The sequence below is a fragment of the Coloeus monedula genome (assembly GCF_965178545.1).
Source record: "Coloeus monedula genome assembly, chromosome: 7".
NCBI lineage: Eukaryota > Metazoa > Chordata > Aves > Passeriformes > Corvidae > Coloeus > Coloeus monedula.
Genome location: NC_138787.1, coordinates 12,029,267 through 12,173,445, shown reverse-complemented (window position 1 = coordinate 12,173,445; position 144,179 = coordinate 12,029,267). Strand labels below are relative to the sequence as shown.

Sequence of the window (144,179 nt, the reverse complement as noted above, 5' to 3'; positions counted from 1 at the left end):
ATCATTTTGGGGTAAAAGAGTGTCAATGTGTTGATATATAATACTAGAGCATTTTAACATATAAGTCAATTAGTAAAATAAAAGTGTGACTAATCCCTTTCCAATTTTTTTACAAGCTATCTGGCATAAATATTTCTGAATTGCCAGTGGTAAAGGTGAAGACACTTCCTACATTAGTTTTAGCTCCTACTTTTCCTCAGTCTCACTGCTTCAATTTTTAGCTTACGTACCGAAGTAAAAAAATATTTTGAGGTTGTATGAGAATAGTGCTCTATTTTTTTTTTTTGGTTTGTGCATTTATCTCTTTCTCCTGCCACAGTATTGCCAGAAAAAAAAAGACTCTTTTTATACCTTTGTCATAAAGTAAGTTGTTATAATCCTTTCACTCTCAACACTATTACATGGTAGCCTTGCTACTGTCTTTACCTCATGAATACACATTCTACTAACACACACTCAACACAGTGTAACTGTTCCTTAAATTAATATTATACTTTAAAAGAAATCCAAACCAAACAAAAAAACTCAACCAGCTTTCTGGCAAAAACTCACAGAATATTTTCAGAAGTAATGAAAGGTCCATTTGTATTTAGATCTATTCATGTAACTGCAAATATATTAATTTTCTTAATGGAAATTTGGCTTTAAAACCCTCTTTTAAATTTTAAGTTATTACACAATTTATGTCTTGTCTTTTAATAACCTATAAAATCCTGCACCACTAAATTTGCTAAGAATACTGAGGCAAGTTAATAATAAAATATCTAATATAACTAATTATCAAATTAATATATCTTAAATGATTTCTTATATTACATACTGCTAGTTAAAGCAAAAGTACTGAATTATATAATATTAGTACATAAATTTCCTTTCCATTTGACAAGATTACGAGGACATTATTATGGTATAATTTACCTTTAAGTATAACATTTATAATTATTCATTTCTAAAGGGGTTTATATCATTAAGATTCACTATTATTCTCTATGAGTACAAACTATATTTTAGAATCTGAATACTAGTTTTCTTACTTTGGCACTTGGAAATCCTGCCACACTAACTGTAAAAGCTTTGTATCAACACTAAAGTATCTTTGCAAAAGAGATTTGTGACAGTTCAACTGTTTATTTGGGGGTTTAATAAACAATCTTTACTGAGGTTAGTTACAAAAGCAAAAGACAAGAACAAAAGCCCCAGTTTTCATGTACCTACCTGTGTAGATTGGGTTCCTTGTAGCAAACAGTGGGTCTGCCTCGTCTCAATGGTGCTGCTGAGTCTTCTAAAGTTTGGTGGGATTTAGGTACAGAAGTGTGAAATTGTATACTAGTATTTGTCAGATCTTGGAAAGCTTTTCTCCCTGTAAATGCAGTAGTTTATATGCCTCATTTTCAATATTTCCTGAATCATTAAGTAAACTTCAATAATTATTTTTAATATGAATTTCTTAATTCAGGTACTTTGGTTACTGCTCCAACACTAAAGATACTCAACACAAAATGGGATAGATGATCAAAGAAAATGCCTCTAGAGCAGCTTTCATCCTATACAAACTTGGAGCTGTTTGAGCTCTGCCTTGGCTCATGGGACATTTCAGAAAGCCCCGTGAGCATTGCAGTTTGCAGCTGACTGCTCAAGACTCCCTTACTGCATTTATAAAAGTAACACTGCACACAGCTCACAGCCTTGAACACAGCAGGGGAACACACATGTATGATCTGAAGAGTCAGGCTGTACAAGAGTTCTTTAGTTCTGCATTTTCCAGCTTTATGCCTTCTTTTTGGGCCTATGAGTAAAAAATGAGCATAGCAATCTTTCAATTCAAGATCTGGATTTGGATCTAGGATGAAAACTGCTTTTGGAACCATGCTTAAATGGATGAACATCAAATAATTACCTTGCTTTTTGTCAGCAGTGTTTGATACTGCTGATCACAAGGCCTTACTAATTGACCATTAAAGCTACTAAAATTATGGGATCCTTTTTCCACTTTCCAAAGAAGGAAATGAAGATGACAAGATGCAACTGAAAATTACAAAGACTGATACCTAACACAGTGGTCTCATTCTGCCAGGGTTCCTATTCAGTGCTCATGTAAAATAGGAGATTTTTTTTGGCCATTGTGTCCTAGTAATCAAGGCAGTATTAGCTTAATAGTCTGGGATTCAAACTATTAATTTGAGCTAGGATACTGTTTAGGTGTTGGGGCTTTCTCAGAGACTATGAAATAAACAGGAACTTGTTGAAAACAAGTATGTTTACAAAATAGACCCCCAATGCTATGAAATTTCAAAGCTATGTTCTAAAAGTATATTTAAACTCTTGTATAGCTGTGTTAGCTATATATTCCATTAACTCCATTACATTTCATTATAATAATTGCATTTATTATAGAAGACTCTAAAGCTATCTTCTGGACTACATAAAGTTGAATTATTTTGTTAATGTATCTTACTTAAAAAAAGAGATTGTCACATCAAAGTTTGCACATGGGCAGCTTATAGAAAAACCTACTCAACATACTTTTTTTAGAAATCAGAATTCCTGTTAATTGCAGTGTTTCTAAAGAAACAAAAATGAAATCTTTAGGTCCAGCAATATTTTCCATTTAAGAAGGGAACAGTGTAGTCCTCTTGTTTTCCTTGTATAAAAGCTCACGCTATTTTATCTTTCAACCCCCAACTTTCTGAATTCCGTTACATTCTTCAAAAAAGGAATACATGTTTTAACTAAAATTGCTTCTCAAGAATGTAGACTACTTAAATCTGCCCGACTAAGTATCATCTTGAGATATATTGAAAAGTAACATGGATATTAGTTACTACAGTTTAAAAAGATATTGTGACTGATACATGATATAGATTTTGGTGATTTGCATTCTTACCTTTTTCCACTCCGGTTTTATCTGCTCTAAACAAGCAATGAGAGGACAGAATTAAGAGAAGACACGTTACCACTATTTCAGGCACCACCTAATTCAAAATGCCTTGCTTTTTCTAGCCCATACACTTACCAGGACAAGGTGTCAGAGTATTTTTGTTACTCCGTTTATAAATATGATCCATATTTTGTTCTGCTTTTTCAGCATCCAGGGCTTCATTACAATCACTTTGCCCATGGATTTCAGAGCTTTTCAGTACAGAGAAGTTGATGGAAGCATTGTGGTTATCAAGAGCTGGGAGCTCCACACTGGATAGATCTTCCTGAGAAACATTATCAACCTTTAATGGCATATTCTTACAATATTCAACATCAATCACAGGCTTCAACTTACTCACAAAGGAAGTAATTTCATGAGGCACCTCCTGGTCATCCAAAATATTCTGACCCCCCCTTTCTTGTCTGGTCTCAGTAATATCAGAATTAAACCTCTGCTTCTGCTTTACCTGCTGATCAGGAGAACTACTAATGTGGAGGTCTTTACTTGCCACCACTGAGGAATCTACCCTCTTTAACCTGTTAGCATCATCATCTTGTTCTTTAGCTTGTGGTGTATTCAGAGCTGCACCATTCTGAGTAACTAAAGCTACTTGCATTTGCTGAATTTCAGTTTCTTTCTTTCCAGCCTCTACAGGCAATGAATCCTTATGTTTTAATTCTTCATTTTTACAAACTGAGAACCGGGTAAGATTTTCCTTTGGTATTATGCATGCTTTCCGGCTGGCCTTTGCCAATGTACGTTTTAATCTGCCTGGTGAAAAATGGCTGCTCTTTTGGTCTACTTTCTGACTAACTTTATGAGGGCTGTCATTTTCAGTTTCTCTACCTTGTCTGTAACTACTTTTTTTGTTGTTTTTTCTCTTTATAATATTCTTCTGGTCTTGTTTTATCTTGATGCTGTCACATTGGTTTATCACTGTTTGAGATTTTTTTGAAATATATTCTCCATACTGGCCATTTTCCTCTCTACAGGATTTTGCTGTGTTTGCTTTGGAAGGGTTTTGAGAAGTTTTCCTGTTTATTGTTGATTTACTATCTTTCTCATTTGTATTTAGAAAGTCCTCCTGGAAAGGCAATACATCAGAAATGTTATCTTGGAATGCTAAATTTTCAGCACAATAAGCTTCTGGTGGGATCTTGTTAACAGATGAGCTTGAGTCTGTTTTTTGTATTCTGCTTTCCACTTCTCCAAACATTTCTGAGGAAGTTCCTTTATTTGTCTCTTGTTTTCTTGGACTCATTACATTAACCTGGTATGTCCTCCTAGCATCTTTAGCTTTACTTGTTTTACTCTGTTTCTCTACAGAATTTCCTGTAGGTAGCTGTTCTGTCTGACTTTGGAAGAGCTGAACTTGTGAATCAGTAGTTTCTGAAGTTTCACTATTGTCAGCCCTAGTGTACCTTTCTTTTTCATGTAAATTTGAATGGACTTCAGTCTTGCTTTTAATTTTTTCTTTATTCTTCTTAGAATATTTTACTTTTCTGAAATTTGCTAATATTTGGTCAGAATTGGCATTACTAATTTTATTTTTGTGAAAATTATAATTGCCTTTTGCTGTAACTGTGAGTAGTTCACTGGCATCACTGGCAGTCAATTCCATCTCAGCATCATATACAGTTTCTTCAGGCTTCATCTTGTCAGTAAAAAGCAGCTTGTTAAAATCTGTCTGACTTTCATTGCTAAATTTAAGAGGTGAAGGAATAATGCGAGACAAGTCACTTGAACCCTCCTGCAAATTTGTATCATTGGCGTTGCTGCTACTGTTGATATCACGATGAGGCAGATTCAATGACCTATGTTTTTTATCAAAATCCTTTATATTAGGTTGAGGTTCTGACTTACAAAGTACTGCATTTTTCTTTCTTTCAGTCCCATGTTCACAGGATGGCAACGAACTACCACGATATTGTTCTGTGGCCTCCTCAGCCTGTTCTAAGGATTGTGTATTTTTTCCATGAATCACGAAGGCACTATTGCAACTTAATTCTGCATGCAGTTGAGTTTCTGCAAAGAGAAAAATTTCAGCAGCTTGGGGGAAAAAAGAACAGAATGTAGTTATCTGCATAACACTACTGAAAGTTGAACAAGAAGTGTGGAAAATTATACACTTTTTTTTTTTTTTTAGCTGAATACACACATTCTATGGTTGGTCCTTAAAAATTTAGTAAACTGAAGCTAATTTCATAATTTACTGAAGTTGGGCTTTTGAAGTTGGACATAAAACTATTTTTCTATAACTACTTCAGCTATTATTTGGTTATCTTAGCTATGTAATTTCAGTGAACAACATTCCATAAATGATTGTCAGGACACCTATACTTATGGGTGAACATTTATTTCTCATTAGTTTATTACAGTTTAGGAATCTTACTATACCTTCTCTATTACACAGAGCTGGGAAAATAAATCACTTATATAGAAACACACCATACCTTTCAAAAATCTATTCTTGTCAACCATTGTTTCTGTTTCAATTAAATTTTGATTATTTGTACCAGAAGGCAAGGATGATGCAAACTTGACTTGATCTGAATGCATTTCCTCTGTCAAATTAGTGGTACACTTATAAGAACTTGATGTTTCACCCTGAGAAGGGCTGCCTTGCTGTTTTGCATTAGCTGTTGCAATGAAAGGAAGCTTTGCTGGCAATTCTACAGATCTGAAAAGAGGAAATTTTACTGTGAAGATATTTATTATATTTTCTATCATGACATTCAATTGTTTAAAATGTTCCCTTAATAATGTATAATAGCAGAAAACAAGAACTAGAGTATGATATCAGGTTCTGTCTTGGGGGAAATGTGTTTTTGATGATACAGAACCCTGCTTTGGGCTGATGAGATCACATGAAACAATCAGCAAGTTATTCAAATGCAAGTTTTGTCTACCACTCTCTCTATAAATTCCAAGTTGCAAACAAGTAATTTCTGAATTGGACAGGAAATTGTTCTCAAAAATACCTAGGACAATATACAAAGATTAGCTGTAAGAGAAGGCCACAGACACCAACCACCTTTGGCATTTGTTACAACCACCTACCGAGCTGACTGACATGCACTCCTGAACTCGTCACCAGTAGGGCTACTTGGGCCAGCTGACAGAGGAAAGGAACTCTGAAGAGGCTTTCAAAAAAAAACCAGCAGGGAAGTACAAATAATTAAATATTCTCTTATGTTTTAAGTATTGGAAATATCCACAGGGAAAAAAAAAACCACAAAAACCAATTGGAAAAAAATACATGCACTGATGGAAGGCACATGATATCCAAACACATACAGTAATTTTAAAGCAAAATATTTTGTAACTAAGTTCATCAAAATCCATAAGCTACTTGAATCCCAAAGGAATATACAAGCTTTCTATATGTAGCTATAACTCATGCAAACTGCATTATACATACAGAAGCACAGAGCAACACTAACCAACAGTTTAGAACAGACAACACAGTATTTGCCTTTTTTTAAAATTAATTGTATTTTTTCCATGACACAAGGACTAACATGGACTATGTTTTCTGGTTAAGTTTCCAGATGTAACATATTTAGTGCAGCACAAAGCAAGGGAGGCAGGTAGCTTGCTCACTACATACTGAAGTACTAAGCTTTTCTTTTTAACCACATGATTCTTCTTTCGGACTAACTGATATTTAACTTTTAGATACTTTGGAAACCAGATTAAATCCTAAATTTTCGGTACAGTAAAATTCAATCTATTTTACTATACTGGTTTAACCTGAAGTTTTAAGGAATTGGGATAAATGTTTTACAACTCAAATATTATTTTAACATTGCACTCAATTTGATGCTTTGAAAATCTTACCTTGGAAGATGAGTTCAATACGGTAAAGTTCAAAAAACATCTTACCTCAGAAGGACTGCTTATTTCTATTGCAGTTAAGAGGTTTTCATACAAAAATGCATCGATTCCAATAAGAGTTTTATTCTGCATATAATAGAAAAAATGTATTTTAAGTGGCTTCTGCTGTAAGAAGAGACAAGATATAAAAGGTGAATCTATACTGCAATTTTTTTTTAGATTTAATTGAGCACAAACGCATCTAAATAGCTATAAATATAAAGGTGAACCTGGGACTAAAATAGCTATAGATACACACGCTGATAGACAAAATAGTTCAAAAAAAGCTATGAAAGAAAAATAAAATGTAAATATTATGCTGTCAGGTGTTACAACTTCACAAATGAGACGTGTTTTAAACCACCACTTTAAGAAGTAATATTAAGTTTCAAAAAAAGTTAAAAGCTTAGTTTAGCTGGTCTAAGTTTAAATGATATTATTTACAGCATACCAAACAGGTTAGTTTTTGACGAAGTGAGATATTATGAAGCTGGAGTTTTTCTACTTCCTTCTGAAGAAAAATCTTCTCATTCTTTAGCTTGCGAGAATTTTCTTTTTCAACACTCAAAGCCACAGCTAATGCTTTGTTATTTTGTTGTAAAGATACTTTAAACATAGATGAGTTATCTAAAGGAGACAAAATAATGTTATTTTCAACAGCTTCAATTCCCTGTGTGAACTATCACTGTATGACAACGTTTCTGTAGGTTCTGGTGCAACAGCAGCAAAGCCTAACACTTTCCAATATAAAACTGTTTATATGGCTGTCATTCTGATGACTACTCTGTCTGTTTCAAGCTTATTTCATGCATAGATTCTGCTCTAGTCTGGATTTTTAAAAATAAGATTATTTTAAGAAGAAAACATTTAAAAATGGATAGTTTCACAAGCAGAAAAATGTTTACAAATTTAAGAAAAAAATATAAATTCTACAAATTAAAACATTCAAAGATTCTGATAATAAATGTGAGTTTTGCCAACATAAAGAAAAAAGCTTTATATATATGAACATATATCTTCCACTGTCCTAATGAAAACCTACCTACACTTACGTTACAGAACGTTTTTAACAGGCAGAATTTCAGCAAATCATGCTAAATACAATTACTATTCCTTTTGAAGCTGTACATTCTAAGTACAGTACATGGCCTCAATTTTAACAGGACTTACTTATTAATTTAGTTTTGATTTTAGAAGCTAAAGAAGCATTCCATTTTGCAGCTTGTAATGTTCCATCCCTCTTCTTTACATGTCCTCTAGCAGCATTTGAGGTGAACATGGTAGATGATGATTTCACAGTTGTGCCTTTATCCATCCTCAAAATGAACCTGTACACTGTCAAGGGGAACGTCCAAATAAATAAATGATCTTCTTGACACTTGTTAAAATTGAATTTATTATGTCTTATGAGGATTTCTGTGTCTGAAGTTGAAGACATTGCTTTGGTCTTTACCTTTGCTCAGTCAATTAAAACAGATTAATGAATTAACACATTGAGACATTAACACAGAGAGGCAAAATACTCAACTAGTAAACCATGAAACCTGAAAGGATCACAGATTTTTTTAACCTGTCTATTCCAGCTAACTATCCAAGTTTAGACACAAAAGGGGAAAACCCCAAAGTTCTATCACTTCACAATACCACCAGACCAGCTTGCTCTTTGTCAGGACAGATTTAAAGCCGACACATTTAAATAAACCGCATTACAAACGCTGTAACGTTAACCCGAAAGAGAGAGAGGGAGAGACCGGCCGGCCAGCACAGGGGCGGGAGGGAGGGCGGGCTCCCGGCGAGGCCCCGGCGAGGCCCCGCCCGCCCTCGGAGCCCTCAGAGCCAACGGCCGCGCGCGCGCCGGCGGCCTCGGCGCCGCGAGCCCAGCCCGGGGCCCGAGGGCGCGTGCGGGAGCCCGGGAGCGGAGCGCGCCTCACGCTGCCCGGGAGCTGCGCCTTCCGCAGGGAACGCGCACAGCCCCGCCGGGACGGCTCCGTGCAATCCCGGCCCCTGTGGACAGCCGCAGCCGCGGGAAAGGCGCTGTACAGGCCACATACATGCAGAATCTCCCATGTTAAAACAGTTCACCTGGGCTCTTGCATTCGGTCACGGACGTTTCAGAAGTGGGATATGCGTAAGTCATTAACGGCTGATCCACGGTTCCGGCTCTTTGGTGACATCTCTGCGTGTTTTAAAAAGGAGTGGGCTGTCTATAACTTCTCAGCTATGTATCTTTGAAAACCATTTTAAATACCAACCATTAATGACATACAAGTAAGTTTAAGAAAGATAGATATTAAGAGTATGAACGCTTAGCATCGGTCTCAGTGCCCTGTGAGGAAGGGAGTAGAAAACTCCAGATACTCCACTTAGCTGTCAGAGATTTATAGGAAGAGTTTAAGGTGTTTGGCTTTCAGTTCAAAGATTTCCTTTAGGTTTAAGGGAGAAAAACCTGTAATTCCTTCTCAATGGCAAGTTACATTTCTTTCTGGCTGATTTTGAGCTATTACTAATACATGGAATAACAAACAAAATAGACAGGCATCAGGGCAGTTAGGAAGACAACAGTGATAAATTTACAGCCTAGTAGATTATATGCTGCCTGCATATCTATAGACTTGCAAGGGCAGGAATTCTCTGACAATAGAATTTGAGCAAGCCCACTTTTAATGTGGTTCGGGTATTATTAGGAGTTTGAATTGCATGGAAGTGTTTTAGTCTAATTAAATGCTTTTCCCCAAGATCTCTTCTAAGTCCAAAATCTCTTTAACACTCTCTTCACATACATTCTCTTTCACTGGCAATGTGTGCCCAGTTATACCATTAGGTCACGTGGACATTAACTGCAAAATTTGATCCAGGAATTGGTAATTTTGGAGTAAGCAGAGTTAATGTTTTATTTGAAGATTTACAGAGATGCAGAAGGTTGAAATAAAAAACAGCATCAGTTTCTGTAACGTAGTAATTGTCACAAAAACCTTGCCTTGCTGTGTGCTAACATTACAATATGCTATAAAGTAAGTCAAAGGAATCACACATGAAATATCAGTAGCATTATGTGAAAATGGATCTTCATGAATGTACTAATTTCACAATCTGCTCTAAAGAGCATCTGGAGAGTCCCTCTCTTCTCCCTTTTATAGTGAATGATGTATGACAGAGTTCTCAGTGTGGCCCTGAAGCTGCAAAACCCTATGCTTCTATGCAAAACCCTTAAAACACAGCGTTGATCCAGCACATGTCATATATTTTTGGTACATTTTCCCTTACAAGGAAACTTGGAAGTGATTGTAGCCACTATAAACTCTGGCCAAATAAAAGAGCAAATAATCTTGCATAACTTTAAAAATAGAAAAGCAATCAAATAAAACTTACCTCCTTCTCCTTTCCACAAAGCAGTGTTTTCCTCCAGATACAATGTGCTTTCATTTCCTCCAATTCCACAATGGTCTCAAGTCTTGAAGAGGCAATCACTGATTTGCTTCCATTTAGTGTTTATGTCACTACTGCAGGCAATAAATTTAAAACAAAATGAGAAGTATTGCATTTCCACCCATGGTCATACTTTCCTTCACACTTCACTCAGGAACTCCCACACTGTAACACTTCACATGTAAAAATCTGCAGTTAATTGCCAGCTACTCAAAGTGGGGAAGAACTTAAAGCACTGCCAACTTTCACAGCCTATATATCTTAAATGTATATTAAGAGCAGAATTATGGGTTTCAGTCACTTGGGATCATATGACTGGTCTTTAAACTGAATAGAAATGAAAGGTAGTGAGAGAAAAACACACAGACTGTTGTGAAAGCTCTAATCATGTGGGAACTGAATTTGTACCTTACTAGATACCTACATATTCTGTCTGAGAAGAATCTTGGTTGAGGAATTAATCCTGTAGGGCCTAATAAAGTGTGAGCTATGACTAAAGCACTTCTGGTGCGTAGATTATGTAGAACAGCTTCTCCCTCTGTGGATTTTCTGATGTCCAACAGGACCCAAGCTCATGCTATAGCTTTTCCTGAAATTATAGCATTAAGAACCAATCTTCCTCTAATCACAGCCCTTCTTGCAAAAGCTTAATGAAAAATCCATTTCTTAATGCCTCTTGCCTGTCTGTCAAATTTTACTGAAATTAGTAAGCTTAAAGGTGAAAAGAAGCATGGAAAGCTGCAGCTTCATTAAGTGAATGTTTTAGAGTGAGAAAGGCTGGAGTTTGCACTTACACTGTAACATTTGACAACAATGGCCGCATTTAAGTTGCAATTGCTATGCATGAACAATTCCCAGTGAGTAAGGGAAAACATACCCTTACAAAAGATACAGTTAAACTAGATACCGTTATTCCCCGAAAACAATCTGTTATACTTATTTTCACTTGTTTTACAGTAAATCCAACATCCATGAATTATCAGCCTGTATTGCATTCAGTCACATGTAACTTGTGTTAATTCATTAGACATTAAACATCAGAGACCTGGCCTCTGGGTACACTCTTGGCCAAGAACTGTCCAGGAAGCACAGGAGAGCTATGGTGCTTGGCATGCCATTCCCTCTCTTTGCTGCAACTGGAGCATGATTAGAGGCCAAGAAAAATGAAACGTGTTTACTTTATGGCTTTACTAAATGGCTTGAACTGCCATTCTAATGCAAATCTGCATTAAGATAAAAAGAAGTGAGTTTTAAGTAGTAAGTGATCACTCAAAGTTACACAATTTCAAAGAGAATTTATTATCGCCCTACTAGGACCAGATGATGATTTATGTGATTTATATGGCTCTTGCCTTTAATGTTTTTCACTTGACTGAAGGGAAATCTGAATTAAAAGTTTATTGTCCTAAATATTAACTGAAAACACTGTAGCCTATTAATATATTCTCAAAAATAAAAGTGTAGTAACAGACCAGAATAAAGCAAGCACAAGCTGCTCTGTGTTAGACATTGTTTGATTTGACCCTTTAGAAAGTTAAGTGGTTGAACTTCACTGGCTGAAGTTTTAAATACCTTAAATTGGTGACAAAACACCTCCAAAAGGAAATTATGACTAAAAAGTTAGGATGATACAAGATGAAAATCAATAGGAATTGCAGATATAACTGAGTAAACTATTTAAATACAATATAGGCACATTTGTTATATGTGCAGCGTACAGTTAAGTAAGTGGATTTTTACTGGACTTGAGGTAGCAATTAAAATAGTGTTGACATTTTAGATATAGTTATCTCATTATATAGTAAATATGATGGATCAAATATTACATATTTTATATAATATATTGCATATTATATATTCTAAACATATAACCAGCTCGTACCTTCCAGAAAGCCTGCAGAAATCCAGAGTTTGGCGCTGTTAGCTTTTGCACACAACTCCTAGTTATTGGGCAGTTGTATCCACAAGGATAGTTTCTTACTGTATGTTATGGCAAAAAACCAAACATTGTAAGCAAATAAAGGAGAATTAAGTGGGAACTAGAGATAATGTTGTAATTTTTTTTTTTTTTAGAAAATGCAGCTGCATTTTAGAAATATTTTTCATGCACGTAAACTCTGCGTAACGAGGCTGAGACAACAGCATAACGAGAACCTATTTTCTTTACCTTTCTGTTGTTTACACTTGCATTTTGATGACTACACAACTCTATGTCAGACATCAGGAATTTAACAGGACACTTTCTGTATGTCTTTTTGACATGACTAAGGGTGAGGCATCTTGCCTGCATTACAGAACCACAGAATGACAGAATCATCAAGGTTGGAAGAGAACTTCAAGATCATCTACCAGCACCACCACGTCAGGAGTCAGCTCAAGCTGCTCTCAGATCCAGAGCAGTCCTGCTGAGGACCTGGGGGGAACTGGTGGAGGAGAGGCTGGACATGACCCAGCAATGTGCAGTTGCAGCCCAGAAAGCCAGATGTGTCCTGGGCTGCATCCAAAGCCCTGTGGGCAGCAGAGTGAGCAGAGGATTCTGCCCGTCTGCTCTGCAATCCCACCTGGCACACTGCATCCAGCTCTGGGGGCCCCAGCACAGGAAGGACAGGGACCTGGTGGAGTGCATCCAGAGGAGGCCACCAAGTTGAGGGATGGAACTCCTCTTCTTTGAGGGAAGGCTGAGAGAACTGGGATTGTTCAGTCTGGAAAAGAGAAGGTTCCAGGGTGACCTAATTGCAGCCTTCCACTACCTTACAGGAACTTATAGGAAAGATGGGCCTAGAGTATTTACAAGAGCATGTAGTGCCAGGACAAGAGGAAATGAGTTCAAATTGAAAGAGAACAGGTTTAGATTAGTTATGAGGGGGAAAAAAAAAAAATCTCTACTGTGGAGGTGGTGAGGCACTGGAACAAGTTGCCCAAAGAAGCTGGGGATGCCCCCTCAGTATTCAAGGCAGGGGGTCGGAAGTAGATGATCTTCAAGGTTCCTTTCCAACCCAAATCATTCTATGATTCTGACTACTGAGACTATAGAAACAGCAATAGAATCAAACCCACTCTGAATAAACCCATACTTGTAATTAAACAAACAAAAATATCAGCACGGTTTGTGCCTTACAGAGCAGCCGACTGCAGGCGGGTCAGCCACACTTCGGAAGGCGCAGGCACCACAGCCGTGCCTGAGGCAGCCCTTGCGGGCAGCGCCGGGGAGCAGCGGCAGCCGAGCCCCGGGGCCCCTGCGCTCGCCTGGCCCGGGGCAGGGACCTCGGGGTGGGGATGGCGCGGCCGGGGCACACCGGCTGCCCCTCTGCTGTCCCCGCTCGGCCCGGCCCTCCCCGCCGCCATTTTGCGGAGCGCGGCCCGCGGGGCGGCCCGGCCGCTGAGGCAGCGGCGCGCAGGTAACGCGGGGCGGCCGCGGGGCACCCCCCGGGCGGGCCCTGAGCGCTGCCCCGGCTGCTCCGGAGGGAGGGAGGGCGCGCTGCGCTGAGCGCTCTTTGCGGAGCAGCGCCCCAAGGGAGCGAGCGAGCGAGCGAGCGGCCGGCCCAGGAAGTTAAAGCAGCCTTAATTAAAAATAGATTTTTAAAGAAGCCACGTTGTCATTCGTACAAAAATAGCTGCATTTTTAGTACTGTGAACTGTACTCAGGATTACCCAGGGTTTACTTCCAGAGCTCTGGTCGCACACCCTGACCATGTAACTCTGCTTGCCCATTTGTCTTGAAAGGGTAAGCTTTGTGTTTCCTAGCAAAGGAAAATGCCATAGTTTTTTACAGTAAAGGTGCAGAATATTTGGCTATTTGCACTATTAGTCTCCAGAACTGTTTTCAAAGCAGTTTCCTGTTACAGGCATGCTGGAGCTGAACTATTGCTTAGGTCTTGTATGTGATATGTTAAGCCTGTAGCTGGCAGTAGTTTGACTTCTGTTTGTTTCTGGTTTAGGTTCCAGTAGCTCGTAATGAACATCATCAGTGGCAAATGCAATGGAAGAGGGCAAGGTTGAAGATGTCCAGGATATCCTACGACTGAATGTACGAGGCTGCTTATACACCAGGCGCGAGTCTCTGTGCCGCTTTAAGGATTCCATGCTGGCTTCCATGTTTTGTGGACGCTTTCCTCTAAAAGTGGTTGAGTCGGGTAAATATGTTGAAGCTGTAAATATCACATTCTGATCACGGAACTCTCTGGCAAATACATGCTTTTATATATATTCATGCATTTTATAGTATATCTCTTTTCCCAGTCTGCTGAGCATCAGTTGGCTTCTAATTCCAGGATGTAAAACAATTCTGCATGCATGACTTTATACATACAGGTAGTTCATCTGAATTCCACAAGGCTGCTCATGCTTGCAAACACACACATTTATACAGTGCTTACCCTGCCTTGTTCCAATCCAAACTGGGGTTTTAGAATGTACTTCTTCAGTGAGAATATGAAAATAGATAAAATGAAGTTGGCAGAGTATGTGGCATTTATCTTGAATCCTGTTTGTGAACCTTTATATTATCCAGAGGCATCTCATTCCCTCTGTTCATTACATAAGGAGAATTGGGTCAGAATACTTTGTTTCAGAATACTTCATTACCCAGTAAAGATTGCATTTTTCACCACCATGGCTTGATACAAAAGTTCAAATAAAACTATTCATGGGTCAAATTTCACACTTTTTGTGCCTTAGAAATCCTGCCAAAGTAGGTCCAGTTAAAAGACACAATGGATGAAGAATAGTAATGCCTTGTTGCACACATTAGACTGTTTAAAATACCTAAAATGTTTAACATATGGACTTTGCATAACAGAGCAGGACTTTGCTACCATCTTTCACAGTTGCAGTGAACAGCCTGTTGTACAGACCGTATGGTTTGGTTGGTTGAGCCCTTCAAGCAAAGGAGAGAAAAAGAAACAAATACAGTAGAAATTGAGCAATATTCAGGGAAGGTTTGACTAGATGTGTACTGGAACTGATGATAATTTTAACACTTTTAAATGGTCTAGAAGCAAAATTGAAAAGATCCCTGCAATAGTGAGTAAAGCTGCACCTGCAGTTAGAATTAGAAATGCGTCTAGAATAAGATTTTAGCATTTTAAGCAATTACAGCACAGCTGAGGTTGTATGTTGCTATGGTCCTATGTAGATTAGTGATTTCACTGAAATGCAAATAAATGTTTACTGCACTAAGAATTGTATCTTCAAATAACAAATATCCCAGGGAAACAAAATACAATATTGAAAGAGTAAAGACAGTATATTCCTACTAAGTAAAACCAGTACAGAAGTTTTATACAAAAGGCTCTGTTTGATGATTTGGTAGAATGTGATATGTTTGTTTTCACTTGCTGGAAACAATATTTTATGTTTTCAGGAGCATGTCAAATTGATCGAGATGGAAACCTCTTTAAATATCTTTTGGATTATCTTCATGGAGAAGTTCGGATTCCTGGAGATGAACGAGTTTGAACTGCACTGCAGGAGGAAGCAGATTATTTTGGAATCCCTTATCCATACAGTCTGTCTGATCATTTGGCCAATGAAATGGAGACATATTCTTCAAGGTCCAGTATAGAGCTTAAAAAGGTCTTGACATTTCTTAACATTTTTAATGCTGAACTTTCTAACCCATGCCGTTCATTAGCACCAAACACTAAAGCTATAGAATGTCCAAGTTAGCAGTTTATAGTGACCACACTAAATCATGAGTAAATCCAGAGTTTTACGTTAACAAATCCTAGAGTTGGTAATGCAGTCAGTATAGTTAAGGTCACCAGATTTTACCATCATTGCAATACAGCAACAGTTTTGAGTGTTATACATGCAAATCTGCTGTAGAACTTGTGTAGTAGGAAGGACATTTACTTTCCTATTTGGCTTCAAATTATATTTGAAATTAGATTTGATCCCTTCAAGGTGTTTGGGTTGGGGTTTCTTTTTCAGTTTTACAAATTCATCCTAAAACTTGTAATGACAAAATGTACTTGACTGGTCTTTTAGAATGAGAAAGGAGAAAAGAAAATTAGTGTATTATTTAAAATCCTAAGGTTTTAGAGTATTGTAGCTTAAAATCTAATTCTAATTAACTAGTAGGAAATTAACTTGTCTTACCAGGTCTGGCTGTGTTATTCCTGACAGTCATCTGTGTTCTCTTAGCAAGGTACTTTTCTCTGTATTTCACACTCTCTCTTCCTCTTTTCCTTTTGAAAGGTGTAAAACAATTCCAGGCCTTTCAGTTTCTCTGCATGTTAAGGAATTGCCTTGCCTTTAACTATTTCTGTTGCCTTTCTGTGAACCTCTTAGTTTCACAACATTCTCTGGTAACATCAGATAAAAAATAACTGCAGACGTTATTCTAGAAAAACTGCCTCCTTGATTTACGTAAAAGAGCTCACTGGTACAGTTAAGAAAACTTAATTATGAAAGCTCATTCAACTGAAAATACTGCATTCTTATTAGTATTCTATATGTTTTATGTTTTTTCCAGGCTTTGTTGGATTTCTGTGATTCTTACAATTTAGTTTGTACCAAGCCTACAGTTTGGGTCCTGCACTATCTCAACACTTCCGGAGCAAGCTGTGAAAGTAAAATTATTGGTGTGTATGCCACAAGAGCTGATGGGACTGATGCAATTAATAAGGTGCTAGGAATGAAAATTCATAGTAAAAGCATGTACAAAAGGTAAGGTGACTGTCACACATGAAAGCACTGTGAAGTGAGAATAAATACATATTATAATTATGCCTGATTATTATGTTATGTAGCATAATGCAGCATTATAGTACTATAAATCTGTGGAAGGAATCTTTCCAGCTGGATAATAGAATGGTCACATTAAACAAATAAGAGAAAAACTAAGCCTGGAGGTTCAGAATTTGAGAGTATACACAAGGTGGTTAGCATGCTGTTATTGTAAGTTCTTACTCTGTTTGACTTATTATTTTTAAAATGTCTCAACAATTAAAATTTACTAATATTTACACTAAATACAGTGAATAAATCCCCTTACAGAAAACCCCCCAGAAATATTTGCAAAGTTGGTTGTGATTCATGCAGTTCAGATAGCTGAACACTGAGAACCAAAGATGAAAGGAAATGGTTTTAATTCTTTAAAGAACCTGTACAGCTGTACTACACTATTAATGTATTTACATGGCAGTAATTGGAAGTTATTGGTAGACCCGTACTTACAGCTGAAAGCAGTTGGTCTTTGTCACTCTCACAGTGCAGTGTCAGAAGTGAACTTCACTGTGCATTTTTTGATTAAGATAAAGCTCTTGATACTTCACCATCTTTATAATTAGGATGGACATCTTCCTAAATTTAGGCTGGGAACATTAATATTTATTCCAAGAGTATTTAGAAACATAATATATCAGGTATCGGTTCTCCTACTGTGTATTCTAGAAAAATAGGTTTTACATAATTAATTCTGTAATTATTCTTCTATGAACATCTATTCTTTCATGACTATCCATTTCTGGCAATAGGCATTCACAGGAGGGTTACCACCTCTTATTTGAATAAAACCAAAATCAGAGTAACATTTTCCTTTCTGCATTATAAAACATTTACTGCTAAGTCCTTATAGTTAGGATTTGGTAAAAAGAATGATATATTTCACCAGTGGTACATTTTTAAGGACTTAGCCAACTAATCACATAACTGTTACATTTAAAACAATGTTTCTAGAGAAGCTGGAAATAACATCCAATACATCTGGAGCTATTACTCAGTAGCTGAGCTGAAAAAGATGATGGATGCTTTCAATGCCTGGGAAGGGAGAGGTAATAATTGTTTAATTTCAGTATTACTACTTTTTAACATAAAAATAAGAAAAATATTTGCCAATTAAGTATAATAAAAACTCTGGATAAACTTTCATACATAACATTGTAAAATAGTAGTGTCTGTTTAGGGGGGAAAATGTTTTACAGGATGTTCAGAGAGGGGACACGAGTTAACACGAATGAAGCAGCATGCTGGCTGTAAGCAGTGCTCATGTCAGCAGGTTCAGAGCTGAAATTCTGCATAATAAAATACATGTATTCATGTATTTAGTCAGGTGTAAACATGCATGGCTGTGTTGTCTCAGCTTATCTGTACAATATTGCTTTGAAATGCAGGTGTCAGCTACTGGAGAGTGCCTCAGGAGCTGACTGAATGTTGGACTCTGGAAGAACACCCTCTGAGAGGCAGTTTGCATCATATGCCTCCAGTTTATAAAAGGTATGCTGATTTGCATAAATGGCTTAAATTTAAGCACAGATACAGTGCAGTCTGGTTTTTTACCCCTCTATAATTTCAGGTTCTTTAAGTATCTATGCACGTTGAACTTTCTGTTTTTTTAATTTACATTTTAATAAAATGTCTGAGCTTAATTGCACAACTGAACTTGCTAGAAACAAATTACATTTTTTTTTAGGCCGCTGAGAAATCTCAGCAGCCTGCCAAGGAGTAACTTCAAAAACTAGCATGCAGTATTAGTTGAATGGACTGCTAAACCAGAAATTTAGGTGAAAACTTTAAAAGGTTAACTGATTTTCACTGCTGTAAGGTGTCTTCTTTTTAGAAGGAATTTCTAGAACTTCCTCTCTGCAGTTTTATGGCGATAGTTTTGATTACACCTCCATTCTCAATACATTGCCTAAAAGCAGCCTTTTGCAGGTGCCATTGCACAGGTACCTGAGCCAGCCGACAGCCACTTCGCTGCTACGGTTTTTAATGTGTCATCTTAGAGAGGGAGAAGAGATTGATAGTTCCATTCACAAAAGGCAACCCTGATTGTAGTCATGAACTGTTGGGAACCATAATTTATGCTTGTTACAGTATCATTTAAATCTAATTGTATATGGCTGTTGCAGATGGTCTGTTTTGTAATAATGTTATAAAAATAATAATTTATGTATACAGTTCATTTTTAAAATTGAAGTTCTTTGTTTTACAGACGATTAATTGACTATACTGAAGAGGAAGGCTGTTTACCATGTAAAGTGGGTCCCAAGCCAATTAGATTCTCAGGTCCCTCAACAAGTACCCACATAAAAGTCAAGAATTCATCTTCATTAAAGGTAGCTGCTTGCAATGCTTCATATTCTGCAGCAATTCCTAAACAACCCCATAGTCAAAGTTTGATGCTGCACAAAGAAGCTTCTGAAACCACATCCACAACATGCACATCAGTGCCCAGCAATTCCCAGGCTGTCTGTGGAAGGCAGAGTGCTGGAAATGGGACACTGAGCCAAATGACATTCCAAGCTGCACAGAGTAAGAAGCCTGTGAACAACCGTGTAGTGAAGCTGAAAAGGACTCTGCTTTTTCTTGTGACACCATCTCAGCCACCTTCTTCTGCATCCAGTAAAACAAGCCAACAGGACAGTGCTGCTATTGAAATTCCTACTACCTCTACAGTACTAAACAAGAAAGATCCAGCTGTATTAGCAGAAAGTATTACGCTTAAGAATGATAAAGTGGATGGCTAATGTTTGTCTCAGCCTGATAGACTGGACAGCTCTGCACTATATGGTCAGAGGTCATCATCTCATGTGATCCTTTATTCAAAGATTAGGTAGAAAATTGTGACGAAAAAGATAGTGAAAAGCACAGAAAGAAATTGTTTTAAGTGAGCACTGAAGTGTGTTTTCTGCTTTATTTCTAGATATTTTTTAGATGTTGGGAAGGGAGGAAGAAAAATGGATTAAAAAAATCACTCAAGCACAGAGCACATGCAGTTTAACATTCCAGTAACTCCCATTTGTATTTCTGTTGGGCTGTACCTTAACGTGAGTACTTGCACAGCATAAAAGAAGACCTCTTCACCAACTTCAACTACAGTTAACATTAACTACAGTGAACCTCAATTTGTACTTTTAAAGTGGGGGAAAAATAGATAAAAATAAGCTTTTATTAGATACAAGTTCGCCACAAGTGTGCAACATACTGAGTGCTGCAGAGACACCAGAAGTTGAATGCACTGTCATTCTGGTGAGGGTAAATCACCATTTTTGTTATTAGCAGCAATGAAAGGAATCACCTGTGCTTGTACACAGAGAGAAAATGCAGAAATACAGGAAGGCGAGAAGTGTGCTGTGTGAGTAACAAGGCTGCTTTTCCAGGGGCACACATGTACAGACACACAGTACCGTGGTGTGATCTGCCACTGGTACAGCCTCGGTGCAGCCTCGGCATTTTTGTGTCACACCGCTGGGGGGTGGCTTTTCTGGGGCTGCAGCGTCTGAGTTACACCTGGCTTTTTGTGTCCTTCTGCAGGTCCCTTCACATCAGGAGGGGACAACCTCAACTTGCAGGCAGCAAAGCACAGAAGTTGAGGTTGGAGTGCAGCAGTTTGAAGTAAAAGTCTCCCTTCTTCCCCTCGTGCAGGCTGGAGGAGACATTCTTGTACCAGGGCAGATGTCGAGTAACGATAGTGAAACAAAGAGCTGCTTTATGTTTCTATCAGCAGAGGAAAGGCAAGTTTGGATCACTGATTTTCAAGAGCCCTTTTAGTTGTTTAAATCAGTGAACAAAACCTGGCTTTGTTTTGTACCCTTGCTTACAGTTGCGTGCTGGGGTCTTTTGCTGGTTTTATGACTGCTTTTGCTTCTCCAGCACAGTAAATACAGCTGCCTCTGAACACTGAGAACATTGCCAGAATGCAAGTTCTAAAAATTCCTGAGACTGTTAGAATTTCAGAAGGGTTCTTTAAATGTTTTATTTGCTAGGTCACTTAAAGCCATCACATTTTCAGGCTTTTATCCCAGCCATAAGGACTTGAAACATAATTTGCACAAGTGAAAAAACCCCAATTTTTCATGTACTAACGTACTCTTAAGGAGACATTTTGCCATGAGCAGTAGGCACTATAAAGGTGTAGAGGTCTATAACTTCTGCTATTGGTGTGTATATGGAAGACCAGCTGACCTTTAGAGTATTTAAGCTAGTGTTTCTTCTCTAAAAATAAACCTGAAGATCAACAATCCCAAGGCTCTTCCTGTCTCAACAAAAAAACCTTCACTGAACAAAGGACAAAGCAGAAATTATGGAAAGATACTAACATAACATAATCTACTATTCACTGAACATGCAATTCATCATTGAGACTAAGTTTGTGAAATTTGTTTTTCATAATAATCTGACTGAAACAGTTTTTAATACTTATCTTCTGTGTGATTTCTACTTCACTATTTATTCAACAGCTGAGCACTTCACCGTGCACCTTAAAATCTTTTTACAATGCTTTCTGAGGCTGATTTCTTTCAACTTTTGATTTTAGAAAGCTTCTATAAACATAGAATCAGAGAATATAATTTAGATGAGAAAAAGACATAAAAGAAAAAGCTTTGAGAATAATCCTACAGGACTTTATGAGTTTGGACTACCTCAGTGTTCACTTAATTATTTTGTAGCACAGTATTTTTCAAGTAGCATTTGTGTAGTTTGCATTACAGCAGCATTAATGAGTCTTCTCTTTGTCCTGGACATACCAGCTTGTGGTTAAAAGAATAAAAAACAACCCCCTTGAATTTCAGCAGATGAAATGAGAAAGTGGTGAAAAGGTAAAGAAAGAAGGCTTGATTTTACTTACTTATTTTTAACTTGATGGGGTGTAAACCTGGTCTTTTATCTAAGTAGGCACTTCCAGCATGTTTTTTATATAATAGAATCTTGTTCCATTTCTATTAACTGCTAAGAGTGATATTGAACAGTTTTATGATAGATGGACAGCATTAACCTTCATGGTGAACGGAACTAGATGCATTGTCAAGTGGTGTGACAATGGTTTACTTTGAATCTTTGTAAAATTATAAATCATTATAGAAGAGATCATGTTCAGAAAAGACCATGGTCAACAAGTTACTCCAATTCCAGAATAATTAATTTTTCTTTCAAGGTGACATTTTCAAGCTCATTAAGTACTTTTTTTTCCCCCAAACATAGTTAACTAATGTAAGTTTTCCGAAAAGCTTGACTTGTATAAAGTTACTTTGCTTTTTAGTTTTCCAACTGCGTGTTTGGATCTTTATTTTGCTGGGTTCTGCCCTTACTCTTAATTTAATCTTACACAAAAGATAAACAGATTCAATCTGCTTTAAAATACTGCCCCTTTAAGGTGTTTTTCCACTTCTGGAAGAGCATGAAGTGCAGTGGGAATTCCATGTTTGTGTTTGAGTGAGGCCAAACAGCTGCATTTGCTTTGCTAATTGAGGGGACTTTGGCCTCAAAAGGAAACCTTTCCCTGCCATAAACTCCCTCACTGCCTCTCTACAAGTCCCTCACATTAAAAGGAGAATTGCATGTAGTTGTCTCTGTAATGAGAAGATAAAACAGAGTTCTGCTGAAGACGGGTGCAAGAGCATTTGGCTATTTGTAACTACCATGAACAGTAAAACACTCCTAGAAATTGGCAGATATAATTCCAAGCATACAGACACATGAAATGAAAGATGAAGATTCTGACACAGTTTCAGAGCACAGCCACATATTGTGGTTAAAATGTGTATTGGAATAACCTTCCCAAACCAGTACAGATACTAGACAAAACTTGGTGTGCTAAAACTGCAGCATTCCCACAAGCAGCTCACTCCTCAGCCTAACCAAACCCACGCACAGCTCTTTAACAAGGAAGATGTTTTTGCATCACAAGAGAAGAGAGAAACGCCATCTCTCACCTGTTAGTCCTGCATCTGTCACATACTGAGCCTCCAGTACATCAAAGCTTGGCTGGTACTGAAGAGCACAGGGTGGTCCTGTTGTGCTGAGTTACAACTTATGTTACAGATTTTATTTATTTATCTGCAGAAGGCAGCTTGTGAGAAACTGACTTAAGGAATAAAGCAGCTTTCAATAATGCAATAATCAATAGTCAACTGTAGAAGCTATAAGGAAGGAATAAATGTTATTATAGGTAAGTTAGGTTTTCTTTTTTTAGAAAGGATTACGGGAAGAGACATTTCACAACTTATATATGGATAATATAAGAAATTCCTGTGAAATATCTGCATGAAATTTGTAATTACATCTCAGAGTGAGGTTACAGTCAAACTGTAAGGCAGCAGATAAATTTTGAGAAGCTACCTATCTGATGGGTATGCACAACAGAGATGCTGCACTTTCATTTTCATTTACTCCAAAATATTCAGCTTAAAAGTGATAGGTAATTAACTAGGATAATAGCAGTGCTTGCAATGCTAAGAAAGCCAGTGTCTACCTACACATTTATTTTTCTTTCACCACTCTTCCAGATGAAGATGAGTTACTTGCCTTTTAAAATCAGGTTTTACCAATATTCACACGTGGGACACTGTATATCAAGAGAAAAACAAAATTAAGGAATGCACCTCGCTCTTCCCTTGGAGATTATTTTTCAAGGGCCCCAGAGGAATACCAATCCTGTCAGTACTAAGGAAGTGTGCAGTCAATGAACAGGAATTAGGCAGAGGAAACCGGTAAAAAGCAACAGCGAACAATCACCTAGGCGTAAAAACTTCTAAAGCTGCTCAAGTGTCCTCCTGCTTTTACTGACCTGGATGAGGGGTCAGTCTTACTGACCTTTTACACCTTTCTGATTCTGACATTTGGGCCAATAGGTTACCTGATGGCAGCTCTGGATTCTGACACCTTACTATGTTAAACAGTAACTTACTTTAAAATGCGTTCATTGCTCTCATGGCAAGGTTGTTTTGTGCGCTGTGGCATTAGAATCAAGCTAGAAGCAAAAGCCTAGTCCCGTCCAAACTCAGCTGAAAGCCTCCCACTGATACCAGTTCAACTAAGCAAATACAATTTGGGTAAGAGCACAAGATTAGGCACTGCAAAGCAGCAAACACCAGAGTATTTTAGAAAGAAGATTTTAATTATTTGGAAGAAACAGGTTTTCTGAAATACAGACTCAGAACATAAAGACTAAGTAATTTATTACTCATAGCTCTTGTTATGGACAGATGGTTCCTACAGCAAAAATATAGAAAAATAATTTGAATTCAAGTCTAGAAGACCTGCAACTTTTCATATGCAAAAAATAAATCCAACTAGTCATAGAAAAGTGGCTGATAAGGATGGAGAACAGGGCTGTGCATCTGAATAGCCATTATATATACATTCCAAACTTAAATGAGCGTATTTCCTCAGCCTCATAAAAATAGTTTGTCCATGAAAAATACCAATATGTAATACATTTAATACAATTTATACTTGAATTTAAAGATCTCAGATTATGGAACAGTAAGCTAAAATCAAATGAACTGCTTTGTCAACTCTTCTTGTAGAGAACAATATTCTCTGCGTATACAGTGTGCATGCATGTACGTGTATACACGCACAAAAAAGAAGAGGTGTATAGAGATTTGCTGAAAAATTCTATAAGATTATTTGATTTCATTGCAGACCACAGCATACAAACTTCCTGGAATCCTTCTAATACAGGCTGTTCTATGAAATAATAATGTTGGCTGGTATAACCACGTATCTACAACAGGTTTTTGCTATTATGAATTTAATTATCAATTTATCTTTCCAATCTAGATTTCTTTTTTCTAAGAAATAAATGCTGCTTTGGTAAGATTCCGTATAGTCATGACAAAATAAACGTGAACATACTGGGGAAAGCCTTGGAAGTATGATTTAATTTTGATAATTAGCAAGTAATAAAGATACCAACAAGTTTTAAGCAGCAAAAGATTTAAAAGACTATGTTCTGACTTATTTTCTTCACCAACAAGCTTTTCGAGCAAGGAACTAAAATGAAGAGATTAAATTTCTCTGCCTGCCATCACTGTGACATTTTAAGCCACCAAAGTCACAGCTGGCACTGAAAGAACAGTGGCATCAGCAGAGACCTCCATTCTTGCAGGACATAAATTGCATTGTGACACCCTGCCTTGGAAAGGCCTGTGCTCTGCGGCGTCGGGCGTGTGATGCTTCCGTCGGGACTTCTCCGAATGCGTTGGATTCTCTGTGGTCCTTGCAGTTGTAGACTGCTCTTGATTTTTCATAGCTCCTTTGTTTTTAGATCGAAAGCTGTTATGCTGCTGTCTTCTGTGCTCAGACCTGGAACCACTCTTTGTATTTTGATCTGCCTCATTACTGGCACCTTGTGACTTATGAGATCCATTGAGCCGCATGTTTTGGTGCTGTGGGTTGAATCTTCGTCTCTGGCTAGAAGGCCCATTCTACCCAGAAAGAAATTGGATAACTGTTAGGTTGTCTGAATCCTTCCAACAGGCCAAGAAACACAGCAGTCAAAATTAACACTGTTACTAGGAGAGGGAAAACATGAAAAAGTTTTGATTGTTACCAGAGTCTCTTTATAATAACTAAAACCAGAACTGCAAATACCATACTACATCTGAGTAGCCTAGAGATGCAGATGGCAGGTTCATCACTGATGCCAAATTAAAATATGCCATGACTCAAGAGAGTACAGAAAAGGGCATGAAATTCTAGATATCTCAACAGCAGCTGTTGAGGAAAGGAATCTGCAGGTTCTGGTCAATAGAAGATAAATATGACTCAGCAGTGTCCTGGCAGCCAGGAGAGCCACCCATGTCCTGGGGGGGCATCAGGCACAGCATCGCCAGCCGGGCAAAGGAGGGGATTGTCCTGCTCTGCTCTGCACTCAGGCAGCCTCACCTTGAGTGCTGGGGGCAGTTTTGGGTGCCATGATATAGGAAAGACATTAAACTATTAGAGAGTGTCCAAAGGAGGGCTACAAGGACAGTGCAGGGCCTGGAAGGGAAGCTGTATGAGGAGCAGCTGAGGTTGCTTGGTCAGTTCAGCCTGGAGAAGAGGACACTGAGGGGAGACCTCACTGCAGTTACAACTTTCTTGTGAGGGGAAGAGGAGGGGCAGGCACTGTAATGACCAGTGACAGGACCCGAGGAGATGACCTGAAGCTGTGTTGGGAGATTCAGGCTGGGTATCAGGAAGTTCTTTACCCAGAGGGTGGCTGGGCACTGGAACAGGCTCCCCAGGGATGTGGTCACAGCATCAACCCTGACAGAGGTCAAGAAGTGTTTGGACAATGCTCTTAGGCACATGGTGTGACTCCTGGGGATGGTGCTGTGCAGGGCCAGGAGCAGGACTCAACGCTCTTTCTGTATCCCTTTTGACTCAGGATACCTCTCTGTGATTCTCTGAGCAGTTAAGAAGTCCTGAAGAACTTGATACTGACTGATTTTTTTCCCAAATCATGTATATTGCTTTCCTAGTAAAGCGTTGTGCAAGTCCTACAGTATGACTGCAGGAAGAACAGATGTTCATATGTAAATGAAAGTCAAGTGAAGAATCCTCATTGTGGAAGACATGTCCATTGTGATATTTTGCTCAGAGGATGCTTTGATTCTCAGTGGGAAGTGACTGAATTACTTTTACTTGCATGCCTGACAGGATAGCTGATTCCATACATGCACTGGTATTATACACTGCTCTTATATTTCCCTTCAGGCATCTACTTGAGCCTAAGGTCCCCACTGGTACAAAATTCAGACCAACTTTAGTGGCAACTTTACCTAAGAACAATTGTACAGGGACATTCTACGGTGCTATTACAACAAAATATCATTCATATATGTATCATACATATATAATATAATGCTACTAATATAGCACATAGCATATAACCTGTATTAGAGAGCTTCTGAAATAATGTGCTTTTAAACCTGGCAGGATTCTACTTTCAAAGTGTATCTAATAATTGTGCTTCAACAGCACATCAACTGACCATTTGACAAGGACGAAATGTTTTTCCACCATAGCAATTAGATATAATGGAGGGTATTTCTTTTTCACTCTATTACTGCCACTAGTCACTTTTAAACTGACAGCTGTCTTTACTCATATGCTGTTTCTACTTTGTATGTTCAGCTGACTTGAAAATGAAGCTGGAAAGTATATGCTTACATATCCTCAAAAAGAATTAATTAAATAGAGACCGCAAACCAGTATTTGATTTCATATTAACAACTTTCAATGCTACATATTATTCTGAAAGTTTTGAAGTAATTTAGTTTAGTTCACAACTGATTGACATCTTACCTGCTTATTTGTTGGGACTCCTTGAGAAGAAGATTCTGTAGAATTGGAAGAAGGATGACTTTGTACTTTACTGCTGGCTGTTTTATTATCAGAGTTCTTGGCATTACTAGAGGACTTTCGGGTGTGCGCATTTTGCTTGCCAGTTGTTGCATGCGAGGTCATTGAAGACAGCACTAAACTACATGGTGTTCTTGAGGAGTAGTTGTTCTTTGGGTGAGAAACTATAAAAAAAGGATTATGTTATCAGTTAAATGATCAACATCTGAACAACAGGGCTGTATTCTTACCCTGCTTACAGTTAATTTTGGAAGCATTGTTTCAGTCTCACTTTAAATAATGAAGTCAGCTAACTTAAGCTAACTGTTGAAGTTAGCGTGGTGGGAGTCAGCCCATAGTGTTCCACACCTGTGAATCTGCCTCACTGTGAAGCACTTCTGGAGATAAAAGAGCCAATGTGGTGGTGCTACATTAAAACTGGAAGGAGTCTGGCAAAAGGCCAGGATTTTGGCATCCAAGAGAACTTCACTTATTCCTCTCGAAAGGAAATGGGTAAAAAAGATTCTTCCATATCATGGATATCTATAAAAACTGGAACTGAATGCATTGCACTAATCCACTTCATGCAGACCACAGCAGTGAGATTGCTCCTCACAATCAGGAACCACTACTGCCCATCTCAGCATATTCCTGCTCTCTACTTCTCAGTATTTTGAGATCATCTAATTTACTAAGCACTGTCATATCTGGGTATGAAATGCACCCAAAAAAATCCTTGATTCCTCTCTGCATTTCTTCAAGCTGCCTTTGTGAAATGGCCCCCAAGCAGTCTTGAAGAAGATTCTGAGGCTAATGAAGTTCTTGATCTTAATTTGCTGTCCTGATTATGGAATTTTTCTGTTTCCTTCTGGTACAGATGACAAATCTGAGGTTCACTCCAGAGAGACACCTGTTGTTTTTATCTATTTTTTCACTTCTAGTACAGAGAAAGAAGATGAGGAATCATTTTAGTAACTAAGCATCATCTGTTAGCTTTTCTGAGGATCTTATTCACTTATGCCAACATCAGCTACTTCTCCCACTAGGTGTCCTCTTCAGAAAAACAATGCAATGACCTGCACAATGAACTGAATTTTCCCTTCTGAGTTCAGTGAGGACAACCATCCCTGAATTCTATTAATTCTCTCTTGCCTAAAACACACTGCTGCACATGGAAGACCATTTAAAAACCCAGATGCTTGTCATAAAAATGTATTTTTAATAGAAAAAGGTGTACAAGAAAAGGATACAACCCTCTGCTGGGCATTCATATGTCAATCCAATTATTTTTGTTTCTTCCTGTCCTTAATTTTGAGTACATGCTGTCTATGCTCTTCTCATGCTAGAACATTTCTTCCTTTGCACAAGCTCTGTGGGTTTGGTTATTGCATTTGTTAAAGCCCTTAACAGTGGCTGTTTGTAGCTATAGGCCTTGTATAATCTCTGCTTGAGGGGTATTTGCAGCTCCCAGCAGGGTAGGGGTCTCATTGAGATGATGCTAAGAGGAACATCTTTTGCACTGAAAAGCTCTTGTCAAAGACACCCATCATCATGAGTTGCTCATCGAAGGTCACTGAGGGCAGGTATGAGCAAAGTTCTGCAGACAGTCAGTGCACGATCAGTCATTTCTAGGATGACACTGCTCCCCTGCTAATAGCTGCTCTTCTGACTTCATTGACCTGATTTGAACAGGCCTGCATCAAACTATGCTTATGTAATGCTTTACTGAAATGAGGTATAAATAATTAACTTGCAGAATTAACTGCAGCTGGAAGTTATTTAGGAAAGTAGTTCATTGAGTTTAAAAAAAATAGTCTATGGTTGTATCAATAGCAGCTGTGGTACTATTAGTCAGGATAATAATCTTTATGGCATTTTCAATCTCTTATGCCTCAGGGTATTAGATAGGGTCTATGAGGTGACTGTAAACAATTAGGTGCATTACTGGGAAGTTTACGTCTTCCTCTGAAACATCCTGGGTTGGTTTCATTGAGAGACAGGATATGGGGTTAGATGGATCTTCAAAGTGTTCTGCAAAAGCAGTTCTTATGGTCTAATGAGTTAAACTGGTTATGCCTCCAAGCAGTCAGTTCTTTAGCTATGCAGTCAGAACCTTGTATTGGCAGACTGTGTAGCATTTTCTCTGTTTTGTATTTTAAGGAACTACTTGAAAACATTTATTATTTTCCTTCCACCAAGATGCACTAGTTAAGTATTGTTTTACCAGTTTTCTCCTGACTGGAATACCATAGGACAGAGTAACATTCTGGGCAAAGCCTTATATTATTTACTTTTTTTAGGGGAAAAAAGCATGACAAAGAGGAAAAATAGGCTCTTATTTTGCAACTGGGACATGACACTTTTAGCAAAAAAATGCAAAACTGAATTTCCAAGCAGAAGGGCAGATGATTTGGAAACAGGAGCCTGGAGAAAAAGAGGCTGAGGGGAGACCTTATTGCTCTCTACAAGTACCTAATAGGAGGTTGTAGCAAGGTGGGACCAGTCCCTTCTCTCAGGTTACAAGGAACAGGATGAGAGGAAATAAGTCTCTTGTATCACCAAGGGAGGTGTAGGTTGGATATTAGGAAAAATTTTGTTACAGCAAGGGTTGTCAAGGATTGGAACAGGCTGCCCAGGGAAGTGTTCAAAAAACACGTGGATATAGCACTTGAGGGCATGGTTTAACTGTGAACATGGTGGTTGACAGTTGGACTTAGTGAACACAGAAGTCTTTTCCTACCTTAATGATTCTATGATTTAGGACTCCATATGGCTCCTGAAAAACCCAGTGAATACTGTTATAAAGCTGGGGAGTTACTTCTTAGCAGGAGAGATCTGAATTGGTCTCATTACATTATGCTCACACAGAGAAGCTTCCAATTTACTATTTATTTATAAATTACTGAATTTGTGTATTCCCTAGAGTTGGAGATCCTGTTTAGATTGAAAACTCCAACTGATCTGAGTAATACATGGAAATTGCTGACAAAGACGGTACTGTGCACCTGCATATGGACTGTGCAGCCCAGGCACAGTGAGTCTAACATGTTGCATACTGTAAAGTTGACTTGTGTGTGTTCAGCAGTCCTGCTGCAGCCAGAGACACCACTCATACTGGGCTTGCTACACACACACACTCTGGCAGCACACGTGCTGTCAGCTCTGCTGAACAGGTATGTTCTGAGAAACTCTGAGAGGAATCATCAGCACTTACTTTCTCCACAGAGCTGAATCTGGGTCTTCAGCTGCTCTGTATCACAGGAAAATCGGGCAGACCTGCCCAGCTCTTCATCATATTTCCGTTCACTCACAAAGTGCTGCAAAAATAGACATGATAACAGTAATTTACATTCTGAACAAAAGACTGTATGGATGGTAAAAGAACCAATCAATACTTAAGCTCACTTTAAGGCTCAACAAATTCTTGACCCTGCCCTGTAAACAAGATCTCTGTGCAGAACCAAGTATTATCTCATCTGTACAAAATTACGTCTCACAGCCCAGTGATGGGTGGATCACTCCCACACTTGGGAAGTGGGTCATTTCAGCAGAGAATATGTGTTTGATCACTGAACCTGAAGCTATCAGGTTTACTTGCCAAGTCTAAATGATACACAGACAGCAAAACTCCCCACTGCTACACTGAAGAGGGGATAGCTTACACTTCTCCTATAGCATCTGTACACCGCTCAGAGGTGCTACAGTACTTTAAGAAGCTACACTTTCCCTATGGAAAGCTATTTACCCCTCGGCCCACGGCAGGAATGAACAGCCTGGGCATGTTAATGTGACAACTCTTCCCAGACATTTCTGCAAACAGCTAAAATACCCAAGCAGAAGTGAATGCCTGACCTTAATTTCAGCCCTAAGTTCAGACAGTTGTGCTTCAGCCATCTGACTGGCTAGGTCTGCCAGTCTCTTCAGCTCCTCAGCTTTCTTCTGCCGAGCAGTCAGGATTTCCACTGCCAAATACCAATAGTCAGCCATTAATGCTAGGAAGGTAAATTGCTTTGTAATTTATTAGTCTTTGGGCATTAACATGGTACATCACATGCGAGACAAACATGGACCACTGACTTCAACTGGACTTCCAATATGCTACTTGCACAGATTAAGTTGATCAGCTTATTTCACTGAACTGCCTGATTTTGAAAAAGATCTGAAAATGGGATAGCTGTCAGAAAATCAAAGTTAAACCAATCCTCCAACATTCAGACAAACAGGGGCAAAGACATGTTGCTTTGAGTTTTCTGGTGCTTTATTCTGAATCGCAAATACAAGGGAGCCTTCCACTGAGACATGGAAAGAAGCATTACATTGAGTCACCAGCCTGTTTCTGAAGACATGCTGTATTTGATTTACCTAGGGGAATTTCAATTCCTCTGAAAAAACCCCTGTTCATATACATCACCATTTTGCTTTCACATACGGAATATACACATTTGCCATTTCAACAGCAAAGCAGCTTTGAAGGCCAATAGTCTTTATTAAAAATAATACTAAATATTCATTACTGCCTGTCTTGTATATTCTATGTAAGGAAGGGGTGAGTAGTTATAGTCTTATAGGGAAAGATTAATCATAAACCACGAGGCAATGATCTACTTATACACAAGATAATACGACATTGTAATTTTGGTGGAAAACAAAATATACACCAACTATTACCTACATGGTGACTCAGTGTAAAAGCAACAACTGATTAACTATCTGATGGGATCAGTACTTAATGGCAGAGAGGAAACAACATCTAAACGCAAAATAGTAACAGTCATAGTCTTTTGTCTTGAACTTACACATACAGTCAGGGGGAGTGGTACCTAATGTAAACTACCCTAAGGACACACTCCATTACAGCTGTGGAGACCTTGGCTTCTTTGCCTGCTTTTTGCCACAAATTTCCACGGCACAGTTGAGAAGTCACGTAACCAGCTTATACTTTTTAACGCTATTTTTAAAGGTGAGAACTAATGATATTTCACAGACAGTTTGCTTCTTAACCCATTATCATTTATTTAATCAGGTAACACCTTCTTTTGAAAGTATCATAGAATCATAAATAGTTTGGGCTGGAAGGGAACTTTAAAGGTCTCGAGTCCAACCCCCCTGCAATGAGCAGGGACATCTTCAATAGATGGGGTTGCTCAGAGCCTGACCTTGAATGCTGCGAGGGATCTCCCCTCCTCTGGGAAACCTGTTGCCATGTTTCACTGAGTGCAGCATGGTCCAGCAGGCACAGGGAGACACAGCTGCACCTGTACAGCTGTGTGGGAGCAAACAAACTGTGTGACTGTAGAGGAGCGCATGTCACACAGGGCAGGGAAGGCAGAGGTGGCTACAGTTCCTTTAGGGTAAATCTGTGCCTACATCATTACTTATGTTAAGAACAGCTGCTATCTCTCCAGCTGATCTTTTAATTTCATTTTTTGTAGAATATGATCTACGAGAGTGAGAAAATTTTATCAGATTAATTGAACAGTTTACCAGATGCTTACCTTGTCCAATAGTTCTGCTTTACTGCTTATTCTAGGTAATGCTAATACTGTTCCTCCCCAAGATGAACATCCTCTTTGCTGAAGTGACTGCCTAGACCATATGATCTCATACTGGCATTTATTTCCACGAGATGCCAGCCAAAACCCATGTTTTAAAAAAACCCTGAAATTATCATATTTGGAATTTTTCCTAGTGTTGACAGTAAGAATAAGATTACCCACTGTAAAACAGTCCTCGAGTGCAGCAAAAAGATATGAAAATAAATAATATTCTAAATCTCAGTTAGCATGTTAGATTCCTGTAACAACTTGCTGCCTGTTTCTGAAGGCACTGTACAGCCTACAGCAACCTTGAGAGACAGCAGAAACCACGCTGTTGGAGACAGGTACTGGGGCCATCCACTGTCATGCGTGGGGCTGGCAGGAAAACAGGGAAACAGAGCATGCCATGTGCAAATGGAGCACTTTGCACGCCAGTAGGTAGGAATTTGGTTTACTTTCTACAAAAATTCCTGTAACTGGCCAAGATTAATGAAGGGACCCTATAATACCATCAGCCCTGGGCAGTGGATTTCCAAAATGTGGTTTTGTTTATGCAGTTAGGGCTTAAACCTGTGTCTGCTGATCAGTGGGAATTCTACCACTGGTTTTCCTGGGAATGAGTGCATGCTCTGTAGCTGATTATGGCTACCTGGTGTCTGCAGGTAACCAAAAAACTGCTGATACATATCCCTCCACAGCTCCTTCCCAGAATAACACAGAGCTTCCAATCCACATCTATTTCATGTTATTCCTAGAAATTTAACAAATAAAATTCAAAACACAAACTAATGCAAATCTTTGCTGTCATAACTCATACCTTCTAGTTTCCAAACATACAACTGCAAGAGACTTGGGCAGCAACAGAGAATTTAGACCATTTTTTAAAAAAAAAATTCCATTAGTATACCTTTGTAAACTAAGTGAGTTCTAAATGCAAATGAAGCATTCAAGAATGTTACATATATTTGTGACCCTGCTTGGAAGGACCTTAAATTCAGGAATCAATAAAAGGATTATATACATTCCTAGAAATGATATTTTCATCTGCCAGGAAAAGTATCATTCTAACAATGCTTTGGTTAGTGTTCAATTTCTTGCTTAGCATTCTCTACTGAAACACGTTCCCCTGTATTTACTGGGGGCAAATACAAATACTGTATCTTGGATGAAGTGTAAGACAGGTATTGTGGTATCCTAATACATGGCTCATCTTGCTTCCCCCCCCCCATCAGAATATACATACATGAAAATGCAAAAACCAGAGACAACATGAAAGCCTAGAATCAGATCAGCTCCCATAGATTATTAAGAAAACAGACTGCAGTAAACATCTGTTTTTAGATTTTTTTTTAATTGTTCTAATTCATAAGCTTGATCATTCTCCCTTAAAGCTATGCAAGGCAACACAATAACCTACTCCCCTACTCCGTAATTCCAGTATTCTAACTTAGGTAGGTAATATAAGCAAGCAAACAGTGATTGATAAATGGAAACAAAGTAATTGAATAACCACAGAAATGGGGGGGGGGGGAAAAAAAAAGAGTGGTCAAAAATCTCTGATAGGTAAGCAGAAGGAGTAAGTAATTTAAATCTAACTCCATATCACCTTTTGGTTTACCTTAATTTCATAATAGTGAAATTTTGATGTAAAATCCTCACAGAAACTACCCTGGAACATCAAAGCCTTATCTGACTGTATACATATAGAGTGAAAGATGATGGAATGCTGCTAATCAAATTTATGGATTGTGTAATTTTCTGCCAAACAAAACAACTGTTTCCACAGTATTCCAGAATTTCCCTGCATATTTTTTTTTACTTACTGGCTTCTTCTTTAACTTTATCAATTTCTGCCATTAATGACACTTCTTTGTCTACGATGCTAAAAAAGGAAAAAAAGAAAGAAAAAAATAATAATTTAATTCATGCTAGAACTACAACAAAATCGAAAGCTGTAACTACACGCAGACTTCAGACATTAATTATGGGCTGTTTTGAAATGAGTAAGACTTAAAAAATTGAAGCTGAAGAAACACCTAGGCAAGCCAGTTACAAAAAATTAGTGATAATGAATGTGTGCTGCTTTACACAAACACCTCACTGGCCTTCCCATGTATCTGCACAGATGTGGAAGTCAGTCTGATTCAGCACAGCAATCCTCAAATGACTCAACAGCCTGTTTCCTAATTAAGCCAGATAAACCATTGCTGCTACCCAGATTAATACAGTTTAGGTCTCAGCACAAAACTAAGAATGCAACAAAATTAAAGATGTGTGAAATGTGGTCCTTCTCTTCCTTAGAGATATTTTTGCAAAACATGTCAGGGTAAACAAGAAAATGGTTTGTGATGTAAATAAACATTAAAGTATCTCTATAAAAGAAGTCAGTTTCCTTGCCCCCTATTCCCTCCAAGACTGGGAAGTCAAGTTGTTCCACTTTTACTTGGCCTTCCTAAAGGAGTCATGTGCCTCTCCTTCACAAACGTTTGGTGTCTGATCCCTGATAATGCTTATAAGCTGTCAAAGTGCAACTGTCTGAGAGCAGACACCTCATGTGGTAAATTGGTCACATTATGAACACAGTAACATTGTCCAGTGGAGTAGCATCTCTGCAGAAGGCTCTCCAGGGGACAGTGCTCTGGTGTGTCACTCTGTTTTCGCCTCAGTAGATTATTCTTAAAGTTAAATTCACATTTAATAAACACCACTAATATTAATGTTTGTGTTTGCATAAGCGAGTAAATTCAAGCAGCTGGGGGAGAAATTGCAGAAAGTATGTCAAACACCAGGAGTACATCTAGGCACACACTCAGGGGAAGAGTGGAGCTCTCAACCCTTTTAGTAAAATCAACCTTAAACATTAGCTTTTGTACCCAGTGAAGACCCTGAGTTACATGTGAACAGGCTTCTACTGAAGGAAGACATTATAGAAAACTTAAACCCAAAACATTTGTCTAGAACATCCTTAGCAAGAAAAGAAGATCATGCAGAGTTCAGTGGGCAGTAAAGAGAGATGGAAGACTTTAAGAGAGAAGAACTGACAGGTCCTTAACTACAACAGGGAAAGATTGGTGAGCAGGCAGTGTGGGGAACACACAGCAAACACACAGCTGACAACCAAGCATTTACCAGCTAGAGCATGTTCAAGTGCCATTTATTGAAATCTTCCAACCAACCTCATACAGGAGGGTTGCAACAGAAGCTTTGCAGTCTTCTGCCCTTGGGTTTTCCCAGCCTCCCATGCCCCCTGTAGAGGAGGAGACCCTTACACTGCCTCCCAGTAGTCAACAAGAGGGACAGAAGCTGGTTGGCTGATGGCAAAGGTTGCAGTAAGACAACACAACTGCAGTGTAACACATTTTTTTGTTTCATACATAGAAACAAGACTAAAATTACTGTTTTGGCCTGCCAGATCAATTTAGCGTGACGTATACACCAGAGGAAATAAAACAGCAGGGTGTTTTCACGGTAGAGCAAATCAGTTAAGAGGGAGGCTCTGACAATGGAAGGACATGCTTGTTCCAGTTGGCACTCAGTATTCTCCAGCATAAGCATTAAGCTTAAACTCCAAATAAGCAGGTGATGATTTCAGCTTGCTAATCTAAATAGTCATAGCTTCTCAGGATTAATCTACTTTCAAATAGCTTTTGTAACTACATGGTTTAAATAAACTTCCTTGATTTTCACAACAGGTGGCTGAAACGAGTCTTGTAAGTTCTTACCTATTTCTACCCTCTACAAAGAGAATCAAATCATCTCTACTATTTTCTCTTAAATTAAAAAAACTGCAGATTTTTGTCTTTTCTGCCTCTGTTATCAAAGTGTCTCCCTAGTGCACTACACAGGTTATAGAAACATGAACTTTTGTCTGGAAAACATATTCAAGCAACAAGGTCACAACAGCAGAGCTCATGAGAAGAGTGTTTTAGTGCAGTTCATTCCAGGACCATCCTCTCTCCAGTCTAACAACAGATCCTTACTAAACCAGTTGGCCCCTAACATTTTATTTTGATGCCAAATAGAACCACTTTTAATACCAGAATGAAAGCAAGGCCATAGCAGTCCCATATTTATCATATTTTATAGTCAAATCTTAAGTGTTACTAGACAGTTTTCCATTCCTAATGTTTCATTTTGGTCTCTGACAAATATTTCAGGAAAGTGTTTGGATGTTGTGATGTTGTAGCAGTAGAGGACAGGACCGATAAATTTAAAGAACAACCACCTGAGTACCTCCCTTCTAGCTAGCTACAAACTAACATTGGAAAAATTAAAGAATAACACAAGAGAAAAACAGTTTGGTGCCTTTGCCCATGTCAGACTAGTTAATATGATAAACTAAGTTTCTTTAAGGTACAGACCTTCATGAGGATTCCCCTCCCTGAAGACAATACAGCTGTACTAATTTATATCAGCAGAGGACAAGCACTCTTGGCTAAAAAGAGGGAACATACTAATTTTCATCTGGAAGCGTACAACTGCATTTCTCAGCTTGGAAACCATAAATGGCCATGTGTCATATATGGGAAAAGTTAATGTTTCTTTAGAAATGTCCTAGGCCAACCAGCACCAGCAAATGCAAAATAAGAGCAACACTTCCTCCAACAAGAATTTATCAGCATTATAAACAGATGAAAACAACAGACAGAAAACTGGGAAAAAAAATCTGGCCTGAGGGGATAAAAAAAAGACAGCTACAAAGAGAAATCGCAATGCTAACATATAGAAGGAGAAAGGAAAAGAACAGTGTGGAAAACCAGTGGATCAAATCTTGTCTCTCATTCCTGCTAGGATCCCACTGTTTTCACATAAAGGTCCCACAGTCACTTACACTGAACAGCTCCTTAACTTAGGAGTTCAACCATTTTTAATATGTATTTTCTGGAAAAATGCCCTACTCAGCCTTAATACAGTGATCGTGATTAGACCACAGCAAAAATGTTATTGAGAACTGCTCAGAGCTCAGCTCAGCAATACCTCCTGGGAAAGCATTTTCTTTTAATGCTTCTTAGTGTCCATTTGACACTAAAATGTTTTATCAAGCTGGTACACTCCAGTGCACAGCCTGTAGCCATTGGTGTGCTGTGGAGAACTGGATACTGAGTGCTACAGGAACTTTCTGCACACTCAGGTATAACCAGATTTGAGCTCTAGCAGAGGAAGGAACAGAATGCATTTCAGATCTAAAGACACCCGAGGGAAAACATTCTGCTAATTCCTTCCTCTCTAGTTACGTTCTCTTGGGTTTTCTATAGATGTTTGGAACTGGGTTTAAAATCATGGACATACTACTTTAGCTGATGTTCTGGAGAGTTCATAATCTTGTCAATTTTTTCTGATTACTCTGAGCACTAAAAATCTCCTTACCTTGCGTATCAGTATCAACACCTGAATATATTCCCACATACCATTTGAGACTCTGGCGACAAACACACAACTCAGAACCACTTCTTTCTTTGAATGTACCTGAATCCATGCCCTAATCATCAGTCCACAGGTTCCCCTGCTGTAGTAGACCAAGCACTGGGACTCAATTCCCTCCTCCACTGACCAGACTCAAGATAGCTCTGAATCAACTGAGTCTTATCTCCATGACTGATGATACAGAAAAAAACAGAGTAACATTATTATCCCTTTCTTTTCTGTCTCCCTTCACCACACCAGGCTCCTGAAAGGACTGATTCTTCCTTTCCTTACCCCTCACGTTTTCAGGATCATGACCTAGGTACCAAACTTAAGCTATCAGCATCATATCACTGTTCACCACAGGTATCTGCAGTTTGGAGCACAGGATTTAGCACTCTTTGAGCTTAATATCCAGGTGAAATTTTGAAGCAAGGCTCAGGAAGGAGACAATTTTGTTGAGGGGACATGGCAAAGCAGAGGCTTAACATGGAGGGCATGCAAATGAGACACAGCCAATGCTTGTGCTGTAGAGATATGAAACGCAGCAGGAGAGACAGCAGCTCTCTAGGAATCATTTTGCTGAAGTGATTTTGAGGGCAAAAACTTAAGTGCCCTGTTCCTGGTCAAATGAACAGTACTCATGCCTGGCCTTACACAGGCTGGCAGGATTCACACTAGTGTACAATGGCAAAAGAGCTGCAAATGCCAAACTACAATGAGCTGCTGGCACAGCAATGATAGGGGCAAATTATGCTGACAGCTGCCTCATTTCACAGTTTCATGCTCAGAACAAATTCAGAATTTGTTCTGACATTAGTGGAAACAAATTAATCTTCCTCTAGTTTACTGCATGAAATTTAGTATTTGCACAGTGAAAAAGAAAAGATATTTTCAGTCAGCTGCAATACCTCCAAATCCCACTAAAATGATTAAAGTTATTAGTGCCTCTTGAGAAAAGCTGCTTCAGGTTGCCAGGCTGGCTGATTTATAGCTTTACTGATGAGAATCACAAGGGTTCCAGATGACCAGAATCTTCTCTTTCCTTCTGCCTCTTCTAGGCATTATGACAAACCAACCTATTGTGCCTGAAGAGATGGGGAAATAAAAAGACCAAGCTGACATGGAGGCAAACATGCTGACACAGCTCACAAAGGTAAGCCCCAGCTGCATGGCACAGAGGTTACTGTTAAGTGTAATTCGAATGAGTCCTTTCATAACCCTGTTAAACCCCTCAAAATGCCAATTTTCTCCTTGGAGCATTTAATAATCTTTACTCTCCCCTGAACCAGCTTTGTGCACAGTTTGAGAATGACTGTTGTTCTGGAGACTGAGGAAGACAGCGTCAGCTGTGGCATCATGAATAACTGCAGCAGGGCTCTTCATCCAGAAGAAGAAGAGCTATTTTTTCATGGGCATCCTCTGGGGGCTGGTTCAGCTGGAGAGCTGCTGAACACTGAGGTACAATTTGAGCCCTTTTTTCATGAGGAAGGGAGTTTGAGTAGTTAGACACTATTGGAGTCTGACAGCTTAGGCATCAACAAAAACACAAGATACTCCAGTGATATTGCTCTGTCAACACTTTGGAACAGACCCCAGTAGCTCCCTGAAGTTGTGCTGATTGACAAGCTGCTGACAAGCTCAAGCAAGTTTGAGGGATGTTAGTACTGTTACTGTCTCTGCTACATTTGAGCTGATGTTACACGCAAATTCATGAGATGGTCCTGATAAGCTCTGCATTGGTCTTTAACTATTATGTTCTTTTTCTTGCACATACTTCCCTTCTAGCATAAACATATTAGACCCATAAGCAGTGTGAAAAGACAACTGATAAGAACCTCTAATCTAACTGTGTATTTCACAAAAGAATCCTGCACCTCAATCCAAAAACTAGAACTGTCCCTGTCAAACTTTTGGCATAAGGAGATAGAATGATGTGATGAGAATGTAAATACAAAGCCCAATCACCTGTACTAGGTGATTACAAGTGTTAAAGGATTACTGCCTAGCCAAGCTATTTTGTAATTGGAGAAATGATACTTCAAGTTTCCTTTATATTAATAGGAAATATATATATTGTAGAAAATATCTTGTAGGAAAAGCTGTTACACTACATATTTTGCAATGTTTCAGTAGATGATATTCTTCCAGTATTAGCTCAGCATTATTTAAATGTTCACAATGCTTGAAAGTTATTTGATCCCCATATTAGCATATGCACGATGTTTACACAGCAAACCAGATTACATGAATTTTCATTCTGATCACTAGTACAGTCTGACAATAAGAAGATAAACAAAAGACAGCATAAATCAATTTCACTGAAATCCTTTCCTCTGCAGAGTACAATCTAGTAGAACTGAAAATACCCAAAGGCTTTTTGTTATTCAAGTTTATTTTGTGTAATTTTTTATCTACCTTCACTAACATTGCTCTCTTCAGCAGCCATAATTAAAGGTCTATTTGCAATTTTCTTTTAAGATCTCTTTACAAGCAATCAGAAATTTGTTGCCTCATCACAAAAACCTGTTTAAGCTAAAAACTGACATGGAAAACCTTTTCCTGAAAGAACATTTCTAAATTTTAGTTATTTAGAAATGAAGGCATCATCTCACAATTTGGCAGTTTTAACAATGGTGAGTATGAGTTGCACCACAGCTTGTTAGCATCCCGCACATTTTTACATGAACTTGTGAAGTATTTCTTTCCTATTTGAGTTTCAGTTCTGATCTGACTCCTGAGGTATCTGAATACCTTACTGGTTTTATATATTTTAGCCTAAACACACTCCAGCAAGGAGGAGACAGTTGTTGAGCTCCTGCTACAGAAAAGAGGCAACTTTCCCAAAAGCACATCGGAAAGTGGCCTCGAAGAAAGAAGAGTCTGGCTTTTTGGTGCAACATCAGTTGAAACTTTTTGTGTTTAGTAAGCTAGATTTCTTATTAGTCTGACAACACTGAGATCAGAAAGGAGATACTCATTTTTCATCCACAATGACATGCACAAAAGCAATAGTCTACCTGCACAACCTCAAAACCAGTGTGTTCTGTTTTTTACTGAGGATGACAAACACATCTATGAATGACTGGGAGGGAAGAGGGGAGACACAAGGACATAAAATATGGACAACAGCTAAAAACCAATGTAATCCACCTCAGAATTTCACCACTTTAATCTATCTTCACAAACTTGTTAAAAAACACCAGGATGAAGCAAGTAATTGTAAAAGACAAAGGGGTCAGAAGGGGGACTTAAGTATCTCATTGAAACCTAACTCCCCCCAGTTTCGTGAGCTCTGTCTGTTCTCTCCACTAATGCACAGCAAGGGTGATCCTAGACTGCTGGAGGAGGTGAGGAGAATGCCAGCACAAGCCCCTCTCCCAGTGCTGCAGCTCCCCAGGCAGGTACCCAGCCTGAGGCCAGAGCTGTGGGATCATGTTCCCCCAGACTCCCCAGGCAGTAGGGGCAGGGCCCAGGGGCCTTGGTCAAAGCACTGATCTTTGAAGGTACCTGAACACCCAGTGGGGCCAAGGAAACCTGAATGCAAGCAGACTGTTTTTATCTTCTCTGTGCTGACAAGGTTAAGGACTGGATCGTGTGACTGATGGGCAAACAAATATCACAACAAACTGCAAGAGGATTTGAAAACCTGGACTTTAGAGGCATAAGGACTACCAAAGGTCGGCTGTCAGACAGACAGAAACCTCATAAGAACTGCCAGTAAATGGAGAGAAGAACAGTACAGGAACTCTGTTCAGTGTAAAGCAATACTAGTTCTGGCCTTTCCAGCCACCTGCCCATCTCCAAACTACCACATCACAAACAGGCAGCTCTCATCTGGTGCCACTGATTCTGGGCTATGGGTGATAGAAAACCATCATCTTTACAGTTTGCCAAGTAAGGGTCCCAGAAAGGGGCAACTGTGTTCTCACTGTTCTACAACTGTGAACGCTGGCAGCACTGCTCAGCACCCCACACTGAGTCAGTACAGACACAACTATGTAAGTACAGACATAATTATGTTCTTTTAGATTATTTCTTCCCCCATTCAACCCCTCCTGTGCCTTAACTTAGAAATCAATATCAAAACTGCTTGATTTTCCGCAAACATAGAGCACATGCTTTCTAATTGTTACCCTGAATCTCTTTTAATATATTTTTAAATTGTCAGTTTTGCCAAACTCCATTTCCCCAGCATTATGTCAGAATCAATTTTTTATCTAGCCTATGGTAAAGCTTTCAACTGCTTTTTCTTCACTCCAAAAATTCAGTTGTGTTGATTTTCATGCTCTCAACAAAGCACTGAACATACCAACATGTTAGAAAAGAGTAAAGACGCTTGTATTTATGTGGTTCAGTTCTGCATGCAGTGTAGTTAAACCTGGATCTTACTACTTTCTACAGACTATTTGTGGCTAGCAGCAGACCATATGGGCAAGTAGCAGACGTTTCCTTTGAGTTTTCCATATGATTGTATGAATGCCCAATACGTGAAAATTATTTTCTGGCAAGAGGTGTTACAGGGAATGGTGGCTCCTTTTGCGCTTTACACATTTCACTCAGATTTCCTGGGGCTCTCCTTTTATCTCCAGGATGGTTATTCAGTCTCTTGGTGGAAAAGCAGTGAGAACACAGTTAACACATGTAGGTTTTAAGCTTGGCAACAAATGTCTCAATTGCACTCTAGTGAGAGGAGAGTTCACTTAGCTTTTCTTACCCTCCCCTGCAACTTAAGGACTTTGGTAGCTGCCTTTTCTGTGCTCTACACTACTGTGAGACAGGGCTATGCTCTAATATATTTCATATCCTAGTCGTAAGGGGAGGACCTTATATTCTCACACACACAAAGGAATTCCTGAAAACCATACACCAAAGCTGGATGCAATGAGGAGAAATTCTGGATCAAGGAGTACTATCAGGAAGATTTTGCTCCTAATTTGCAGGCTCATGTGAGCCTGAGGAACACTGCCCCTTCAGCTTGCTTTGCTAAGTGCTCTCATAACCTTGGGAAAGCCATGTCACAGCCGAGCAAGAGCAGGGGTGACCAGAGTGCTGGATCACAGCAGGAGCACAATCCACATGAGACTGTAAAAGACTTCCTGTGGTGCAAAGTGCCCTGCCTGGTCCAGCCCATGGCTTGTAAAATGCTCTAGTGTCTTCTGGCATGAAGAGAGCTGAATAAATGCAAGCTGTTATCACTTCTTCTGAGCACACAGAGAATTACTCCAGTTAGCAGAAACTTAGGCTCTTTAAGAAAGAGGATGTGAGCCCAATGCAGTGTTTTTACATAAACATCCTTCTGGGACCGTTATTAGCCCCATTTTACTAGAAAGTCAAAACTGAAGTAAGCATTGCATTTTTCTGCCAAGCTTTTACAGCCGTTCACAGCACATCTGCTCCCTAGCACTGTTTTTCAGATTGTGGGAGGGTGTGCACTATTTTGCCAGGTGACTTTTTACACAGCAGCATAGCATACCTACTGAACATGTTCAGAAGTAACTTCCCTTCATTGGTTAGGTCAAGCTGTGAAATACTGAGCTGGAGAGAAACATGGAGTTTCACTGGCAGCTATCACTCAATAGTTTCTGCTGCTAAAAGGAAAAGTTCCTGTGAATCTTTCTGCCGAAGCTTCAGGACGTCTTAGGCCACATGTGCTATTCATTTACCTCCATGATAATGGTTTCATTTACTGTCTGGAGGTAGGAGGAAGATACATGCTATTATCTTTGCATGCTTCATTCTTTCTGTGATTGGTAAAATCATGAAAAGATTTAGAAAACCAAAACAGATCATCAGAAAGTCAAAAATATTACTGACTCTTGCAATGCACTTTTGATTCTGACCTTGACAGTAAATGCAAAAAAGGACACAAAAGTGGTCTTCTATCCTATTACCAAAGGAAGAAAAATAAACCCAAAAGAGACAAACTAAATATGTGTTTCAGCATTCAGCTGCAATGCAAGATAAAAGCTTCTGACTTCATTTAGCTTCACTAAAACCCTTTAGGTGGTGACAGCTGTGTGTAACAGGAAGGGGTTACAGTATTGAGCCCATTCCAGTATTCCTGGCAGTTCCAAACACAGACAGCACTTGGTGGCTGTTGTATCTGTCCATCTCAACCAGTCCACACTCCAGCAGCAACTGGGAGAGGAACTTGGAAAAAGCTTTGGAACCACTATCACAATGGGGACCTGACAGCATGCCCTTGCTTTGGTTACTCCATAGCATTCTGTGAGTGACAGTTAGCTGAATTCCTTAATTTTTCCATGACAGACAAGTTGACTGTGTCACAGTGAAACTCCATGCCCGAGGAGGGTAATAAATATGTTCACTCAATACCTTATTCTCCTGCTAGCACTAGGGGTATTTTGTTCAGTTCTGGAGCAAGGAAACTCCCATGTAAATAACACCCACTAAACTGTGCAGCTCAGGAATATGATGTGATCCCTGTATGAGGTCTGAAGCTGTATGTATCACTGGCTCGGGTGATTTCTACCCAAATTCAGTAAATCTACAGCAGTTGTCAGGGAGTTTTTGGAAACAAGGCATTAAAACAGCTGTGCCCATCTTTCTCAAAGTTTAGGCCACACGATCATATGAAATATCACAAAACTCTCTTTAATTTTAGCAAAGAAGGTGTTAAGTCATGCAGTTTACTGTTTAACCAAAAAATCCCCTTCATTCATTTGAAGAAAAACCTAAATGTTAGACTTATGAGCTGCCAAAAGCAACAAAGCCAGCACTGAGATTTCCATAATCATCTCCTGACATTGTGCTGTCCTCGTTGCAATGTTATGCTGAGGCACAAATATTCAGACCACAGATCTGTTACATTCTAGAGCTTCCAGCAGACTCCACTTCAATAATTTAGGCACTGAAGCTGGTAGGAGGCAAAATGAAATGAAGCCTATTAAAATGTTGTCCAGGCTATTTTCATCATTTTAAGTACTTGCATTTACAGACTCTTTTGGGGTATTTTTGTATTAGGCAATACACTTCACTGTTTTTCAAGCTAAAATATAAGTACATGAAAAATGAAGCAATTCAGTTCTGAACTTACTACCTCCCTGCACTTTTAGATCATGACAGAATTCTAAGTCTGTTCCATGACCAGAGTGACAACTGCTTAAAGACTGAATTGCCTGTGACTGCCTGCAACCAAGGTGAGACGTGATGTAAGGTATTTTTAACACTGCTACCAAAAATAAAAAAAGTGAGCGTGAACTACACAGCAAATGAAATCCAACTATCGTTTTCTCAGAGGAAAGGTCCCCTCAGAGAACTACCAAAAAATGGTGCAAGAAGTTGATGAACTTTGCTCAATTTTTCCATCTTAACAATCTTATTACTACATTTAAGTTCATAAGCAAAAATCACTGTGATGGCTCCAGAACAATCCTGACAATGTTACGCAGTTTAGTACAACTGGTGATCACAGCTCATATTCACTGGAGAGACAGAAATGTAGCTCTCCCTGCCATACAGTAAAGTACACTGGGGGCTTAGTGAAACAGAAACCTCCCCAAAATCAGCTCAGTAGCACTTGGATTTTTTGCCCATACAGACAGGAGCCCAAGTGGCCCTAAAGTTACTTTAGATGCCTCTTTGAAGCCATTGAATACACCACTGAAGTCTAAAGTTAACAAACTCCTGCCAATACTACTGCTCTTTTATAAAATACGGTCATAAAAATACTGACAAATACTGTGGATGAATTAAAGGGGAAAGGTTTTTCACTCTTCTGTGATTTGTAACCAAGTATTGTACATTTTAAGAGATTTAGTCTATTTCTTTAATAGATTTCTTCTATTTACTTTAACACTGTCTAATGCATAGGTTTTGTATGACATCTATGCTTAACCAAGGCCGAAACTCAAAGCAGAAAATACTTTTCTATGACAAGAATATAACAAACATGCAACTTGCTACTACAGCAATTATTTCTGCCATAACTTTTCAAAGGGCATAGGTATACATGCTGAAGATCAGGAGTATTCAAAATTATAATGGAAAAAACAGATTAAAGACATAAAAGAGTGAGGGAAAAGAATGAACTAGAGATGTGAATTGGAAATAAAATGATGTATGGGAAGCTTAGAAGAAACTATGAGGGAAAGTTAAGAGAACAATGGTAGGATAAGAAGCAAAGATGATGGGACATGAAGAGACAGTAAAGGACTGTCTACCAGAGAAGGTAAGATCAAAGATGCAGTACAGAAAGAGGAGATTTAAAGAAGGTAAAAGAGACTTCAGAAAATCCCAGACAGGATACTTAGAATAGCTTTCATTTGCTCATATATGTTGCCACTGAATCTGATACAGAAGAATTAGGTCAAGATGGATAATTTAGGAGTAAAAAAACCTAAGTTTGTTTTCAAAGCACTTTATGTATGTATACAATAAATGCATGTATTACTTCCTGGTTGGTAATGAGTGTCATTACCTAATGGCACCATGTTGGTTTTTTTTATGAAACCAAATGCTGCAAACAAAGAGGGTGTAAGTGACTCCTCCCCACTCATGCCAGTGGCTTAATTAGTCCCATTTCTAGGTGGAGCTATGGATCTCTGAAGCTGATTTACCTACCAGCTGTGTAATTCTGCAAAAGCAGCTTTGATCTTCTTCACTGAATTATCCACTTCCTCTTTGATCATCACACGATATCTGGTTAGAGAAACAGTGCAACGCTGCAAGTCTTTTACTGATTTTTCAATGTTTGGCCCTAAAATAGAAAACAAAAATTGCATGGAAATCATAAAGTTGGTTTTAGTTTTTCTGAATGAGGCACCAGGAATAGTTCAACATGTTATTTTCCCAGATTAGGATGAAGTGGTTTTTCTACTGAAGTCCATAAATCCGACCTCCCCATAGTCCCTCCCTAGTGCTCTTGAGTTTCTAAACGTGTTTGCTGAAATGCATCCCCCAAATCAAATAAATATTAGAAATGCATTATTAGTTCAAATTATTTAAATTTTGTTTAATATGATGTTAAATAGACCATAAATAGTTTTACTCATTTCGTTATAATTCTACTCTTATTTTCCAACACATCTCTAACTTACATGAATTCACAATTTTTTTCCTAGAGGCCTCAGCTGTTTTATGACCTCAGAACACAGCAACCAGAGATCCAATTTACCTCTTTTTTTGACTGAGTCATCTGTCTTTGTTTCAAGTTGGGTTGACACATTGGGTGATTTAACTGAGGAAGATTTTGACTTTGGCCTGCCTAGGTTACACTGGAGTTGAACTGATGACTGAAGTGGCTCTGGCTGTTCTACTCCATTCATAGTCTTTGGGTTTAATTCCACAGATGCTCTCTGGCGTTCTCGTTCTCTGTCTGCAAGAAAGCATTAAGGAAGAAAACAGGGAGTTATAAGATGAAGAAAGGTATGAAGCCTTACTGTTAAGCCAGAATGACTTTATGACTATATACTCATAGTGTATAGGGTGTTCTCGCTGGCACACATTCTCCAGAACCTCAGAGAGCTATGAAAACAAATGAAACTGTTTTGGTAATTAAACACTAATTGGAACACTTCTATATTTCAACAGTGTATAAAAGAAAAACTAATTAAAAAAGCCCAACTCTTTCATGCCAGTATGAAAAACTGTAACATAAAAAGCATACTATCAATTATAGTATTTGCCCAAATATTTCAGATCAGAACTAGAGAGGAAGTCCTCTATGGAAAGCATGAGACTTTAATGTTGATATATATACACACACATATATAACACACAAAAAATATTCCTAATTTTATTAACGTTTTAAAAGCACTGATTAAACATTCCTACCTGAAATACTTACCTTGCCTGACTACAGATTTCTATCAAAAGCTGCTGCTAAGAGGAACCAAGCAGAAAATGAAACTATGTCAAAGATTAGGCTCCTGGGTTCCACAGCTTCAGAGGGGTAAGATAACAATGCCTGAGCCTGTTTGGCTGCCACAAGACAACCTGGTTTCCTCTTTCCAAGACTCCAAAGGGATTTAAGATATCAGCATCACAGCAGAGGAACAAGCAGCCGAAGAATGACTGTGAAAAGTGACAGGCAAGGCTAGCTGTTACTGCCACTGTGAATTTTAGTTAAGGAAGCAAGCACAGGAAATGGTTTGTTGTGTTAACTCATTTTTCTAATCTTTGTACTCACTTCGATGAATGAATGATTGTTCGTTCTGAGGATGCTTTTTAATCACCACTTTGTTCAACTGATGATGTGTGGTGTCTGGAGAAAAGAGACTTGTCAGATTAACAGCTGGATTACAGCCCATGGAATGGGATAAACACTGCTGGGATTGAGGGATATCACATGGACAGGTGCAGCGTATCAACTAGCGACTTCTTTGTGCCCTGGCTGGGCATTAGGACAGGTGTAAAGTGCATCTTGATATGTTTTCATGGCAATCACGTAACACCAGAGGAACAAGGATGAACATCAGTGCTCACATTTTAAACCAGCTTTTAAGGGCTTTAAAAAGTGAGTCTGAAAACAGAAAAGGTATCTTGCATAAAACAGTATGTAAGAAAGCATTGAAAGAAGTCAAAGAAACCTGTGAATCTGTGAAAGCAAGAAACACCAGTAATGCAGCACTCTGAACACATCAAAGGTTCGATGTTGATGCCAGTCTTGCACACAGTGAGGAATTCTCAGAGGCAGAAAATTCTTTATAAATCAAGGCTTTCTGTTCTCAGTTGAGGCTGCCCTTTCTAAATAACTAAGAAGTAATTAGAAACCAGCATTCTATCAGCTAACCTATAAAGAAAGGCTTTTGGGTTCTGTCCGTAAGGTTGGATCTTTTGAAATTCGTTGTTAAAGTGCATAATTGTTTTTACTGTGTTTAATTAGCAGCTTTGGTACACTTGTCAAGAAAAATTATAAACTTGACAGCTTTTTGCCTAAAGAAAGTCACCTAGAAGAACAATTATACTCTAAATTAAACTTCTTGATCATCTTTTGTCTGCAATGTACTTTGACTCTGTTTCTCCCAAAACTACACGACCTACTTTGAAACCCAGCAGAAAGATGACCAACATAGGCTAGCGAACAGTAGTTTTGTATGCTGCAGCTGAACTTTCAAATTTGACTGAAGACAATCAACACAATTAAAAATAGATGGAGAAAGTCTGCAGCAAGTCTCTGAAGACTTGTACCAACTAAGACACGTGCATAACAAAATCTAGGGACAAAGTCTCTGTCAAATACCTACAAGAGAAGTCAAAAGTCTGGATAATAGTAGCTGCAAGTAAACTGTTACACGGTTCAGTATGTGGTGGCTTGGAGCTTCAGCCCCAGTCTATCGTCTGATATCCACTGTATTAACAGTCAAGTATGACCACACCTGCCAGTAATGGCAACAGCCCAGATTAACTTGCTTTGAAATGTGCTGCCATCTTCAAAAAGAGTGGTTTATCTTTTTGCAGCAGCTTACCATTCAACACCTTTCAAATCAAGTGAACCTCATAGATTCTTTGGCTGAAAGAAGAAAAAAGCCATTAGTCCCGTGAGATATCAACAGAAGTTTGAAAGATTCATTAAAAATTTTCCTACATGGAAAATAAGTAGGGAAGAGATCAGGATCTGATTTCACCCAGGTCCCTGCAAAAGCAATAGCATGGCAAGGCAGCACTAAATATCCTTTCAGTTCATTCACACTGCTTCTTTACAAGGCCATGCACAGAAAGGGTAACAGCAACTAAAGATGTCTAAGAAAAAGAAAGATGGAATAATGGCAAGAAATAAGCAGACCTGAACTAAAGGCAATAGCCGTATGTTTCCCCCCCCTAATTTTCTATGGAGAAATGCTGCATCCTCCCTTCTGGTTCCTGAAGTCCCTTCCAGGCTGCCAGGATTTTATGGCTCTGGGAGTCCTAATCTCACAGACTTGGAGCTGGAATAAGCAAAGCTTCAACCTCATGTTCCTCCTGGGGAAGAAAGTATTAGGGACTCTAAACAGACACCTATGATCCTTCTAAGCTGTGACGCCTCTGAAGGAGATGGTGAAATGACTACAGTAACATTCATTTGATAGGGAAGGAACCAAAACAAACAAGCCAGACAAGGATAATACAAAGGAGATTACAACACAAGAGAGAGCAGTATGAAACAGGTGCACTTTGGACTCACTTCAGCATTTCATACTGCTTTAGAAGAGTCTGCATGACTTGCTCAGAAACCACAAGGGCACAGCTGCTGGCCCCTGAAGGATCCTGATCACTTCCGCACAAATGTAACAATATGAATATAGGTGGCTTTTGACCCTAAGAAAGTAGTTATTGTATTGACTGCAAAGAAAAGGATACTAGTGCAACTGAGAGTTAAGAAGAAATTCTTTCCTTCTCTCTACTAAAAATTTTGCCAGGAAATTATTTTACTATGTAAGCGAAACTTGAATATTAAAGTTACAAGTTTTCCTTTCTCTCTGTTTCCTTTTTTTTCTGTCCTTTTTTTGGAAAACTCTCTCTTCCCCTTGTTATTGAAACAAGGCAGATGTGTATAAGTTGAAAAAAAATTGTAAAAGCTATGGTAATTTCTCATTTGCCACTTGCAAAAGCAAAGAAAAATTTCGAGATACTTTTTGTCCTTTATATGTACAACTACGTCTTAACTGTTTCAAGGAGAAAAAAGCAGGACTCAATCCCAATGACCCAGAAAAAAATCACTAACAGCATGGGTACTCTTCTTGCATTCTCTACCCCCTAGAAAACACACCCCATGCATACACAATTAAGTCTATATATCTTTATTCACGCATATATCATTTCAAAAAAATGCCACTCTAAGAAGTCTGATTTATACCACAAATGTTTGTGTCTTGCAAAATAAGTGGCAAAAATGCTTTTAGTATTATAGAAATGCAGAATTTTCTGGCTTATAGAGTATTTTATCCAAAGTAAAGTGGGAGTCTAGCAAGGGCAGGGAGTGCATCTCTGGTCCTTTGCGAGGCATCAAATTATTAGGACAAAATTTCTTGGTAAGTAGTTTGTTTGGCTGCTACAGGTTGCATAGTCTTCATTTAATTGATCAGAGGCTGGCACCACCAAAGTCATCTGAAAGCAGCAGATAATTCATTTCAGGACAATTATCACTTTGGCACATTCCTTTAAAATGGGGTTTGAGAGCTGTATTTGCAACCATGGAAAAAGGGATTTCAAGGAAAGTTCTTAAGACACAGGAAGAAAATACTAACAGCAGCAATAATCCAGGCCTGGTAGATGTCTGAAATGTGAAAAGCTGGAAGAACACTACTAGTACTGACAACAATTAAATATGAGCTTTATGAACTTGAAGGCAAAAGCTTTCACAAAACTTCTGCCCCACAGGAGCAAGTCTGTTCCCACTGATGTTGCTATAATCCTAACTCTGTATTTACCACAGTGAGGAAGAACTTCCTCTATTACTGCCCCTCCCAGTTTCAGAAATGGTAACTAGACCCCATGAGAAACTAAGAGCATGTACTAAAGGGCTATCAGAGTGCCCTTCCACACCACAAAGGCCCTCCCTTCCCAGCTAGGGAGAGGCAGTGGAGATCTACTGTAACTAGCCTATGTAGGGAAGGTGAGAAAAACGAAAAATGGACTAGTTTGAACTAAGCAATAAAGAAATCCAGTAATACACCACAAGCTCATAGTGTTCAGATATCTTTGCCCCACACAAGGGACTTATCCTTTTGTTAACAATTTGATACTCAAGCCATTTTCTAACCCTGCATTCTTCTGTAGGTCAACCTGTAATATTCTGTATCAGCTGGGCTGTCTCTGGGAGAAGAAAGACATTTTGCAAGGAAACATATTGCAAGATGAATAGTGTGCAGATACAAATCTACCGGCATGACTTTTAAGAGTTCTGTGCATTATTTTTTCACAAAAACATCTCTACAACATCTTCATGGCAATAAAAATACCGTGATCTTTATGCCAAAGAAGGCTTGGCTTCTGCCAGTTGAGAAGGTGCTCTCTGTCAGATGAACTGACCTCTGATTTCTGAACAGTCCAGTGCTGACCCTGCAAATCCCGAGCCTTTGTTGTCAAGAGAAGTGGTTTCCAGTTTCTGATTGGCAGAACCACGGCCAGAGTTGTCCTTAGGGCATCCATTCACATGACAGTCATTTATTCGCTGAGGCTCTTGACATGCCTTCTCAGGTGCACCATTCTTGTTTTTAGGATCTTTATTGCCTTGCTGCTGTTTAGATTTGCTTCTTTTTCTCCTATTGTTCTAAATGGGGAAATATTGCAAGAACAGAGACATCACTCAATGCAAATCCTATAAACTCAAAATACAATCAGTAAATTGAGCCATTGCAAGTGGCTGTGACTATCCAGGATTTCTTATTAAAAGTGTTTCTGCACATGAGCTGTTTTGGGATTTGTCCTGTGCTTGTCCAGGGTCTAGCTCCCCCACACAGGTACATGCACATGGTGTCCCAGAACTTTGCTCAGAACACTGGGCTTAGTGAGACAGTGACAGAGGAACAGGATCAAAAACAGTACACACATTTGCTTTCAAGTACTGTCTGCAGGTGTGAATGAAGTCACCTATGCTGGAAAAGGCCAAGTACTGACCAAGAGTACTACAGTTCAAGCACAGACAGCTTGATCTAAATGCCCTTGATTTTCAAGAGCAAGTTCTTACCTTCTTTTTCCCTGTCATATTCCATTCCTTTAGAACCTGAGTTGCGCTGCCTAGATAAAGGAAAAATAAAACATTTCAACAAAAGCTCAGCTATGGGAAAGAACTAGTGTGTTCATCATCAGTTCCCTAGTCTCCTGGCTGAGGAGCATTTCAATTTGTTGTGAATTCTCTTATGTGGGGAGAACAAAATGGACACTCTTGCCTTTCTTCTTCTCAGTTACCTGTTTTGATTACACTACTTCCAGTGGATGGTCTACTTGGCACTACTGGCTTTTTATGGACTTCATTGCACAAAGCGATTGTGTGCCTAACTTAAAGCACTAGCATAAGACACAGAAAAATCAACACTCAAATCTCTTGCCTGAAAAGGAAAGTATCTCAGCACTCCAGAGTGAACACTAAGCACACAAAATAATCCACCCTGACACTAGAGCATCTGAAAGTTTTAAAAATTTTTGGCATCTTTATCATGTATTTTCTATGTGTTACCTGTCATCCTCAGAAGACGTAAGAGCATAAAAAGTAAATACTTAAGTAGCATCCAAAAGAGTAATTCTGTTGACTCTTGCATAAAATCTGCATCACACAAATGCAGTAAACTTAGGCCGGGCAGAAAAGAATGGTAAAAGTTATATTGAAAAGTAATTACAGTTATACTTGAAATTCTGTCTGTCAGCCATAATGAGTTGCTTAGATAAATTTATGGAACAAAGCAGACATAGCCTTGGTCAGACCAGTGCCTGCTGCCATGTTAGAAGAAAACTCTTCTCTTTCTAGTTAACATCATCATTTTGCTCTCCTGGAGTCTAAAGCTGAAAATGGATGCTCATGCAGTCTGAATTGTCATCCAAACTACTATGGCAGTATCTGCCACAATAGCATTTTTAATCACCATCAGGTTAAAGGTCTTCTGCTTGAACTGAATAATCACTTTACCATCCCTTCACAAATGTAGTAAATACTCATTTATTAGCCTTTCTAAGTGGATTTCATACTCAGTCATTCTTCTCACTTCTTTCAGTGAAATCCTGATACTAGTATTAAGAAGAATTTTTGTTTTCAGATCACCATGAGTTGACAACTTGTATTCAGCCTAAGACATGTGAGGTTTTCAGATGTACCAAAATTACTTTTCTATCTCAATAAACCAGATCCAAGATGATCTGGTAAGCCTATCACACACAATAGGAAAGATTATGGATCTTATTAGCAGTGCTAAGCCGAATTTGTTAAATTGTGAAAAAATGTGCATGGAATCCATCAAAGCCATGTTTTATTTGCTAGATGACATGACAATGCAGATAGAAGGCTAAGGCAACTTCAATTTAGTGTATAACTATATACATATTTATATTTAGTTACACACTTACGTACATGTAAGTACAATCCCCTCTCCTAAAGGTATATCATCTTTTGACAGGCACCATGTTTCTGTATGAAGTAATAAACATTTGCTGCCCATTTTACTCTATGCTGCTGAAAATATGTGATTTCATGTGACAGCTTTGTTTACTGTTTTCACAGTAGCAACCAACACCCTTGTTGGCTGGTGGAGTCTTTGCTTTGCTTCCCTCAGCTTCCCTGTGAATACTATACATGCTGAGTTACTTAAGGGATTCATCCAACTAACCTTTGTTTCTTCCTATTGGAAATGCACTAACTGTCCAAATCCCAAAGCCCTCCTTTGAACCCACCAGTATATTTTCTTGAACAGATCTACAAAGCAGCTCAACAGACCTTCTGATTATGCTTAATTAGGGAAACACTAGCATAGCAAATAAAACTTTTGAACCCTCTTTCACTTAAATCAAATTTCACATATAGAATAAAATTCGTAACAGAGGCATCTCCTAAATGCCACTCTAACTGCCAAGAAGCAAGATAGGAAACTAAATTTGAACATTTCTTGATTCAGCAAGCAGCAGCTCTGAGAGAAGCACTGCATGGAGGTGGCTCAACCTTTCCATTCAGCATGGCCACCCGTATGTTTTTCATTGCAGGACTTCTCTGCAAGTATTATTTCAATCTTAGCAATTTTTGTCATTCATTTGAAAAAAACATTTCAATTACTCATTCTACGCACAGTGGCAGCTGCATGGATACGTATCTTTTGTGTTCTTTTCAGACAGTAACAAATATTAGCTGTTTTCAAATACTCCCTCACAAAGACTTCTGAACAGTAATCATGAACTGGTGAAGTTCAAACAAAGATCATCTGAACTCAGGTACAACAGTTTGCTTTTCTTCAGGACTTTATTGTGCTTCCTCCAAGGCTTGTGTTTGCACTGTTTCTTCCTTACAGCAGGTGATGACACATAGCTCTGAAAGCAGCTCCCCTTTTGAGGAACCATTGGAAACAATTCATAAGCCACAAGCAAGCAGTGGTAACTTAAGACAAAATAAAGTGAAAGCAACTTATTGAATAGTCATGGTAGAATCCTCCACTACCTTCCCCAGGACATACATTACAGGAAAACAAAATTATTGTTAATTAGATGTATCACACTTCCCTTTTTCTCTGTGTGTGTGCATAGACAAAAGCAATTTCAATATATCCATCAGAATGGAACTGTCTGTGCAGCTGCCTGAATCAAAAAGAACTATATAGATCTGATGGAAGAATTTCGATACATTTATAAATAGTCCAGTTTGCTTGCATCTGCTTTTTGCATATGGGTAATTCCTAGTATATGATGAGGCTTTTTGGCTGATACATTTTAGTAAGTTATTCCAAACCAAACCCAAAAATATTCTGAAGTAAAATAGGCATGAATTAAACAACTTGCTGAGATAGCAAAAATGAGTCATTTTTAAGATATACAGGGCCCTTTGAGACCACTGAACTTCTAGTATCATTTACAAGCTACAGAGATTTTGAAAAGATTTGCTCATGGTATGCCATTACTTCTACAAAGGGTTTCTCACAGATTCTTGTGGTGAAAGTTCAAAATACTTGACTTTATATATTTACGAGGAAAGCGTTATTTAAATACAAGTGACCTTTCATTAGAGATGGTCTCATGACGCAAACCACAAACGTGGATCCAGGTTTAAATGGCTCGAACTTTCAATGGAGTCTTGGTTCAGCCATTATAAATGTCAAGGCTATTTGCAAAATTCAGATTGAGGTTTGAATGTCAATGTATGCATCAAGTTCATGGGTTATGGGGCTTGGTTATCTGCTTCAGAACTATCCCAAATTGTTCTTAGTTACTGTATCTTCAACAGCGAATAACTTCCTGACATTTTACTTTAAAAGCATTAACTTTCACGCAAAATAAAGAAGGAGGTCTGCAGTAAGAATGGCTTCAAAAATGGCAAAGTCAGGTATAACAGATGAACAGCCATGTCAGTCTCGTACTGTGAATAAACAAAGATGCAGACAGGAGGATCAATTCTTTTATAATTAGTAAGTGCCACACATCAGATTTCAGAAGAACTACAGAATATATTTTGAGCCACTAGAGACAACGAATACTTTGGCATGTAATTGAATCCGTCCTGCATTAGTGAAAAAGGTACACTGTACTCACCATCCATGAAAGCTTGAACAGCCTTGTCTACATTGTTATCAAATTGCTGCAACACCAGAACTATCTCATTATTGCTTTTGTTCGGAACAATCGATCGGATTGCATTGATCTGTAAGTAAAAGAAGACAATAACATATGAATTTATCATACTCCTTTAGACTGTGAGGTACCTCTGTGCCAGTGCATGTTTATATAAATACCTGTTACACTGACGTGCTCACAAGCATAGGAATGTATCTGTACAAAGCAATCTCCATCCTATCCTTACCCAGCCATGCAAATAATGAAGCAATTTCTTCAGGACACTCTATCACAAAACTGGTAACCAGTAATCCTGGAAATGAATCCTACTCTCAGTCACAGCAGAAGAATTATCTTAATTCAACTGACAGAATTTGGCCTTATGCTTCTTTCCTAAATGTTCTATTTGCTGCCAAGGGTCTCAACATATCACCTACACAAACTTAGTGAGCACACAACTGCAACAAGGCTCTTGCATGGCCCTGCTACATCAAAGTTATGATTGGTGGTTTTTTGGCATCTGAAAAACAGTCATATGCATGAAAACAGTCACAGGCTAAAAGAGAACAATATTATTTTTAAAAGTTCTAGTGGCTACTCAACATAATTTCAGTTCGCTGTTCCATATACAAGTAACCAGGAAGCTTATGTAACAAAATCCTGAACAAAGGATTGAACAAATGGGACGCTGATGCCTGAAGTGGCCACCTAAAAGCAGAGAGTAGACAAGAAGAAGGGAATAAAGGTAGGTATCTATTTGAAGGGCCTTCAAAGGTACACCCTGGGGAGTCCAGAGGCTATTGCAAAGATGGACCCCAAGATGGACCCTGGGTCACAAGTTCTTCACACTTTTATAAGTTTGGTTCATTTGCATATCAGGGTTAATTCTCCAATTAAAGCTTCAGTTAATGATGTAATTTCCCCAAGCTTGCTCCCCTCTTTAGAGTCTTTTGGTTTATACTTTTTGGGCCTAGCACAGTCTGGGTGTCCTTGGAGAACAGGCCTGGAGAGGCTTTGTTATGTCTACCTAGCATGAGAGAGCAGAAGTTAACAGGCTACAAGAAACTTCAGAGTTACACACTAGGCAGTATTTGAAAAATATGAAAGTTAAAACCTAAGGCATCAATGCCAAATGCTTCCTTCAGGAAACTGCTGATCGATGAGGTGTTACACCCACAGATGACTCTGGCAGGCCACACTTAAATTTCACAGCATTTGCTATTGCTGTATTGTCAGTATCCATTGATACCAAATGGAATTCAACTCATGATGTTTTAATAAAATATTCCTACTGGAATCACATTGATAATTTATTTTCTCTTCCCTATGTACTATAGCTGAAAATAAATAGTTATATGAAACATTGTTGCTATTTTATTTTAAGGCTATAAAGATCAGACCAAAAATAAAAATATTTAAACATAATTAGCAAAACAAAAGCCTGTGATAATACTCTGAAAAAAAATGAGAGACTCTGCCAAACCAGTTTAGCTGTTCCAAATTAGCTTTATGAGCTTCTGTGTCAAGACATCCAGCATGTATTTACAATCAGGAACTTGTTATTGTCCTGCAAATGTTTATCTGGCACCCTCCTTTGCCATCTTTCTGTGGGATTACATCCTTGATTAGGGCATACTTTATTTACTGCATCCCAGTGTCATCATGATAATTGTGAAGCAGCGTGGTCTTTTTATTGTACTGTGAAATGTAATTGAGAAAAAGTAATACATGAAGATAGAGCTGTTTAAGGGAACTAGGCTGGCTCACATGGCAAAAGCATTCACACTACCTTGTCTTAGCTGTCCAGTAAGATGCTGAAGGACAATCTCTATGGAGTCTCCATCAATGGAGATATCAAAAGGTGATTGAGAACACTTAAGTGCTCAGATTTGACCAAAAAAATCCTATTTTGCTGTAGTATGTTCACCCCCCTCTCCAAGAACTGTGTTTCTCTGTCCTGCATACTTCCATAAACCAGGAATCATGGCAGATTCTCTCAATGCACAGTGATGGACAGCTCAGATTCCTGATGCCCACTGGACTCAGCTTCAGAACTACAAAAGGCTCATACTTGGCTTCAGCACACAATGTCAGTACAGCTGCTTAGGATGATTTATTCTGTTCCTGTCCATCATCCCACCACACCCCTCTCTGCAGCTTTACATTTGCCCACAACACCTTTCAGATAGCAGGTCTAGCCTTGGACAGTCCAGGCCAAAGCCATAACTCAGAAGGCAGTGGAGTTAAAGTGCTTGTCTACTCCCCAAGGACCCTTTCCCAAAGGCCCATCTCATAGTCTGTCTAACGTTGCTATGCTATGACTGAACCAGGCTTGCCCACAAGCTCAGTCCCCAGCCAACAGAGGCTGCTTCAGAATGTCTACTCAACAGGGGTAACTGCGTGTTGAAGTTCATACAGACTAGGCTGACAAGTGGACTGCTTGACCCAGAGGCTGTTGTTGCCAGAAACTATCCAGAAAAACCCCTGTCTGCTCAAGTTTCTCTCTTCAGCTGACGTATGTGCACAGGGAAGGAAGTGAGTATAGCACTCTGCTATGTACTGCAGGCAGCCAAGTGAAAACTGACACAGATCAATAGGATGTGCAGAGAAAGCAGTGGAAAACGGCGTCATTAATCTAGTGATTGTGGGCACAGGCACGCTATTTAGTGATTAACCTGCAAAAAGCGTGAACGGAGTTGGCTCCGTAACAAAAGCTGGCAAAGACACTAAGGCAGAGCAGGCCACAAGTTACAGTCCATTTTATATTCAAGCTGGTAGCTCCCAAATATTTTCACCATGTGGATTACATCTTCATATTCTCACAAAAAAATCCCCTCTTCTTTCACAATCATGCGGATCATCTCTCTGCCTACTCAAAATTGCATAACCTCCTTGTGGTAACTGCTTACAGGAAAATAGTAAGAAATATCTAGAGTATTCTAACCAACTTTAAATATAAGCATAGGGATTTCACAGAGCTTCTAGGTCCTACTTTGCTATGAAAGGTCTGCAAGCCTCAAGAATCATCTGGAAACAACCAAGTGAGGCTAAGACCTCACTTGGAGGATCAGGCAACTTGCCACAGTGCAGTTTGGAAACTTCCTACAGACAAGAAGAACATCTGTGGGGTGGAGAACATTGACACTCAAGAACTCAACCAAGCAGACTATGTTTTAGACTAAAAAATCAACTGAAGACTTTCTGTTTGCACTGTGTAGTCTTTGTTAAGAGTTTTTTGCTTAACAGAAAAACCAGAATTAAAAGCTAAACTGTGCTTCATCCAACTAGTACTATAATTAAATACAAAAAGGTTATGGAAACATTCTAGTTGTGGAGATAACCCAGAAAAACCAAGATGATGATCTTAGGAAAAATGGTCAACATTACAGAGAAAAGAAATTAAGCATATGACAACACTGTGGACACAGCCCTGGTTTAGCTGGACTACTAAAAATTTTGATTTAGGGAATTAATATACTGTAAAGCTCAACAGTTCTACTGCCAAAACCCAACAATATTTTTTGTTGGCTGTTGTACAAAAAAATACATTTGTTTATCTTTCTATGTGGAAAATATAAAAAATGAGAAGTTTAATGAAATAATTCCTCAGGAAAAGAGCATCAGATTGCAAAAGAAAGCATCCAAGACCCAGGAAATCCCAAATCAGAAGTTGCTTAGACTTTAAAAATCTGCTTCTCTTGTGTATGTATGCTGTGATATCCATGATCCCTACAAGTTAGTGTTTCTCCTTTCCAGATTTGTGCAGTGATTTATGTGGGTGAGAAGATGAAAACTAAAATTTGCAAGCAGTAGGATACATCAATATTAATACAGACACACACACACACACATATAACCATCTCAGTTCAGAAACAATAAAAGTAGATATAACCCCATAATTCCAAGAGAGCAGAGATCCCAGAAGGTTTTCTTCTAAAACAAAGTATTTTGTCTTGTAAATTTTTAGGAACAAAATGGCATCATGTCACCGTATTTCTTCTGGAGTTTCAAAGACAAAGATCTGTGTGCCAGACATCAGGTGTACAACATACGCACTGTTTGACCAATGTTTTAATCCAGAATAGACTGGAACTGTTGCACACAGCAATGAAAAAGTCAGCAATTTCTGGACAGAAATTACTGACACATGGTTACAAGACTCAAATTGCGACCTGACAGTGCATCTGGGAGGAGGACAAGGTATGTGGAGGGAGACCAGGCTATATGACAACTTTCACCTAGAAATGCAAATTTCAAGGTCCCTGATACTACACCCCTTAGTCCTTTAACCCCGATTTCAAATGTGTAGATTTCTAGGTCTGAAGGTCAGCTCTGTGCTCCCATGCAAAATGTGTCCCATTTGTTTCTGGAAAGGGACCTAGTGATAGTAAAGAAAAAGGCAAAGGGAGGGATAGGAAACTTCCTGACAGCATAAGCCTAACACAAATGCACTTCTCTAGCTGTAGGTCGTAAGAGACCTAACACAGACTGCGAGGAACAGAAGCATATCAAAGCTCCATGAAAGCTTGACAAATATAAGATGACAGGTGGACTTACACAGAAGGGCTCAGTGTGAGCTGGACCTAGGCAGTCCAGGTGTGCTGGTTCCTCTCTGGTTCACCTGCTAGCTCAGGTGATAAAACAGCCCTTGTGCTAGTACAGCTAGACATCTGACCCACTTACAAACCTCCAGTTGCTTGAGAGAAGTCCATCACTTCCCTATCCAAAAAAACTGTACAGAGGTCATTTTTATTACAGCTGTGACAGGATGATTCCAGGGCAGGAGGTAACTCCTAAATTTCTAAATTTCTAGTCCTCAAACTCAGCAAGAACATCCTTCTTCTCAGTATGTAAGCAACAGAATATGCAACTAGAATAATCTGATATTTATGACTTCTCATCAACAAACTCCCTTAAAAAATATTTAGCATGCTAAAGGATGAAAGAAAGTACCAGAGAAAAAGAATCTCTTACCATGCAATGGTACTGCATTAATGCCAGTCTGCAAAAGCTAACTCAGCAGTCTACTTTATTAGATTTCCATGTATGTGGGAGAAAAGAGGTTTTTTTCTACTTACTGAAACCTGATCATAGGAGAAACAGCATTACCAGACAGACTACAAGGAAGTCAAGTATTTTCATTATTTTGTGAAACATCCTGTTTTTATCTGGTGTAGATTCCCAGTGAACTTCTGTCATCATCTGGATGCTAGACAGCATTCTGGGACACCAAGAGAATTCAGTAACATACCTTCAGAACCACAGAAAATTAATGCTATTAATGTCAGCATTAGTTGAGAATCTGTTGCTGACAGTAATTAAATTCCTGGGCTTTCCCTCCTGTAGCCTAACATGAAAGCACATTACTTTGTTTACTACTAAGAAAACTTTCTCAGAATTTCAGCTTACAAAAGCTACTTTCAAGCAATCACAGATCTGAAATATAAATCTGTGATCTTGAAAAAAACTATATACAGTCAAGAACATGAAAGACAGAATGCAGGTCCACCTCCACTTAAACTCACAATCCAGAGCTCAAGTCATGCTAATGCTTGCTGCAATTTGAGCCAGATTATGTCTCATCAGGACCAGAATTCCACAGTCATGAGGATGTTTTTATCTGTCTCTTACAAAAAACGTTGAAGACTGCCCAGAAGTGGAATCAAAACTGAAAAAGGTTTCTAGTCCCCTCAGATAAGCTTCTACCTCACAATAAAATCCCCAAGGTCTGATCAGATATACTTGACTATTTTTCTGATGATTACTGTTGAACATCTCACTTGGGGCAAATTTTTGGCTCACCTAAAAAAAATATTAAATGAATCAGTAACAGGTTACTTCTGAAGAATATAGCACACAGGAAAGGATACTGAATTCTATCCTCTCATGGTAGCTTACTCTTAAGTCCTCACAAACACCCATCTCACAAGATCTTCTGGGTAAGTCAAGCCAAAAAGAAACAGAGCCAGCCTGGAAGCTGTGACACCAGATTACCTATTCCACATGCAGAACCAAGCTGACAGTGCTGTGTATTCCTCTAAGTCCTTTACGTTCTCTATCAAGTTTCAAATGGTTCCCAGGCAACTGTAACAACATGGACTCAATCACTGCCTGTTTGCTGCTCCGCTCCATCTGGTCCCCCTTGGCATCATCTCAAAGAGGATGTTTCTGGTGAATAAGTAACATATCCGGGGTTCAGAGAGTTTGTTTATGTATTTCTGACATAGTGACAAATTGAACTTCTTCGCTGAAAGCTCACGGCTGTTCTGAAACCCCTGAACACAGCAGCTCTAATCCCCTTGAAGTAAGTTACTATTATGGTCACTTAGACAGAAATATTCTTATTTATTCTTGGTTAGGAAAACTAACGCAGATGCACCTTCACTTTGTACTAAACGCTAAGATCAACAGATTTTCTCTAAGTTCAGAACTAAACTAATTTATAAGTATGGTTATCAAGAAACACCGACATTTCCTACTTTATTTTCACTCCATGTCAGTAGCAAACTTTTATGTACACATATACATCATTCAACTACATTACATCTCCAGTTCCTCCCAAATCCTGCAAGTGAAGCGAAGAAGAAGGGCTGCCTGCAGAACACTGCTGGTTTCGATAATCTAGGAATTTAGCATTAGCAGATGTCCTGGCTACATTAAGCAAGAAAATGCATTTTAAAACCACTTCATGGCAAAATTTTTTAAAAGGTTTTGAACTTCTACACAAACATATTTCATGAATACAATTTGACTTGGTTGCATTTGGAGGTTATTTTTTACATTGGAGACATTTTCCCAGAAGCTTTACTAAATTCATCCTGACAAACTGAACAAATGCTGCTAATACCCCCTTTGAGCAGGTCTGTACCTCTCTTTCTGCTACATGATCTGTTCATCACTCTGATACCTTCTGATCATTTGTTCCTAGTAAGCCCCAAAAAAGTTCTACTTGCTGCAGTAAACTTCTTTAGGCACTTGTCATGGATTTATTATTTCACTCTTACCCATCAAATAGAAAGACAGACATTCTAATATGCTATTTCAGGATTCCTGAAAAGTTTGGCTTAGTAAGAACTGTTCTGCTTGAGTGATGACAGCACCATTTACAGACATGAGTCTGTGATATCCTTAACCCAAGTTAAATGGCTCATCAAGTGACAAAAGTGCATTTTGATCAACTTTTCTGGCCTTTGAACAGTCCATCTACTTCAACACGTGGGCAAAGAACAGCTGCAAAGGTCAACTTTAAGGAGAAAGTGAAATCACAGATTGGAACCTATCTGCTTTTGTAATGTATGATTTTAAATTTACATACTACTTCCATTCCTTCCACTCTAAATCCTACTCTTTCCTTGCATGCTGACTGTTGCTTATGAGAACCACATTTATGGTGTAATGCAAACAAAACTGTGAAACCTCCAAAACCACATCTGAATAAAATTTCCTTCTTGCAGTGCTGCCCATCTGCTCCTCCAGCTCTGACAGTTGAAATGACAAATGAGAAAGCAAGCCTTTCAGGAGAATTTCAGCAAAACTTCACTCCTAAGAGAATCTCAAAAGGAGAATTTTCACCTGAATGAGTATTTTGCTAATTCCAGCTGACAGCAGATCTCACTTGTTCACATGTTTAGACGCACAGCAAATTAAAAAAACAAAAAAAGGAAATGAAAAAATATGGGCCCAAAAGCAAATCCTGAAGTTTAAACAATTCCTGGTATTTCTTTGGATCAAAACCAGAGTCACATGCCAGAGTTGAATGGTTATCCTGGGGAGTGCCTGATATTCACTCTTCTCTTGTTAAACTAAGAGGGTCTAATTGTTGCAGGAGACAATACATCACTTGTATTCCTCACTCCAATTGCTTCTTCTTTGGAAGCCTTGTAATTCAGAATCTCAGCACCTCTTCTGGTGATGTCCTAGGTTAATGCTTGAATACCTCCTTTGATTTTATGGATTTTGGATGTAAGCCAATGAGTTTGGCTCATTTTATTCTTTAATCCAGTGCACTTTTGTGCATATGATCTGAACTATGTATAACACTCAGTCTCTGAAAATCCTGATACAAAAAAGTCCTTACTTATCCTGTATTATCAGGCACAGAGATGAGTGTTATCAGAGGCAAGAGGGAGAGTGGCACAGTGAAGGAAGACTGTAGCAAGGGTCAGGGCAGAGGGAATTATTCTGAGAGAGATCCTGATGGTAAACTTCTTATACTAGTTATGCAGACAATTAATGACCTTTGTGTCTGCTGAAATGCAGAACTTAGGTTATTCCAGAAAATCTGTGGGTTATATGCATGAAAATATGGTAATTGAAAAAGTCCTGGCTCCCCCACAAAGTATCACAGCTGCAGGAGTTTCTGCCAACTATGGAAACTTCCATTAGCCTTCCTAACATCACAGGCCAACATTTATATAAATCTCTTGGGGGAGAAAAAATAAGATATAAAATAGAATGTTTAACCTATTGACTTTATGAACTATTTCAGCTGAAATGCCAAGAATGAATTATACAAGTATCACTACCACAGTAGCATTCTTTTATGACTCAAATTCAGGGGTGGGGCTTTACAGAGTCTGGGTGTGAGCATAATGCCCAAAATGTCTGCCTTGGCCTCACATCACTTTTAAAACAGTGGCAGAGGTTTTAATTTCTTGAATAACTAGAAGCTGATCATGGAGAGAACACAGGGAAAGGTCACCACTGAAAAACCCCCAAACAACTGCCCCCCACCCTCAAACAAAAGAACAAACATGCTGAAATCTGCATGGGATCTGCACCACATTCTTACCACAGTGAAACAACCTTCAATTTAAGGAGAAACCTGTGTGCTACTTTTGCAGAAACTTCCATGAGTAAGTATTTGTGTGCAGATGTGCAGCTCCTTTGGCTTCATGCAAGTCCTAGCAAGATCAAAGCCTTAAGTACATTATGATCGGCAAGCACTAAGGAAGAAGAAAGGGAGAGCTGGGAAGGAACTGCATTCTATTCTGTTCTTTTAAACAAGGCCTGCTTGTATTTACATTGATGGCAATGGATTTGTGGAGCTCAGCAGAAGTATTGTACATATGAACCTTGGTTTTCTTACTCAGAAATACTGCCTCCCAAAAGGTGGATAAAAATGCTGTGTAGCATGACCATGTAAGCTCTGCAAACTAAGAGAAAGGGATGTGATTTTGACTCTTACCAGTACACTGTAAATATGTCAGCTTTTCAAACATGCAAATGAAATCCTTACGTTTCAGCAGTTTATGTGCAAATATAATCAAAAGCAACTCTGCAGGACTTCTATGTTCAACCCTTTCCTCACATTTCTAGTGCATCACTCGAAGAGTTCTGAAGCTAGTCACGTTTTAGTTACTCAGTTTGTTGCTGCCCATGCTGTAAACAAAATACGAGATACCAAATAGAGCCATTGCAATCCTGTTCTAAAACAGGACAGACTTGTCCCGGTGCAATGGCTCTCTGAGCACGACACTTTCCCAGCTGATGTATGTAGATTGCATGAGGCTTATGCTGTTTGGTCACTAACCCTTTATTTAGTAGGTTATTAATCTTTATTTTCCAGAACGAAACCCAGTGATTTTGCAAAAGAATTTCAATTGCTATTAAACTAAGTTTTCAATTTGGCATAGGGATTTAGTGGGACTTAAATACTGATGGAAGATACAGGAATAAAGAGTAGAACAATTTATAACAGAATGTATTGATCCAATTATTTTCCTGCCTTAAAATGCATATGCTCACAAACATTTGATTTTGGACACTCCCAGCAGATATCACACATGGAATAACAGATATCTAGCATGAATAAAAGTCCTGTTGCAGTTCCTCATTCTTAAACTTGCAAAAGACAAACATGTGATTTGTAAAATCATGCACTTGTAAAACTGATTTAAATAAAAAATTCAAGCTACACAGTAAATATGCAGAGCTTCAATTTATTTACTGAGTTGTATTTTGAGAATTACTGTAGTTTACCTTTGAGTACTCTGGCATCGGGAAAAAGATGACATTACTTTCTACTGCAAAATCATCATGCTACTCAATTTTAAAACCCTGTGCTGTTATTAAGGACTAAAGAAGATATTCATCACCAAAACAGAGATTCATATTGACATGCAAATCCTCAAGCACAATGAGCAATTGAGATGTGAACATCAAACATAAGGTAAAACCACTCAAAAAACAGGCACCTGCGCAGTGCAACAGGTAAGGAACTGTTACCCATAAACAGATATAGAGCAAAAGAAGTTCTATCGTTAGATTGTCTCTTCACAATCTGCCTGCTGGGAGTCACAAAAGATCTCCTGACCTACCTCTTATCCTAATTCGCTTTAGGTCCTTTACTGCTCCTGAAAGGGTGATGAGGCTCGAGCTCCAGCCAAGGATATGGAGAAGACTCAAGCACACTGATTGCAGTTTAAAACAGACATACTTTCATAGGAAAAAGCAATCTGCTCTTTTCAGATCCTGCACTTTTAGGAATTGCTTTAAGTATTACAGGCATAACATTCTTGGGCAGAAAATTATTTTCTAAAGGGCATGTTTCCTCAACATGATTGTGTTTTGTACAGCAGCAATCATCCCAAAGTGCTGTTCTCCACAGCATCAGTGTGCACAGGGATTACAAAGGAGTAAGAGAAGACTAGCTGACAAAACAGTCTCTCTGCAAAAAACCAAAAATGCTTCTTTTCAAGCAAGATTCAGATTAGTCCTATCAATACCCATCTGTGTACTTAATGCACAGAGTCAATACACATTAAAGTTCAGTATGTGAACAGTGTTGGAAAGAGCAAAAATGAAATATGTATGCAAATATAATTTTGGCTTGCATTGTATGGTTACTTAAACCTACCTTTTCCTTGATATTTACAGGAGAATTGATTTCTGCCATCTCTATTCAGGGGAAAGTAGTGTCTCTGAAATGAGAAAAAAAATCAAAGAGATTAATTTGGAAGTTTTAGTCCCAAACCTGTCAAAGCTACAGCGGTAATGACTAATTGCATATGCTTACCTGTAAGCATTAGAGAAACATAAGAACACAATGTCCTGCACAACAGTGCTCAATCTTGCCAAAAACCAAAGCTAGTCCAAATTTCAACCTTCCCCAGATTAGTTCTGCAAGCACATTTAAAAATGCCTTATAGCTATGAATCTGGATAGAAGATGTATCACACTCCTCCCAGCCATGCCTCCCAGACCCTGTTCTGAGGCTGTGAAGAGCAGGAATACCTTAGATGAACTCAACAGCTCCTGTTTTCTCATTCACCAGCATCCTCGATTTTTGCCAAAACAATTTATCAATCAATGCAGTCCTAAAAAGCAGCTAAATGTGCCAGGAGGTTGGGCTGACAAGTGCTGCATGGCTTCTTGTTTGTTTTTTTAGTTCAAAACTAATTCAGAGGATTTAGTCACACAGCTCCTACTGAAACTAACAGGGTCTGTAGATTTAAATCTCTAAGTCTTCTCTGAAAACTTGGGCACATGAATGGAATTTGCATGTGATTAAGAAACCCTGCAATATGCTTTCTATTTCCAGTTATGTGGCTGGGTAAGTGAGAGACACTCTAACACATGATGAAGAGTTAACACAGGGAAAGGAGTCCCATTGCCTAATCTTGCTTCCAACAAAAGCAACTGCCTTAAACTTCACTAAGGAAAAGAGTTGAATCTTCACATTTTAAAATTAAATCACACACAAAGAATTACACCAAAGACTCAGTCAAATGAAATACAAGCCTGGTTTGGTCACTCTCTTTAGCTCTATTGTACGTTGATAAAAAGGTATAGGTATAGATATGTGAGAATGAACCCTTAAGTTCATTCTAAGTTTTTAAGTTGAAACACCTCCTTTTACCCATTTGAGCCTTTGCTATGTGGACTGATGTAAGTGTTCCAAAAATTCTTCTAAATCTCTTTTAATGCCCTTAAACAATCCTCCCTTAACTCCTTCTTTGAAGCATAAGAGTTTAGTAGAGTTCCAGAAATTAAGCACTTCTCTTACAGTATTCACTGACAATATTTAGATCTTATAATTAATTTCTGTATGCACCCGTTTTCTAACTAAAGAGATGAGAGTTGAGGAAGCATATGGCAAAGAGATAATGGGAAGAAGAAAAAGAAGTTAATTTGAGTTTTGGTCTGATGAAGAGCCAAAAGACAAAAGTAACCATTTCCATTGCCAGCTATTAAAAAGACATGCTTGAAATGAGTAAGGTTGCTTGTGCCATCTCCATTTTACTATACCATGAACAGATGCTCTACTAGAACTCAAATACCTTTTACCTTTATTAAGTCAGTGGGCTCAAATGCTTGGCCAAGACTGGAGTCTCACTGTGTTTGATAAGACTTCCTGGCAACTGGGCCACTGTGTCACTCTGAAGGCCTTACTGTCTGCTGGTATCTCAGAGCAGAAGGTTCCCCTTCCTGCCCCTCCTTACATCAAGAATGAAAGAGCTCAAATTAGTTTCTTTATCAAGCCCACCCAAAGGCTAAAAGCAGAACTAACAACATCTGGACAGAGCAGGCAGGAAGATCACACAGAAGGTAAGCTCAGGGCAATTCCATTTCCAATATTTAGTGTGTTCCAATAACAGAAGAAAGGTGTTAAGAAATGCTTGTAGTCTGCAGTCCCTAGACAACATTTTTTTAATGTACTTCTTGTCTTTTGCTGTCAGCTATTTCTCATTCCAAAGGGGCAAAGAACATAAAATACAGATAATCAAATTTCCCATGCAGACTGGAAAAGTCAGCTCTAAAGTTACTCTAAGTCTTCATCTCCCTTACTGCTTTTCATAAAAGCAAGCCTTCTACCTAGTGACATCAAACCCACACTGGGCAGGTCCTATTCTCTGTTTAAGAGATAACAGTATGTTAAGGAATAGATAATTTGACTAGTTTGCTCTTGTATCTAGTACTGAGCAGATTTTGTAATGTTAGAGACAACTGATCAATGCCTGCCCTCTTGCATACTGATTCAAATACACTTAACCTGACCGAGCACCTTATAACAACATTAACAAAAGCAGTAAAATCTTTTACTCAAGAGCCAAACACACAACACAAAAACAAGCTCAATAAGAGTTAGAGCTAACAAACTCTTCTGGCCTTAAAAGTTTATTAATATATTAAAACCAATAAGTAATTGAAAAGATCTTTGTCACTTTAAATCCTCAGGTTCCTTTTTCAAACATATATGTTACCAATTTTGTACCAAAATTGTACATTTTAAAACTGCATCTTGTATGAAGCAAACTAATCCAAATAATGATCCTTGGTGAAAGCCCCATGCCTCTCAACTAAGGTTTCTTCAAAGATACCAGCTAAATAATCCTTCAAATTTAAAATAATTTTTTTGATTAAACCCTACTACTTAACCAATTCTACTCTTTGTAGCAATGCTCTGACTTGATTTAAAACCAGATGTAAAAACTTCATTCAACACTTTGCCAGATTTGATGTGCCTCTTCTTTGCTGTACACTGCAGGTGTTACTACGATTATAGCCTTCCACCAATAAACGTGCTGCTGATTCAGCTAGCTTGGAACTGTGCAAGCTGTTTCAAAAAGATCTGGTATGCCACACAAAACATACCCTCTGCTTCTTTCTTCCTTATTCTCTTTTTTCTTTTCCTTTTAAGATAAAGAACTAAGAGGACATCAGCTTTTACATATGAACCCATTTCTCTACACTTCACACTCTCCATTAACATGCATATTACAACTGTCAAAATGAAGATGCTAAAACTGAGTTGGAGCTATTTTTCATTCACCTTCTCCAAGGACAGATAATTGAAATAACATGCATAAAACACTTACTCGTTTATATAACTCAGTCCAGCACTGCTTGTTACATAAAATACAGATGATACATTAAAAAGAAAATGTCAATGCTGCACTAATTTTTAAAAGCACCATCCTTTATGCCCATACTTAATAGCTAACAAATTTAATTTTCTTATTGTAGCACCAACTGATTTATTGACTTAACTAGTGTTTTTGGTCTGATGTTATTTTAATCTCAGTATTGAACAACTACTTAGTTTCTAATCCTGTGGCAAAAGACTATAGCACATCCATAATTTTATGAACAAAATAGTCCCACTGAAGCTTTATAAGCTTTATCTCCAGGCTTGGATCTAAATTTGAGCTGCTACATTCTCATCCTGAATTCTTCAGAGAAGCTTCTTTCTGCGCAAGTTGTGAAACATCAAGATAGGACCCTCAGCTGAGCCCTAAAGGCACCCAAAGAACAGTACTTTAATGTAACCAACAGCATGCACACAAAAGAATGTTTGGAGAAAGATCTTTGACAAGATTTTCTGCACTAGCCAAGATTAAGTTAACACAAGTACTAAATTTAAAACACACAAAGTGTACTGTATATGAGAGATTCTCAGCTTGAATGTCAGCTTACATGCTTTGTCTTTCTCCACATCTCCTGCTTGTATTTGTGCTCCTGAAATGTCACTGAGTATCATGCTAACAGACTTCTAAGAAAAATAAATGAAGAAACCCCAAAAACCTACCAAATCCCTTATATAAATGGATCATTAATTTCTGATACAAATTTCCAAATGCACTACCTGAAGCAGGAGATCAGTCTCAGTTTCTCATTGCATCCTGACCTCAAATACTGACAGGGTGTTTTTTCTAAACCTATTACACAAATCCAAATGAAACATTTCACCTGCCTTGTAAAATGAAGCATTTCAGTAGCATTCAAGGGAATGCTGCAGAGAAGACTGGACTACTTTTGTTAGAGTTTTACTTCTCTCCCTTACCAAATGAAGCTATTCGTATTAGTCCGTGCAGGTTGAAGCTATCATGAACCTGAACCAGGGCATCTACAGTGCTGGCACGTGCTCTGTCCTGCTGACCTTAACTGTAAGTAGCAACGTCCAGCAGGCAGATAGTTACAGGAACAGCCTTTAACCACTGCAGAAAAATATGTCAGAGCTCACCTGTCACAGCTTAAAGTATGTGGCTGCTTGCCCAGCCTTTACAGAAGTTTGCGTTCTGTCTCCAAGCAGCTGTGAAATCCCACTGCTGCTGTGTTAAACTCCCAAAAAATGCCCACCACCTTCCCACTGGTACCAGCATCAGAGGTGTTTGGTCCACAGACACCTTCCAGCCAGCCAGGCCCTTGGGTAAAGCTGACAGACTCCATTCTATACAACATTATGGATGGGTGGGATTGTCTGCATCTCAAATATCAAGGAATCAAAACAACTCTGTGTCTTGCCACTGCTGCAAAACCTGGCACATGTAAATTTCAGACTTCAAAACTCTGTCAGAAAAAGAGGAGGTATGTCCCCACTCCTAACAACAACAACAACAACAACAAAAGTCTCCTTGCAAATACACAGAGAGGAAAAGTAGTTTATGAAAGCATAAGGGCTGCCAGAAAGATAAAATTTGTGAAAATACCCTGTCACAGTAAAGTCTATCAGAGTGGAGACTGTGTGTGACACCTGCTCCACCACTTCTGACATGTGAAAACACAACTTCGGCAAGGGGGATCAGAAAATTCCCCATTAAACAGCACATAATAATCTGGTGTTGGGAGGATTTCCCATCAGTAGGATCATGGATGAATGCTTCCCTACGCCCCAAAAAATGTCATAGTTCCTCATCTGCCCACTGCAACTGTTTCCTTTTATAAGGAAACACCACCCCAGCAAATCAAGAATTCCAGGTCTAACTGACTTGACCCTTGCCAATGCTTCTCTAATCCCAGTCACTGAGTGAGCTTTCTCTATTACCAGAGAAACTAGAGTTTACAATTTTGTCACTCAAATTTGTTCATGAAGTAGAACAACACTAGAATATGAATTTTAATTATTTTCTATTTTTAACTACAGATCGTTTTGTCATTTCCAAATACTTCAGTCAAAATCACCCAGCTCCAAAAAGCTAGACAGGTATGGGCAGAACAAAGAAATCACAATTTTAGAGGAACTTCAAAAGACAAGAAAAAAAATGCTAAGTACCTGTGCTGGGTTTGGCTGGGATTGAGTTAATTTTCTTCACAGCAGCTACAACACAGGGATGTTGAAGTTACTGCCAGCATTGCTTACACAGCATCAAGACCTTTTCTGCCTCTCATCCCACCCCAGCAGCGAGGAGGCTGAGGGACACAAGAAATTGGGAGGAGACACAGCCAGGACAGCTGACCAAAGGGATATTCCATATCATAAGATGTAATGCTCAGCATACAAAGCTCTGCCACTCAAGCTCACTCCCATGGGGAGGGAGTGAATGAGCAGCTGTGTGGTGCTTAGTTGCTGGCTGGGATTAAACCATGACAGTATCTAATGAGATTGTAGCAGCCTGCACTATGCTTTCATCTTCTCTATTTCTACCTGCTCTACAGAATTACATCTCATTTTCAAATGGGATTCCTACCCGTCCATATATATTATATTACACTGCCTTGCCTGCAGACTTCCACATGTTCCAGGTAAAAGCAAAACCAGCAGAATCAGAGACATGTGGCCTCCATTTCACATTTGACTTTGTTTTTCATTACAAAGAAATGCTACTAGAGAGCTGCACATGAAGCCTGAGATTAACACAATTTTTCTGATGCAGTTTTAAGCTAACACTGTTGGCACCAGAAAGATTGAAAGAACTCCAAGAGTGCGATTCCAAAATTCAAGTATTTCAGAAAGAAATTATTTTGGTTTTCACTCAGATTTTATTTAAATAGAAGAAAAAATAATTAGGTCAAATAGGCAAACATCAACATGCATATGATTGTTAGTGACAACAATTACTGCTCTTAGTTGTACACAAAGCCCTGCCACTGATGTTGAAACGACAAGAAATCCAAGATTCAGACATTTGTCTTCAGTATCTTGAGATTAGCAGTGGGTATGATTTTCTATTTGCTGCAGTCTAGTGTCTAAAGATAAACATAATAATTAAAAAATAAATGCATAAACATAACCAGAGTCAGGAGCACCTAAGCCATATTAACAAGTGTCCTCACAGCTGTCCTTTTAGCCTTTTTGTCACTAGAAATGAACACACCTAGCAAAATCAACATAAAATGTTATTAAAACAGAACCAGTGGTTTCCAATACTGTTTAACATCTTTCTAATGACTGCATGTAGAAATCTTCTATCCACACCATCGTTTTGTATTTCCTGGTTTTCTGAAGTTTGAGATTAGCCACTTCGGACTAATTAAATACCCCAGGTAATTTTCATGACATCTGAGGCCTTTAAAATCCTTTCTTTTAAATGCCTGCCTAAACATATGTATGAGAGTGCACATACATTCCAGAATATTCCCCATTTGCAGAGTCCAGTCCCACTTCCATCCCTGGTCACGCTTTTCTCAATCACAGAATGCAGCTGTTGCCTCTGCATTCTTCCTCCTGCTCAGCTATTGCAGCCAGATTCTCTACTGGTCACCACACTCTGACTGAAACCTATTGGCTGCAGATCTGGAAACAGGATGCAGGAAATAAAATGTCTCACTGATTCCACATGTAGCTCTGGATTCCTACAGAAAGGAGGCTTATGCTCCCCCATTGTTTATCACCTCCTCCTGAGGGTTTCTGAAATGCCTGACTACCCAGTCTGAGGAAGAAGTGGATGTCTCAGATCTATAGCCTTGCAGGCTGCTCACTTGGAAATGGGCAGTAAGGAGTAAAGGTTTGGAAAACGTGCAGTAGTGCATCAGGAACTCAGTTATGCTATTTAACACTATAAAGTCCATATCTGAAAGACCACAGACCTATCTGCTAAAAAGAAAAAAGGGACAGAGGTGAGAGTGGGATACGTGAGGAAGGACAGTCTGTAGCACCTGGGTCAGTGTGCTTCTGCCTTCTATCTTCCTCAGATTTCTGCCAAGGCCAGGAATGGCTCTAAGCAGGTACCACAGACACACCATCATGCCCAGTCAGTGTTGCAACAAAACGGTTAGGCACCAGTAAGCTCTGTACCTCATTCTGATAAAACCCATTGCTCTCTGACCTTGTTCTGCTCTCCTCTTCCTAAGCAGAGATGGTACCATGCATGTAACCCAGGGAGAGCCTGTGCTTCTCCCCTCTTGTCACCTGACTTGCTTCCCTCTCCCAGTTCAAGTGTGTGAGAAACCAGACCACTACATACGTGGGCTCCACAGGCATTTGTGTTTTCACAGAGATGTGGTGTGTGAGGGATCCTCAGGTCCTCCCTGCACTTGGTGTTGCAGCTCCACTGTATTAGAATCCTGCAGAGGAACACTCTAGCCCTTACCAAGATCAGATTAAGAGAGTGTCAAAAGAAAGCTACTTGGCTGGCATCTTCCCCACCTCCATTAATATTTCATCCAAACAGTTTACAAGTATTCAGTGATATAACGTATCTTTTGATACGGACATCACAAAAAGACTCTGGCTGTATTTTCTATCACTGGTCCACAGACCACAACTCACCCTTGGCTACAAGCAAGGCTGCTTGCAAACCCTCTTCCTGTACAGTCTTTGAATGCTGGGTCTGTCCTATCGAAGCTAAGCTCGTCTTTGACACAAGTTTCAGTGTGGCTTCCCCAGAAGATTGGTGTCACTGCATGAGCTGGTGTTTGTTCATGGCAAGTGACTGACACCCTCAAACAGTGACACCAGTTACCACCTCAGAGACCTGGAGCTGCTACCTCTGTAGAATATAGCTCAGGTGGAGAAGAACCCAGAACAGTAGTTTATACTTTAGGTCATTAACACCATCCTGCCTCTGAGCAATGGAGATCAATTTAAAAAGCACTAAAGAAAGGCCAGCTCTGCATTATTTACAGCAACATATTAGAATGAAGAATAGAGATACAGGAGGGGACACATGCAAGTCCGATGTAGAGCTATGTATCCGTGTTTCAACAGACAGGTAACAGTAAAAAGTAAATACTCTGTAACTGCTGACATATATATGTGTGTGTACATATACAGGCAGGCACATACAAAGAATGAATAAAATGCTTTATGAAATAATCATACTTTTAAGTAAAATAAATTTGAAAAGAAACTAAGCACCATTAATTAAAAAAAAAATAGCATTCTAAACATTGAAAAACATCTCCAAAACACATGTGACTGCACATTTCTTAAACAAACCCTAGGAATTCAGATTTTAAAAAATGTCAAATTTCTGGAAGGGAGTCTTGTTGCACAGCAGCAAGACTGTGCAACTTTTTTTTCCATGAAAGGGTATTTTACAGGATAGAAGAGCTATTTCCTAGTGAACATTCAAGGGACTTAGGCACAACCTCTGAAAATTCCTACCATCCTCTTTCCATACTGATTAGTAGCCAAACGTTTATTTTCAAGCCAGATCCTTTCTAAAGTTGCACAGCTTGCCATGTGAAGCAGTGAATCAGTAATCTGAAGCCAACAGTTTCCCACCTAAACTATTGTACATATCATGTGTTTGAACTCCCTATCCAGTTGGTTTTGTCACCTGAATAACTATCAAATATAAGGCTAAAAGTCTATGAGTGGTCAAACACACATGTAGTTCTAAACTGAGGTGACAGCACTTCCTATTGCTCTTCTTTTTGACCCATCCAATTTATACCACCCACTTAAGAAGGGAACACTCGGCTACACCACTGACTCTTCTCCACATTAAGAAGCTATAGTGAACTACAAAAATATCAAAAAGCTGAAATAGGATAAGGCAGAAAGTCTCCCAACAATTTTTCATTTCAGAGTAGGAAATTATCAATTCATTAAAATCAGAACTTCAGAAAAAACGAGGAGTCATTTTCTATAAATGTTTATATAAAGAAAATGAAACAGCTCAAATGGAAGAGACAGAACTCATCCCAGCAGCCTAGTGACAAGGGACCATCTCCATCCTACAGACACTGAAGATCTAGTGCCTGTTCCAAATCTGCCTCCTGTTACACTAGAAGAGTACTTTAATCCCTAGGCCATTCTTAAAAGAAGATTTTTTCTGAAGAGTTTTTTTATTCCCTCAAACACACCTGTATTAGCCTCCTAGAACCAGGTAAGAGCCAGCAAAGGCATATCCCCCACTCCAGAGCTCCAAAGGTAGGAAACCCAGAAGCACTCCATCATTACCACAACTGCCAGTGGCTGCCCAGGATAAAGTATCCATTTGCTGGCTTCTGATGCTCTCCACTTCAGACACTGCATCCAGGGGCTCTATATCCTCCCCACTCAGCAGGAGAATCTTGCTGGAAGCCTACAGCCTGTGCTCTGCTGGCTGGCATCCTAGACGAACATCTGCAGAGCATCACTGTGATTCAGCATAACCTGAATTCCTGGTTTTACTACGTATATCACACTACTAGAGCTGAGGCCAATTGACAATAAATGGATTCAGCTACATGGTCAGCAAAATGGTTCTCTCTAACAGGCAGGAGAGAGGGATGGGGGGCTCTGGAAAGAAAAATTGAGACTGAGAAAACTCGCTTTCAACAGCTAAGACTTGCCAAAATAAACATTACCCTCTTGCTCTTCCTCAAGTGCCTCAAAATATCTTACCAGGCATACTGACAAAGAAGAGTCAAATAGCAAAATACAATCTACTCAAATTCTACATCTGCGTGGCCCTCCTGCAAAACAACAACAAAAAAGGTTAACTTTCAGTTTTTACAAATGAGGTATTATCTTCCAAGTTGTGGTTGCCAGGGACTTGAGCTATTAAGCCATTTATGCTGGCTCCTATTTCAGCTCAGAACAGAATGCCAAGAGACAGCGTCGCTCCATTTGCTTCTGCGGTTGCCCAAATGTGGACTGCTACAAGAGCACAGCATGGGAATGCTGACAGGGAAGGATGTAAAGTGGGAGCATAACTTGCCTCAATCACAGTGGTTTCTCTCAACAGTAAGAGCAGAAGTACAAAAGTGAGTATCAGAAGTGTTCAAATTCACACTTGCTTTGGGCATCAAGAAATAAATTATCACAAGGAATCAAACTTCTACCAGCAGACTGGTACAGTATAGTAAGTTCTCAATCTTGGAATAAACCTCAAGTTCAAAGATGGTCCTGGAGCTATTCTGATTTCAGCCTTCTTTCTATGAAGTATTTGAAGTTCACATCACCTTTCCTTCTTGCTCAGGCATCTCTGAAGAGCCAGTTTACTATTGCTAGATGTACAAGGCTGATTCTCAGCAAATATAATCCTTTGAATTCAAAGAGCTACATGGACTTTAACCAGCTGCTTGCTGGTCCCACAGGAGCCCCCCCAGCTGCAGGCAGAGAAGTCATCAGAGCTGCCCTGACCAAGCACACATGGAAGCACCACAGTCATGATGAGTTGGCAAGTTTACAGGGAGTTTGGGGAAAGGAAGCACTTTACCAGAGCTCTGAAAGAGCTCCCTGAATAAAGGGCTTCTGATGAGAACTGATAAAGCCAGGTGCTCAACTGGAGGCAAAACAGACCTGAAGCAGCCTTAGTGTGGCAAGACCTCAGGTAAGTAACATACATTCAAAGTATAGGTAAGCATACTTTATTAGTCAGTGAGGTTATGTATATGCTTGAAGGTAAACACCTGATTTAAATGTGCCAAAGCAGTCTGAACCTTCCAAACCCAAACACTGAAATTAAGTGCAGCCTTTCATTTTCCATAACTAAGTCACCTCATATAGGTCCTTTGAAGAAGATGCAAATTTTTCCTTGAACAGTATTTTAAATTATTATATATTATATACATATGTACACACACAAAATGTATGTACATAAAAGCTCTAAAAAATGTTGACAAGTTTCTCTAGTAAAATGACCTGATGTATATCCACAATGAGCAGACACAGGCCCAGCAGTATTCCCATATTAACAGTACCTGTACAGTCACACACTACACTGGAAACACCACCACTGACATTTTGGTATTCTCAGAGTTACAACAAATGCTAATCTTCCTCTCCTCCCCCACCTTCCTACTGCCAAGGAAAACACTGATTTTCTGATGTTAACAAAAGGTATTCCTGGAAACAACAACAAAAGCACACAAATAAGTTAACCCATAATTACTTATTGTTCATACAGTCCTTCAACCTAATTGCTATTACACATGAATAAGTTGCTATTAGAGCATTTACTGGACTTTGAACTGCACTTTTTAGAGGAAAAACTCAAAAGAAACCCATTATTTTTTTCATCTGAAACCCACACTACCCATCTACATCAAAATTAGTCGTAAAAGTACAGTCAGTCAATGCAGACTCTGTACTGCCAAAAGTATGCAAAGACAGCTTAACCAGTCCCCCCTTTCACAGCCTCCCCAATAGTGAGGAGACAATCTCAAAAAAACTTTTCTGCTTCTGAAGGTCAATAGCATACTAAGTATTGCTGACATGCATGAACTGAGGTTCCTGTTTAGTCAGATATATTAAGGTTTTGGATTTTTTTTTAAATTTCAGGTTTCTTAACTTGGCAAGGGCAATACCAAGATAAAGCTGTTTGACTAGCTATGACATATGGATAACAAATGGAGTAATTTTAACAACAGAATGAAAAGAAGATAGTTTATTTGTTGAGGAACATTTTCAAGAAAATAAAAAGTATGTCTTATTTTAAGGTACTTCTCTCAAAGACAGGTAAGCTCAGTTACACTGTATAGCACAGATATCTATTCTAGAGCATCTTTCAGCTCATCTGTTTGTGCCCATTCACTGGAAGTGATCTATCTTTGGCATGCCAGAATCCTTGAAATAATGATAAAATCTGTGGACAAACCTTCACTTTGCATCTGTCCAGAATTTCTGAAGACGAGTATTTAACACAGCTTTGGAGGATAAGGTAACATACTATTTGCTTCACAGAATTCAAAAGCATCAAATTAAGCTCTAACTTGTAGTTACCTAGGTTACTACTTACCACTGCAGGCCCTACCAGCTGAAACCCTCAGTGTTCTAAAGGATGCCAAACCCACTTTTCTTGGGCAAACATGGATACCAGCACATTTCAGATGCTGTATTGGGTTTCTGTGGCAATGTTTTGATAGTGGAGGGGCTACAGGTGTGACTTCTGTGAAAACTGCCAGAAGTTTCCCTCATGTCTGATAGAGTCAATGCCAGTCAGCTTCAAGACGGATCTGCCACTGGCCAAGGTCAATCCCATCAGCAACCATGGTAGTGCCTCTGGAAAAACACAGCTGGGGGGGGGGGGAGGGGAAAGCTGTGCAGCAGCAATTGCAGCTAGAGAGAGAAGTAAGAATATGTGAGAGGAACAGCTCTGCAGACACCAAGGTCAGTAAAGAAGGAGGGGCAGGTGTTCCAGACACCAGAGCTGAGATTCCCCTGCAGCCCATGGGCAGCCCATGGTGAGGCAGCTGTGCTCCTGCAGCCCATGGAGGACCACAGGGATGCAAAGATCCACCTGCAGCCCATGAAGGACACCACACGGGAGCAGGTGGATGCCTGAAGAGGCTGTATCCCTGTGGGAAGCCCACAATGGAACAAGCTCCTGGCAGTAACCTGCGGACCCATGGAAAGAGGAGCCCATGCTAGAGCAAGTTTGTTGGTAGAACCTGTGATGCCATGGGGGGGTCACGCTGGAGCAGGCTGTGCCTGAAGGACTGCAGCTCATGGGAAGGGACCCATGCTGATGCAGTACAGGGATCCCTACTGGTGCATTTTGAGAAGAACTATAGCCCATGGGGAGGACGCAAGTTGGAGAACTTCACGGAGGGCTGTGTCCCATGGCGGGGACCCCACAGCGGAGCTGGGGAAGAGTGTGAGGAGTCCTTCCTCTGAGGAAGAAGGATCAGCAGAGGCAACTGACCATGACCCTCATTCCCCATCTACCAGCACTGCTCTGGAGAGGAATTAGAGAACTTGGGAATAAAGTTAAGCCTGAGAAGAAGGGAGGACTGGGGGGAAGGTGTTTTAAAATTTAGGGGTTTTTTTCTCATTATCTTACTCTTATTGACTGGTAATAAATTAAGCTAATTTCTCCAAGTCTAGTCTGTTTAGCCTGTGATGGTAACAGCTGAATGACTGTCCCTGTCCTTCTCTTGATCCACAAGCCTCTTGTTATGTTTTCTCTATCCTACCCAGCTGAGGAGAGGAGGGACAGAGCAGCTTTGGTGGGCACCTGGCATCCAGCCAGGGTCAATCCACCATAAGCACACAAAAAAGCATGTTTTGTATGTGAACCTCAAAATTGCCTTAACTGCCATGTTCCTCTTCTCACTGCTGTTAATTAGCAACATTACAACAGCACTGACAAGCTCTTACATATTTCCTGTGGGCACTATCAAAAAACCAGTGCTGGTTAACAGAGTTACCACACTAAGCAAGTCAATGTCTCAGCAAGTCCAACTCCCTGTATCTCAACTTCCTCTAACCATCCTGCCAGCAGTAAGAACTGCCAGACAATAAAATGAGCTAGCTAGGAATTTCCCAATCAAATGGGTTTTGTTGGGGTTGGATGAAGCTACTTCAGCATAACCAAAACATTTCTCAAACACCAGCTAAGCAAGGGCTCCCCAAAAGCTAACTGAATTCCCTATTAGCCAGTTATCCTTTCCCAGAAAGCCCAAATCACAGCAAAACTTGGGATAAGCAAAGTTCAGCTTAACAAAGCAGGAAGTTACTGTAGCTTGTGCAGACACAGAAGAGGTGACCACAGCATTCATTATCAAGTAAAGCCCTGTATCAGTTATGCCTCATTATTCTAGAGCCTTACCAAGTAAAGGCAAAGGTGACTCCTGAACAGCTACTCTTTTTCAAAGTGTATGACTGCATTTTCATGAAGCCATGCACAGAGTTATCATCTTCATTCATAATGAGCAGTTCTGGCAGTCACTCACACAGATTTCTTACTGCAGAGAAAAGCACAGTCTGAGCTGCCACAAATTCACGTCTCCAATTTAGCCACACACCAAAACAAGCAGGGCTAGCTCTGCAGGCAGCAGACGTGAGCTGTGACGGGATTCTGTGGTTAACAGAGCTCTGTCCCTGGTATCCACAGAACCAAGGACCTTGGCTGAAGAGAGTTGGATTTATAGTTGCTCATAATTTGGACTCTCCAGTAATGGAGAAAAAAAGAAGACCCATGTATGAGAAGCAATTTACACAGGATGAGATTCAGCTCCATTGGCTGTCTTCCTCAAACATGCAATTTGGTTCCCAATGATATTGACACAGGTAGAGTTGTTCCAAGACCTTAACTTTAGCTATCATTATTTTCCCAGGCGTTCTGCTCATTAACTGAGATCGGACAGTCTAGCCACTTTGCTCACAATCAGAGCACAGCAAACAGGGCTTTTTAAACTGCCTGAACTGTGCAGTTGGAGGAAAAATACAAGAACTCTTTCACACTTTATGCCCATATACACCCTGCTTTTAGGCAGGGCACAAATTACTGCCTTGATCCTCCCTTCTAGCAGAATACACACTCCATCCTAGTGGCCTCAGAGAACATTTGTTCCTCCGCTGCTGAAAACAAAGATATTCATAGTTCTTCCAACCTCCTCTAACTGCCTGCTCCATAGAGGGAACAAAAAAATTGAAGTTGTCACTGGCAAAGAAAAACTACCTGCTCTAATCATGAACCTTTAGAGCTGAACCATTTCAGAACATACTAGAGGGGGCAATTCTGCTCTGTGGGCTGCCTTTTTATGAATATGTTCACTTTTCCCCATGATACAAGGAACATTTCATTCAAGTCAGTGCTTCAGTGTTAAAAAGTCATGAGAAATTTCCCAGAACTTCTTATGAAGACACCGAAGTCTCAGTTTCACTGTGCTTACTGCATGATCAACCAAATCCCATAATGTCATCTCTCTCCTGGAATGCCAGCATTGACTGACAAACCCAGTAAGAGGTTTGGAGGTGGCCGCTTTGAACTCTTAAATTCAGACCAGTCACACTACTACACATCCACCAAAGCCTTTGTGATGCTTTTCACTACCAGGAACAAATGCTTATCTCTCCTCATACTGACAAGTGGAATAAAGAAGAGCCACCAATAATAGAAAAGGCCGAATACCCTAAAAATAAAGAATCAATTCAAGAACTCAAGAGTCTCCTTTAATCTCAATTATTCTCTCTAAAAAAATCTGTGAAAGCTCAACTTGCTTTCAGTTTGACTTTGATATTGATCAAAGTAATCAGTGAGCTCTAATCAGAATTATCTGAACTCTTTGCATCACACAGCTGCCACTTACTTTTCACTGACAGCAGCATACATAATCAAAAATAAGGTGTTGCAGGGAAGCATAGGGCCATTTACTAATTTTTTTTTTTCAGAAGTGAACTTTCATTCCTAATTCAAATCTTTTATTTTTTACTTTTTCCATTTCTTAGGATAACCCCATAATTCTAATTCTTAATGTTTCAATTTTGAAAGCATTTTATCTGTCCAGTCTCATGATAAATAAGACTCACAGAGCTGATTATTTTAAGGCACAAAATTACATACTTATACAGACAGTAACAAGATGCACCTATAGGCAGTTAGAGGATTACCCATTTCTGACATAGGTCACATGTTCACACTGGGTAAAATTTCTCCAGAATTGTTCTTGCAGGACAGAGCTTGAATATGCAGCCCCTATTCAGACAAGCACTTAAGTGCTACTGAATTCCCTGAAACAAATTTTTTGAGACTCAGAGAAAAAACGAACTTCAGCAAATTCTTAGTCTTTTTGAACTGTTTCAAAGTGTGCATGATTCTAATAAAAATTTCACATCTGCACATACAAGGAAACATTTTTCATCATGAATACTCTGTTCTTAAGATCTTACAACAGGATTTTGTTCTTCTTTTTACAGTACTACATTAAAAAGTAAGTAAAAAAAGGTAGTAGGATTTGGGGTTGTGGTGGGTCTGACTGGGATGGAGTTAACTTCTTTCACAGCAGCCCACAGGGTGCTGTGCTTTGGATCTGTGGCTACAACAGCGCTGACAACACACCAGTGTTTTGGCTATTGCTGAGCTGTGCTTGCACAGTGTCAAGGCCACCTCTGTTTCCCACTACACCCCCACAGCCAGGCTGAAGGTGGACAAGAGGCTGGGACGGGACACATCTGGGACAGCTGACTCAGAGTGACCAAAGGGATATTTCATGTGATGTGTCCTCAAGTTCATAAATAAAAACTGGAATAGAGGAACAAAAGGATTTTTTTTGTTTTCAAGCAAGTTTTTTGGCTGTTGTTTGGAGACTGGCTGGGCATCAGTCTGCCATGACCCAGTACGCTGTCTCCCCTGTTTTGCACCCCCTGAATCCATTTTTTCCTTCTTCACTTACTGTTTTTCATCTCAACTCAACATTGTCTCGATTTTGTTCTTCCTATTTTCCTCCTCCTGCTCACTGTGGAGAGCTACTGCAGCAAGTGAGTTAGGAGCTGTATGGGTGCTTGGCTGCTGCCCAGGGTGAACCCACCAGAGCAAGTCAAATTGAAAACCCATCCCAGACTGGTGTACTCTCTTCTCAGATTCTGATCTAGAACTTGCTCCAGTATTCAGTGTCTACAAAACTATTTCCCTAGATACTTGTAGGGTACTTGAACTCCAAATATCTGAGCTGAGTATAATCCTCAGCCCAGCTCTACAGTCTGGGGAAGCGTTTGTTATTCCCATTCTGCTCAGGAGTAAAGAGGTGGAGAGAGACTACAGGAAAAGATTTTCAGAGTTGTTTAAAAATTTTGGCCTCATTTGCAGAAAGAGCATTTACACACCAACCATCTTTTAATAGCAACCTGAAGGCTTCTCAGAGCTGAAAAACAATCCCTTTGCAAGTCTGAGGACTTTACTGACCTCCCTACTACTGCCCCTCCAAGTACAGGATCCACAAATAAGGACCTTCACTAACAAGCCAGCAAGTTTTCTTATTCTCAGGGCCACAAGGCATCATTCTAGATGTGAAAGATCAAGTGCAGCTGAAAAACTACCATCTCTCACTGAAATTACTGCTTCTGAGAAATCCCTGTGCTGTAACACTGCTGACAAGGGTGGAGATACTTCCAAGATATCTCGCTCTCTAGGCAGCCCATCTGTTTCTGACAGCTCAACTTCTGGTCAGCAACTGACCCGATGAGTCACTCTGGTTGTACTGTACAGAGCTCAGAGCCAGACAAGCAATATTTCATCATGTACTTGGCCACACTTGCAATCAGCAGATGCATAAGAACCACTTTGGGCACGTATACTTTTCTTCTTTCCTTTGAGGAAGTCACACAGCTCACCACTACCGAGTTTAGCATGCTGAATTATTAACTACCAGATTGATTCTATTCAGCCACTCCCTGTGATCTTTCCACTACCAAAAGCTTTGGAAGTTTGCCAAGTAGCAATTCTGTGTAAAAAGTCTGAAGCAAAAAGGAAATCCTTAAGAAACAGCATAACTGCCTCCACCGAAGAAAGGGGTGCATGAAGTGAATAATGTGCAAATGAAATGAGTTCTCCTTCAGTCTATTTATTATAATGCCTGAGCATTTCAGAAACTTCAATACATAAATACATTTACCATCCTGACACACGTGCTTAAGTGCAGGAGTATTGTTATCTCATTTTACAGATTTAAAATTGAGGAATTACATGATTCAGTGATGATTTCTCAGGAAGCCATTCGTAGGGGACACAATCCAGGTGTCCTAATCTGCAAGGAAAATGGAGAACCTTACAGACATTTGAAAAAAATGGTCACCTCCATTAGAATTACATAGAAGGATGAGGTCATTAGCCCACTTGTTAGATTCAGGCTTGGAACAGGCTTAGCTTATGTTTTTTAACATGCTGGACATAGAGAAACTGCCTCTGGACAAAATGGCAAAAGGAATTACTTGATATGTCCAAACAAGTATTTTCTTCAAAACAAGTGAGAAAAAACATGGGGTTTAGATCACCTCTAAAATTAGGCAATTGCAGAGACCCCATTTCTCAGTTTTGTAGTCTATATGTGCATCTTATTTTTTTTTTTAAATTACTACAAAGCTACCCTTTCCCACTACCCTCTGAACATCACTTTGGACTATACTTAGTGTGATATGACTTCAGAATACCAGTTCAGCAGAACTTTCAGTTGCAAACCATGCTACACCTTCACAAACAATTACAAATTGTAGTTCAGTTGTGGTTCAAACAGTTACAAAGATGAGAGATGGTGAGGAGAAGCAGTAGGACCATATAGCATAAGCTGGTCAACTTGCTGACACAGAAAAAAAGAAGACAAAGGAGAGAAATTTATCTGGAGTGGTGAATCATAGACTCTGGAGATAAAATTTACCCCTCCCTGGGAGTGTTCAGGGCCAGGCTGGGTGGTGGTCTCAGCAATCTGGTCTAGTGGAAGGTGTCCCTGGCCATGGCAGGGGGTTTGGAACAAAATGATCTTTAAGGTCCCTTCCAACCCAAGACACTCCATGATTTCCATATGATTCCACTTCCAAGATGTTCAAATAGACTGCACTGCTCTGGTGAAAGCAGCCCCCAAAGTTCCTGGCTTCTTGTTCCTGCACTGATAGACCTGTAAGTAAAGAACCTTCCTATCTGAATGATCAGCAAAGAGAGATAAAAGGTATCTTACCACTGAGAATGACTCCAGTTTCTGTTCCTATTTTTCTATCTTCTCCAGTAGACGGTATCTCCTGCAAAAATAGCTGGAAGTTTAAAAAAAAAAAAAAAAAAAGAAGTACTTAGTTAATTTACTCTTGATTTACTCTACTGTCTTCTCACAAGAGACTTTTGTGAAATAAACATCCCTCATTCCTTTACTGCTGTGGTCAACACGTGGGGGTGCCCTTACCTGTTTTTACAGGGCCTATCTTCTAAGGGCCTATCTTCATTGCCATGAAAGCTTAGGCAATCACCTAAGCCTTGCTGTTAGTCCCATTCCTGACCACACACACAATTCTCCCCTAAGACAAACGCATTTTTAAAACACATGTTATGCTCAAACTAGCCAGCACATGGGATATGCAGAAAGATAAACGTAAGCAATGAAAACTATTTTATCATTAATGCAAGAGGACCGTAGGCACAAGTTACAGTAACTTAGCAGTTACTAAGCAAACCCTTCTGAGCAGCACCAGTGCAGTTTCACGGTGGTCATTATCCAGAAACAACATTATCATCTCAAGAATACTAACTCAGATGAGACAAAGGGAAACCCAAAGAGTGACACCAGCACTTTGTTCACAATACAAGGCCTTTGCTGATTTGCATATAAATTTCAGAGGAATTGTCCTCAAAGTTAAAGACACACAACCACATGGAAAACTGAGTGCCTGTTTACATCCATACACAGATGAATGGAAACTGATCTCCCAATTTCATTAGTGCAGGGAAGTAAAGTTTTGTATTCTCATGCAGCTGTGAAGAGAAGGCAGACATGGTGTACGGTTTACCATGCATGCCAGATAGAAATTATTCCTCTTTGGCTGCTATTAAGAGTTGCACACTGGTCCTTGTTTGCTTTGGAATAAGATCTGTTCAGCAGTCCCTCGGCTAACCTTAAAAGCATATTGTGGCATTTCTGAAGATCCTGACTGCTGAAATCAGCCTTTACTAAGCCACTATGACTGGATTGTCTTTACAGACTAATTTTTCCTTCTGTACTACAAAATACTCACTCTTTGTACTAGACTAGAAATGTGTCACTGCTGTCCTATTTTATCATTATTGAAACTACGTATTTTACCAAGGCCAAAACTAATTTTAGACTGCAAATGTCCTGTCAGCATCACAGATTTTATTTTAAAGCAAGGCAGAAAGCTCTTAATTGCTTCTGCATCCGAAACAGCCAGATGTTCCCTGAAGCACTTCACCTGGCAAAGGCTCCCACAACAAAGACTCTCACAGCTTATGTCCCAAAGTCCATTACAATCTAAACGCACATTTCTGCATGGCTTGCTGAGTCACAGTTATGTTCAAAATCAAAGGAATGAATAGAGCAATTTAAAATGTGATGCTTCGATGAAGAAATACAAGTAATCACACATGTCAGTGTTAAAGAGCATTTCTGGGTGTTGGAATCTACACAACAGGCACAGATCCATGAGATGAATAGAGGGGCTGGAAACCTGGTGAGGGAAGCGTATCCAATTCCTTGCCTTTGGGCAGAATCCCTAACCAAGCACTGGGGAAGGCGCCTATGCTATGGCCCTACCAGAAGTTTGTTCTTTGGTGCAAGCAAGTGCAAGATTTGGCTATTTCCTTCAAAGGGACACAAGGAAGGGCTGAGAACTTGTCCCTTTTGTCCACTGAGCACCTGAATTAAACTGAGAAAGACAGCAACATTCCTAATAGCTACTGCATTTCTTATGCCAACATACAGACATTTAACCCCTTCCAGTACCGCCTGTAGTCTGCAGGCAGTATTTTTAGGATTTAAACACAGAAAATCAGATACGGACATTATTGCACTGAGGCACCCTAGTGATTCCACTTTTTTCCTGCATAACACACCACCTGCTAAACCCCAGTTCTGATCTTTTTCAACCCAAGCTGTAGAGGAGAATCCTCTCCAACTTCACTGGAAAACTAAAACTCAAAAAAGCCAAATGGGAAGAGCTTTACAACTTACAAAATATTTTTTTCCTCCTGCTTAAAAGTGAGTTCTTCTGACAATTTTTGTCCTTTTGAACTTCACAAGATTTGAAGAAGATAGTGACAGATAATGTCAGAATCCCATTTCTTGATGTGGTCAAGAAATATGGTCACTGGTATGAAATTATTCAAGCTAGAATTATAATTATTGCCCTTAAGAGCTATTATTAAAAACTATTTTAAAAGACAAAGGAACACAAGCAAAAAATTGAAGTCCAAAGTTCTTATTTTGCATCACCATAAAGTAACAAAGCAGACAGCCAAGACAACTGTACACTACATGCAAAATTATACCTCCGCATTTTATTGGGTGATGTAAAGATTTGTTCTTTCCAAGCAATATCACATCTATCAAATTTCAAAGTAATACATTTATTACTTTGAAAAATTTTATTTTTTGAAATTACTTTGAAAAATATTAATTAATTCTGTGGGACATCTTTCCATAGCTTGATCACCTTCCTAAATCACCACTTTGTCTTTACTCAATGGTCCATGACATGTTATCAAACAGTACGCAGGAAAAAATGACTCAAGGGCAGAGAAGGGAAATGGAGAGTAAAGGCACAACAGTTAAAAGGAAACTTATTTCACATATGTATCACCACAGAAAATACTGTTGCTTAACATCTGTAAATGTTCAAGGTAATTTCCCATTATAATGAAAGGTTAATTCTTGAAGTGATTTTTATTCTCAAACAACAAAAAGACCCCAAAATAGGAAGGCATGCTGTCACTCTGCAGGCCATAGAATAAAGACTGTAAAACAGCGGTCCATATTCCTCTGTGGCAGATCCATGGCTGATGAAGGCCATGTGCATGGAGATGGCATGATACCCCCCCCACAGAACCTTCAACATATTGTCCTCCACTGCAGAGTATGAAGAGGGGGAAAAGCAGAGCTTCAGATATCACATCACCAAACACATTTACCAGAGCTCAGTGACAAACAACTGCACCAAAACCAACATAAGCCAAGACACCTGCCAGGAATCAGTGCTCATCACAGCCCTACAGCCCGGCAGAACATACAAATAAACCAAGCATTTAAAAGCCTTCCCATCTTGAGCTGTGACTTTTTCAACAGTTCCCTAATCCTAGTATTAATGTGATATGTGACAATACAAGAACCAGAAGCTAAGTTTAAATCTAGATCAGAACAGCTATTCATTGTGACATGGCCCTTAATGAACCTACAGAGCAGAATCAAAGCATAACATGAGCTACGGAACACTCTAGACTGGAGTCCTCATCCTATAGGAATCTTCTTTACTCTTCAGAAGAGTAAAACAAGCCCTTTAACCCTCTTCTTCTGACATCTAACCCTGACCCCAAACTTAACCTAGGATTTCACAACACACCCATCACAGAAGAGCTCAAAAACTAGAACACTGCACTCTGCTAATTCCACTGTAGACCCATGAGCCTTCTAGACCCTAACAGTAAACATAACCTGCAATCCCTTCATTCCCAAGTAAATAGCCTATACAGATAGGATTTGCACACTTGTGCAAAACACGGTGCTAAATATATCCCATACAGTGCATAGTGACCACAGTAGCACTGAAATTAACTGGAAGTTGTCAGTCTGCTAAGACTAGTTTGTTTGGCTTCTGCTTTGGGTTGTTTTTTTTTACTTACTTCTAAAAAATATTAAAAGCTAAGTTTATAGGTGGAATCAGAGGCGTGCTGAGCCAGGATGAACACTGATAACACAAGAAAACATTGGACTACAGATAGCCAGCTTTCATTCCAGGATATTTCTCTGGTGAGGCCACTGATAGAACATCTAGGTGAGAGGAAAGTCAGCAGAAGGCAGGGAATCTTCTGAATGTTTATATGAATGACTGCAAAGGCTATTTGGAGTCTGCTGGTACATACACAAAAAGTGAGATTTTGTTGATTACCATGACACTTGGATTTTTTTTGGCCCTTTTCTGGGTTTTGATTTTGGCCTAGCTAGTCAGTCACGTTTCCCTAATTGCCAATGCAGCTGTTTAGCACACAGAAAGCAAATCTCACTTTCTTTGACAGTCAGACCTTAAGACATCTATCTCAACCTTACGCCCCACACAGATGTAAGCTCTGATGTAGTCAAAGCAAGTAAGGGTTTCTCCTTGTCTGTCACTGCTACACTTCAACAGTGGTAAGATCCTGTCAGTATCAGCCAATTTGTAACAACTTCCAAAGCTGAACTCTGCTTGCCTTTAACTCACGATGCTCCATTTTGTGCACTGCAGTTTCTAACTCTGGCCAGGGCATGCAGTGCTAAGCACACTCAGCAGGATCCAGCTTTCAGAGGACAGTTCATACAGACATTTACAACGTGCATTTCTTATTGCAACAGAAGATGCATGTGATTGTACAGCAGCATAAGCTTTCTGACTAAAACCATCCTCATCTGGTATTTGCCAGAGATTGTATAGCAAAAGAATCTGTTGACTTTAGGATTGGGAAACAACCAAATAAAAGCTTCAGGATTGGACCACCTCTCATACTATGCCAGATTTCTGTTCAGTGACACAAGTCAGGCAATGATACCACAGTAGGGCAAAGGATAGGATTTGTGTTCAGCTGTCTGTAAGCACCTTTATTCTCCTACCACTGATCTCCCATTATTTCAGTCTCTTACTCTGCCTAACGTAACAAGAGTTGACAATTTACTCCCAAAGCATTGTGGGCCTAACCCAATTCCTCCTGACAGAACTGGAGCTGGAACAGATCCGTAACACGGACACACATGAGCCAGATGACACTGGAAATTCAACAGCACAGCGTTGAAAAGCTAGTATCTCACCAAATGAGAAATCTCTCCACTGTCAGAAGAACTGGACCCACTGGAAGCCCAAAAAGGTTAGAAGACTGAGTTGTGGGCCCCACTAAAGCACAAGTTCTCAGACAATGAACATAGGGCAACATGTACAAGTTCTACTTCCTACAAGAATTGCTGTCTGCTTCATATACACACCATACTTCTGATAGATGGGGATAGTTTTTTCCACAGCTGGGGATGGTTTACTTGGATGTGTTTATTTTTCCTCAATCTCTGTCTGACTCACAGATATCTCCATTTATTTTAGTTTTCTTCACTCTCAGAAACTAAGAGTTTTTCTGTATCCAACTGTATCATAACCAGGTACAGTCTATGACCCTAGCATATTTATGGAAAGCTCTCTTCACTAAGAAACGCATCCACATGTTCCCAAAAATGTCTTATTTTGGGAATTAACTTAGAGAAAAGAAACTTAAACTCATTTGTTACACAGCAATAGAATGACTGTCTTAAGAGTTGTTATCTATCTCAGCTTGGAAGTGAAAAAATGGATACTTTTCATTTTGCAGAACTCTTTGGTGGAGCAGGGATAGCAACAAAATAGCTACTCGGGCACATATGCTATACTCAAGTTCTCAGAGTATTTTGTCAAGATTAGCTAATTGAAATTAAGATGAGAATTTTTCCTAAAACACATGAGCTCACATTGCCAAAATTATTCCACTTAAGGGCAGGTGAGGACTTCTGAAGCTACAGTTGGAAATATTCAAAAAATGATATGACATCCTTAGCCAAATGGTTATGATAGTTCATTATCATCATTACTAAAGAAAATACTCCCTTACATATTCCAAGCTAAGATTTGTGCACTCTTCCCTGCCCTGACCTAAGGATGCACACAGTCTACCTGAAAAGGCATCCCAGCTGGCATTACCAAGACTGGCTTGATGACACAAGCCATTATTTGTCAAGATTTCAGCTTCTGAACTTGATGACTTTGTGCAGAATCCTAGAAGCTGTCCAGTATACAACATACTTAAAACAGAAAGCCTTTGGGAATAGCCAAGCGGAATACTTGAGGAAAAAAAATGATCACAAAAGAAGCTGTAGAGGATTTACAATTCTGTTTTGTTTGGATCCGTACAGTAGCCTAGCCCATAAATAGAAACCAGGTGGATTTTTTCTACATTTGCTTTACTTTCTTTCTTTGAAAGTTGGGGGAATGATGGTAACCAAGCAACACCACAAGCCTGGAAAGCCCTAGTTAAGACAATTGCTGATACCCTGATGAGCCAGGATGTGTTCAGTGCCTAGAGGAGCTATGGGATCTGCATTTTTGTACACTCCAGGGGCCACAAGATCCTAAAAAGAATGAGGAAAATATTTTGTACAATCTGTGGATTCTTGATGCTTCAGTGTGAAAAGTGCCTCCCTCAGAAATGAATTTTGCTGCCACTTGGGAGTCCACTGTGAGTTTTACTTGCCACTTTTGCAAGGTCAGTCTGTCAGGAGAGCTTCCCCTTACTGAGGCTTGGGAACTCAAAAATACTGGGTCTCAGACAGTGTAACTGTTAAGATATTAAAAATAATATCCATGGATTTATTAGAAATATCACTGTGGATCCATGTAAATTTGAGTATGTTCATTCACACAGAACACAACCTTATAAATGAATGTTGATGATAAAAAGTGTAACTAAATTGAAAAAAAAAAATATCCACAATGTTATTTTCTGGTCGGAAAAGCACATCAGAACAATCAAGTATTTTACAGCTTCTGCAATGAACAACAGCTGAAATAACTCATTTTCCATGCAAGTGCAATCAGCACTATTTTCAAACTGGCACATCCTCCCTGTAATCAGTCTTCAGCCTCCCAACAGAAGGAAAGAAGCTTTTGAAGGAAGCGGTACTTCTTACTTTGCACACTTAAGCAAAATCAGTTGTGCCCTCCCTCTGTCAAATGGTTTTTATTCAGCATTTTATAAAATAATTTTTTTAACTGATCCAAAACAAAAGTAGGTATTTTCTTAATAGCAAAGTCTATATATATATATATATTTGTACAAACATTTCAAGACAATCATATTCTGAGAAAGAAAAGTACACAAATGATGCTTTTTTAAAAAGTTAAAATCATTTGCTTACCCAAATAAGCAGAAGCAGAGAAAATATGTCTGAGTGCATATGCTTCAAATTGAATGAGGGGTTATTTTAGGAGACAAAGGATGACTACTGAACACAACCAACGTGTGGTGGATCCATTAAGGCTGTGGATACTGAGTTTATGCTGCCATTCAGCAGACAGCACCTTAGTCTCACAGGTAAGACAGTGAGATCAGTACCAAAAGCAGGACAGCCCAGCTACAGCATTAAAAAGCTCAACCCTGCGGAACAGGTTTCCAACTTTTCCTCATACTGTATGATTTATATTGGGTTTTATTGTGCAGTAACCGATATCAAAGACTACAATAAATAAGAATTAAAATCACCAAAAAGCCCCAAATAGAGACCAAAGATCTCCCCTAAAAGCTCTGTTGGGACACAGACATAAGGGGGCTTCAGGGGACTTGGTCTACTGCCACCATTGCTGGGCTCCTGAAAAAACATCACACGATGACTGTGAAAAGTAGAACTGTTTGTCAACACAACATCATGTGTTGAGTCTGCCTCTGTAACAGCGTAAGTGGGTCTGAATATTCAAAGAACAGAGTACCTCCTGGGAATCTTTACCAGGAAGTAGCCCAGCAGAGGGATGTACACTCTGCATCACCCACTGGAGCAGGTACTACTGGACTGCATCCTGCCCAGAAAGAAAGCACTATGCCAGGGCCCAGTATGGCAGCAGCAATGGGATCCTCAAGGCCAATTCCACTTCACTCCATTGTAGCTGCCCTGGTGTGTGGACAGGAGGAGGATTAACAACTCCCAGACTGCTATCACCTAAGCAGTTTCACACTTCTCTCCTTCCTACAAGAGCTGAACACAACCATGAAGCATATTTGGACAGCACAGAGATTAGACATATCCCTTCTCGTATAAAATTCCAATCCTTATTTCTCTCCGCCTAAAATGGAGAAATACTCTTTTCTTGTGCATTCAGATTCTAAGAGTGGGATCATAAGGAACAAAAATGAAGATGAAATCAATTTACAAATGTAAATACGACTCTAACCTCTTTTGAAGCTTTACTAGGAAGGAGGAGCAAAATTACCCAGGGCATCTTGGTCAGACTCAGCCATGAGTGTAAATGAGATCTCATTCCCATGTGGTATTTCACATCACAAAGGAAAACACAGATCTCTCACAGTCCTGAGACAGAAGGTTCCATGAAACAGCAATTTGTTTGTCAAAGCAGTCTTTTCATGGGAATGACATACAAGTAACAAAATAACACCCAAAGTTTGTAAGCAAACTTCTCACGTTGGAACTGAGACTGTTTCACTGGTGATTTAAATGACTTTGGCCTGGGCTTCAGCTGAAATGCTTGTGTCAGTCTTTTAGTTATGAAGGAATCTGGGTAAAATAAAGCAAAAATACAGTGTGGTTTTTTATTCTGCTAGTAAGTTTGGATAAAAGCAAATAGGTGCTGGTGCAAATCTGGAACGCCTTCAGGGAACTCAGATATACCCCATGTTAAAGCAAATTGGAGTTTGCCTCAATTTGTTGGTATAGCATCTTCTATATGGATCGTTTATTCTGAATTCATGTCTGCATTTACTTTCCTAGGAACAAACATGCATTTACTGCTGACACTGAGCCTCAGCAACTGATCTATGACTTGGCACCTCTGCTCTAAGTGCCTTTGAGGTACCAAGAGTAAAGTTTATTCCAGTAATAACCACTCACCCACAAGACATAGTCTGAATATTTTATGGTACACTAAAAAAAGTAACATCCCATTTAATGACAATGTTGCATGGAAAACATTAAATGCATGCCACGTGGCCAAGCTACCATCTCTAGCCCAACCTCTGCTTTGAGAATTACCAGACTTCTGTTTGTTTTAGCTTTGCAAAGTTATAGTGCATTGATATTATTTATTTTTCCATTTTATTTCCTAAGATACTTGCTGCTTCAGTAGAAGAGGGGAGTGGCACACAGTAGCTACAACCTATCTTTCTTGTTTCCAAGGTCTCCTGGCTTTCACAGATGGACCTGCATGGCGTAGGCTCTGCTTAACATCACCCGTAACTCCCGTCCCCAGTATGAACAACCAAAGCTTTCACATGTAAGCAAATCCCTCAACATGCATAGCTGCAGATTTCAGAAACACACACTGCCTGACCACCTCATGTTCACCTTGATCACCAATATATTAAATCCTAAAATTATCTCAGCCACCTTAGCACATAAGCACATTTCTTCTAGTGAATTACCAAAGTCAGTGAACTTGAGAGGCCAGACAAGCAACTCCTGGTATATGTTCAGGAATACAGCACACTGTAAAAGCTGACTATTAAAAGCAGAATTATCAAATTACAAAATAACGAGTGATATGATTATATCTTTTCACAGAGTCACAGACTAGGTAAGGTTGGATGGGATGACCATGGGTCATCTGGACCAACCTCCCTGCTCAGGCAGGGTCATCCCGGAGCACATTGCACAGGATTGCATCCAGACAGTTCCTGAATATCTCCAGGTATACTGAATATCTCTCTGGGAAACCTGTTCCAGTGCACAGTCACTCCCACAGTAAAGAAGTTCTTCCTTATATTATGGTGGAACTTTCTGTGGTTGTGTTGCTGGTTTTGGAGGTAGGGAGTGTTAAACTGTAACCCATGAACAGATACCTTCCTACCTTTGTATTAACACAGACAGTTAACGATTTATGGCCTGTCTCTTAAGGAGTCCATCTGCTGTATTTTCCATTTCAATTAACAACAGATTCCTTCCCAAAGCTCTGTGATCAGTACTGGACACCAAAAATGTCCAAAAATGTAGTGTCTAAGAGTCCCTGAGGTCCCTTCCAGAAAAAATCCTAAATGAACAAAAGGCAAAGCCTTTTATGGAGTCTGGTACCAAATTTGTTTAAAGACAAAATCCAACAAAACCAGCACACTCAGCAACAGCCCTTGCGAAGCACCCCAGCTGCCAGCTGGCGGCAGCTCCAGCGGTTCCCCATGTCGGCCAGAGGCCTGGAGAAGGAATGCAGCTCTGCAGGAGCATCGCTCCCATACACGTGGGGAAGCACCCTCACCACACTCCAACCTTACAGACTGACATTTCAAAATGAGTTGTCCTTGCCCAGGTCTTTGGCACTGCATAGAAACAGCTCTTGCTATCACATGTTTGATCATTTCCCTCTATCAAACCACTTCTGCAGAGCTGGACTCTGACTTCACAGCCAGCTCAGTGAGGATGCAGAGCCTGGAAGGTTGAGTTCAGTCCAGAATAAGCACCATACCATGGTACAAAATGTCTGGTTTTTGTCATCAGTAACAGCAATCCTGAGGTTTTTCTTTTTTAATTCACAGAAATTTCTAATAGCAGGCTAAGCAGCTCTCTAGATGGAAGAAGACATTATTCATTTAAAATAGTGAACAATAGTTTAAAAATGTGCTATTCAGTTTAATTAATGACTGAGTTTACACTGCTGTATTCTTTTAATATGATGCAACAATGCTAATGACTAACCTTTTTGCAATTTAATAGACCTTGCAACTACAAGATGATCCCTCTTTCATTTAAAAAGTCCCTTGTTACAGCTTAATAAATCATGTTTTGCTTTTTAGCAATTCTCACTAAAATGCTTTGGAAGGCACCATCAGTCACTTACAGGCTGATGTTTAGTGGACCTGACTGTACACAATGGCAATTATAACTTCCTGCGCTCAATGTCTCTGGAAATCCAACACTGGAACACCAATTAAAAATTTCTACCCCTTCCTCATCTGTAGGGTAACGCATAAAATAATCACGGTTGCGTACAGGTTAACTTCAGAGAAGGAAATCAGGTGTTAAAATGCCAATACAGCAACCTCATCCCAGAAGCAAAGAAAACAGAAACCCATTGTTCTCTGTCAAGAGATCACAGAATGGGTTAGGTTGCAAGGGACCACTGTGGGTCACCTGCTCCAACCTCCCTGCTCAAGCAGGGCCATCCCAGAGCACACTGCACAGGATTAGATCTGGATGGTTCTTGAATATCTCCAGTGAAAGAGACTCTGCACCCTCTCTGGGCAATCTGTTCCAGTGCTCAATCACGGCCCAGTAAAGAAATTCTTCCTCATGTTCAGGTGGAACTTCCTGTGCATCAGCTTCTGCCCATTGCCTCCTGTCCTATTCCTTGGTACCACCAAGAAGAGCCTGATCCATCCTCTTGGGACTTTCACTTTAGGTATTTGTACACATTTACGAGGTCCCCTTTCAGTCATCTCTTCATTGCAATCCTCACTGTACTCACGGCAGTGCAATGGATGAGTTTACACACATGACCATCTGTTGCCAGATTATGAAACAGCAGAGTGACTTCCCAGACTGCCAAATCATGGAATCACAGAATGGTTTGGGTTGAACGGGTCCTTAAAGATCACTTAGTTCCAACTCCCAAGCCGTGGGTAGGAACATCAATCACTAGATCTGGTAGCCCAGAGCCTCATCCAAACTGGCCTTGAACACCTCCAGGGATGATATCCACATCCACACAGCTTTCCTTGTTCAGAACTTCCTTAGTTTCTAGGCTCACTCTCTTTACTACAAAATAAAGTACAACACTTCCCATTATAGAGTACCCTTCATCCTGAAACACCCTGGGACTCTGAAGCCTCACACAGAACAGCCAGAAGTTTCAGGACTGAGCACTAAGTGGAATGAAAGGCAGCATACTGCTGTAGCCTGCTCCACAGCTGTCTCTCATGTCATATTCTTGGCTACGGACATAGAACCAAACTCCTACTCACATCAAGGTGCTGCAAAACTGCCAATACATGTAGAGGTCTGACAGGACCTTAGTTTTAAATACCTCTTCCCCAGAAACTCAGCTACAGAGAATGTAGACTGCACCTGTTTCAGATATACGAAGGGCTTGTGTCATTCACAACAGGAAAAATTTGTGAGGCTACCAGCCATGCTGTGATGCAGACCCAGTAGCACACAATTTGAATCATCTTGTATCAAAAAGCCCAACCTTCCTCCCCACCCGGGCTTCCTCCAACCACCACCTTCTGCTCTCATCCCTACCACAACCCTACAGGCACTCTTCTTACACAGCAGCTGCTCTAGTTCATCTGTATTTGCCTCACACTTCAGAGGTTATTGTAGAGGAACAAACCCTCAAGGATTATAATGAGAAGTAGGTTTCCTTCTTTCATCCTAGTAACAAAGTGCGTGCAGTACATAGGAGACCTCAGTTCCTGTGGGAACACATGATGAAGCTTCTCTGCACCTTAGAGCTGCACAGCTCTATCTCCACACCATCCCTCACTCCGACGTACCCAGCACAAGGACCACAAGCTCCAATTCTAACACAAAAGCACAACTTCATGACAGCACCTTAACAAACCAGCCAATTCAAAACAATTTCTAGCCAAAACTAAGTTATTAACGGAAAACAGAAACACAGAAAAGGCAACATTTCATTCAGACCTTGTCCTAAAGATCACTAAATCAAATACTGCACAGGCTAGTATCACTGCTAAGATGGTTATTCCTTCAGAACACAGAAAGGAGAAGTCCCATAGTGATGACATTTTGGGACTTGTACTGCTAGCATAAACCACAGCTTCTGAATACATTCCAACTGAGAAGTACCACCACGCCCAAACTGCATGTGCAATGGTTTTACTGCATTTAATTTTACACAGAGAACCATACACAGCAGTGTAATTTAGATACTAAAAGTGAATAGCTTAAGTGTAGTGCAGAAGAGGAAGCCACAAACTGGATGTGTGTAGGACAGTACATACTAAAAGCTGGTTTTATGTATTACTAAGTAATTTAGTCTGAAACAACCATTTGAGTATGTGCAGGAGCTTCGAGTTGTCCAGAGCCCAAATACTCTTTCTTGGTAGTTGTATCTAACCCAGCAAGAAAGCCTCAAGTCCTAATCTGCCACTGTGAACCACTCCTCCGCAGCAATGAAAGCCAGGTGCCACAGACAGCATTCAGGCAGACACTCCAAGGCTGAACCTTCAGGGCAAGTACCACACACATCTCTAACAAAATAGCCAGGATCCTAATTGGCTAATTTTGAGATGAGAGCTACTCTCATTTGGAAATGTCTCATAGCACCAACAATATCTTTTGGTGGTGTTCCAGGTAAGACTCAGACAAGCACCATAAATTCTTGCATGGGTTTTACACAAGGTTGGGCCAACAAATACCAGTCTACCTACACCAAACACAAGGTGTTTATTTTGAAATGCTGCCAGGCAGGTTGGCTTTACCAGCACAGAAGGACAACTCCATGAGACTGAGCTGTCAACACAACAGTGGCAGCAGCATCTTGAATACCAACTTGAAACACACCCACAACCTTCAAGGATAGTCACCTTCCAAGAAATCATACAGTTGACTTGGCTATGCACAGCACAAACAGATAACACTGCTCAACTCCACCCAGGATATAAAACAGCACCAACCCTCTTAGAAAGACAGTTCATGATAACACCTGGCTTAAGTTACCACTTTAAAAAAAAAAAAAAAAAAAAAAAAAAAAAAAAGGAGAAATAGAAGAGACCTTCAGTCAAAGAAAATCACACAGGTCAGATCTGTCCCCAACTCTGACTAGCAGCACACTGGTATTCACAAACAGGTGAGGCTTCTTTGCCATTTGAACTCTTACCTTTCCAACACTTGGGAGATTAGATTCATCAGTAATTTAAACACCGGACACAGTACACTGCCATAGGCATTTTTTTCAGCCAGCAAACCACTCGAGAGAGTACTGAAAGGCCTATTATGAAGGCCAATTGCTATCCTTTTCTTGAATGACCACATGAAAATCAGTGACTGTTCTACAATGGTTTGAAAGGGCCTTTTGTCTGAAGGAAAGGACAAGGAGTCACAAAGTATTGCAGATTCATTTGTAACTCACAGCTTTTGAAGAAACTGCAGAGCTTCAGTTAAAAGCAAACCAAGAAAAGAACAAGCTTTGAAAATGTTATGCCCCAATCCTTTCCTACTATGTACATGCAGAGCATATTTTTAGTCTCTTTTGTATTACAAAAAGATGGGCTGGCATTCTAGATTATTGTTGTTTTACAAGAGAAGCTTAAAACACTTGCAGAGTTTTGACTTTATTCCCAAACCCTAATTAGGGTCTGTAGCACTATTGTATAAACAGAAAATCATCAGGAGCTTTTTCTGGTACAACATCTAGTAAAAGTGTAATTGTACTGGGATAATAAGTGAAACCACTGTCACTGTTGCTTAATAATCACTTTAGTAATTGAGCAAATTTGGCATCACCCATAAAGTATAAGATGGCCAATTCAAGAAAAAGACCTCTTTTATATTGAGAAACCAGCATTAGACTTTCATTTTGAAGTCTGTTTCTGAAGTCCCTCACCAAAACAATGTCAGTTACATTGCTGACAACTTCCCAGAAGAAAAAAATGTTTTATTTCTCCCCCTACCCCAATGACACTTCATTTCTTAGATTTTACACGCGAAGGCGCACACACACTCAAAACAGGACTTGCACACATGACTTCCTTATGAAATTTCTAAACCCTCACATGGACAAATTTTCAGCAGGAATGACAGCGGAAGCTAATAACCTAAAATAGATTTCTTCTAACCCATACCCAGAACTAGGGAATTACTACACTTCCATTCAGAAACAAGAGTTACGGCTGACAGACTTGCTCTCTTCACCTGTATGTTCCACCCACATACCAGGAAACTGAACAGGCAAAAAGTGTCGGTTTTCACTCCCCAGCTCCTTGCCACATCCCAAAATTTATATTCCTTGTGCTCCCACAACGGCACTGAAGCCAAACAATGTATTTTGCACACACCATTGGTCAGGGTGCCAGTTACATTTAGCTCTTCTGACCACCTTATCAAATTACATCAGGCAAGGAGCTGGTCCTTGGCATGTTACAAGACTGCACAAGGGCCAGAAGTTTTGCTGTAGGAAGCAGCCACCATACCACGTCCACATATGCATTGGAAGTAAAAGCCCTGTCATGATAAACACACCCTCAGGGTAACTCCACACACCCCATCATCTCATGCTCTCCAAACCAAGAGCTTACAGTTCGGAGGACTGTAAAGAGACTCTTGCCAATGCAAAGTAGAGGTAAAACAATGCTGCACATCTTGAAGTTCAAGGTGCTCAGAAACCACAGGGCATAGTGGTGTGACGTGTGAAGCCCCCTGCTAACCTCAGTGAAGTTCAGGACCAAATCTTTTTGATTTAATAATGATATGGAGCACTGCTGTCAAACAACTTTTAACAGGAGAAGGTGCCTAGTCTAAAATAAAGGTATTTCATTACTGTTGTTTTTATATTAGAAGAAGAAAACTGTGAGAAAGCTGGTGAAGCATCTGAGGAAGGAAGGCAGGGGGAATAGAGAAACTGAAGCATTGGAACAGTGCAAAACAACAAAGAGGAGACAGTACCACGAGACAGGAGTCATATTTCTCAAGAGTAATGTGAACAATAAAATCCTTGATATTAGCTACAAATCAACTACAATTAACAGTTAACTGTTATTTTTCTTCCCTAGATCTTCGTGCAAAGTCTCACTGCCCTTGGGTCTTCTACTCCAAGTCATTACACAGCTTTACTTTTATCCTCCAGTGCACAGTGAAAAGTGGAGTTTGACCTTTCCTTTAGATTTGTAAAGCACAACAGCAGATTGTTTTGAGAACATGACTGAGGTGGAGTTTTTTGTATTCTGCATGACTAACATTGCTAACAGTGTCTAAATACCTCCAAGACATGGCCTCTGAAAGTACACCAGGAAACACAGCCCCCTAGAATGACAACAGAGGCCATGTGTGTGGGTGAAAAGGTATACAAATATAATAGTTTGTGGGAATTAATACCAAATACAGGTTGTCTACAACTGCTGACAGGCACAGGTTTGGTACCTCCATGATTTCTGGAGAACAACTTGAAGAAAATATAAAACACATTGTAGGCCACTGGAAACTCTGTACTTTCTCTTAAAAACAGGCTTGAATCAATTTCAGCTCCAGACAAGCATTTCCTTAAAATTCAGGAAACAGCAGGAAGGTGTCCTGACATAGCCTCATTTCCGTTTCTTTGAGCAAGAAGGACTAGATAAGAATAAGCAATCCATATTCAGAACCAAATCTCTCTCAACACTGAAAGATGCTTGTGTTCAATTTTTAGGCTCATTACTGTATGTCAGACAAAACAATAATTCTCAAGCATGTTTCTTCTCAGGAGACTGCCTAGGCATAAGGACTGTGGACTTAAGGATAACCCTGAGGACATTTTGAAAGGTACTTAGTTTAGTTCATCTTAATCATAACACTTTTTTATGCCGTAAATTTCCCGGAGTGGTGACCTTACCTCCTTACACAGCTATACAGCACCTGACACAGTACAAGCCTTATCTTGATTAGTGTCTCATTACATTTAACAGATCCTGCTGTTCTCAAAGGGCCAAACACCTTCCACCTCCCCAGCACAATTAGTGGGAGAACACTCACAGCCTTGCAGCAGTGTTCAGCTTCAGGAGTTTGTGATGGCGGCTCACTAAATTCATCAACCTGTTCTGACCTGGAAATCATTCTGCATTTGCACGGTTTGACTGCATTCACAGAAACAATTGTGGCAAGGGCACAGTGTCCTGCTCACAGCAGCTTGAAGACTCTGGTTAGCGGCATTCAACAGGTTGCCATCTAGGATTTCTTTCCTGGACCGTGCAAATACACTCCTGTTAACCTGACATTCTACTTTCTGTGTAGAAAGTTTTTAGTTTACCTTCTTGAATCAATATGTTTTGGAAAACATTTTATAATTGCATCAAGAGCTCAAAGAAACAGAAGAAAAATGCCTCTTGCATACACTGGTAATTCAAATTTAAAGGTTAACCAAAAAAAAATTCCCACAGAATATCATTAGCTGCCTTGAAGCACATTTTCAAGCTGAAATCAACCAAATCAATCCAGTGGAATGTGACCTGGAATGAAACAGATGGATTTTCTGTGGTGCCTCTTAGTTCTCCTAAAGAAAACAAATCTGGTAGTACAAGTGATTCACATCTCCACACGATGAGGCTGAGGGTGGGGAAGGAGCTTACACTATTAACTTACAGCTCAACAAAGGAGACATTGCATTCTGATAGAGAATAAAAAGAGTACTGCCAGCTGCCACCGCTTATCAACGAATTCCATACCTACTAATTTTTTTTTTTTGTGCACAGTAAAAAAGACAACAAAGATTTGAAAAACCCAACAAACCCTAAACCAAACACAAAATCAGTAACAAAAAAACCCCTATCATCGTAGCGGTCTTTTGCCTTGGCACATATAAAAAAGAGCGTCAAATGGGTGGATTTATGCCGAAACAGCAGCTGAGGCACAGCAAGCTCCGTGCCTACCTTGCGGTGTGGCAGCGCTGGCAGCAGCGTTTACAGCCGTGCCAGAGCCCCCGGCGGCGGTTCGGGACGGAACGCTCCGCTGGCTCAGCGCGCCGGGCACGGGCGGCTGCGCTCGGCGACACCCGGCTCCCCGGGCGCGCAGTTAATCATTTATGGCCGAGGCTGTTACCGAATAGCCTTGAACAGCCCAGCCCAGCCCAGCCCCGCTTCGGCTCCGGCGGCGCCGGGAGCTGGCGGAGCGGCGGCCGACAGCGAGCGGCGGCGAGCAGCTCCCGGGCGCTGGCGGAGCCGGTCCCAGCGCACGCCAGGCGGGGTCCAGGGAACGGGGCCGGCCCGGCTGCGGTCCCCGTGCCGCCAGGAGGGGCCCGCCCGCAACCGGGGCTCGGCGCCGGGACCCGAGGCGACAGAGCAGAGGGTGGGGCACCGCGGCAGCCGCACCCCTCCCTCCCCGGCACCCCTGGGCACGAAACTCCCGGCGGGGCCCCCACCGACCCGCGCAGGTGCCGCTGAGGGGACGCGACGAGGACGCCTTACCTGGTGCGGCCGCGGCGGAGGCCGAGGAGGGGCTGGGGCCGGTGGTGGCCGTGGCACCGCCGCCCTCCCGCGGACACGCCTCGCGCCCCGCCCCGCGCGCCAGCACCGCCCCCGGCCCGCCCCGGGCTGGGCTCGGGGCCGGGGGCGCCGCCGGGCGGGAGCGGCGGGACGGGCCCAGGGCGAGGCCGCCGGAGGCGCCGCTTCCGCAGCGCTGCGCGGGTCCTGGGCTCTCTGCGTGCCGGGCCGGGGGAGTTGTGAGGGATGGAGAGCGGCCGCAGGGGTTGGCTACAGCCGCGGGCACATGATTTACGTGTGCCCCGCTTGCCACGCACAAATAAACCACCCACGACGCGCAAAGAGAGCGTTGGGCCTCATGTAAGGAACTATTCAGGAACTTCTCTGTAAGTGAAAGTAAACAGGCAACATCAGTCACGGCCAGGAGATACATTTCAACCTCGAGAAGAGATGACCGAGAGGGACCTCATTAATGTGTATAAATATCTAGAGGGGGGGTGTTAAGAGAATGGATCAGGCTCTTCTCGGTGGTGCTGAGCAATAGGAAAAGAGGCACCCAGCAAAAACTGATGCATAAGAAGTTCTGCCTGAACATGGGGAAGAACTTTACTGTGCGGTGACCACGCATGGGAACGACTTGCCCAGAGGTTGTGGAGCTTCCCTCTCTAGACATGTTCAAGAACCATCTGAACACAATGCTGTGCCTTATGCTCTGGGATAACCTTTCTTGAGGAGGGAGGTTGGCTCAGATGACTCACTGTGATCCCTTCCAACCTTACCCATTCTGTGATGCTGTAAATTTCAATGAATACTCATGGCAAACAATGAGAATATAAAAATTTACCACAAGTTTTTCAGTAATCAGTGCTTTAAAGTGCCACCTAAATCTTCCAAATAAAATACAGTCAGGATTGTTAATGCAAAGCTTAAGAAGCCATAAATAACTATCCACTTAAATTTAAACACTAGAATGCAGAGGTATAACCATATGCTTGGAACAAAATACCCAAACAAACCAACCAAAAAAAAACCCCAAAACCAAAAACCCCCAAAAATTCCATAACAACTATAAACTGGATTTACTATCAGTATTGGTGTCTTACACTGTCATAAGCATTGCCCTTAACCCAAACACATACCAGTTCTCATTTTTGTTAGCAATGTGTGCCACAAGTACTGGAAAATCATAGTGTTCCCTCTCAAAATGGTTGCATACCTCTTTTCCAGCTAGCACAAATGGCACATTCTTGGTCATAGCACACCTCTACTTGACTCCCTCCCCTCAGCCAGGAAACAAACTTCTTTCACCCTCAAACACAGTTTGGAGACAACACTTGGGCCTTACTGTTTTCAACCAAGGATTCCAAAACTGCCGCACTGAAAATCATTCCAGGTGCAATTTATAGTAAGAACGTATCCAACCCACCCTGCAAACCAGGCAGAGCTGGCAGCGTTTCCTCGTGGCAGGGAGTGGGGCTGGCAGGGAGCCGCCGCAGCAGCACGGTGCAAGGTTCGCTGCGACAGTGGTGCCCCAGGAAACCTCACTGGGCACTTTCTACTCTATTCGGGCACGGTGGCTTTGTTGAGGATCTGTCAAATGGACTTGTCTACCTGCTGCAGAAAGCTGGGCATGAATGACATGGTGTTACGGTGAGGCTACAGGTTGAGAATTATGTCTGTACTTGGAGTCATGTCTTCAAAACTATTCAGACCTTCAGTAAATGCTGGTTTATTTTAAACAATGTGGCTTGGTATGTCCAGGCTTGTATTTGTGTAGGGAGAGTGTGCTTCACAATAATGCTAACATTTGTTTGCACCCTGAGCTGTATGAATTTTGCCTGGGAGTTTTGGAAACGATTCTGAAGTTCAAGAGAATGGTGGATTATATTCATAAAACAAGGGTGCCACTGACCTTTCAGCACAAGAGAATAGATGTGAATCATGGACCTGAGATTCATCTAAAAGAACACAGTGGAAACACATAGGATGAAAGGCTCTAAAGGCTTTACAAATTATATTTAGATGGGGGAGAGCAGGGAGAAAGAGAATGTGGGAAAAAGAAGAATGAAAAAGGATCCTGCTGTTTAGCTCATGCATAAACTGTATGTGCCTAGCCAAAGGTCACTCCTTTTATTTTGTCATTAATTTCAATGACGGTAAATGGTATATGAAGAACAATCTAAAAATAAGAACAGCCAGAAATAGCTTAGGTTTTTGTGTGACAGCGTGGCAGGAAGAAAAACCTGAACTGAAACTTCATTCCAGATCTTTACTTCTGGCTTTTGAAAAAGTAGTGACTTAAAGTTAATTGTTTAAGATGAACTGTAAATCTATTTAGAGAAGTTAAACAAAAATTAAGTGGTCTACTTTTAATGTATTTTCCAATAAAGTTTTATACTCTGTGTACACTGCAATTAATTCCTAAGGTTGCTTTTTTTTCATCTACCACTCTTGTGAGAAATGGTGTATTTGGACAGTTTTGAGGGGGAGTTTTCTGGGTTCTAAACACAAGTGAAAAAAACCCACTAAGTACTAGGCAGCTGTAAACAAATAGAGGAAGAATAACAGCTTTGGGAAGCCTTCAGGTGTATGCAAAAGCTGGCACAAGGAAATTGCCATCCACAGCAACTGGAAGCAGAGGCTGAAATGGGAACGTAAAAGGGATAATGTATGTTCTGCTGTGAGGGTCATGAATGGCTGCCTCAAACAAATCTTCAGGCAACAGGAGCTCTTCATATGGAGACTGGTGCAACATCTGCCAGCTTTTTTTTCTAGGGAATAATGGGCCCATATGTAGAAGGTGATCTCCAGACAAGGTGACACAGATTCTACAGCAGCACTGAAAAAAATTTAGCATTACTCCACCAGATTTTTAATTTTTGCAGCAAATGTGCAAATCTGCATTGACTTGCAGCATGTTTGACTGTATGCTGAGCTTACATTCTCAGAAAGGGGACACCAGCTGCCCAGAGTTTAGTTCTCATCTTCTGTTTATGCCAAATAGCAGTATGAACTTTACAGTTAACACACGTTGCAGTGGTTCACTTTCTGTGGAGAGGGTAATAGTTGATAAAGGTAAAATGAGCAACAACAATTAAGCATCCCAGCTGGATCATTTGGGCTATATTAGAAGTGAGATGACCTGCTCAAAGCACCAACTTTGGATTTTGCATTAAGTCCTTAGGTCACTGTATTTCCTGCACAACCATGGTCATATTTCTGATATGACCCCAGACAACTCATTTGGTTTCTCTCAGCCTCAGTTTGCCATCTGCAGAAGAAGAAAGGAATTTCCTCAGTTTATATGACAAAGATTAAGAGATACTCCAGGTGTAACTGTACAATGTAGTAACTTTGGCAGGAAAGGTGTCTCAATGATTTCTTGCTCACTTGCAGCCTCCCTGACTCCATCCTGGCACTGTAATCTGTTATTCTATTCAGTTTTTGAAACCTACCCACAGTCCAGACCACTGAAATGACCTGGGTTAAAAATACCACACCACCCCCACCCCCCCTTTCTTTAAAGATTTTTTTAACTGAGATCCAGTTGATGTTGAAGCTCCAGCAGCTGGTGACCTGTCATGAAAACGACCTTGAAAACTGACATGTCATAGTCTAATATCAGATAATGAGCTGCAGTAATCCAGAGGGATGTCACAACACAGCCTTTGTAAAATCATTGTTTTTGAAGGGGAAGAACACCCCTCACACATAATATGGGTTTGTATCTGGTCCTACTTGATTAGTTTTGGGGCTAGGGATGGAACAGGAGCCAACTGAAAGCAAAGGTAATAGAACAATTACATAGGATACATTTTATCTCCTTTATCTCCTTCAAACACCTACTGCTCCCACAAGACTGACAGGCTCCAGCACTTTCGTTGCATCAGTAACACCACATCCTCTTGGCAATCAGTACTGCCCGAAGCAGGTCACTGCCATTTTTCCTGGCTTACAGATAAGGGACAGTAGCAGAGAAAGAAATGGTGCAGAGAACTTCTCAGGTGCAGAAATAAAGCACAGGTTTTCTGAGTCCTGCCCAATGCACTGACTACAAAGCCTCATCTCCTGCTATTTGGTGAGGTCTGTTGCCTCCCCAAAGGGACTGTGTGCCATGTGCACCAGCAATAGGAGACCACGCAGCAGGGAGGAAAGGTGTCTGGAAGGGAGCTGAGGTGTGTTTCTCTAAATATGTATTTGTTTGTTGGTTTCAATACCAGAATCAGTGATTAAAAGTTTGTTAATTGGCAACAAATTAAATCAGTTGAAATTCCCTTGGCTCAAAGCTGTTTCTGGCTCACAGCAAGGGAAAATTGATTCAACACAAAAATTTGGATATCAAGTGGTACAGTCACAGTGGTCTGGCAACAGATCTGAGGGTGAAGATATGGAAAACAGCAAATTACATGTTGTCCAGCAGTTGCTAATCTAGGGCATAAATATAACAAGGATCTTTTGAGTCAGAAGGACTGAGAATAACATTTTATCCTGGCCTTTGTTAACAGCAGTTAAAAACTGGAATGTTAGCGGAAAGAAGTTCAAAGAGAGGCACCAGAAGTGATTAACAGGAATATATCTTCAGGAGATAGATGTTTATATGCTTGGCTTAGGAGAAAGCAGCCAAGCAAAGAAAAGACACAGGATCCTTTCAAGGGACCTGGGTGGAATCCCAAAGAGCATTATATAGAGTACAAGCATGGAAAGAAGAAAAAGAAAATTCATGATAACTATAAAAATTTCTGACAGTCATAGTGGACCAAAACCCTAGAGAGGTTGGGTTCCTACAGCAGAAAGTTGTATTCAACATTCAGAAAAAATTTAGAAATAGAAAAGCCTCTCCACTTGCCTGTGTGATCCCAAGCAAAAAAATGAAGGATGGCATCTTTTTTAGCTCTCAAAGCAGGTCAAATTCAGAAAGAATAACTCACAACTCACACGTAAGTCAATGGCCATTATGTTTGCTCAGACAAGACCTGAATTTGATTAAATGCTTATAAGCATGCAGACTATATACTATATAAACAAAAATCTGTTTTGCAATGAGATTATTTATATCAAAATAATTTCAACTGCTTCTCTGAGATCTCCCATTTGGTTAAAAATACAAAGTCCTCAAATGACTGTGACAATCAAAATGCAATATTCTAAGAAATATTTTTCTTTTCTTTTTTTTATTTTTAAGATTGGCAAAGAGGCTGGTTAAAACCTTCACAGAAATGTGCAGCTGAAAAAAAGAACCTGAGCATTTTCTGATTCCAGAAGCAATGCAGCCATATCTTGTAGTGTCTAATGTGGACTTGAGCAGGGTGGTAAACACTTAAGAATGACTGAAGTTCGAAAACAAACAAAAAGAAGCCTTGAGATCACTCTTGTAGTAAATGGGAAAAAAGTGAGGGAAAGCTTGGCAAAAATCAGCATAATAGTGGGCTTATTGTTGAACCTGAAAGCTTCATTTTCCAACAGTGTCCCTTTTCTGGGAAGCTGCACAACCACTCTGAAAGCGCTTTCTATAGAGATGATAAATCTGCAGTGGAGATTTATGCACATTCAGATTAAGTCAGGAAATCAGTAATGAAAAGGATAATTAAATAGAGAGACAAAAACCTAGAAGAAAAATTACCAAAAGCTCCCAAAACAAACACAGCTAACAATACACCATATATATCAGGTCCTGGGATTCTGACTCTCACTTTGGCACCCACCATCCTCTTCCTCTCTGTGTTTCCCAGGACTCTAGAGAAGGGCAGTCTGCAAAGCAGCAGATTCTGTGTGAACAAGATAAGGCTTGATATCTTTGGTTCTCTCTCTGTTTCTTTTTGCACAAGCTCTTAATTCATCATTAGGTGGAAAGGCATAGGAAAAAAAAAATATTCTATACTTATTTATGGAATTGTTTGAGACCACAGCACTCCTTATCCTGAGGGAGCATCCAAAAAGGAGGGGAAAGATACAGAGACAGCTCTCAGTGACACCAGTGAATCTCAAAAAAAAACCCCAAACCAAACCAACCAAAAAAACCCCTTGTGGTTGGTTGGAAGAGTTCCTGATAATGGCTTGCAGTTCCAGGATATTGAAGCTGGGTTAATGCTTATCTTTTTGCGGACTTCCATCATGCATTCAGAGTGCTGCTATGTGCTCAGCACTAAAGAGACAGCCAAAGAGGTACCTCTGCTAGCAGCTGTGGCAGACTCCTGCTCTGTGGCTGAACTAGACCCTGGGCTGAAGAGGCTGGTCTCACTGTTTAGCTTCAGGCATCCAACTTGAGTCCTAAGCCAGCAGCCTCAGGGCCTGGGCTGTCAGGGGAGCCATAGGTGTCCCACTGACCCTGCAGGAGCCTTCAGCTCCATCATCACTAGACTTAGGTGCCTGAAGTTAAAGTGTGTAAATCCCCCGTGAAGTGATGACTTTATCATAGCGTTACTTGTGTTACTTCCTGCAGCACCTGCCTGTAAGGCAAACTACCCTCAGTAACCCAGAGGCACCGTGCCACTGTCTGATCCAGCAGCTTTATTCTTCCAAAAGCACTTGGGCCGCCCCAAAACTTCAGCAACGAAGAATAGGGAACTTCCATTAGCTGGTAGCATTGGTAGACTGCTGTCCTCTGTCTGGACTTGATACTGTGAGCAGAAGATCAAGAGCTCATAAGCTGAATGAGAGCTTTTGAACATTCCAGTCTCCATTTTATATCCAACAGCCCTGCCTTTCTAGGCACAAGCGAGGGTCTGTGAGAGCTGCTTTTGACAGAGAGGTAACTTCTTCCCTTTTAACTTTCAAAGATGTACAGCCAACTCAGAGTGTTGATGGTAAAGCAAACACACTGACTGAACAAAATTTAGCAAAAAAGCTAAATTTTTTTTGACTCTTTTTTATGACTGTAACTCTAGAACATGAAAACTCAGTACTGTGTCATAGTCCAGTGTGCAAACTTTTTCAGCTTTAAAGATTCGGTGTACAAATGCTGCAACTCTGTGAGAATCTTTAGTTTGTGCACCATGACTTTTAAATTAATTAATTGATTTACTTTCTAAATGTTGTCCCACTTCTCTAAAGTGGATTCAGTCCTAGTGTCTGATTAATCTCATGTGGGAACTAAAGACAGATGAAAAAATTGACATCTAAAAGACGTGAATCTGCTTCCAAGTTTTGCAGTGCAAGATGATCTATAGGAGAAAATATTTACAATCCTTTCTCTCACACCACTGGACAAAAAGAAAAAAAGCTCCACAAAAAATGTAGCAATTCCAATTTCTGCTTAAGAGTTCTGTTCTAGGCAGGGTGCAAAATGCTACTCCAGACCCTGCCCTACTCTCTGTTTTGCTAACAAGAATAATTTACAAGAGTTTGAACTTTTTTCCATGGGGCTGGGTGAGTTTATAGATGACAATTTACTTTCTGCTATTAATACGCCAGGCTCAATTTGAACAAAAATCTTCAGGTAAAAACCACCATGTCATTTACTAATCATCAAATCAAGACAATCTCCCTTAAACTCCCAATCTGATAACAAATTTTTCCAGTGCCATTTGGAGATGTAGGGTAGTTTAAATGACACTTACATTGGTGTAAAGAAAAAATGCATGTAACAGGGAGCCATGCAAAGTAGGGACCACACTGAAGGACTGGCTTTGCATATGGACATTACCCTGGTCTCCTTCACATCAAAAAGTCATCTGCACGAGATAATCCTAGCCAGAAGGAAAAAGAGAGCAAAAGTATTGAGTGCTTTGAAGTGTGGTTTTAAGATCAACATGAAACTTATCTGGGAAGTAATGTAAATAATAAAAGTGGCACATTTAAATTATGATTTAACTACTAGCTCAGGAGTTTGGCAGTTGAGGTGATGGTTGATACAGTGACATGTCTGACAGTATTTGAAAGAAGAGTGGATCAACAGGCAGAAACATTAAATCAAGTTAGAAAAAACAATAAATGCAACTACTATACCTTTAGTGTTGTTTCACAGCACACAGGGAATTAAAGGAAAGTACTAAAACATAGTAATTACAGAAGAAACTAAAAGGTATCAAACCCCCAAGGTTTGATCAATCAGCAGGGTGCTTTAGAAGTCCAATGATCATAATAGAAAATATGTGAGCAATGTGATTTATAAATTACCAAGGTAGCGTAAGGTTTAATATGGAAGGATGCCAAGCATAGATTTTATTTATCTCAGAAAAGACTGAAGGGAGGCTTAGCAATGTAGAATCCAAATTCCTCAAAAGCAAAAGGAAAATGTCCCCAGGGCTCCGCACGAGGAAAGCAACACCTCTGTTTAACAAGAAGAGAGAGTGCAGAAAGTGCCTCATCCATGGCTGCACAGGAAAGCTGTGTGAGGACTGAACACAGCCCTCCACCAGGAACCTACCTTATAGTAGCTGTTGAAAGTTATCCTAAAAAAAAAAAAAAAAAAAATCTGCTTAAAACAGCACTCTGGCTAAAACAAGAACAAAATCCATCTAGGTGCAGTTACTTGATTTAGTGCACAAATACAGCCTGCTACTCTGAAAGACCAGAAAGGACTGCTCATGGACTGAGAAGAGAAAGATAATATAAAAAACCTAGAAGACAAAACTGGAAAAGGGATAGATAGATAGATAGATAGATAGATAGAACCAGTATAAAACCCCACAAACTTTATAGAACCAGTATAAAACCCCACAAACTTTGAGGTCATCCTTTGTACAAGTGTCTTACTGCATGTAACAGAATTCACACAATACTTCTGTCATCATGGTCCCCAAATCTTCTAGAATGTAAAGAACATGTACGATTTGCGACCCAATTTATTATACAAGAATATAAACCCTTATTAATTATAATCCTTAGGATGGCTTCAAATTTTTATGAGAAAGATGATATTATTCTATGCCAGAGTACTTCTCCCTGAAGAATACATAAGGAGTTAACTCACACATAGATGGATATTGTTACTTATCAGCACTTCACTGCCATTACCATGGCAGCAAGGCGAAGACCATTTTGTTCTGCCCCATTCTTCCCTCAGAACTGACAGTTCACTTCCAAATTCAGAATCTTAACAGAAACTAATGTCTGAGGCCAGATTTTTCATTGTGTCCTAAAACCTCAATCTGATAGGAAGTTTAATGAAAAGGTGGAACAAAAGGCTGCCGTTTCATAAGGCTAACTGAACATTAGGAGGCTGATTATGCTGTTTGCAGTACAACATGCACGAAAAGAATCAAACAACACTCAGATCAAGCATTTGCTGGGTAAAATGTGCCCAAAAAACTATCTGCATCTTCTTTTGCTGCTCACAGACAAGTGCAGGGATCAGCATCTTGCTGCTGCCTACAGGACACCTATGATTGCCAAGAAGGAACACGTACAGTGAAATTACAATAGGTTCATCAGGAACGTGTGTAAGTGGAATGCACCAAAGGAGTAGTCAAGAACATGTAACATGCCAGCCATCATTACACTTCACATCTGCATATCCAATAGGTTATCAATATTAGAAGGACAACTGGTGCAGGAGGTGGCTGCTGGTGCATCAGAATTTCATTTTCTGATGTACTCCGACACTTTAGAGCTTGTCTAAAGAATAAAAAACAAAGGGAAAGAATGCCACAGACAAATAACCTAAGGAATCTGATCACTTCCTGGCTGGTTCAGGCTCTTTATCTGGCTCCGCACAGGTCAAATAATTAAGGAGTCACTCTGACATTAAAAAATTCTTTCACCAATCCCGTTCACCAAAGCTTCATGGATAAACAACTCATAGGAGTTCTCCCACCATTTCTGAGCAGAAAGAACTGGGAGGAGATATAGAGGGCAGGAGAGCAAGGCTGAGTGAAACAGAACTCTGACATAAACAAGCTGGAAAACAACTGGAAGGTTGAGAAGACAGAGAGATGCAGGGGAAGCAGAAGGCAGCAAGTCTTACTCTTCTGGACAGGAGGTTCAGAGTGTGTCTGTGTGAAGATCATGAAAGATCCAGATGGTCTTCTCCACCCAACAGTGTAGTTTGCTCATGTAGGTCTTGGGAGACAGTTACCTGAACAACCTGTTCCCTCTTGTAAAACCTGTCATGTAATCCAAGTTTATCCTGCTGAGCTAACCACAAAATAACAAAGTACTTAGCTGTCCCCCCCGTATGTCACAAACACTGTAGAAGCTGTGCTTTGTTTACAGCAAAGTAAGAGTTAATATCCACACAGGAACAGAGGCAGACAAAAAAAAATCAAGGTAAAGGAGTGAAGCTGCAGGCTGCAACAGTTATGCCATTTGATTCCCAGCTTTAAATAAACCCTTTGAAGTAGAACAGGGTTTTTAAATTAAAAAAGCTGCTTTTCCGTCTGCATCGCTGTATAAAGTTGCAAAAATTACTCCACTTGAACTCTAAACTGGATATTCAACATTGAAAAAATAGCAGAGAATTCATATACAGACCCCCATCATTCCCACAGCTCCTGTGCCACATCCAACACTTACTAGCTGCAGCAGTATTGTCTTACAATAAGAGATGACACTGTTTTGCTGGCACAGTTCAAATGCTTTACCGTCATCTGGTACAGCTTCACAACTGAAAAGTCTGAATTAACTACGGAAAAATATTATGTATTATTTCTGTGAACTTTAGTGCTACAAAAGTGAACAAATAAATGCTGAAGCTGCTGAGCTGGACTTCATAGCACTCTCCTCTCTCCTACACCTCATTAAATTAGACTATAAATACCAAGCAGAAGTGCAAATAACTTCCTAAATGAAGACTAATTTTGCACCTACCTGAGGAAGTTTGGCAATTTTGCCAATCAAATCCACATAGTTTATCCTTTTGTTAAAACCAGAAAGTTGGAGGAGAGGAGGCAAGTCTAACAGAGCTTTCAGAATGATGGGTAATATCCACACACAACAGTAGGAGAATGTCATTGCTATTTTCTGCTATATAGATCTTGCGTCAGTATTTAAAGAGTTCACCCTTGCTACCTGCGGGATTCCCAGGACTTTGGAGATTTGATAGAACTTATATCTGCATCAAAATTCCCCAAATCCTCCACTGATGAAGAGGGCCTCAACAAATACTTGCTGTGCATTTGTATTTCTGTAACAGCTGTAAATTAAGAACTGCAAACTTGACTATGTGCAATATCGAACCTTAAGTCCCAGAAGTACCGAGCTGTAATAAAACAGGCTAGGAAGCAGTTGTTAATTTAAACTAAATTATATAAAGGAACAGCTGCATTTCCAAGAACAAAGTCCCAAACAACAAAAAGCAATGAAGAAAAGACAAGCCTATACATATTTCTTCTAAAATGGCTCTCCAAAGGGAGAAAACATCAGATTTACAATAAAATCTAATGCAGGACTTAAAGGTACAGTAAAATGTAGTTCTGATACTTGTTCCAGAGATACCAACAAATGGCTACAAACCTCTTAGCAATGTGTTGTGATTGAAAAGACAGAAAGCTACACAGTGGTCAAGTGAGATGAAATGGGGGCAGTTAGCCAAATATGGGTTCAAGATGATATAATTTGCCATGCTCAGCATTGATTGCTATTGCAAAGCTGCTCTGGGATCAAAATCTTGATTGTAATCCATCAAACCAATAACTACAGTGAGTCGAATGGCTGAGCAATTGTGATGACACAGCTGGCTGCAGGGATGGTGCTAGAAATTAATAAGTAAAGCTGCTATTAGCATGTAGAAAGCTTTAGAGGAAAGGAAAAGCAGCATGGTAATTGCTAATACCCAAAACACAGGAATGATATCAAAAGTTTTATTAAAAGCAAACCAAATCATGTCATGCTGATTTTTGAAGGAAAGATACATATGCCTGCTTCTCACAATCTCACGATTTAAACAAAAGGTGTGTCTATACATTTCTTCACCTGGTAAAAGCAGAGAAACTTAGTTCTCTTCCTAGTCAGCTACAGTCACAGGCTATGTTCAGGGAGCACCAAGAGAAAGAATCAGAATGGTGGATGATTCACACCAACTGGAAACAGCTTTCCCAAGCTGGTAATAGGAATACCACTGTCACACAAAACTGATTTTGCTTGGGCCACTGTTAGCACTCTGCCTCTATCTTGCCTACTAGACAGGGTGTGAGAGAAATACAGGGACTGTCCATGCAAAAACCAATTGGGCACTTCTGCCTCCATGAAAGCAGGATTCAAGGACACTCAGCAATTCTGACCAACTACTGCTTCGCTTGCTCTGGTAAGTCACCTCAGAGAAGCCTTCAATGTGACTGAAATCCAGCAACAGTATTCCCCACTTTGGTTTGTGCTTCCTATTGCCTTTCTCACTTTGACCCTTCATCTCCCATCTGTGGGATTCTTGCCTTTAGTGTATTATTTTCATCTAAATATAGCAGCTCTTCAGTCTTTTTGTCTCTCTGCTACAACCTTGGCTGCCTTTAATGGATCCTGCATGAAATTAGACCTAGTTTGCATTCTAATCAACTTTGGTGACTTATGCTTTTAATTAATCCTTAATATTTCTCCAGTCTCCATGGATGGTGCATTACAAAACCCCGTTTATATGTGTCATTGTGGTTTCAACTTCGGGGGAAAAATGTCTCACAAATGGTATATATACAAGAAATATATGCAATTTATCATAAAACATTATGATTTTATTCTCTCCAGCTGGAGTAGCAGACAAGTTAATATTTTTTTCCAACTGAAAAAGTTCCATGTGATTTATTATTTCACAAGGAGCAGGGGTCCAACAAGGCCCCTACTTGGATACAACCTCTATGGGATTCTCAACATATTGTAACTTGCTGGATCTGAGTAACCCCTCTCCAAAAACACAGCAGGCCTCTGACTGCCTTGCACGCAAAGATTTAACAGGTTAATTGACCAAATCATGTTCACTTCAATAACCCCTTTGTGTTCAAAATTTGACCCACAGAAGAGCTCTGAAAGTTTAGAGCACAACATAAATGGTAAGTATTACTGGGTCACATTTTGAGGTTCAGAATCAGTTGTTACTTAATGTTTATTCAGCTTCTGTTAAAGTAGAGCCCTGAATCAAAAACCAAGGAAGGACCTGCAGATTTCACCCATTACTAATCATTTGATGTTATCAATTAAATGTCATGTTCTCTGACATCTTTTACTCTTGCCTATCACTCCAAATAAAAGATATTCAACTGTCACTTACAATGTGTGATTTATTGCTAGCCAACCAGCTCATCTGATAGTTGAATGAACTGAGAAGTTTCTATGAGGGTTTTTGAAACAATCTGTCACTTCAGTTATATTTATTGCCAGTTTCTGACTGTATTTAACAATAATTAGAATAATCACTCCAGAAATTATGTCTGGAAAAATGCATATCCTGAGAATATTCATAAACCAGCAACTTCTCTTTCATCAAGATCTTTTCCCATCATTTCAGAGATATGGGACTGGCATTAAGTATAACTTGCAAGTGGTCCAGAGCAGTGGGAGTTTTCCTCATACCCGTAAGATTAGTTCTCTTAGCACTTCACATCTCTTACTAAGTATGTTTTATTAAAATATTTATTCCCATTTTTAAATTGGAATAGAAGAGTTAAAAGATAAGTAGGGCAGTAAAATTTGGAACCAATCATCTAAAACACTTGGTCCCAGGAAAATAATACAGGGAAAATAAGGGGCCCACTGCCATTACTGCCACTAAGATTTCACCTTCTGTTCCCTGACAACTCAGCAGTTTGCAACATAAGGACTAAAAGCATATTTGTCAGTCTTGTGGTTTTCAGATATTATTTGTTTGGTAAAGTAAAGCAATGCTCATTTCTACATTTTAAAGATTAGGAGACACACCTCCTGTCAGCTGAGGGGGTGACATTTCAGCCTGGAAAGAAAACTTGAACTTGTTAACACCAGTGGCATGGGGGCAGATCATAGATCTGACCTCAGTGTCTCATTTCTCAGTCACAGTCAGTAACTGATGGTTAAGAGTGTGACAAGAAAGAAAGTGGGCAGTGTAGCTTCTCCACTAAAGTCTCCCAGTTTCCAGGACTGTGCAGCTTGGGCACCTTTCTTCTGGCATGGTGGAAATTATCAGGATGAAGATCTTAATCTTTCAGGGTTTGAACAAGGGAAATGGCAAACAGCACCCGAGTGTGTCACTTTATATGGGTGACAACTCCTAAAATCCAAATAGTTGCCTGGATCAAGGCCAGCCTCCTAAGCCCCATGCAGAACTGAAACATTAAAGTCTAAGAGACCATGGGAGAAGGAAGATAATTTCTTAATCCTGGTTGATTTTACTCTGAGGCTGCCAGAGTTTGAAGGAAGGCAAGCCTAAACTGTGTTATGATCTCAGTGGTTACTCAAAGGTATAATCTGGAGAAACACTGGGCCAGACTGGAGATCTTCTCCATTCCAGTTCTGCAAACTTCAAAAGAACTTTAACAAGTTATGCAAGCATTATAATATTTCAGCCTAAGGTAAATGAAGCTCAAAAAGAAAACTTACTTGCAGTTCAATACTAGGAAAGGAAACAACCCAGCTTCAGGATCTAATCCCTTTAAAGGCAACTGACTTTATTGAGGGAGAATTTTATCCCCAATTCCTGATCACGTTAAATATATAATAATTACTGAATAATTATTTCTTGCATTTTTTCCTTAGTTGAGAGACAAAAAGAAGTCTGGGATTCAGAACTTCTTGCAAACAAGAAGATACATGTTTTCAAAACCTTCAGTAAAATAAATCAGAAAAATACTGTCCTGAGTGCAACATAAATGAAGGTGAGAAACAGCTTTCTGTATCAACCTAAAATTTGTACTTACAAGATTAAACAAAAAAATAAATTATGACTATTACATACAGTCACAGGTAACAGTCAAATGTAGAAAGCTTGGGGTTTGCTTATATGCAGGGCATAAATATTTCATAATAATTTGCAATACATACAAAAAATATACAAATTAAAAAGCCAAATTATGTAAACCAAATACAGAGCTACTCTCAGCAGCAAGTTACCCAAAGATTTCAATGAAAGCAACTCATATCAGTATAAAGTCCTCTCCATTTCCAAAATTCTTGTTCTGAAAGTTTTTTCTCTTGCCTTAACAAAATCTGGCACTTTTGCCATTTGCACAAAAACATTTCCTGTTTGCTATGTAGGAACTGAAGCAAGAAGTCATGTAAGTGCCAGTCAGCTCTCCTATCTGAAACACTGGGGAAATATATTAAAATAACTTAGCATAGTCTAGACAGGCTCAGCACTGTCTGCCTCAAAAATTGTGGTTCCGGCATACCCAAAAGCATGAGTTTGTTTTCAAACAGTACTATCTTTCAGAAATCATTTGTTTACTTTTGATTTTTTTGAGTGTTTGCTGTTTAGTCAAACACTCCCATGATGAATGATTTTTTTACTGGTTTTGAAAAATCAGAAGCAACATTTCACCTGATCATAGCTGCCAAGGAGCTGGAACTTGAAGAAAAATATAATATAGTGCAAAAATCATAATAAAATCGTGAGAGTGAACAAAACTGAACTGAATGGGGGAAGGTGTGATGCGTCCTACGTTAAATATTCAAAAAAATTAGAAAAAATAAATAAAAAAGAAAAATTAGAAAACCAGAAGGTTTATACTCGTTACTACTTGAATATTAATAATATTAAGAATCAGCTTTCTGTGAGGGCAAAAGTGGGAAAAATCTTTCCTTTACTGTAGTATTAAAAATCAAGTTAGTATATGAAAAGAGATGGGGTGCACAGGAGAACGCCAGAACAGACTTAGCCCATCCTGGCAGGTGTATGTTCAACATTGCTGAGGAAAGTTCCTCAGCCTCCTTCAGTACTCCAGCATTTCAAAGCCTAAAGTATAATCAAAGCCTAAAGTATAATCAAAAAAATCTTTCCTCTTATCAAACTTCTGTTTTTCTTGCTGTGTATTAAATTAATTTCCCATGCGCAGTGGAAGGACAACTTATCACTGTTCTTCTTAGAACAATTTTTATGTTTTCATTTTTATCTTCATTTTGCTTTTCCTTCTTTTAGATTAAGAAGTCCCTCTCCTCTTACATAAACTTGTGACCTACTTTATATATATACCCAAAAAAGTACGTATATAAACAACAATAATTAAATCAATCACAACAAAAACCCATTACATTTTAACATATTAATATAACTTGTCAGTCAACAGTGTCATCACTGCCAAAAGATTCATGACCCCTCCACAATGATCTTTCTCTTTTCCTGCAGTACTTTTTTCAATTACATTTGGTGGAAGAACTTCACTGATGTCTGTTCTGTAGTGCACCTTCCACATTTAAGACAATGTACAAAGCCCTTGAATAATATCACCAGTAGTTCTGAATTTCAAACATTTTAAAATCACTGGAATGTTTAATTTCTTCTAAGGTGATGAAATTTGGAAAATTTTTAATGTTTTCTTCTCAAAGAGAAGACTTGAGAGAAGCTCAAATGTCTGGAGCCACAGATGCAAAGGAAAGGAAAAGAGATCAAATTCCTTTCCCTACATCCAGCAAGTATTTGTAGTATCTTTGATCCAGTGCAGGTGAAGGGGGCAACTTGTACGACTAATTTCACTCCATGTGAGAACAGGATATAGTAAATTTTTTAAACGTAAAAACGTGAAAAGAAAGGCAGAAAAGCTGTAAGGGGAGATTATAAACTGACCTGAGAAGATGGAATCAGCCACGAGAAACTTCTGATGCTGGGCAAGGAGATTGTTGCAGAGTAAGAGTTATAAGTGGGTCAGTGCAAGGTTGGGGCTGTTCCTGCAGGCAAGTAAGGGTTACAAAGGCTCCTTAGCACTGTGAATTAGGGAGTGAAATTGGCATCCAGCTGCTCCAAACCAGTAACCTAAAAGAACTGTTGTGCAAAGATGAGGATGGATGTGGGATGTCAATTTTAATAAAGACATTGAGAAACTGAAGGAATTAAGTGGGTTCCAGTTATAGGGGAATACGATAGTGAAGGCAAAAGTAAATTTCTCACAACTGCTCCAAGAAAAATACAGAGTATATGCAAACATGCAGTGACACCAAGTCTAGAGCTAGGCATTATACACAGCAATTTGATTAAAAACTAGACACACCTTGTCTGGTAGTAAACTGTAATGGGGATGCAGCATTGCCCCAGAATCTCACAATAATGATTTTGAGAACTGGAATAAAGTGAACATGTTCTATGTGCCTGCAAAGGCCATGATCTGCCAAGACAGGGGCAGATGTCTGTCATAACAGAGATGATTTGCAAGTGTTGGGTAGAAAAGCACTCATAAAAGAGAGAAATTTCAAAGACATTTGTTGACTGAACAAAGAGGGCTAATAACTTTTTCTACTGGCCCTAAATGAATAGTTTTGAAGAACATGTGAAGAACCACGAGGAGTATCAAGAGGAACGCCAGGCTAAGCAAGACAGATTTTGCTTGTAACATAAGCAAATATGGACCTCAGTGTGCTTCTGAAAAACAAGTCAGAGGTCATACCATAGCTGAATAGGCCATGGAGTCTCAGCAGCAATGAAATGTGGCAACCATCCAAGGAAAACTGAGTATTTGATGTCTCTACAGTGAGAAAACTATTTCAAAGAAAATGGAAAATCTGAATTTTAAACTAGGATATACAATGGTAAATTAAGAAAAAAAGGTAGTAGGATTTGGGGTTGTGGTGGGTCTGACTGGGATGGAGTTAACTTCTTTCACAGCAGCCCACAGGGTGCTGTGCTTTGGATCTGTGGCTACAACAGCGCTGACAACACACCAGTGTTTTGGCTATTGCTGAGCTGTGCTTGCACAGTGTCAAGGCCACCTCTGTTTCCCACTACACCCCCACAGCCAGGCTGAAGGTGGACAAGAGGCTGGGACGGGACACATCTGGGACAGCTGACTCAGAGTGACCAAAGGGATATTTCATGTGATGTGTCCTCAAGGTCAGAAATAAAAACTGGAAGAAGAAAAAGATGGGGGGGGGGGGGGGGGGGGGGGGAGGGAGAGGGGGGAAGGGCTATGGCTTCCAAAGTGGCTGTTTAGAGATTGTCTGGGTATCACTCTGCCTGTGGGAGGTGGTGCCATCTCCTTTGCCTCACTTGTTTTCCCCCACCCCATTCTTTTTTTCACCGATCAAATTGGTTTTTATCTCCACTGTAGAGTTCTCTCAATTTCATTTTTCCTATTTTCTCCCCACTGTGAGGAGCTGCTGCAGGGAGTGTTATCAGCTGCTGGCTGGGGTCAGATGCTGGTTAGAAGAAGAGGCACCTTATTTAGTACCGTGCTTTCACAGCGCTTACCTTGCATTAAAGAGGAAAAACATCAGTCTAACTGCAGTGTTTGCATTTACTGCAACTGCCCAGACTTGCAACCACAGCTACAGGCAGAACAGCATCTGCCTGGAATTTCTTCACCCAGTTCGAGAATCCTTCAATGTCCAATATTACACAGTTTCAGGAGCACTTTACCTGCATATGTGCCTATAATAAAACCCTAAGACATAAATGTAGCTACTACTGTCAGTCACTTACATTTGGCACCCTGGGCCAGCCACCAGCTCCTTGCTGAATGCAGCAAGTGGAGGCTGGTGTGCAGTTTTGTGGCACTTAAGAGAGCCCATTTCACATCCAGGTTGCACATCACACACTCCTGGAGAACAAACCAAGCTCTCCCATTTCTAGTCTGGTTAACTGAGCAGCTGGTTTCACTGGAGACCTGATAAATGTGAGATTTCTTCTCATATCCTCCAGTTAGAGGCTTCAGGAATATATAACTTTATCTTAAATATACAACCTAATCTTAAAAAGCATACGTAAGAGTTGATTTTCCTATCTACATTTTAATGATATTTAAATCATGTTAATCTCTGGGATTTAAACTGATGGAACTCATTACCAAAGGACAATATATGTTAAACAAATGTGTATTTATTTTAACTGGTTTAAAACACCTGTATTTCAGTCTCATCAGATAACTACAGTTCTGTTCATTTAGAGAATAGGTAAATTCTAAAAATAATAAGATTTAAAAATCCAATATCATGCAGAATTTCTTGGCACATGAAAAAATCCTGAGTATTACACTAGACTCAGTCCAGTGAAAGAGAAAAGTTTTTCCATTTACAACCCTGTTCTCTCATATGGATCTCAATTCATTTCCAAGAAAGTGAAACTGCAGAGCTGACAGACTGTGTGTGTCTGGCTCTTACCGTGATTTACCCTTTTTAAGCCATTCATTATTTCTGCCAAATGGCAAAGGCAAATGTTCAAGTGAAATCTAATCCATCTATTCCTCAAACACGAGTTCTAATGCAGCACAACTTCTAATTGAATTAGTGACTGACTCCTAAGCAGCCTTATGGGCCCAAGTTAGAAATAATTCCTACTGGTGCTAAATAAGATGAAGCTTCTGGTTTCTGGTTTGATATAGATTTATTTTCTAGGAAAAGAAGGTATACTTGGTTTGTGATTTCTGACACAGAGTAGACACTACATCATCTGGTTTTGATACAATGGTGGAACTCTGACTACTTCCCTTTCCCCTCTCAAAGGGTTCCCCTTTCACCTGGCTTGTCTGGTGAGGTTATAGAGGTTCTCTCTTTCAGTCACATTGAATCACCAGCCAAACCACAGAAGCATTTTTCTAAAACAAAGACCTACTAAAAGTTAGCTTCTCTAGGAAAACTGTTTGTGCTTCTATCATCTTCCCTTGCAGATCTTGATATAAATATGAGACAGAGACAATTATTGTTCATATGTTTACCAGGATCCAAGAACACAATGAAGAATGGGACCTGGGAATCCTCACTCACTGTCAAAATCATGCATTTTTAGAGAAACAGTTTGTCCTTTCACTTGAATACATAGGTGACATAAAGAACCAGGACATACATATTTAATAGTGAGATTGTATAAGAGAGAAAAGATTTTTTTTTTTAAATATGTGAAAGTGGTAACAGATTTGATTAGGAGAAGATGCTGGAGATAACAGGTTCTTGGCTGCTGGCTGGGTCAACATACCACAAGAGTAAGTGTGCTTATTTTTCTACCATGCCCAATGAAAAGGTCACAGGCAAGAGATTTAACCACATCTTCTCCCAGAGAACCTCCATTAATCATGATTATCAATTCATGAGTTCATGATAAGCTGCTTTTTGTTCAATCTGATTTTTTTCTTCTCCTTGTTTAGAAGTTGAATTAAAGCATAATTACTTGCATTATGCCACTTGTGACAGTATGAGCTGATTAGCTTGTAAAGCACTGATTAATTTGGGGATACCTTAGGAGAAAGCTATGAATTATAATGAAATTGACAGATAAGGCTAGAGAGGTACTTATGATATGAACCAAATGAATTTTATATATAATTCGAAATGAGAGTATTTCATAATTGCAGCCTATTATAAATGGAAGAAACGACACCATATGACAGATTATGCTGCTCTCATATCCAAACAAGTAATATCACTTCACAACCAGTATATCTTTGTTTTCTGGGACAGCAGCTTTGTGTCCCAAAGCATCCCTTCCTCCTCCCGCACACTCCAGCTCCCAGCGATGGGTTCACTCCATACCTGGCTGATGGGAGAACACCCACTGGTTCCACCATAAACATTTTGGTGGAACCAGTGGGTTACTTTGTGGCATGTCAACACAGATCAAACTCCAACTAGAACATTTTGCATTTCATAGCCAACTGCTCTGCTCACTGAACCACTGGTGCTCTCAGGCCAGGGCACAATGGGTGGGCTCGCCATAGCTCAGTGGGATATCTTCTGTATGTCCTACTGGGTAATGAGATTTTGGAACAGAAAACAGAGTCATAGTTTTTAGCGCCTTTTCAGCACATATAAGTAGGAGAATTCAATTCTCAGCGCTTTTCTTTTCAGAACTGCTCAAATATGAATACCATAATCTATTGCTAAGCATCCATTCTAGAAAACAATAATCTATTTTTTTCCAGTTAAGCTGAAGTTAATTTTACAGGATGTGATCCAACAGGTTTTTCATGAGTCTACTCCCCTTAATAAATTAAATAAATTGCTGTACATGCTTTTGCTGTTAGCAGCATGGTAAGACAATGCAGTGTCTTCTGAGAGGGAGTATCAGCTTGTGCAAAAGAATGCAGATGCACTGATGGTTTTGGAATGTGGTAGATTTAGAGCAGCTGAATAACTGACTGTCATCCACCAAAACTGTTCCAAAGATCACAGACACACACATCCAGAAGAGCATCAAACAGTGCTCACAGTTTGTTTCAAGCTGGATTCCTCAGAGTTGCTAAACTCAGGACAATCCACATCGTATCACACAGCACAGACCATTGTGAATCTCCTGACTGCACACACGTACGGCATAGCCTGGGTTATGTTACTACTGAATCAGTCTTTCCACTGGGCCTATGATTTGATTACAAGCTGCAATTGAAAAATATGTCATGAGGTGGTTGGTTTACATTTACACAAATCAGATTTGTTTTAACAGCCTTTTCCAGCTATAGTGTACAATGTGGAATAAGAATGTTACACTTCTGAAGTGCTCTTCATCCACTATTTATTATTTTTCACTAAAAGCATTTCTGGAAATTTCTTTCAATTTGACAGCAGATCAATTATCTTTAAAATTGCTTTACTTTCTAAGCATGTGAATGGCGTTCAATGATTTCAAATGTTTATGCAGCATTGTATATTCAGAAATCAATGTGTAATCTGAGGTTCTTACTTCCCCATGTACAACGATGAAGTCAGTTTTCAGTTTTGTTGGAAAAATCTACTACTCCATTAGAAAGTCAGTAAGAAAATGAATATGTTGATAATCAGAAAATGAACACACTGATAATTGCTAAATTTCATTTTGTTATTTTAGGCTTGATACAAATCATGCAATTGAATTCGGTGGACTTTGGCTGACACCATAAGCCTTGTTTGGTTTTCTACTTTAAGTTACACAGCATCTTTTGCATTTTTTAATGTCATTAAACATATAACATAGAGGAACTAAATACTAATTTTTCAGTATGATATTGCATACAGTTGTGAAGGAGATTTTATAGAATAATAAAATCACATGATAACTTGTTGGGTATAAGAAGTCAGTCTCCCTCTGTCAGCACAATTACTCCTGTTTCAAATCAGAAATTCTTTCTATATTCTTATAAGCTCAAATGGATTCCTACTAAATGCCTGCCTTTTTTTATGTCCCTAAATGGGCACATATTTTTCTTGTTACACTCCCTGTCATAATACAGCAGAGTAAGGAAAGTGTTGTTGCTTGTGTGTTTTTTTTTTTTTTTACTAAGTATTTTGTCCTCTTTGAAATCCCTGAAGAAACCGCAAAACAATGCATCTACCAAGAACAGCAGCCAGAGGAGAAAAGCCCTGAGCTCAGAAAAAGAATGGTTCAGGCTCAATGGGCCTAATTTTTCAGTGAATTTTCTTACGGCCAGGGAGATAACCAAGAGCTCTGAAGTAGCCTCAACCTGTATTATTTAGTCAGAAGGAATTCTGTGTGGTGGACAACTTAAAGTAAACACACCAGAGGAAAGCACAGTGCATAAATCAGAAGAAGGACAACACAATCAACAATCTTACAGAGTTCAACAGCACAGATCATCAGCAGCAGCTATGGTAGAAACTATTCTTGAAATTCAGTATTTTGGGCCTTGGTGTGTAGAAGAGCCCTTTGTCGTTCAGCGAGTTTTGAGAGTTATCTGAAGGACACATTCTTCTCTGCTATTTTTAAGAATCCTATGCTAGTTATACATCCTGTTCTCAGGTCTTCAGAAAAAGCAAAGACAGTCTTAGGTCAGTAAGTTAACACCTATCCCGCAAAGACAGTGCACATCACCAAGCAATCTTCTTTGCATAGTTCCCAGTTCAACAACAGACTCCTCTGTATTTATCATTAAATGACATTGTCATTCAAAGCAAGAATTCTTAAGCCTTATCTGTTACTCCAACTGGATTTTAACTGACCGTCCTCTATCCTTGCACATCATTTCACTATCAACAGCACAACCCTTCAATCTAAAGGAAGAGGAATACTCAGAGGATATAAATGTGTTAAATTCCCTTCAGCACATTTCATTAACGTGCTCATTTGCTTGTCTACCACATAATCCTTGGTTGGGGAAACAGGCACAAATGCAGCCCCATAGCTTCAAAGCACACATTAAGCCATCTAAGTAAACACAGATACAATAAGATAAACATTTAGCAGGAAATGCACATTACTGCCAGGGCACATGGTCCTAGTGAAGGTAATTTTTTGCATACTTCTATGGTCACTGATATGTTGCATATACACTTGCAACAACATCCATGTACTTAGCATATCTCAACACACATATATGTCTTGGGAAAACAGAAACAGAAAATTAATTACTAACCTGTACTATGCCTCCCATTTGCTCCTGTAACCTTCTTTCCATATTTTTTAACATGAAAGCAAAACCAAGAAGAGTTCACACAACAATACTATGATGTAAGCAGCAAGGTCTGCATGTGCAGACCATTTGTGAATTACCAGAAGAGCAATCGGACATTTCAGAAGCTTTCACAAGAATCTCATGGATCCTGGGGTTGCATGGTTTATGTCCCCTGAGAGTTACATAATGCATGGAATAAACCACAGTTGGGCTACAGGTCAGCCTCTGATAAATCAACACCAAATTTTGCTGAATGTATCCAAACATCATGGTGAGGTATCTTTCTCCCTGTTACTTGCCACATTTAGCCCGTGTTACTCCTTTACTACTCCTTTACAACATTTTGTGGCTTATTCTCCCGCACATCTCTGCTCAGTGTTTTATCCATAACCCAATGTTTTTCTGCACAGTCCCTCTCATGTTCTGTAATTTAAACTAAAAGCTGTAGCAATCACTCTAGCAAATTTTTACAGGGAAAAAAAACTTCTGCCAGGTCCCTGGAACAACACTAGCCAAATTACTTGACAGTCCTGGAGTGAGAGCAGGATAGCTGGAAATGTCATGTGCTCCTTGGCCATTGGAACAAGGGTGTCATAACTGGGCCTCAGAAATCATTTACTGGTGTGATTCACTCTAATTTGAAATCCATGCCTCCTTTGGCAGGAAGATACAAAGCCCATTCAGCTAAGTATTGAGGTTATCTTGAGGACTATAGACTTCTTAGCAAGAAGACCATCAAGAGTCTGTGACCTATTTTCTTCGGAAATCACCAGCCAAGCAGGATTTTACAAAGCCATTCCCGCCCTGTTCAGAAACATGGATGCTAGATATGCTTCAGTGACACTGTACCAGGGGATCTCACATCAGTAGTACTGTCTTTCCAAATGTTTACAACAGGGTTTCAATTTTATCTGTTAGTCATGTCCTGACTGGGCAGAAACTTCAAACAAATTACCCATTTATTTGCTGGACAGTACTCACAATACTTTGTAAAAAAAATTGAAACAAAAATCTCAGCTTTTTTTCCTCCTTTTCCCTTGCACACTCAGCTTTTGAAGCTAAGTGTGCTGGTCTGTTTTCACTTATTTTTAGAAAAGCATTGTACACAGTACAATATCAGACCAGTTATGGTTTATATATGTGAACATATGTGGCTACATTCTTTCTCTTTAAGTAAACAGTGAGCAGCAGAGTAGTCTGCAACCTTTTGGAAAAAAACGTCACCATTGGAAAAAATTACTTTGTAGATGGCTTCATGCAATTGTGGCTACAATTCATTATGTCAAAGATGGGAAATAAAGAAAAGAGCACAGCAGTCCATCAGACCCTGCTGAGGCAAACACATGAGAATCATTACACATACATATACACTCCTAAAATAACCTCAGAGCCTAGCTTCTGGGTGGGGAGGTGGTAAATTCAAATTAAGGCTGAATCCCTGGCCAAAGTCCATCTCTGATGTAACTCACTGGGGGCCCCTGAAAACATCAGAGCCAACTAAGCAGAGCAGTCTGACAGCACAGATGGAAGATGCTGTTCTGCAGGCAGATGCAGACAGTGCTAAGCAATGTCACCCCTGCCTATGGCTGAAAGGATGCCAGCACTGAAATGAAGACAGGCTTTTGAGTACCTTTGAAAAATTTTTCCCTATCTTCCATCTCTGCAACATATTAGAGCTCTGAATAAGCAATAGCTGCACACAGTAGCTTGCAGACTCAAATCCAAATTTCCTTTTTGAGAAGGTGAACACTTTTCTCAGTTAAATCTTTAACAGACTGCTGTCTTGCCTGGAGTTACAATTGCACCCATCAAGATGAAAGAAGATATTAATCAAATGTTAATTCCATCATTTTGTCTCAATGCCCACCAAAGAAAGGAGCATTATAATGCTTTTTTTGGGGGGTGGTTTGTGGTTATGAAGAAGCTTCAGGAAGATTCCATACCTTCTAGCATAACCCTTGTTCTCTGTATACTCCACAGCAATATCAAACACATGGGAGCACTTGTAATAGCGAAGTTATCTGGGCATACATTCAGTAACACCTCCACACCTAGGAGATCTTTGGAACACCTTGTATCCAGGAGAGAACTAAGATGTCAAAAAGAGTGTGATGGACAGATTAAGCCTGAGGACAGGTTAACTAGCACAGGAAGGCTCAACAAAGTTATCTGAATCCCAGATGCTGGCCAAAGTATTCATGATTGTAGAAATTTCCAGATCACTGAAATGTACATTTTTGATCAGACAATACCTGTAAGTAAACCAATTCCTATTTGCTGCTGCCAAGTAGGAACAGGTAAGGACTGGCAAGTGTGACACAGCTGAAACACTGCAGAGACACTGTCATCATGACTGCCAATAATGGCAGCCCCACCCAGACCTCTAGTTTTTATCGTGTCAGGTGCAGCACTTTCAAGGGCGATAGGCAAGCAGAAAAAAAAGCATGTGAAGAAAATATAAGAGAGACCTAAAGTGATTTGCCTTCAGTTTGGCATTAAATGATAGATAGGGGAATAGGACCTAGGTGTCTGGCCTCTCAGAATTCTGGCCTCTCCAGCCTGCCTTTTTGTTTTCTTGAAGTAGGTTGTTGAAATTTTTTTCCTCTCTTCCATATATTTCTAAAATGGAATAAAACCAGAGAGTCAACATGTAAAATTCCCAAGACATCATTCCTGAAGTGAAGGACACTAAGTCCTTGCCAGTGGTCTAGCTGCCTACACAAGGAAGTTGGAAATAAATTGAGACTGATTTTTCAAATTCCCTTTCAAACTACAGAGAAGTAAACTTATTTCCCATCCCATTCCATCTCCACCCTCCTCAACATACAAAATACATGCCCTTCTGGTGAAGAAGCCAATTGAGAAAGCCACCCTTCAGCTTGCATTACTCATTTTCCTGCACAGAAAAATTAGGAGATTTAAATTAAGCTGACAGTAATAAAGAAAGCTGTTGGAAATTTTACCAGGATGTGTAAGTCAGACAGGTAATGCCACATCCAAAGGTTCTCATATTTTATTGGTGATAAAAGTAACACGCCCCAAGCCCAGCATGGAAAGTCAGATGATTGGAGACAGTTTTCAGCCAGCTGACACTCTCGTCCAAGGAAAACGCTTTGATTGGGAAAGCAGCTGCTAACGTGGATTTTCGTGGTGTCTGTTGTACCAAGAACAATGTCAGCCAGGAGTGAAAGGACTACCTTGGAAGCAAAATTATACATCTCTTTCTTTTCCCTTCATGCTTTCCTTGCAAATGTGGAGTCACAGGAGACACCCACAGCTGTGGCAATTACACTGCAGAGGCCAGTTCCTGGGATTGCTCCAGAACTGCTGCAGCTCAGTGCATGGTCAGTTGTGGCAAGTCCTTGCTCTTCTCTTCCAGGGAAGGGAAATGGTCTTGCCATTGCTTTGCTAGGGCCCAGACTTCTTGTCTGACAGCTACTTAGTGTTTGGAGGGATGTTAATTTTATCAGAGGGCTCTGCAGAGAAGCTAGGTGGGTGATAATGGCCAACAAAAGGCCAGTGTGGGTAGATGGTTATGCTGCCTGTCTGCTGAGTTGTTTAATATTGTTTCACCTGTAAACAAACAAGATCTACAGCAACAAAAAACATACAGAGAAATTTCCTTATCCTATACAATCTCACCCAGATGGCTATACGATGCCAGTTTAAAGAGCTGGTACACAAATTCTCTGCACCTCACATGAGAAAATTTGAAAGACTAACATACAAAAAAAATTAAAATGAAACCTATAACCATTCCATAAAATAAGTAAATAAATAGAAACTTGACATCTGCTAACTATTGTCACTCACAGTTGCTAATTTTGAATTTGGCAGAAATTCCATTTCCAGCAGTATTTTTCTGTATTTGTACAGTCTTACTCAACTCTGAAGCCAAATAACTCATTTCAGTCAGAAATGCTGCACAGTGTGGGGTCTGTTGCCTCTATTTGCAGTGTTTGTACCTTCCTGTTTTCTACTGAAGATTTGCTGTCTCAAAGCAGTTCTGGGTCTGGAGCTGCAGCAAGTAAACTTTATCCAGAGGGCTAAAACCCATCTGAGCTCTTTCACTGAGCAGCCAGTGTCAGCTGCCGTTGCCCATCCTGGCTTGGCTGCCTATTCTTGCAGAGTATCATTGCAGCAGACAAACAGCCATGGCTACTGCTTCTTGCCAGCACTCAAAGAACAAACCCAAGTCCAACTTAGTTTTTGCTGGATGACTTTCATGATCTGTCAGTTTCTTCACTACTAACACTTCATAAGGTGAAATTCACTCTGCGTTTCTAGTTATTTACTTGGCTGTTAAAAATCAGACACTTTTTGCATGTGCAAGTAGCTGATACTCTTTCCAAAAATCACTGATCTCTCAGACTAGGCAGATATCTGATATCCCCATTCACAGAGATTTTCTATGAACAGTGAATAATGGGTGAGGCGTTTGACTCTGCATCTTTTTCTTTTCACCTGTGATTGGAATTGCTCTTGGCAGAATCCCTTAAGTAATGTGAATGTGTCAGATATTAAAAGCTAAAATAAAAATCAGTGGAGCCTTCAAATAAATTACAAGCACATTAAATACAGTGCTGGCAACTCTAAAGGTCAGACTCTGCTTTTGTGAAAATTTTTCAATGCAAGAGGAGCTGCATATATAAACACTGTTTTCTACTGAATGTTTTTAATTTCCAGGCACAGAAATCCTTTCTGACCCATGCAGCTCAACACCTTAAAACATGGCAGAAGAAATATCACAAATATAAATTAAATAACAAATCATTTAATTGGCATTTGCCAGAAGGTAATCTTCCTGCTAAAGGAAAGTTTCACCCTTTGGACAGGACCATATTAGCAATCACTAAAATCCTAAAACAGGAACACAAAACAACTCTCCACTTTGCTAGTCATCAGACAATAGTTTCAAAACTGTCAACAGTCAGAATTTTGAGTAGATAAAGATTCATATAAGTACTCACAGGATTTTCCAAAAACACAAACTCAATTCCCATGGAAGTTAACTGGCAGTAAGCACTAAATGAGATTTTCTAATGCAATGAGGGATTTACCCGCCATTTCTAAGTACCTGGATAGCTTTCAAACCTAAATAAATCCCTTGTGAAACAGTTTTCCAGAAGTGACTCTGGGTGAGCTGTGAACTCCAGTTCAGTTACAGAGCACTGTGCAAACTCAAGTTATTCCCCACAGAACAGGAACTGATGGAAACTCATCACAGTGGGATTTGTACCTGTTGGGCTGATGACACACCCCTGAACCAGATCCTTAGCTGATGTAAATCTGCACCCATCAGACCTTTCAAAGGTGTGTCTTTATATGGTTTAATCTAAAAGTTTAGAACCTAAAAGGCACAGAATTTGGAATCCACACACTTATAAAAATTTTATGTAATGTCAGGCATGAGGAATCCATGTTCCTATTAGTAGCCACTGACGGAGAAACTGGAAACTGATGTTCCTTTCAGAGTTCACCTAGCAGCAACTTCTACTGCAAATTAGTCTTCAAGCTTGAGATTACCTAAGCACTTAGTTTGAATTGATTTGTAAGCTTGTGTGCATTGTCCACACACTAAAAAATAGCACAAGCTTACGTATTCTTGCACATAAAGAACATGTATACATGTTTCTAAGGAAAAGTTGCAAGGAGAAAATGGCAAGCCTTTGTTTTGTGACTAATTTATCAGTTCCTGGCTTATGCACATTGCTACCCATTTCTTAGCAGAAAGCATCTTAGTGGGGGTGGGGGGGGTTGCTCATATATATGGAAGTATTCCCTATACAGGACATGCCAGCCACCGGTCATCTAAACAACACCTTTGTGGAAGTGGGGAGGAATTCTTCCCATAGATATATTTCTTCCACTCAACCCTAAACTGAACTCCCTTAAGCCCTCTTTGTAGAGCTACTACATGCAACATATATCAAACGTTCCAGGTGCCTGAATTAAATATAGAATTTAAAGCTCATCCTGAAACTTCCTCACATGAAAAAACGCTGAGGAGGCATACACAATGCCCAGCCCTGCTTCATGCTGCAGCCACTCAATGTTCCTCTGAGGGACACGAGCACGAGGCCGGTGTACCCTCCAATCACCCAGTGAAGCCTTTTCCCTGGTTTGACCAAGGCCCAGTTCCTGCTCAAATGAATGGGAATGCTTTATAACTATTAATAGGAGTGAGCTCTGTATTACAATAGCACCTCTGAGGACACACTGTACCAGGTGCTACACACATCACAAGTAGGAAGGAGACAGCTCTGCCTGGAAGAATAGATGATCCTTACAGAACAACCAAACCAACAAATCTAGGTAAATGACCAGCCTTTTGAACAGATGTACTCAAGACATAAAATGATCAAGTAAAAGGAGACCAAAATCACACAGGAAGGCTCATCAAGTCCAGAACTGGCTATTCCTTGCCAAGAATACGCACATCACCACTGCACAAGCTAAACAATTACTTTTACTGCTTGACTGTGTAGAAAATGCTCTAATACATTCATCTTAGATGACGTCCCAAAAGGTGCTGCTCTGTTTGCTCAGACAGTAGTCTTCCACCAATTAAAATTAACATTGCAGTACCAGTCTAGAAATTAATTATAGAAATAAGTTAATAAATTAGATCACAACCATGTTATAATCTTTGAAAAATATTTTTTAAAAAGAATGAATTACCAAACAGACTAATTGAACACAAAACCCCTCTTTCCAGTGCAAGTGTACACCAATTGCTCCAAATCCTTTTCAACTATATGCAACAGGGGCCTCCTCCTTCAATCACAGACATCCCAGCTCTCAGAGTTTAATTGAACCACAGGGAAACTAGATGTCCTGGACAAGCTGAAATGACCATGTTAGTCTGAATCCGGGACATTCTCAGCCAAGTTTTGATTCTTAAGATCACAAAATAACTAAAACTTTTTCTTCCCCAAGCATTCTGCCGTTACAAGGTTTTGAGTCAGCAGGAACACATGCATATTTTTCAGAGAGTAATTTTTCCAGTGACTTAATGTCTGAATGAATTTATCATGAGACATGGAAGTGTCATTAACATTTGCCCCAAGCAAAAGAGTAGCTTTGAGTGTGTCCACACACATTTGCGTCATTCCAGCCACGGTTCACTACCTTAAATACTCATTCCACCAGACTGTTTGGTCCTGGTAAACACGGGACGAGTTTTCCTGGATCCTGTACTTACTAAACCAAAGGAACATTTTGCTGACAAGTGTGTAGCTGGTGTATTTCAGAACCCCAGAAAGCATTCACAGGCTATCTCTGAAAAAATCTCTTTCATACAAGATCACAAACCTGGTTGGCACAGTAAGGAACAGAACTTTGGACTCTATAGAGCCTTTCAATAAATCAGAAAAATATTTTGAAGATGGAAAGAGTGAATGTACAAGAGCTTCCCAAAGATGAAAGGAAGCTATGCAGAAAGTGATTTGAAATGAAATTCTCCTTCCTATGAATACCTAATATTCATGCCTTACTTACAAGGTACTGCTGCATCTTTCCAAACAAAAAATGCACGACTGAGACATTTTTGTGAAGCCAAGTTTGTCAATTTTTCCCACAGGCCAGGATAATTTTGTTCCCATCCAACTGCAGCCAGAGATCTGTTCTGCATCAAATGCAGATCCTCCCAGAACCTTCCCAGCGCTTTCCCCCCAAATGTCAATAGCATGCAAATGAATTCCACATGCAAATGAGCAGCTCAGTGAATATGACAAAACTGTCCTGTTATTCCAGTTCTGTGACTCGAGAAAAACCAGGCAGCTACACTACCTATGTTACCTTTTATCCAAAACCTCTGTTAAGCACATAGTGGCCAGATTCAGAGTAACATACATATCTTCCATTGTGTCCTAGTCCATGAGCTGACTTAGTGGAGAGCTGGAATTTATTGCTCTGGTAGGTGGCAGGTAAAGGTAAATCCAGTTTCTAAAACCAGTAAAATGTTGTATGTGTACTGATGATTCAGTTTCTTCACCCTGTGTAAGGGTCTGAATAGGCTTTGTATGAGTTTATATCAGGGTATTGGAATACAGAATCCTCCTCCCCCTACTTGCTAAGCAGTCAAGTACTGATAGTTCCAATAATCTCTACAGCCTTCCCCTACAGATCCACAGACAGAGGCTGGGAAAGTTCTACCTCGTTGCCCCCTCACCTTTCCATATCAAGGACATGCACTATGGAAGCTCTGTCACAATCCATATACAAAGCAATTAATGATAAAGCTTTAAATACTTTGCGATGTATCACATTATGAACTAACGCTCTATTGTTTAGTTGTACCAAAACTTAGGGTACATTAGAAGCAAGAAGAACAATCTCAGATCCCTCTCTTGCTCTTCCATTGATTAAATGTGAATAAAGGGGCGGTGGATATATCAAGAGAGGACAGACCCATAATCTTCTAAAGAAAACCACTGTCAACACCAAACGATGAAAATTTTGAAAAATGGAACCACTTTGTGGAAGAGTTTTAAAAACTACTGGTAATTTATAGCTAGATTCTACTCCCTTTGCAGCTTTACAACTTTACAGCTCCTCCTTTACAATAAGTACACGTTGTACTTTAACATAGTGGGTTTATAGCTCTTACCAGTTTAATTACATGGATTCTCAGAACTCATTTCACTAGTGGTTCATTTCACAGAGTTGTACCACAGTACACTACAAAAATTCAGATACCTTGTGTAAGCTCATGCAACAAAAAAACATTCTCCTGTCATCAAGTCCTTGCAGGAAACTTACTGGGTCACCCATAAAACGCATCCTATATACTGACAGGGCCCTACTGATTTCAGTAGGATGTCAGATACATCTGACAGTTCTCACAGTAAGAACATTATTACACTTAAAACTGAATCACTCTGGCCATTATAAAAATCATTCAATGCTACTGTTACCAGTACCAGCCCTTCTTTTAACTAATCTATTAAGTCCTTGCAATTAGCCATTATAGAATTAATTTCAAAGAACAATTTACAAGGGCAGCATTTGCTTTCCATCTAAATCAACAACAATTATTAAAACTTTAATAATTCTTATGTTAATGTTAATGTCACCTGTTTAAAATAAGCATCATCTGCTAAGTAACAGAGACAACAGAGTTAATTGTGTTTCTGCAGAACTGGGGCACAAATTTAGTATTAAGGAATCTCAAGCAGCTGCAATGATCATAAGGTTCAAGAGCAATTCCTGTACTTTAAGAATGCAAAAGTTGTGCTAAGGTCTCACAGATCACTGGACTTCTGCCCATCCTTCTCATAAAAATTAGTAAAAATCCCACTGCCTATGCCAAGGTTATACTAGGAAGCGGGAACACACAGAGAAAAATGCTCATGCAAAAAGCATCAGTCTGATTTAATTTTCACATCAGTAAGAAAGATGTCATGGTCCCAGGATGTATCTATGTAATACTACTCCAGAAAAAGCAAATATTAAGGCTTTATGTGATTCAGCTTGAAGAAATCCCCAGACATCATGGCCAAGGAGTTCCAGGAAAATGTAGGTATTCATTTCACAGTAACTCAGTTTATGGATCAAAAAGTTTGCTTCCTTCACCCATTTTTTTTGGTAAAGGTTAAAGGTTAATTTCTACTCAAGTATAAATCCACTGCAGCCACAGTGCCTAACTGGAATCCCCTGTCAGGGGCTGACTTAATAGAGAAGATTTGAGATGGTTGTCCCTCCCCTCTCAGCTCCTGTCATACGGGGCATATATTCCTAGGACTTCTGGTGGACATGCTACAGTGACAATACACAGCTCTCCTGTTCCTGCATCCACACCAACCAATGCAGTTATCCTGGGAAAGCCACCTGCTCCACAGACCCCTGTGGGAGTGGCCCTGCCAGACAGCTATCCAGTTCCTTTTCTCCTGACAGAGGCTGTTTGTGTGTATCCACAATCAACAGTCCCCTGTCTCAAGTCTCATCAGGAGCCAAGGATGCTCCTCTTCAAAAGAACAGCTCAGCTGATAATAAAAGCTGTTTGATCATCAAGTTCAAGAGTGGGGCATCAATCCTAATGGCCTCAGAGACAAGTCTGAAGCACTCTGACTGCCAGGCTGCGTTAAAGCATTCAGCTCCATATGGCACAGTACAGGAGCAAAGCCTCTCCCTCGGGAATATTTGCAGCCTGCTGTGGACAGAGCGCTGACGCTGCACATCAGTGAGGAGAACACACTGCAGAGCAGGGCTGAACGCACTGTGTGACCTTGGAAGAGCCTCATGTCCCTAGGGAGATGCACAGCAGGAGCACATCTCCCACAGAGACCACAGCAGGATATATTTGGAACTATAAAAACAAGCTAATGTGAAGACATTATAATACATTTTTTATTTACAGCTGTTAGGAACTTGCTTATATCTCTGAAATCTCTTGGGTCTGTTCTTCCACCAGCTTTGCAAAATGGCTAGGAGCACTCTCCTCAGTTACTAGAAAAACAGTAGGAGCAAGCCAGACTAAAAGAGGCTTTTGATACATACTGCTGGTTAATAATTTGCCCGTTAAATTAAACATGTAAACAAAGCTTCCTAGCAGAGATGTTTTTTAGGGATTATTTATTAGCTCTTTCATGTTTCCCTTCTTAAGAGTTCTTTTATTCCCCAAAATTGTATCTCAATGCTAATTTAATTACATTCAGCTTCAGCAATATAATCTTGTAGTATAAAGCATCACCAGTGGTTATGCAAGAAAAGGAAATTAAGAGCAAGCTCAAAGGCAGATATATGTATGTTACAAGGTTTGTCAAAAACATTCATGTCCTGACAGATGCTGTGAGTTGAGTGGTAACTACATATAGAGCTGAGATAATCACTGGGTAAGCCTGGGTGAAGTAATCTGGTGATCCCACCTGCACATAGTCCTATTTCTATTACCACCCTAAGGAGTAGAACTGATGATGGACTTTGGCACTGTGAGGATACTGTACTTTGATGTATCTTTATAAATCCAGTGCCTGGCTTTTAGCGGCAACTTTGCTTTTTCTGTCACTTAATAAGACCCACACTTAGTAACTTTAGAAATACTGCAGTTAAGAAGATATAAATGTTTTGACGTAATGGTCGTGACTACAGATGAATTTATTTTTTTTTATTTCAGTGGCTGAACTGCAAATGTGCACAAGTGAGGAAAACATTTAACAGTGGTCTGTCAAGAGGATAGCTTAAAAAATCCCACCAAGTGGTCAGGATCGAATAAGTAAGTTCTAGTTCATCAAAGTTGAGAACAAAATAACACATACTTGTCATTGAAGCAGGAAGTTGGAATATGCTCTCTAAAGTGTTAACTACAGATCGTTCAACCTAAAATTCTTCAGCCCGCCCTAGCAAAGACTGCAAGGTAAGGTCCTTTTCAGTTATAATGCTGACTATGCCAGTATAACAGATGTTTCCTGTCCTATTGGCTCCATTAGTGCTTCACTCAATTTTGGTTTCCAACAAATGTTGGCTAACTGATAGGTTATAATCCTTCTCATTCATGTTACTGCCTCTGTATCAGGCCAGTACAGATGCCTCCAAATTAGCTCAGAGCATTAACATTCCAGATTCTTCATCTTTTGCACAAGACCCATGCATCATATTTTCTTCTGTGAGTTCTCAGAGATGATTTGAAGATGTTTTTCTGTTTAACATATCATGCTTGTATCAAGAGCTCCATACTTTCAGATCTCCAGTACTTGTTTCAATTTTTCCTAATTTCCACTTCTATTTTCCAAATAAGCTCTTGGAATTGTCACCAGGAGGGAGGATTGAGGAAAAAGTCCCATAACTAAGTGCTGAGCTCATTTTACCATATGTGAAGTTGCAACTAGAAGCCAAGGCATTTTTTTGTATCATATAATCTATTGCAGAAGATGCCAGAAAATGGAGGAGCCAAGGACTTACCAGGTACTGGGCCAATACAAGAGTACTGAAGGCCTATCCCAGCTGCCAGCAAAAGCACTGGAGAGACTGGATCTGGGCCTAAGGTTTTAAGATCTGAAGCTGGAAGAGTCTTGCCACAAGAAGAAAAATCTGCTTCATGCTACAACATAATCAACTCTATTTCAACACAAATAGTAACTTTTAAAATTTGCTCCCATTGTATACAGCCTCTTGAGACAATTAATGTTTGGTGCCCACGGAAAAAAGCTGTGGTAAACCGAGAATATTTAACAGCATGGAATACATAGCTCTGTGTGTCTATCCATCAGATCACACAACAGACTTAAAGATGACCTTGGACACTTTTGTAGATGACTTGGATGGGTCCTCTAATTCTACAGGAAATAGAGCTTGGATACCCCCTACAACACAGATTTTTACAGTTCTTTATTCAGCAATGCTTTCTGTATCTTATTCTGTTTAAGTAAGGGGACAGACAATCACAGAGCAATGGCACCAACCAGCAAGTAAAATTATACCTGTTTACATGTTGACAGGACCCAGGCCTTATGGTACAGCTAGAAGAATTTATAACAGATTCCCATAAAAAGGGTTAGATTCTCACATAGCAAAAACTGGTGCAGCTCTTTATTAGGAGAGCTCATAAGGACTTCCTTTATGCTGTCAACTCTCTCTATAGGTAATTGTGGTGGTTACAGACATTTAAGGTGACTTACAAGGATATCAAAAGGAGTCAATCAATTCTGATTTTATGGCATTTTTATGGATTTTTTTTTTGGCAATTTAGGGGACTATGACAAGGTTGCAGCCCTCTGCAATAAATAATTAAACTCAATCCTTGCCAAATGCAAGATAATTTAAGTGAAAAAAATGTTCTAGGGAAGTATTTTTCAAACACTTCCCATTGTCACCTTTGACTAGAACAGACAAAAGAATGACTTCCAAGTCCTTCGTTGCAATACTTAAGACATGATTACTGAAAAGCTCTAGTCCAATGTTCAGAAAACTACAAACCACAACTCACTCTTTTTTGTCAAGCCTTTGTATGTGGGACATACATGTGCCTCGTGCGCAGGAAAACTACAGATCTTGCAGCAAAGGTGAGGCACACATTTATTTTGATTAGATGCAATTAAATTGGTCACAAAATACTGTTGTCGACACAATGGAATGAAGTGCAAGAGCAGGATTTGTTACCTCTGTGTTGAGATTATCCAATCCAACCTCCTGTGGCCTCTGTGAAGGTACTTGTCAGGGACTGGTGCTAATCAGCTCCTTATCTGCTCAACTAGTTGGACAGACTTTCACTTTGGCTTCTACTGTAAATGTAGAGGTTTCAGGCAGCTGCTCCATCATTTGCACTACAGATACCTGCTGTCACCCACAATGCTCACATCACACCCACAGTCTACTCCCACTGGCTACCAAGTTGCTGATGTGAATGTGAGAGGCACAGAAATAAAGGTAAATTAGAACTATTTGCAGATACAACATCCCTAGAACCTGCCCAGCCTCTATTGCATCATGTCAGAGATCCTCTCCTCATCCTCTTTTCCTACTCACATTTTTTTTCCTAAGTAGGTGCCCAAAGAGCCCATCTGCAGGTTCATGCCAGGCACAGCCTGCTCTGCGTGCACTGTACCAGCTCTGGGCAGGTTCAGTAAGCTCTGGGCAGATGCTCAGGCAATGATGATCCTTGTGGGTCTTCACGTGTCTCTGCACCTTGATGTCAGAAATCCCTTGTCATGAACCAGCTGGTAGAAAAAACACGGACAACACAGATGATCCACATCAGCATTGGAAGAGAGCATTTCATACCCAGCTGACTGCAGAGCATGTGAACAGCTTCCATTTCTCATTTTAAACTGCCACAGGTGGTTATTTTACCCCCAAGGTAAAGACGGAGAGGTCTCAAGACTCTCTGGTACCAGTATATGTCTCTTTACCTCAAATTTCACTTGGTCATGCATACAGACAATGTCAAATTGCCTCCTGTCTTTGACAAACAATTCAGTTACTGCATACTGAGTCAGATGACACATCAGTGTCACAGAAAGTAAGTATTAAGTCTCATGTTTGTACATAGAAGTGTTCTTTGGGGACATATTTTTGCTTGTCACTAAAACCAGAAACCTGGTGCTTCACCTCCATGTGAAAAAGCAGGTTACCAGCTCATCCTTATATCCTGCTTCCAGTCTACCCTCAGGGGTTCCTTCTGCATTGCTCCACATGTATGTACTGCACTGAAGTTTAAATGTATCCATACCTTTCCTCTTCCAACCCCTTACCCAAAATTCCCATCAGCCTCACCACATGGATTCTTGATAGAGAAGCTGTGCATCCCAACACAACACAAGAATTGGAGATCTAACACAACTCTTACTTAATTTCAGCATTCAGTCACCTCCACCCCTTTATCCCTTCCTGCAGGCATGGTGAACTCTCAAGGTTTACGCAGGGAGCCAGAGGCAGGAAGGAAATCAGGACCCTTCACCCCTTCCCGTGGGTTGCAGGGCCTGGACTAGTCCAGAACCAATCACACCACCATATTATCTATATATCTGTTGCTATATAAAAACAATAAAAAGACAGAAGCTCTCCACATAGAAAAAGGAGACCTGGGATTCACTTAACAGAAAGACTTAAGTACAAAGCACTAGCAGAACCGCCCCGTGCTGGCTGCTGCTAACACCTGTCAGCACCACTGAGATAACATTTGTTTCACACATGTCCTGGCTTGGCGGGCACCTGATTTACATTTTCACACTTTGTATCAGCTTTCTACACACTTGCTCTCTAGCATAGTGTTCATACATCAGACACCACTGTAGCCTCATTTTTCAGTGCTGTCATAGCTGGATTATTGCAGAGGACAAAGCTCTTGCTCTGAAGTACACCTGCATCAAAACACAGTAACCTTGAGGTAACATATGAATTAATGACATGGCAATTTTAGGCTAAAAAGCCATTAACCTGTTAATAACCAAGCCTATTTAATTTTCAGACTTCTCCTTACTGCACTCTAATAATGAACTCTGACTGTTAAATTTAAAATGGTAACTAGTAACTATGACTTTATTTGTCTTAACAGAATTGCACCCATTTCTAGCAGTCCTAAATTTGGCCCAGAAGCCATTGAATTCACTGGTCCCATTTTCTCAGGTGCCAAGGTAGGACAGCCTTTACCAGAACCCTCTAATAGCTTATAGTGAGCTGGCCTCCAATTACAAGTGCCAAAACTATAAGAGATGCATTTACCCACGCTGAAGTGCTCAGTGGTGCTGAGAACGCTTTGTGTCCTTTGCAGCTCCATGGGCAAGAACGATGGATTGACAAGCATGCAAAGATACTTCTGGCAAATCTTTTAACTGAAGTTAACATTGCTTTTCTGTGACAACTAGAGATTCATCACTGAAGGAATGATGCTAAACACTTATGGACTGTGGCTTATTTGCAGCCACTAAAAAGTATCAATTAATTGCATTATGGCAGAGGCATAAGTCAGATAACATATATAATACAGGACCTCATTCCTCAGAAATTATGATCTAAACTGACACAAGGGCAAAGCGAAACAGAGAATCCAAGAAGCAAAATGATCTATCCATAGTAAAGTCTTTTGCAATTTTTGTAACAGTACCAAGGTATTTTGCCTCTGAGATCCTGTTCTACTGTTTTCCTCCAGAACTCTTAAGTTCTACACAACAGACAGGTAGGGATGTTAGGATTTTCCAGAGGCATCTGTCTAGTCTTAACAAAATGGCATTTCTGAGTAATATTTAAGCCATAAATGAGTAACTTAGTTGTTGCTATGATTGATAATGCAAGACAAAATATTAGCAACTGTTTCTTAACAAGTAGCTCTTAAAAAGGGAGGCTCCATATCTGCATATGGGGTGGTCAGCAGAGTGATGCTTACATAGCAGATCACAAGAGCAGCACCTATATACCTTGAATGCAAGAACCCTGACAGTCCCCTACAAACAGAGATGTGGAAAAGATTGCTGAATAACATCCAGATGGGTTCCCAGAGAATTACACAGACAGGCGACTTGTAAAGATCTCCAGTTGCACGAGTTCCTGCAGAACAGAGAATTACTGGGCAGCAGCAGGCAGCAAACAACTTCTTGGCCCTCCAGGGTAGCCTGATCTGAGCTTTAGAGAAGATTACAAACTCTGGGAGACGTTATCACTCACCAATGAAAATAATATCCCTCCACCAGCAGGATGGATATTGCTGTCAGGGCTAGTAGGGAAATTTCTCATGTGTTTCTGCCCTTGTGAATCAGTTTATTTTTACAAGAAACAGGTTTGGAAATTCAGAGAGCTGCACCCCTATGAACTCACATGTCTAGTATGGGGATCAACCCAAAAGGCTCAGACATTTGTGTGGAGTTTGTAGTGGATGTTTGTAACAGATCTTGTTACCCTTTCAGCTTTCCTGTCTGAGGTCATAGCTGAGGCGCTTTTTGTTGAGCAAGCAGAATAACATAACCTGTCAGAGAAACCAGTGAGATCTTTTGTGTGCCATTTTGACATGTGACTGTGCTCTCATTAAGGTATCCTTAAAGCAGTGTGCAGTTATACCTCAATCATGAGGCCACTTGTTTTGTTAAAGCAACAGAGCTCTAGTCGTGAAGATGTTGGTATGGCCAAGAAAAAGAAAAAAGGGATGAGTGGGACAAATGAGAGGAAAAAGAATAATCTCCTCCATGGGCAGACAAGCTTGGGTTCAGAGTCTGTTCCCCTTCAGAGGCGCAGAATCAGGACTACAGAACAGGAATTGGATGACACTTCACAGGCCTCACTATAAGGAGGAAATCTGTATTTGCCCTGCTAGAATGGTGTATATTAGTAATTAAACACAGTTAATAAATTAATACTTTACATCTTCCTCTGTGATCCTGGGACCAACAGACTCTCACTTGGATGTAACTCTTAGTAGAGATTGCAACTTTCAAAAGTCTCTTAATTCTTAGCACAATCTTGTGGTAGCAGTAGGAAAGTTCTGAAAATATCTTACCTGGAGAGATAATTAAGTTTTTACTTGAGAATAAGAAAGGCAAATGACTACAAACCAGGATATAATCATGTATCAGCCCACCATGAGGTGGGAAGGATGGCCTCCTTGGTCAGACTCCAAACTTCTCTTGGAGCCCTGTTTTTC

At 39.8% G+C, this 144,179-nt stretch overlaps 2 protein-coding genes across 2 annotated transcripts; one reads left to right on the top strand and one right to left on the bottom strand.

Moving 5' to 3' along the window:
- Positions 1 to 14,201: 14,201 nt before the first annotated feature.
- On the top strand, positions 14,202 to 19,692 carry KCTD18 (potassium channel tetramerization domain containing 18; the record flags this gene model as incomplete). Its single annotated transcript, XM_082285105.1, is given in 7 exon segments — positions 14,202 to 14,355; positions 15,585 to 15,676; positions 15,680 to 15,796; positions 16,698 to 16,891; positions 17,903 to 17,997; positions 18,337 to 18,439; positions 19,158 to 19,692. Coding segments are annotated over 7 exon segments (1,290 nt in total).
- A 4,414-nt stretch (positions 19,693 to 24,106) lies between these two features.
- On the bottom strand, positions 24,107 to 103,829 carry SPATS2L (spermatogenesis associated serine rich 2 like). Its single transcript, XM_082284637.1, has 13 exons — positions 103,743 to 103,829; positions 85,888 to 85,960; positions 67,262 to 67,325; positions 56,383 to 56,491; positions 52,850 to 52,899; positions 52,192 to 52,432; positions 47,357 to 47,557; positions 46,804 to 46,939; positions 34,638 to 34,696; positions 31,130 to 31,239; positions 30,492 to 30,594; positions 27,242 to 27,462; positions 24,107 to 25,377 (listed from the first exon to the last, which is right to left on the bottom strand). The coding sequence occupies exons 3-13, from the start codon at positions 67,298 to 67,300 to the stop codon at positions 24,991 to 24,993; spliced, it is 1,656 nt and encodes a 551-aa protein (XP_082140763.1). The 5' UTR covers positions 67,301 to 67,325; positions 85,888 to 85,960; positions 103,743 to 103,829; the 3' UTR covers positions 24,107 to 24,990.
- Between the last annotated feature and the right edge of the window lie 40,350 nt (positions 103,830 to 144,179).

Excerpts from the sequence above, each read along its gene's own strand:
- SPATS2L (XM_082284637.1), bottom strand. The coding sequence starts at position 67,300 with ATGGCAGAAATCAATTCTCCTGTAAATATCAAGGAAAAG. Across the intron at positions 56,492-67,261 it reads CTGTAAATATCAAGGAAAAG|ATCAATGCAATCCGATCGAT; the intron begins GTAGGTTTAAGT and ends TTTTACTTACAG. Across the intron at positions 47,558-52,191 it reads GGACTGTTCAGAAATCAGAG|ACAGAGAACGAGAACGCCAG; the intron begins GTCAGTTCATCT and ends GCTTTCTTGCAG.